We start from the raw sequence: 144,179 nt of genomic DNA on the forward strand, positions 1-144,179 counted from the left end.
CAACTGTTGATGGACAACTTAGGTTGCTTTCATATCTTGGCTATTGTAAATAATGCTGCTATGAACATTGGGTTGCATGTATCTTTTCAAATTAGCGTTTTTGTATTCTTCAGATATACACCCAGGAGTAGAATTGCTGGATCATATGGTAGTTCTATTTTTAGTTTTTTGAGGAATTTCTATACTGTTTTCCATAGTGGCTGCACCAATATATATTCCTACCAACAGTGTATTAGGGTTCCCTTTTCTCCACATTATTGCCAATATTTGGTAATTGTAGAATTTTTAATGTTAGCTATTCTAACACGTATGAGGTGATATCTCATTTGTAGTTTTGATTTGCATTTCTCTGATGATTAGTGATGTTAAGCATCTTTTCATATGCCTGTTGGCCATCTGTATATCTTCTTGGGAAAAATGTCTATTCAGTAGCACACATTATGCCCCAAAAGATATGTTCACCACAGCACTTTTGTCAGCAGCCACAAATTTTGAAAGTGAGATGTCCATCAACAGTAGAATAGACAAACAACTAAATAGTATGTATATATGTACGTTTATATGATGGTATATTATACAGCAATGCGAAGAAACAAACTACAACTGCAAGAAACAAGATGGAGAATCTCACAAGTTTAACGCGGAGGAAAAAAAAAAACCAGACACAGAAGAACACATTTTGGATGATGCTGTTAATAGAAAGTTCAAAAACAGGCAAAACTACTCTATGGTAGTAGAAATCAGGGTGGTGGTTACATTTGGAAAAGTAGAGATTTGGAGAAGGCAAGGGGGCTTTGGGGGATGTTAGAAATATTCCACTTTTTGATCTGCATTCTATTTACACTGGTGCATTCATTTTGTGAAAATCCATGCACTTTTCTGTCTTTATGTTACATTTCAATAAAACATTCACATTATAACAACAACAACAAATTTCTATTCATATCTTCTGCCCATTTTTAAATAGGTTTTTTTAATGATATTGAGTTGTATGAGCTGTTTATATATTTTGGATATTAACCTCTTATCAGTCATATCATTTGCAAATATTTTCTTCCATTCAGTAGGTTCCCTTTTCATTTTGTCAATGGTTTCCTTTGCTGTGCAAAAGCTTTTAAGTTTTATTAGGTCCCATTTATTTATTTTCAGTCTCTTCAATAAGTGGTACTAGGAAAACTGGACAACTACATGTAAAAGAATGAAATTAGAACATTTTATCATATCATCTACAAAAATAAACTCAAAATTAAAGATTTAAATGTAAGACTGGAAACCATAAAACTCCTAGAAGAAAACCTAGGCAGAAGACTCCTTGACATAAATCGTAGCAATATATTTTTGTATCCGTCTTCTAAGGCAAAGGAAACATACAACAGCATAGTACCTTTTAGATCCTTCTGTAATGTCACAAATGGCAAGATTTCATTTTTTATGGCTGAGTAATTCTCCATTATATATATATACCACTTCTTCTTTTTTCATTCATCTATCAATGGAGACTGGCTTCCATATCTTACCTATTGTAAATAATGCTTCAGCGAACATTAGTGTGTGTATATCTTTTCAGATGAGTGGGTTTTGTTGTTTGGGTAAATACCCAGAAGTGAAATTGCTGGATATATGGCAGTTCTATTTTTAATTTTTTTGAGGAACCTCCATGCTGCTTTCCATAGTGGCTGCACCAATTTACAATCCCACCAAAAGAGCACAAGAGTGCCCTTTTCTCCACACACTTGCCAGCACTTGTCATTTGTTGTCTTTTTGTTGATAGTCATTCTTATAGGTGTGAGGTGGTATCTCATGGTTTTGATTTGCATTTCTCTGATGATTAGTGACGTTGGGCAATTTTCATGTGTCTGTTGGCCATCTGTATGTCTTCTAACAACAAATGGTCACTGAAGAAATCAAACAGAAAATCAAGAAATACCTGGAGACAAATGAAAATAGAAACTTGACAATCCAAAATCTATGGGAACAGCAAAAGTACTTCTAAGGGGGAAGTTTATAGCAATATAAGCCTACCTCAGGAAAAAAAAGGAAAAAGAAAAATCTCAAATAAACAATTTAACCTTACACCCAAAGGAACTAGAAATAAAAGAACAAACAAAACCCAAATTTAGTGGAAAGAAAGAAATAATACAGATCAGATCAGAAATAAATTAAATACAGACAAAAGAGTAATAGAAAAGATGTATGAAACTAAGAAGTTGTTTCTTTGAAAAGATAAACAAAATTGATAAACCTTAAGCAGACTCATCAAGAAAGAAAGAGAGGGACCAAATAAATAAAATAAGAAACGTAAGAATAGAAATTACAACCAGGGGTGGAGTCAAGATGGTGGTGTGGGAGGACATGAAGTTCCCGTCTCCCCACAACTAGGACACCTGAAGGATGCTGATGGAAGACCTTGATGCCCAAGGAGATGGGAGGAACCTCCAAGCAACAGGGTAGGACATGTGGGGGAGTGAGGGGGAGGAGAAATGGAGGCCAGACAGGACCAGTGCCCCTGAGGGGTGGTTGGGAGAGGGGAGGTGTTCCCATGCCTGGAGGGACCCTAAGAGGCTCGGATGAGCAGGGGGGAGCACGCCTAGCATTTCCCCTGGCCAATTCGGCCCCGAGAAGCCTGCTGGGCTCTCAGGCCAGGTCCTCTCTCCTCTGGAGCCTCCTCTGGCCTCGTGGGTCCTAGGGACATGGGAGGGAGGGGAAGAGGAGGAGAGGCAGACCGTGGGGAGGGGACCCTCCAGGACCGGAGGATCAGGGGAGGTGTGGTGGGTGTTTCTCCTGGCAACTCAGGCCTGGGAAGCCTGTTGGGCTCCTGGGCCGGATCCTCTGCCCTCCAAGGCCCCCTCTGGGCTGCATTGTTCCTAGGGGTGTAGAAGGAAGCAGGGGGAGAAGAGGAGAGGTGGACAGGGAGGGGTCCTCTGGGTCAGAGGATCAGGGGAGGCATGGAGGGCATTTTGCCCATCCACGTAGGCCTCAGGAAGCCTGCTGGGCTCCTGGGTCTGGTCCTCTGCCCTCTGGGGCCCTCTCTAGTCTAGTAGGTCCTAGGAGCATAGGAAGGAGGTAAGAGGGGGGAAGAGGAGGAGAGGCAGATGGGCAGGGGCCCTCTGGGATCATGGGATCAGGGAAAGTGCTGCAGGTATTTCCCCTTCCCTCTCGGCCCCAGGAAACCTGTTGGGTTTCCAGGTCTGGTCCCCTGCCTTCCAGGGCCCCCTCCAGCCACGTAGGTCCTAGGGGCATAGGAGGGAGGGTGGGGAAGAAGAAGACAGGCCAACAGGGAGGGACCTTCAAGGATTGGAGGATTGGGGGGGGAATGTGCCTAGCATTTCCCCCACCCACTAGGGCCCAGGGATCCTGTTGGAGTCCCAGACCTGGTCCTCCGCCCTCCAAGGTCAGAGGAACTCCTGGGCCCCTCCTGCTGAGCCTAAGCTCCATTCCCCTAGGGATTTTTCCAGCTCTGTGAGTCCTAACCATACGCCCTCCCCACCGCCTAAACTCCGACCCTGCTTAAGCCACACCCCCACAGCCAAGGGCTTTTCTGGCTTTTTTTTTTTTCTCCTCTTTTTTGCTATTGTGGATCTGTTTTACCTTCTGTTAGTTGTTTTATCTATATTTTTATTTTTTTATTTTTTCTAGCATATCTGTCAGTTTTCTAATCATATTTTAATTTTTACTCTTTGTTATTGTTCTGCTCCTTTTTTTCTTCTTTTTTTTTTCTGCCACCACATGCAGCTTGCGGGATCGTGGTTCATGAGCTGGGGATCGGGCCTGAGCTCCTGCAGTAGGAGCTCTGAGTCCAAACCACTAGACTAACAGAAAACCTCAGACCCCAGGGAATATTCATCAGAGTGAGGTCTCCCGGAGGTCCTCAACTTGGCATCAAGACCCAGCTCTACCCAACAGCCTACAAACTCCAGTGCTGGAAGCCTCAGGCCAAACAACCAGTAAGACAGGAACACAATCCCACCCATGAAAAAAAATGAGATGACAAAAAATATGTCACGGATGATGGAGCAAGTTAAAAACCTACAAGACTAAATAAATGAAAAGGAAATAGGGAACATACCTGAAAAAGATTTCAGAGTAATGATAATAAAGATGACCCAGAATCTTGGAAATAGGACGAAGGATCGAGAAAATACAAGAAAATATTTGCAAATGAATCAATGGACAAAGGATTAATCTCCAAAATATACAAACAGCTCATGGAACTCAATATCAAAAAACAACCCAATTTTAAAAAGGGCAGAAGACCTAAAGAGATATTTAACTAAAGAAGACATACAGATGGCCAAGAGGCACATGAAAAGATGATCAACATCACTAATTAATAGAGAAATGCAAATGAAAACTACAATGAGGTATCACCTCATGCCAGTCAGAATGGCCATCATCAAAAAATCTACAAACAATAAATGCTGGAGAGGGGATGGAGAAAAGGGAACCCTTTTGCACTGTTGGTGGGAATGTAAATTGATACAGCCGCTATGGAGAACAATATGGAGTTTCCTTAAAAAACTAAAAATAGAACTACCATATGACCCAGCAATCCCACTACTGGGCATATACCCTGAGAAAACCATAATTCAAAAAGACACATGCACCCGAATGTTCATTGCAGCACTATTTACAATAACCAGGACATGGGAACAACCTAAGTGTCCAATGACAGATGAATGGATAAAGAAGATGTGGTACGTATATACAATGGAGTATTACTCAGCCATAAAAAGGAACGAAATTGGGTCATTTGTAGAGATGTGGATGGACCTAGAGTCTGTCATACAGAGTGAAGTAAGTCAGAAAGAGAAAAACAAATATCATATATTAACACATATTTGCGGAATCTAGAAAAATGATACAGATGAACCTACCCACAAGGCAGGAGAGAATGGACATGTCGACACATGGGGGGAAGGGGAGGGTGGGACAAATTGGGGGATTAGGTTTGACATAAATACACTACCATGTGTAAAATAGATAGCTAGTGGGAACCTGCTCTATAGCACAGGGAGCTCAGCTCAGTGTTCTGTGATGACCTAGATGGGTGGAATGGGGAGGGTGGGAGGGAGGTCCAAGAGGGAGGTGATATAGTTATACATATAGATGATTAACTTCGCTGTGCGATGGAAACTAACACAACATTGTGAAGCAATTATACTCCAATAAAAAATAATTAATTAATTAATTAATTAAAGAGATTACAACCCAAACCACAGAGTTTACTATGAACAATTACATGCCAATAAACTGACAATTTGGAAGAAATGGATAAATTCCTACAAACGTACAATCTCCCAGAAGTGAATCAGGAAGAAATAGAAACTCTGAATAGACTGATTCAGTAATCTAAAAACTCCCAACCAACAAAAGCCCAGGACCAGACAGCATAACAGGTAAATTCTACCAAACATTTAAAGAAGAGGTAACACCTCTTCTTCCCAAACTACCCGAAAACATTGAAGAGGAAGGAACACTTTCAAACTCATTCTAGGAGGTCAGCATCACCCTAATACCAAAACCAGACAAAGACACCACAAAAAAAGAAAACCCCAGGACAATATTACTGATGAACATAGATGCAAACATTCTCAACAAAATATTAGCAAACCAAATTCTACAGTACATTAAAAGGATCATACACCATGATCCAGTGGGATTTATCCCAGGGATGCAGGGATGTTTCAGTATAGACAAATCAATCAATGTGAAACACCACGTAACAAATTGAAGAATTAAAAAATCTGATCATCTCAATAGATGCAGAAAAGCTTTTGACAAAATTCAACATTGACTTAAGATAAAAGTTGGTATAGAGGGAACATGTCTCAACATAATAAAGCCCTTTTATGGAGAACCCACAGCCAACATCATACTCAATGGTGAAAAACTAGAAGAATTTCCTCTAAGATCAGGAATAAGGATGCTTGTTTATTCAACATAGAACTGGAAGTCCTAGCCACAGCAATCAGACAAGCAAAAGAAATAAAATGAATCCAAAGTAGAAAGAAGTAAAACTGTCATTGTTTGCAGATGTCATGATACTATGTATAGAAAATCCTACAGGTGCTACCAAAAACTTTTAGAACTAACAAATGAATTCGGTAAAGTTGCAGGTTACAAAATTAATATACAGAAATCTGTTGCATTCTTTATACAAAAACTAACTATCTAAAAGAGAAATCAAGAAAACAATCCTATTTACAATTGCATTACAAAGGATAAAAAAATCTAGGAATAAATTAAACCAAAGAGGTAAATGACTTGTACAGTGAAAACTGTAAGACACTGATGAAAGAAACTAAAGAGGACATGAACTAGTAGAAAAATATGCCATGCTCATGGATTGAAAAAATTAATATTGTAAAAATGACAATATTACCTAAGACAATCTACAGATTCAGTGCCATCCCTATCAAAATACCAAAGGCATTTTTCACAGAACTAGAACAAATAATTCTAAAATGTGTATGGAAACACAAAATACTCTGAATATGCAAAGCAACTGAAGAAGAACAAATCTGAAGGTATCAAGCTCCCTGATTTTAAACTATTCTACAAAGCTAAAGTAATCAAAGCAGTATTCTACTGGCACAAAGACAGACACTTAGATCAATGCAACAGAATAGAAAGCCCAGAAATAAACCCGCACTTATATTGGAAATTAATCTAAAACAAAAGAGGTAAGAATATACAATTGGAGAAAGAAAACCTCTTCAATAAATGGTGTTGCAAAAACTGGACAGCTACATGCAAAAAAATGAAACTGTACAACTTTCTCACGCCATATACAAAAATAAACTCAAAATGGATTAAAGACTTAAACATAAGACCTGAAACCATAAAAATCCTAAAAGAAAACACAGGCAGTATGCTCTTTGACCTCAGTCTTAGCAATATTTTCTTTGGATCTGTCTCCTCAGTCAAGAGAAACAAAAGCAAAAATAAACAATTGGAACTACATCAAATTAAAAAGCTTTTGTGTGGCAAAGGAAACTATCAACAAAATGAAAAAGCAGCCTACTGTATGAGAGTAGATGTTTGCCAATGATATATCTGATAAGAGGTTATTATACAAAATATACAAAGAACTTATACAACTCAACATCAAGAAAACAAAACAACTCGATTAAAAAATGGGCAGAGGACTTGAACAGACATTTCTCCCTTTCTCCATCACTTTCTAGACCATGGCTCAGCAAATTACAGCTTGCAGGTGAAATCTAGCCTGCCACATATTTTTTTGTAAGCAATGCTTTATTGAAACGCAGCCACACTCATTATTCAAGCATTGTCCATAGCTGTTCTGGAGCTACAATAGCAGAGTCAGGCATGGGGACAGAGACCACACAGTCTGCAAAACCTAAAGTACTTATCATTTGGCCCTTAACAGAAAAAATTCGCCACCTCATCTGTACTCCCTCTCAATTTGGGGCACCTGCTCTTTTTCACATTAGGTATCAACATATCCCTTTGGTTAACCAAAGTTCCTGATGCTCCCAGTGACAACAACAAATCCCCTCCGTTGCTTCTCTGACCTCATCTTCACCCATGAAACATTTATTTTCATCTACTTTAACTAAAAGTTGAGAGAATATATTATATAATTATTTTACAGTAAGTTTTGACTATCAGAGTCATTCCTCCTACTTTTAAAAGAGGACCCAGTGGGATTCCCCTGGTGGCGCAGTGGTTAAGAATCTGCCTGCCAATGCAGGGCACACGGGTTCGAGCCCTGGTCTGGGAAGATCCCAAATGCCTCGGAGCAACTAAGCCCGTGTGCCACAATTACTGAGCCTGCGAGCCACAACTACTGAAGCCCATGTGCCTAAAGCCCATGCTCTGCAACAAGAAAAGCCACCGCAATGAGAAGCCTGTGCACCACAACAAAGAGTAGCCCCTGCTCGCCACAACTAGAGAAAGACTGCATGCAGCAACGAAGACCAAACACAGGCAATAATTAATTAATTAATTAGTTAATTTTTAAAAAAAGAGGACCCTGTAACTTGTTAAAGAACTCTAGTTGGAATAACATCTGAAGATATCAATATGTTTGCAGTGCCACCAACAATGTTCCTGTCTTCTCAACTTCTGTTATAGACTCTCCAGAGAAGAATAAAGGAGTGAACAGTGAGCCAGAGCCACCTACATTTTTGGGACCCATTTCTGAAAAGGAGTTACTTACTATTAATTCCCTGTGAAAAAGATAAGAGACAAAGTCTGGACTTAAGTACTATTTTAAATTAAATTTGGTGCATTCATCTCCATACCTCCTTTTCTGAGGCCTTCTCCTACTTTCAGGCATGTTCCTCTAGTTTCTGGGCAAAGATTTTACAGGAATGTGCAGATATTGTGCCTTATGTATTTATATAGTTTATAAAATAAAGTTATCAAATCTTTGATAAAAGTACCTTCTCTCAAATTTCCATAAATTGATATTCCTTTTATTTATTTTATTTTATTTTTTATTTTATTAACATCTTTATTGGAGCATAATTGCTTTACAAAAGTGTGTTACTTTCTGCTTTATAACAAAGTGAATCAGCTACACATATACTTATATCCCCATAGCTCCTCCCTCTTGTGTCTCCCTCCCACCCTCTATATCCCACCACTCTAGGTGGTCACAAAGCACCGAGCTGATCTCCCCATGCTATGCGGCTGCTTCCCACTAGCTATCTATTTCACATTTGTTAGTATATATAAGTCCATGACACTCTCTCACTTCGTCCCAGCTTACCCTTCCCCCTCCCCGTGTCCTCAGGTCCATTCTCTATGTCTGTGTCTTTATTCCTGTCCTGCCCCTGGTTCTTCAGAACTATTTTTTTTTTTTTGGATTCCATATATATGTGTTAGCATACGGTATTTATTTTTCTCCTTCTGACTTACTTCACTTTGTATGACAGTCTCTAGGTCCACTCACCTCACTACAAATAACATTTCATTTCTTTTTATGGCTGAGTAAAATTCCATTGTATATATGTGCCAGATCTTCTTTATCCATTCATCTGTCAATGGACACTTAGGTTTCTTCCATGTCCTGGCTATGGTAAATAGAGCTGCAATGAACATTGTGGTACATGACTCATTTTGAATTATGGTTTTCTCATGGTATATGCCCAGTAGTGAGATTGCTGGGTTCTATGGTAGTTCTATGTTTAATTTTTGAAAGAACCTCCATACTGTTCTCCATAGTGGCTCTATCAATTTACATTCCCACCAACAGTGAAAGAGGGTTCCTTTTCTCCACACCCTCTCCAGCATTTATTGTTTTTAGATTTTTTGGATGATGGCCATTCTGACTGGTGTGAGGTGATACCTCACTGTAGTTTTGATTTGCATTTCTCTAATGATTAGTGATGTTGAGCATCCTTTCATGTGTGTGTGGGCAATCTGTATATCTTCCTTGGAGAAATGCCTATTAAGGTCTTCTGCCCATTTTTACATTGGGTTGTTTGTTTTTTTGATATTGAGCTGCATGAACTGCTTGTAAATTTTGGAGATTAATCCTCTGTCAGTTGCTTCATTTGAAAATATTTTCTCCCATTCTGAGGGTTGTCTTTTCATCTTGTTTATGGTTTCCTTTGCTGTGCAAAAGCTTTTAAGTTTCATTAGGTCCCATTTGTTTATTTTTGTTTTTATTTCCATTTCTCTAGGAGGTGGATCAAAAAGGATCTTGCTCTGATTAATGTCATAGAGTGTTCTGCCTATGTTTTCCTCTAAGAGTTTTATAGTGTCTGGCATTACATTTAGGTCTTTAATCCATTTTGAGTTTATGTTTGTGTATGGTGTTAGGGAGTGTTCTAATTTCATTCTTTTACATGTAGCTCTCTGGTTTTCCCAGCACCACTTTTTGAAGAGGCTGTCTTTTCTCTATTGTATAGTCTTGCCTCCTTTATCAAAAATAAGATAACTGTATGTGCTTGGGTTTATCTCTGGGCTTTCTATCCTGTTCCATTAATCTATATTTCTGTTTTTGTGCCAGTACCATACTGTCTTGATTACTGTAGCTTTGTAGTATAGTCTGAAGTCAGGGAGCCTGATTCCTCCAGCTCCATTTTTCTTTCTCAAGATTGTTTTGGCTATTCGGGGTCTTTTGTGTTTCCATACAAATTGTGAAACTTTTTGTTCTAGTTCTCTGAAAAATGCCATTGGTAGTTTGATAGGGATTGCATTGAATCTGTAGATTGCTTTCAGTAGTATAGTCATTTTAACAATGTTGATTCTTTGAATCAAAGAACATGGTATCTCTCTCCATCTGTTTGTAACATCTTTAATTTCTTTCATCAGTATCTTATAGTTTTCTGCATACAGGTCTTGTTTCTCCTTAGGTAGGTTTATTCCTAGGTATTTTGTTCTTTTGTTGCAATTGTAAATGGGAGTGTTTCCTTAATTTCTCTTTAAGATTTTTCATCATTAGTATATAGGAATGCAAGAGATTTCTGTGCATTAATTTTGTATCCTGCTACTTTACCAAATTCATTGATTAGCTCTAGTAGTTTTCTGGTAACATCCTTAGGATTCCCTATGTATAGTATCATGTCATCTGCAAACAGTGACAGCTTTACTTCTTCTTTTCTGATTTGGATTCCTTTTATTTCTTTTTCTTCTCTGATTGCTGTGGCTAACACTTCCAAAACTATGTTGAATAATAGTGGTGAGAGTGGACAGCCTTGTCTTGTTCCTGTACTTAGAGGAAATGATTTCAGTTTTTCACCATGGAGAAAGTTGTTGCCTGTGGGCTTGTCATATATGGCCTTTATTATGTGGAGGTAAATTCCCTCTATGCCTACTTTCTGGAAGGTTTTTTTTTATCATAAGTGGGTGTTGAATTCTGTCAAAAGCTTTTTCTGCATCTATTGAAATGATCATATGGTTTTTCTCCTTCAATTTGTTAATAAGGTTTGTTACATTGATTGATTTGCGTATATTGAAGAATACTTGCATTCCTGGGACAAAACCCACTTTATCATGGTGTATGATCCTTTTAATGTGCTGTTGGATTCTGTTTGCTAGTATTTTGTTCAGGATTTTCGCATCTATGTTCATCAGTGATATTGGCCCATAGTTTTCTTTCTTTGTGACATCTTTGTCTGGTTTTGGTGTCAGGGTGATGGTGACCTTGTAGAATGAGTTCTGAAGTTTCCTCCCTCTGCTATATTTTGGAAGAGTTTGAGAAAGATTGGTGTTAGTTCTCCTCTAAATGTTTGATAGAATTCGCCTGTGAAGCCACCAGGTCCTGGGCTTCTGTTTGTTGGAAGATTTTTAAGGACAGTCTCAATTTCAGTGCTTGTGATTGGTCTGTTCATATTTTCTATTTCTTCCTGGTTCAGTCTCAGAAGGTTGTGCTTTTCGAAGAATTTGTCCATTTCTTCCAGGTTGTCCTTTTTATTGGCATATCGTTGCTTGTAGTAATTTCTCATGCTCCTTTGTATTTCTGCAGTGTCAGTTGTTCTTCCCTTTTTCATTTCTAATTCTATTGATTTGAGTCTTCTCCCTTTTTTTTCTTGATGAGTCTGGCTAATGGTTTGTCAATTTTGTTTATCTTCTCAAAGAAACAGCTTTTAGTTTTACTGATCTTTGCTATTGTTTCCTTCATTTCTTTTTCAAGTATTTTTATCTGATCTTTATGATTTCTTTCCTTCTGCTCACTTTAGGGGGTTTTGTTCTTCTTTCTCTACTTCCTTTATTTGTAAGGTTAGGTTGTTTATTTGAGATGCTTCTTGTTTCCTGAGGTAGGATTGTATTGCTATAAACTTCTCTCTTAGAACTGCTTTTGCTGCATCAAATAGGTTTTGGTTCATCGTGTATTCATTATCATTTGTTTCTAGGTATTTTTTGATTTCCTCTTTGATTTCTTCAGTGATCTCTTGCTTATTAAGTAGTATATTGTTTACCCTCCATGTGTTTGTGTTTTTTACAGATTTTTTCCTGTAATTGATATCTAGTCTCCTAGCATTGTGGTCGGAAAAGATACTTGACACAATTTCAATTTTCTTAAATTTACCAAGACTTGATTTGTGACCCAAGATATGATCTATCCTGGAGAATGTTCCATGAGCACTTGAGAAGAAATTGTATTCTATTGTTTTTGGATGGAATGTCCTATAAATATCAATTTAGTCCATGTTGTTTAATGTATCATTTAAAGCCTGTGTTTCCGTATTTATTTTCATTTTGGATGATCTGTCCATTGGTGAAAGTGGGGTGTTAAAGTCCCCTACTATGATTGTGTTAAAGTCGATTTCCCCTTTTATGGCTGTTAGCATTTGCCTTATGTATTGAGGTGCTCCTATGTTGCGTGCATAAATATTTACAATTGCTATATCTTCTTTTCATTCTTTTTTCTTGTTTCTGCTCTGCAGTAGTTATTTTCACTATTTTATCTTCCAGGTCACTTATCCGTTCTTCTGCCTTAGTTATTCTGCTACTGATTCCTTCTAGAGAATTTTTAATTTCATTTATTGTGTTGTTCATCATTGTTTTTTTTCTCTAGTTCTTCTAGGTCCTTGTTAAATGTTTCTTGTACTTTCTTCATTTTATTTCCAAGATTTTGGATCATCTTTACTATCATTACTTTGAATTCTTTTTCAAGTAGACTGCCTATTTCCTCTTCATTTGTTTGGTCTGGTGGCTTTTTGCCTTGCTCCTTCATCTGCTGTGTGTTTCTCTGTCTTCTCATTTTGCTTAACTTACTGTGTTTGGAATCTCCTTTCAACAGGCTTCAGGTTTGCAGTTCCTGTTGTTTTTGGTGTCTGTCCCCAGTGGCTAAGGTTGGTTCAGTAGGTTGTGTAGGCTTCCTGGTGGAGGGGACTAGATCCTGTGTTCTGGTGGATGTGACTCAATCTTGTCTTTCTGGTGGGCAGGACCGTGTCCGATGGTGTGTTTTGGGGTGTCTGTGACCTTATTATGATTTTAAGCAACCTCTCTGCTAATGGGTGGGGTTGTGTTCCTGTCTTACTAGTTGTTTGGCCTAAGGTGTACAGCACTGTAGCTTGCTGGTAATTGAGTGGAGCTGAGTCTTAGCGTTGAGATGGAGGTCCCTGGGAGATCTTTCACTGTTTGATATTACTTGGAGCCAGGAGGTCGCTGGTGGGCCAATATCCTGAACTCAGCTCTCTCACCTCAGAGGCACAGGTCTGACACCCTGCCAGAGCACCAAGACCCTGTCAGCTGCACAGCTCAGAAGAAAAGGCAGAAAGAAAGAAGAAAGAAAGAAAGAAAGGAAGGAAGAAAGAAAGAAAGAAAGAAAGAAAGGGAAAGAAAGTTATTAAAATAACAAATAAAAAATTGTTAGACACAAAAAAATTAAAAATAATAAAAAAAAAAGAGAAAAGAAAGAAAGAAAGAAGAGAGCAATCAAACCAAAAAACAAATCCACCAGTGATAACAAGTGCTAAAAACTATACTAAAATAAAATAAAATAATAAAAAATAAAAATGGACAGACAGAACCCTAGGACAAATGGTAAAAGCAAAGCTATACAGATAAATTCACACAAAGAAGCATACACATACACTCTCTCAAATAGAGAAAAATGAAAATATATATATATATATATAAATAAATTTAAAAAGGAAGAGAGCAACCAAGTCAATAAACAAATCTACCAATGATAATAATCTCTAAATACTAAAGTAAGATAAACATAAAACCAGAAACCAGTCAGTCGCAGACAGCAAACCCCAAGTCTACAATTTCTCTCCAAGTCCACTGCCTCAATTTTGGGATGATTCATTGTCTATTCAGATATTCCACAGATGCAGGATACATCAAGTTGACTGTGGAAATTTAATCTGCTGCTCCTGATGTTGCTGGGAGAACTTTCCCTTTCTCTTTGTTTGCACAGCTCCTGCGGTTCAGCTTTGGATTGTCCCCACCTCTGCGTGTAGGTCGCTGGAGGGTGTCTGTTCCTGCCCAGACAGGATGGGTTTAAAGGAGCAGCTGATTAGGGGGCTCCGGCTCACTCAGGCTGGGGGGAAGGGAGGGCTGTGCAATGCCGGGCGAGCCTGCAGTGGCAGAGGGCGATGTGACATTGCAACAGCCTGAGGTGTGCCATGTGTTCTCCCAGGGAAGTTGTCCCTGGATCATGGGACCCTGGCAGAGCAGGGCTGCACAGGCTGCCAGGAGGGGAGGTGTGGAGAGTGACCTGTGCTTGCACACAGGCTTCTTGGTGGCTGCAGTAGCAGCCTTAGCATCTCATGCCCGTCTCTATCCTCACTGATAGCTGCGGTTCATGCCCATCTTTAGAGCTTGCCCTGGCAGTGCTCTGAATCCCCTCTCCTCGTGCACCCCAAAACAACTGTCTCTTGCCTGTCAGGCAGTTCCAGACATTTTCCTGGACTCCCACCTGGCTATCTGTGGCACACTAGCCCCCTTCAGGCTGTGTTCACACAGCCAACCCCAGTCCTGTCCCTGGCATCTGAACTCCAGAGCCCAAGCCTCAGGCCCAGCCCCCACCCACCCTTGGGGGTGAGCAGACAAGCCTCTCAGGCTGGTGAGTGCTGGTCAGCAGTGATTCTCTGTGCAGAAATCTCTCTGCTTTGCCCTCTGATCCCCTGTTGCTGCTCTCTCCTTTGTGGCTCCAATGTTTCCCTCCCCCTGCAATCCCCCCGTCTCTGTCAGTGAAGGGGCTCCCTAGTGTGTGGAAACCTTTCCTCCTTCACAGCTCCCTCCCCAAGGTGCACGTCCCATCCCTATTCTTTTGTCTCTGTTTTTTCTTTTTTCTTTTGCCCTACGTGGCAAGTTTCTTGCTTCTTGGGAAGTCTGAGGTCTTCTGCCAGCATTCAGTAGGTGTTCTGTAGGAATTGTTCCGCATGTACATGTAGATGTATTTTTGATTTACTTGTGGGGAGGAAGGTGATCTCCACGTCTGACTCCTCCGCCATCTTGAAGGTCTCCACTGATACTCCTTTTAGAGGCTTAACTTATGTATGCTTTTTCCTACTCATAATTGTTTACATTTTTAAAAGAAACACTTATTTTAGATCATTTAAAAAATACAGATAACAGGGACTTCCTTGGTGGTCCAGTGGCTAAGACTCCGCCCTCCCAATACAGGGGGCCCGGGTTCAATCCCTGGTCACGGAACTAGATCCCACATGCTGCAAATAAAGACCCCACATGCCACAACTAAAAGATCCTGCATGCTGCAACTAAGACCCGGCACAGCCAAGTAAACAAATTTTTTTTCACTTTTCAATAAACTTTATTGTAAAAGTCGAAGGCAATGTGTCTACATGGAATCGAATCACATCTCAGCTGTTAATAAATTTTTTTTAATAAATAAATATTCACTTGAATGATCCTTTGGATAACCTGGCTTCTCAGTTCCTTTATTTGTTTTTACCAAAGCAGATCCTAAAACAAGTACTTGGCTGCAGGTAGTTTATTTGAGAGATGATCCCCAAAAGGAACAGTGAGGGAACAGGAAGGGGGACATGGGGTATCTGCTTTGTATTAGTTGCCAGAATACACAGTAGATACTCAGTCCCTCTGAGGATGTTCTAAGAAACCATGTTACACTGAACTGCCCTTCCAAAGGAAGGGAAAATTGGGCATTTATCCATCGGTTCCTATTCCCAACTGGTCTTGATCTGTGGCCAGAAGTATAAACTCCTCCACACTTCAGGACTGTGGAGAAGGCAAGCACTGGAACTGTTCATCATAGCTGCTGATGAAATCAGAGACGGAACAAGAGAATATGACCAGGGCATGAAAACTGCCAGCTGCAACTCCTTGTTTTTCAGTGATCTTATTCTCTTCTTAGTTCAGATATTCACTCTCATAGTCAAATCCTAGCCTTGTTTGTTACCCCTTCCCAACTCACTCACAATTTTAAGAAGTCCCTTCACCAACCATTGCTTCTCATTTTTCAAACTTACTCTCTCTAGTACCCTATTGGATCCTATAATCCATTAATCTTACCACATTTCCACTGGCCACCACTCCCATTGTGTCCTCACTTCCTTTCACAGCTTAAAAACATAGTCCATTTTATAATCATTTCCTTGCACATGTTCTCAGCTCTCTTGCCTCTCTCTCACCTTCTCATTCTCTTGTGGCAGAACTCTAATATTGGGTAAGTACATCTCTCCATCTATACTGTGCCTACATTCTTGTAGCTTAATGAATCTGGAGAAAAGCATACTACCCTGCCGACTGGCCTCACCTTAAAGTAATAATCAGTCTGCACACGTGGGTTCTTCATGCTGTCCAACAATCAAACTGTATTTCCCGAGGGAAAAAAAAAAAAGAAGAAGAACGTTTTCTTTAATATCTCCAGGGTTAGCCATTTTAAAACTTTTTGATCTTAGGCTCCCTTTACACTCCTAAAAAAGTTATCAAGAACCCCAAATGCCTTTTGTTTATGTGGTTATACCCATCAATATTTACTATATTAGAATTAAAGCTGAGTAATTTTTAAAACATTTGCTTATTCCATTAAGAATAACAAAAATAAAAACAATAACAAAACATATTACAAAAATGACATTTTCAGTGAAAAATAACTATATTATCCAAGACAAACAAAATATATATTTAATGGGAAGAGTTTTACATTTTTTTTGCAAATCAAATCTCTTTAATATCTGGCTTAACAGAAAACAGCTGTATTCTCATCTCTGCTTCTGCATTCAATCTGTTGTGATATGTTTTTTTGGTTGAAGTATATTTATGAATGAAATCTCGCCTCACTCAGATAAGTAGTTGGAAAAGGGAGGAATATTTTAATAGCTTTTTCAGATAACTGTAGACATTCTTCTTTGATATTACACCAAAATTCAACAATAATCTGAAACTACGAATTATCAATGAACTTTTCATACTATTACATTAAATTTCATTGGTCTACCTTAAAAAAAACAAAACAAAACCAAAAAAAACCTCGTATTTCCCAGTTTGTTCACAGTCCCACCATCTATGACTGTTTCATATCTTCTATTCTCACTTCAATTCTCCAACTTCTGCTTTATCTTCATTTTCAGCTGATAATCATTCTTCCTATATCTCTAAGAAAATAGAAATAAATTGTTTTGAATTCCCACAAGCTCCTACCACATCTACCCACCTCATTATTTATGTGCCCACACACTCTAATTTCTTCTCCTGTTAATACAGGTTCACTGTCCATACTCCTATCCAAAGCCAATGCTTCAACTTATCTACTAGATCTCATCAACTTTTTCATGCTCAAGGACACTGCTCCAGCAAATATTCCCTCTTTCTCCTATATCATAAATGTTTCTCTCTCTCTGCTGAATCTTTCCCATAAACATAAAAACATACTAATATTGCTAACATCTTAAATAATAAAAATAATAAACTCCCTTCACTACCTTAGTACCCCTCCAGCCTACACTTCATTACATGCCTTCCCTTTACAACAAAACTAATTTGGAGTTGTCTGTATTCAATGTCTCTAATTTATCTGCAGCCATTCTCATTTGAATCAACTTCAAGCAGCTGAGCCAAACTGCTCTTGTCAAGGGAAAATATGAATTCTCTTCATATTTGACTGCCGAATTCACTAGTAAATATTCTTTCCCCATAATCTTTTATACATCAATGGCATGTGACACAGATTATCATTCACATCTCCTTGAAATACCTTTATCATTTGGCTTCCAGGACACCATGCATAGTTGGTTTTCATCACTAGGTTACTCCTTCTGAGTCACGTTTGCTACTTTCTGTTCATCTCCCTGATTTCTAAACATTGGGAGTGCCTCAATGCTTAATTTTTATACTTCACATATATCATCTAATTTCATAGCTTTAAATACCATTTACATGCTCATGAGTCACAAATTTATATCTCTACCCCAAACTTCTCCTCTGAACTTTTTTAATTAGCTGTATTGAAGTAAAATTTACTTTCAATAAAATTCACTAATTTGAAGTATACAGTTTGAGCTTGGGTAAATGAATACAGTCAGGTAAGCAAAATCAAGATATGGAACATTTCCATTATCCAAAAAGTTCTCTCCTGCTCCCCTGCAGTCAATCCCTTTCCCCTGCCCTCAGACTCTGGCAACCACCAATCTGCTTTCTGTCATTATGGTTTTGTCTTTTTTAGAACTTCACATCAATAGAATCATGCATTATGTAATATTTTAAGAATGGCTTCTTTTACTTAGCATATCTTTTGAAACTCATCCACATTATTGCTCCTATCAGTAGTTCTTTCCTTTTTATTGCTTTGTAGAATTCCATGCATGGATATACAACAATTTGTTCATCGATTCCCAGTTGAGGATCAGTTGGATTCTACTGTGAATATTCGCATGTGGACATTTCATTGTGCTTTTCATTTTCATTGCCCCACTAACTAATGATGGTGAGCATCTTTCATATGCTTATTTCATATCCATATAAGTTATTTGGTGATGTGTCTACAAATCTTTCTCCCATTTTTGTTATTAGATGTATATCTTCTTATTAAGTATTGAGTTCTTTTTATATTATGGATATAAGTTCTTCAGTAAATATATGTTTTGCCAATATTTTTCCCATCTGTATCTAGCTTTTCATTTTCTTAACAGCTTATTTTGAAGAGAAACATTTTTAATTTTGATTAATTCTTTTTCTACCATCATTTTTTACATATAGTTCATACATTTTGTGTCCTAAGAAGTATTTGCCTCAACCAAGATTACAAAGATATTTGCCTATAGTTTCTTCTATAAATTTTATAGTTTTAGATCTTACATTTAGGTCTACAGTCCTTTTAAAGTAAAATTTTTATAGGTTAGGTGGTAAGATTCACGGTTCATGTGACTATCCAACATGAACCATTTATATAATTCTATATGTCGCTCCTTATACCAATACCATGCTTTGAGTACTGCAGCTTTAAAGTAAGACTAGATATCAGATAATAATAAGTTATTCAGTTTTGTTCTTTTTCAAAAATTGTTTTGGCTATTTTAGGACTTTTGATTTGAACATAGATTCTTGACTCAACTTGTCAATTTTTACCAAAAAAAGAAAAAAGAGAAAAAAGAATCTGTTTCAATTTTGATCAAGATTACATTGAATCTGTAAATCAATTTGGGGAGCCTTGATATTTTACCAATAATTAGTCTTTCAATCTGTGAACGTGGTATACGTTTCCCTTTATTGGGGTTTTCTTTAATTTCTTTAAGTAAATTTTGTATTTTTCAGTGTATAAACCCTACACATATTTTATGAAATTTATCCTATATATTTCATATTTGAATACTATTAAAAATTTTAACACCACTTAAAAAGTCTTATTACATTAAATTCAAATCCCAATTGTAGGTTGTGAATATATTGAAATACAATCAATTTTTTAATATCTTGTATCCTGAAACCTTGCTAAATATATGTATTAGTTCCAGAGGCTTCACTTTTCTTTCCAGTAGTTTCTTTGTAAATTCATTAGTTTTTTTTTTAATGTAGATGATCATGTCATCTGCAAATAAAAACTGTTTCCTTTCTAATCTCTATGTCTTTTGTTTCTTCTTGTCACATTGCACTAGCTAGGAACCACAAAAAAACAGAAAATAAGTGGTGAGAATGGACATCCTTGCCTTATTCCCAATATTAAGAGGAAAGTATTCAGTATAATATTAGCCATAAGGTTTTTCTTGTAAATGCCCTTCATCAGATTGAGGAAGTTCTCTTATATTTATATTTTGCAGAGTTTTCATCATGAATGGATGTTGAATTTTGTGAAAATGCTTTTACTACATCTATTGAGATAATTTTAAGTTTTGTCTTCTTTACTGTTAATTGGTGAATTGTATTTATTTATTTTTGAATGTTAAACCAACCTTGAATTCCTGATATAAACTCTAATTGGTCAAGATGTATTATCCTTTTTTATATATGACTGGATTAGATTAGCTGACATTTTGCTTAAGGAATTTTTTGGTGGTGTTCTTGGGTTTACAATATGTCACTTTAACTTACCACAATTGTGTTAACCAGCTTCCAGGATGCTCCCCAATGATCTCTGTATTCTAGTGTTTAAGCCCTAATATAGTTTACTCCCACATTGATTAGGACTGACCTGTGCAAACAATAGGACATGTAAAACTGACAGTGTGTGACTTCCTAGGGTAGGTTGAAAATATGGCACAGCTTCCAACTTGTTCTTTGTGCATCACTCACTCTGAGGAAAGCCAGCTTCCATGCTCTGAGGACACTCAGTAGCCCTATGAAGACTTCACACAGAGAAGAACTGGCCAAGACCCAGAACCAATTTTCCAGTCATGTGAGTGAGCCATCTCAGAAACAAATTCTCTAGCCCCAATTAAGTGTTCAGATGACAACAACCCCTTTCAACATCTTGACTGCAACTTCATGAGAGGCCCTGAGCCAGAGCCACCTAGCTAAGCCCCACCTGAAGCACATAAACCATATGAGATAATAAGTGTTTACTGTTTTTTTAAACTAAATTTTGGGGTAAGTTCTTATTCAACAATAGATAACTAATACAATGGTCTACCTTCAGATGATAAATCATTTCACATACAGTATAAGAAATCTTCACCACTATACTTCTATTTCACCCTCTTATCCTTTGCACTAGTTTTACCTTATGCTTTACTTCCACATGTGTTATAAACCCAATAATACATTCTTTCTATTTTGTTTTAAGCAGTCAATTATCTTTCAAAGAGACTTAAAAACTAAGAAAATTAATTATTTTATATTTACCACATACTTACCATTTCTGACAATTTCTATTCCTCAATGGTGTCCAAATTTTCATCTGATATCATTTTCCTTCTGCCTGAATAACTTCTCTGATGACACTGAATTATATCTGCTTTTGTTTTTCAGAAAAAGTGTTTATTTCACCTTCATTTTTGACAAATAAAAAAACTGGGTATGGAATTCTATACTGACAGTTTGCTTTTCTTTCAACACGGAGGACTGTCTTCTGTTTTGCATAATTTCTGTCAAAAAGTTTCTGATGAGAATGCGTCTTCTTTACTATGGTTGCATTTTCTCTTTATCATTGCTTTTCTAAAATTTGATTATAATATGTCTTGGTATAGTTTTCTTTATGTTTTTCCTTCTTGGGATTTGTTGATGGATCTGTGAGTTCATAGTTTTCATCAGACTTATACAAATATTTGGCCATTATCCTTCAACTATTTTCTGCTCTCTTCCGACCTTCTTTCTAGGACTTCAAATGTAAGTATGTAGGATCTCCTGGCATTGTACTTCAGGTCATTAATGCTCTGTTCACTTTTCTTTCAGTATTTTTTCTCTCTGTACTTCATTTTTGATAGTTTTTATAGTTCTGTCATTTTCTTCTGCAATGTCTAATCATATGTTGATCACATCCAGTTTATTCTTTATTTTGGATATTGTCTTTTTCATCTCTTGAAATTTGATTTGGGTCTTTTTTATATTATCTATTTCACTCTTCATCATAGTCATGTTCCCCTCTACCTTTTTATTAACATGAAGCATATTTATCAATGTAATAGCCAATTTTAGTTATTCCATCACTTCTGTCATTTCTGGTTCTGTTTCTATTGTTTACATTTTTTTCTGATTATGGGTTATGTTTCTTCTTCTTTTGAATTCCTGTTATTTTTTTAATTAGATATTGAACATTTAGACTTTGCACAATTGGGTGGTGGGTTTTGGTGTGTTCCTTTTCATAGTGTTGGGCTGTCTTCTCGCACACTGTTAGGTTATTGTAATTAGAATCAGTCTAACCTTTTTGAGGCTCATTTTTTCACTTTGTTTGGAAAACCCAGAGCATCCTTTAGTCTAGGACTAATTTCGCTTCACTACTAACCTCACTATTAAGGTACCTTTCTGAGGATTCTATCCAATACTCCAAACAATACAAGGTCTTTCCTCTCTGACTGGGGGAAAAAAACTCATTGCTGTCTCATGTGAGTTTCAGGAATTATTTGGCTTATTGCTTTCCAATGATTCTGTGCCCTGCCTGGGGTGGTTTCCTCTCTCATATGCAGATATCAATATTCAGACAAAAGGCTCAAGGGACCTCTGCTAATCACTGAATCAATCAATCAATCAATCAATCTCTTCCCTCTTTTTCCCTCTCTCTCTCTCTCTCTCTCTCTCTCTCTTGCTCTCGCTCTCCCTCTCCCTCTCCCTGTCTTCCCTGTCTGTCCCAAATATTCTAGCCACCTTAGCCTCCCTGGACTCCTATCCCAATTTCCTCTACTCAGCTAGACCATCAAACTCCATCAAGTTTGTTTTCCTTCTCTCAGGATTCCCAGTGCCTGTTATCGAATGCCTGGAAAACATTGTTTGGTCCAGTTTTCTAGTTATTTAACGTGGGAGTAAATCCAGTCCTTTTTACTCACAGCCAGAAGCAGAAGTGTTCCTTTTAAGTCTGTATTTAAATATCAAACTGCTAGGACCTTCAAGATGGCAGAGGAGTAAGACGTGGAGATCACCTTCCTCCCCATAAACACATCAAAAATACATCTATGTGTGGAACAACTCCTACAGAACACCTACTGAATGCTGGCAGAAGGCATCAGACTTCCCCAAAGGCAAGAAAATCCCCACGTACCTGGGTAGGGCAAAAGAAAAAAGAAAAAACAGACACAAAAGAATAGGGATGGTACCCACACCTCTGGGAGGGAGCTGTGAAGGAGGAAAAGTTTCCACACACTAGGGAGCCCCTTCACTGGTAGGGAGGGGGGTGTTGGTTGGTTGGGAAGCCTCAGAACCACAGAGGAGAGCACAGCAACAGGGGTGTAGAGGGCAAAGCAGAGAGATTCCCACACAGAGGATCGGTGCCAACAAGTACTCACCAGCCTGAGACACTTGTCTGCTCACCCACCAGGGGAGGTGGGGGCTGGGAGCTGAGGCTCAGGCTTCGGAAATCAGATCCCAGGGAGAGGACTGGCATTGGCTGCGTGAAGACAGCCTGAAGGGGACTAGTGCACCACAACTAGCCGGGATGGAGTCAGGGAAAAAGTCTGCACCTGCTGAAGAGGCAAGAGACCATTGTTTTGGGGTGCGTGAGGAGAGGGGATTCCTTCCCCATGTGCCCACAGAAGTCAGAGCACTGCCTAAGCAAGCTCCAGACGGGTGTGAGCTGTGGCTATCAGCTTGATCACAGAGATGGGCATGAAAAGCTTACACTGTTGCCACTGCCACCAAGAGTCCTGTGTGCAAGCGCAGGTCACTACTCACACCCCCCATCCCTGGGAGCCTGTGTAGCATGCCACTGCTAGGGTCCCCAGATCCAGAGATAACTTCCCCAGGAGAACACACGGTGGACCTCAGGCTGTTGCAATTTCACACCAGCCTCTGACACTACCGCATTCCAATTATGACTACCGTACTCCTCCCTCTCCCCAACCTGAGTGAGCAAGAGAGCTCTGATCAGCTGCTGCTTTAACCCCCTCCTCTCTGGGCAGGGAACACATGCTTGAGGGTGACCTACACGCAGAGGCAGAGCCAAAACCAAAGCTGAACCACAGGAGCTGTGAAAAACAAAGAAGAGAAAGGGAAATTTCTCCATGCAGCCTCAGGAGCAGCAGATTAAATCCCCACAATTTACTTGATGAACCCTGCATCTGTGGAATACCAGAATAAACAACGAATAATCTGAAAATTGAGGTGGTGGACTTTAGGAGCAACTGTAGATATGGGGGTTTACTTTCTGTGATTGATTTGTTTCTGATTTTTATGCTTATCTTACTTTAGTTTTCAGTGCTTGTTATCATGGGTGGATTTGTTTATTGGTTTGGTTGCTCTTTTCTTCTATTTTATTTTATCATTATTTTTTATTTTACCAATATTATTTTTTATTCCTTTTTTTCCCTTCCTTTTTGTCTGAGCTGTATGACTGGCAGGGTCTTGGTACCCTGGCAGGGTGTCAGGCCAGACCCTCACACGTGGGAGAGCCGAAACCCGGACATTGGACCACCAGAGACCTCGCAGCCCCAGGTAATATCAATCGGCAAGAGCTCTTCCAGAGACTTTGGGCTCAACACTAAGACCCAGCTCCACCCAATGGCCAGCAACCACCAGTGCTGGATGCCCCATGCCAAACAACTAGCAAGATAGGAACACAACCCCACCAATTGGCAGAGAGGCTGCCTAAAATCATATTAAGTTCACAGACACACCAAAACACACCACTGTAAGCAGCCCTGCCCACCAGAAAGACAAGATCCAGGCCCATACACCAGAACAAAGGCACCAGTCCCCTCCACCAGGAAGCCTACACAAGCCACTGAACTAACCTCACCAACTAGGGACAGACACCAAAAATAATGGGAACTATGAACCTGCAGCCTGCAAAAAGGACAAACCAAACACAGTAAGTTAAACAAAATGGGAAGGCAGAGAAATATGCAGCAGATGAAGGAACAATGTTAAAACTAACCAGACCAAACAAATGAAGAGGAAATAGGCAGGTTACCAGAAAAAGAATTCAGAGAAATGATAATAAAGATGATCCAAAATCTTGGAAATAGAATGCAGAAAATAAAACAAACGTTTAACAAGGACTTAGAAGAACTAAAGATCAAACAAACAACGATGAACAACACAATAAATGAAATTAAAAATTCTCTAGAAGGAATCAATAGCAGAATAACTGAGGCAGAAGAACGGATAAGTGACCTGGAAGATGAAATAGTAGAAATAACTGCTGCAGAGCAGAATATAGAAAAAAAAGAATGAAAAGAATGGAGAACAGTCTCAGATCTCTGGGACAACATTAAACACAGCAATATTCGAATTATAGGGGTCCCACAAGAAGAAGAGAAAAAGAGTCTGAGAAAATATTTGAACACATTATAGTTGAAAACTTCCTTAACATGGGAAAGGAAATGGCCACCCAAGTCTAGGAAGTGCAAAGAGTCCGACACAGGATAAATCCATGGAGAAACAAGACACATATTAACCAAACTATCAAAAATTAAATACAAGGAAAAAAAATTAAAAGTAAAAAGGGAAAAGCAACAAATAACATACAACAGAACGCCATAAGGAAACAGCTGATTTTTCAGCAGAAACTCTGCAAGCCAGAAGGGATTGGCAGGACATATTTAAAGTGATGAAAAGGAAAAACCTACAACCAAGATTACTCTACCCAGCAAGGATCTCATACAGATTCGACAGAGAAATTAAAAACTTTACAGACAAGCAAAAGCTAAGAGAATTCAGCATCACCAAACCAGCTTTACAAGAAATGCTGAAGGAACTTCTCTAGGCAAGAAACATAAGAGAAGGAAAAGACCTACAAAAACAAACACAAAACAGTTAAGAAAATGGTAATAGGAGCATACATATCAATAATTACCTTAAACGTAAATGGGTTAAATGCTCCAACCAAAAGACATAGACTGGCTGAATGGATACAACAAGACCCGTATATATGCTGTCTACAAGAGACCAACTTCAGACCTAGGGACACATACAGACTGAGAGTGAGGGGATGGAAAAAGGTATTCTATGCACATGGAAATCAAAAGAAAGCTGGAGTAGCAATTCTCATATCAGACAAAATAGACTTTAAAATAAAGACTATTACAAGAGACAAAGAAGGACACTACATAATGATCAAAGGATCAATATAAGAAGAAGATATAACAATTGTAAATATTTATGCACCCAACATAGGAGCACCTCAATACATAAGGCAAATACTAAGAGCCATAAAAGGGGAAATCGACAGTAACACAATAATAGTAGGGAACTTTAACACCTCACTTTCAGCAATGGACAGATCATCCAAAATGAAAATAAACAAGGAAACACAAGCTGTAAATGACACATTAGACCAGATGGGTTAAATTGATATTCATTGGACATTCCATCCATAAACAGCAGAATACACATTCTTCTCAAGTGCTCATGGGACATTCTCCAGGATAGATCATACCTTGGGTCACAAATTAAGCCTCAGTAAATTTAAGAAAACTGAAATTGTATCAAGTATATTTTCTGACAACAACACTTAGACACTGATCAATTATAGGAAAAAAAACTGTAAAAAATACAAAGACATGGAGGCTAAACAATACACTACTAAATAATCAAGAGATCACTGAAGAAATCAAAGTGGAAATAAAACAATACCTAGAAACAAATGACAATGAAAATATGATGACCCAAAACCTATGGGATGCAGTAAAAGCAGTTCTAAGAGGGAAGTTTACAGCAATAAAATCCTACCTCAAGCAACAAGAAAAATCTGAAATAAACAACCTAACCTTACACCTAAAGCAAGTAGAGAAAGAACAACCAAAAAAACCCAGAGCTAGCAGAGGGAAAGAAATCACAAAAATCAGATCAGAAAAAAATGAAAAAGAAATGAAGGAAAGTATAGCAAAGATCAATAAAACTAAAAGCTGGTTCTTTGAGAAGGTAAACAAAATTGATGAACCATTAGCCAGACTCATCACAAAAAAAAGGGAGAAGACTGACATCAACAGAATTACAAATGAAAAAGGAGAAGTAACAACTGACACTGCAGAAATACAAAGGATCATGAGATATTACTACAAGCAACTATATGCCAATAAAATGGACAACCTGGAAGAAATGGACAAATTCTTAGAAAAGAACACCGTTGCAAGAGTGAACCAAGAAGAAATAGAAAATATGAACAGACCAATAACAAGCACTGAGATTGAAAATGTGATTAAAATCTTCCAACAGGGACTTCCCTGGTGGCACAGTAGTTAAGAATCTGTGCGCCAATGCAGGGGACACGGGTTCAAGCCCTGGTCTGGGAAGATTCCACATGCCACGGAGCAACTAAGCGCATGTGTCACAACTACTGAGCCTGCACTGTAGAGACCAAAAGCCACAACTACTGAGCCCACCACCACAACTACTGAAGCCCACGTGCCTAGAGCCTGTGCTCCACAACAAGAGAAGCCACTGCAGGGAGAAGCGCACACACCATAACGAAGGGTAGCCATTGCTCACTGCAATTAGAGAAAGCCATGCACAGCAACGAAGGTGGAATGCAGCCAATAATAAATAAATAAATTTATTTTAAAAAAATCTTCCAACAAACAAAAGTCCATGACCAGATGGCTTCACAGGTGAATTCTATCAAACATTTAGAGAAGAGCTAACACCCACCCTTCTCAAACTCTTCCAAAATATAGCAGAGGGAGAAACTCTCCCAAACTAATTCTACAAGACCACCATCACCCTGATACCAAAACCAGACAAAGATGTCACAAAAAAAGAAAACTACATGCCAATATCACTAATGAACATAGATGCAAAAATCCTCAACAAAATACTAGCAAACAGAATTCAACAGCACATTAAAAGGATCATATACCATGATCAAGTGGGATTTATCTCAGGGATGCAAGGATTCTTCAATATACATAAATCAATCAATGTGATAAACCATATTAACAAATTGAAGAATAAAAACAATATGATCATTTCAATAGAGGCAGAAAAAGCTTTTGAAAAATTTCAACACCCAGTTATGATAAAAACTCTCCAGAAAGTGGGCATAGAGGGAACCTACCTCAACATAATAAAGGCCATATATGACAAACCCACAGCAAACATCATTCTCAATGGTGAAAAACTGAAAACATTTCCTCTAAGATCAGGAACAAGACAAGGATGTCCACTCTCACCACTATTATTCCACATAGTTTTGGAAGTCTTAGCCACAGCAATCAGAGAAGAAAAAGAAATAAAAGGAATACAAATTGGAAAAGAAGAAGTAAAACTCTCACTGTTTGCAGATGACATGATACTATACATAGAGAATTCTAAAGATGCCACCAGAAAACTACGACAGTGAATCAATGAATTCAGTAGAGTAGCAGGATACAAAATTAATGCACAGAAATATCTTGCATTCCTACACACTAATGATGAAAAATCTGAAAGAGAAATTAAGGAAGCACTCCCATTTACCATTGCAACAAAAAGAATAAAACACCTAGGAATAAAACTACCTAGGGAGACAAAAGACCTGTAAGCAGAAAACTATAAGACACTGATGAGAGAAATTAAAGATGAAACAAACAGATGGAGAGATATACCATGTTCTTGGATTGGAAGAATCAATATTGTGAAAACGGCTATACTACCCAAAGCAATCTACAGATTCAATGAAATCCCTATCAAATTACCAATGGCATTCTTTACAGAACTAGAACAAAAGATCTTAAAATTTGTATGGAGACATAAAAGACCTCGAGTAGCCAAAGCAGTCTTGAGGAAAAAAATGGAGCTGGAGGAATCAGGCTCCTGGACTTCAGACTATAGTACAAAGCTACAGTTATCAAGACAATATGGTACTGGCACAAAAACAAAAATATAGATCAATGGAACAGGATAGAAAGCCCAGAGATAAACCCACACACTTATGGTCAACTAATCTATGACAAAGGAGGCAAGGATATACAATGGAGAAAAGACAGTCTCTTCAATAAGTGGTTCTGGGAGAACTGGACAGCTACATGTAAAAGAAGGAAATTAGAACACTCCTTAACACCATACACAAAAATAAACTCAAAATGGATTAGAGACCTAAGTGTAAGACCGGACACTATAAAACTCTTAGAGGAAAACATAGGCAGAACACTCTTTGACATAAATCACAGCAAGATCTTTTTTGATCCACCTCCTAGAGTAATGGAAATAAAAACAAAAATAAACAAATGGGACCTAATGAAACTTCAAAGCTTTTGCACAGCAAAGGAAACTACAAACAAGAAGAAAAGACAACCCTCAGAATGTGAGAAAATATTTGCAAATGAATCAAGGGACAAAGGATTAATCTCCAAAATATATAAACAGCTCATGCAGCTCAATATTAAAAAAACAAACAACCCAATCCAAAACTGGGCAGAAGACCTAAATAGACATTTCTCCAAAGAAGACATACAGATGGCCAAGAAGCACATGAAAAGATGCTCAACATCACTAATTATTAGAGAAATGCAAATCAAAACTACAATGAGGTACCACCTCACACCAGTTAGAATAGGCATCATCAGAAAATCTACAAACAAGAAATGCTGGAGAGGGTGTGGAGAAAAGGGAACCCTCTTGCACTGTTGGTGGGAATATAAATTGATACAGTCACTATGGAGAACAGTATGGAGGTTCCTTAAAAAAGTAAAAATAGAATTACCGCATGACCCAGCAATCCCACTACTGGGCATATACCCAGAGAAATCCATAATTCAAAGAACACATGCACCCCAATGTTCACTGCAGCACTATTTACAACAGCCAGGACATGGAAGCTACCTAAATGCCCATCAACAGATGAATGGATAAAGAAGATGTGATACATATACACAATGGAATATTACTCAGCCATAAAAAGTAACGAAACTGGGTCATTTGTAGAGATGTGGATGGATCTAGAGACTGTCATACAGAGTGAAGTCAGTCAGAAAAAGAAAAACAAATACTGTATGCTAACACACATATATGGAATCTTAAAAAAAAATTGGTTCTGAAGAACCTAGGGGCAAGACATGAATAAAGACACAGATGTAGAGAATGGACTTGAGTACACGGGGAAGGATAAGCTGCGACGAAGTAAGAGAGTAGCATTGACATATATACACTACCAAATGTAAAATAGATAGCTAGTGGGAAGCAGTCACATAGCACAGGGTGATCAGCTCGGTGCTTTGTGACCACCTAGAGGGGTGGGATAGGGAGGTTTGGAGGGAGGCACCAGAGAGAGGGGATAAAGGGATATATGTATACATATAGCTGATTCACTTTGTTATACAGTAGAAACTAACACCACATTGTAAAGCAAATATACTCCAATAAAGATGTTAAAAAAATTTATCAAACTACTTGCTGGACAGCTCTTCTTGCAAATATAATAGGTGTATCAAATCTAACATGCACAATGTTTAACTCTGATTTCCTCTGCATGCCCTGCATTTAACTTGTCCCTCTTTTAGTCTTCCCTGTCTTTTCAAGAATATATCCAGAATTGAATCCTACCATAACCATCCTATTTCACTCTAGTTCCCCATCACTCTTTGCCTGGGTATTTCAATGGCACCTATATTAATCAGGTTTTAGTGCAATCCAGTCTGTGCTCTCAGGACAATAAGAGCTTTAGTGCTACTGAGAAGACATACAGACCACTTTAGCCTCCCCTTCAGTCAAAGGTACTGGTAGCAACAGAGACATGGAGTACAGAAGGGAAGAGAAGGCAGCTAAGTTACATAATTAATTAGGGGTAGGAAAATTCTGGTGTCAAAATCTGTACAACATCTCTAAGCCAAATTTAGTGGACAAATGAATCACTTGGTTCTTGCTCCAAACACAGATTCCCTCTCCACCTCCAGAGACTCTGATTGTGTAAATGTGGGTTGGGGTCCAGGAAACTGCATTTAACCAGCACCACAGGCAGTTCTAATGGTGTGGTTGGAAAGCACTGCTCTAAGCTAAAGTTGCTCTTTCTGACAGTCCTGTTTTCCAACTTCATTTTAGGTGCTTTCTTAATAATGGCAGAAAGGGGCATGCACAACACCTAATTCCAAAAATATGTAACCAAATATACTCATATGAATTAAAGAGTTACATTATCCAGCATATATGCCTTTAGTTCCCAATAGAGATGGCACAAAAAGACAAGTGAATGTTTAAGAGAATAAAAAGGAGAAAAGGCACATATGCCACAACTACTATCACTACCCTGACCACTAATACCACATGAGATAACACACATTCTGAGAAATTTTTTCATTATGACATTTTAGCATGTGAAAGCATTGGTTTACAGATTATTCTGGAATTCTCTTTTTTAGATATTTGTCCTCTTTTGTTGTTGCTTGCTTGCTTTTTAAAATATCTGTAGCCTTCTAAGTTTTCCTTTTGAAAATGGCAGTGATGGAAAACTCTTTAGATTCTCAAGGCATTTTATTTCAACACATTCTGTTCAGCATGCTTCTACTGAAATAACTCTTTCAACAGTTCACATTATGTAATCTTTATTTAGGCTCCTCCCCCCCATGTGAGATACGCCTCCAGTTTAAGGCTGTGAGGAAGTGATTGCTCAGTCCAGAACCTCCTCCTTCTCCAAGCCAAAGATAACAGAAGGGGCAGCAGCCTGGGAAAACTAAAGTGAAGAGACTTTCTAAATTGCTCTCTTCTTTCCAGTACTCCTGTGAAGTGAGGTTGGGGTCCATATGCTCTGAAGAGCAAGCAACATCTAGTGAGAGGTTATTTGTTACTCATTATATTGTAATTCTCTGTTGTTATCCCTGAACATCTGGTAAACACCATTAGGGTCTCAGCTGCACTGTGGTAAATTCTTAGCTGGGCCTTAGCTGGGCCTGGGTGCCAAAGATGGCAATGTGAACATCTTCCCTGGGGACCAGGGTGGTGGTGGCAACAATGATTAGCAAGATACTCAAGAGGCCAAGGACAGAAACCCTGTGTGCTAGGTCCAGTTCTCCCTTCCCCCCCACAGATCCTTCCATTGCTGACCATGGAGAGTCAAAGTATAAGGAAATATATCCATGGAGGATCAAGTATAAGGAAGCTCATAGGTTTCTTTGTAAGGGCCATCATTGTTCTGGTTCTTTACAAAATTTCTAAAAGTTTGATGCAAACTCTCCACATTCTTAACATTCTCTGTGTTTTCCATGGGATCGTATTTTTGAACAAGTCTTTCAAAAGGAGCAGAGCATTTCCCTAATCATTCAAAACCATAATCTTTCAGTCAAATTACTTGAAAATGAAGCCTGGATCACCTGAATCATGGCCTGAATTCTATCCTTTACTCACTAGTAGGGACATGGCTGGAGAATAATAATAAGTAAGCAACATAGCTAAAGAACTTCATTTGATTTTTCATGAACAGAGGGCTCAAAATCTAAGCCAAGAATAATATAAAAAACAGTGATGAGGGACTTCCCTAGTGGTCCAGTGGGTAAGACTCTGTGCTGCCAGTGCAGGGGGCCCAGGTTCGATCCCTGGTCAGGGAACTAGATCCCACGTGCATGCCACAACTAAGAAGTCCACATGCCACAACTAAGACCCAGTGCAGCCAAAATAAATAAATAAAATAATAAATAAATAAATATTTTTTAAAAAACAGTGATGAAAATACGTTGCACCATGAAAGTAAACCCTTATAAAAGATGGCAACCTACAATTTAATGGGCTCAGTTACTCTAATCTTTTCATCTCTAGATATCCCTCATTATTAAAAGCCATTATATGAAGGTACATATATGAATCAGGCAAAGTGATTCACAAAGGTATCCAGAGAATTTTGGACTCCTAACAACTTCTAGAAGTCTGTAGCATTACCCAGATCACAGGAGGCAACTAGATAACTAGGCAGGTAACCGGTAACTAGGCAGAAGTCTACATATTATTTTCTGAACTTGATTGTTAAGACTAAACTGGTTATACATGTCTAACTTCTCCAGCTAGTCAGACATTCAAATATAGATTAAGGAAATATACTATTTGTTTATGTAGACTTGTACACGGCTATAACAACAGGTACCCCTTATTGAAAACAATATCAAAATATTTATGACCCCCCACTAAACCAGTCCCAAACATTTAACATGTTCTACTCTCCTTTGTCCCTAAGTCACCATCTTAGATTGTAATTTATACTATATGACATTAACCCTTTGAAGACACCAAGAGAGACTTTAGTTCTGTGCTCTGATATACTAAATTAGCGGCATTTAATTATGAAATTCTGGACATTTGACAGTCCTCTAGCAGAAAAGTTGCAGGTTTCTATATGTCTTCTAATTTATTGCTTCTCAAACTTTATTGCATATATGAATCACATGAGAATTTCTGATTCAATAAGAATGGGTGGGGCTTGAGATCCTGTAGATGTAGCAAGCTCCCAGGTGATGCCAATGCTGCTAGCTCATGTCACAGTTACAGTGACACAGAAAAATGATTTGAAGAGTTTCAGTAGATACTGTGTTCTAAGTAAAATTGCTCTCCCTGGTATTCTCAATGAATACCTACTGCACATAGCACTGGACACATTTAACCAAAACAGGAGTAATTAAAGATCTTTAAAGTAATTACAAATCTTGTCCTTGTAAATATATACATATATGTGTATATATATATACACACACACATAATTTCCACTAAATAACAAAAATAAATAAACAATTTTATTTTACTGTTTTAGATATCTTTAGAGTAATCTTTTTTGAAGTAGGGAAAAATTTATTGAAGAGGAGGTACCAAAATGAAGGAAAAGAATGAAAGACATACGAGAAATGAGTTGGAATAGGAAATTAAAGACAAAAATGTAAGTTTTAAAGATGTGAGGTGGCACAACTGGACAGGAGCAGAAGTAGCAAATAAGTAACAAAATGAAGGCAGAATTGGCAGGAGAGTTTTGGGGAAGGGAAGGAAAAGTATTCTTAGTCTACATTCCAAAGGGCTCCAAGTAAGCAAACCAGTCACACTAAGAAGTTTCATTTGGCCTCTATTGTTTCCCTGCTTCTTCCTCTGCTCAGTTCTGAGGAGCTAAAGAATGCACATTTAGTCTTTAATGTATGACTGCAACTATTACACTGGCTAAATTATAATCCAACCTCCAGTTTGTAAAAAACATCCATTCTACTCATCATGAGTCCCCACTATAAGGAAATCCTTCCTGGTATATCATTCCCAATTCCTTAAAGTAATTCCTTAATTTTCCTCAAGGAAAATTGAGTTTTCCTGTCAAAATAAAGTCTATACTTGGTATTGTAAAAGAAAGGACAAAATTTTATTGCATCTTATTTTAATCATTTATTATGAAAAAAAGTCACTATGCCAATACTTTACAAAGCAGCTTATGTCAAAAGTTGGAATATTTGGAAACCTAATTAGTTTAAGTAATTTTTATTTGTTCTATACAAAATAAAAAACTTTTTACCCAAACTTAAACAATTCAGCTTTAGGAGGTAAACCAGCACCATAATTCCAATATAAAACTCCTTCCTAATCCAGAAAAAGAAAGAAATAAAGTGGCATCTTTTCACCATCCTTCTGTCTCCAAGAGTAAGGAAAGAGATCACAGCCTATGAAGTATAGGAGACATGACCTAGGCCTTCTCAGAGAGCTTCAAGACACCCCTACTTCAAGAGAAGCAGCAGTTAATTAGTGGGCTGTCAGGACATCACACCCAGAAAGGACTCTCAATCAGTGCACATCACAGGAGAGGGCACTGAAGGGTTCCTAGCAGGCCCCAGAAAGCAGTTTTCCTGGGAGCAGACAATACAGACATGAACTTTAAAGGATGTTAGCATTTATTAATCTTTCCATTTCTGGTATCTTACATAGTATCTGGTGAATATAGGTACTTAATAAATGAATAAGGAAAAGACTCAAGACTTTTTAAGACTTACGATCACAGTAGATATAAAAAATAAAAATGTTAGAGTTTTTCTCCTTCTGAGATCGGAACAAAAAATGACAGTTAAGGAAAATAGTACTCAAAAGCAGTTGGGGCTTTCCTGGTGGTGCAGTGGTTGAGAATCTGCCTGCCAATGCAGGGGACACGGGTTCGAGCCCTGGTCTGGGAAGATCCCACATGTCGCGGAGCAACTAGGCCCGTGAGCCACAACTACTGAGCCTGCGCATCTGGAGCCTGTGCTCCACAACAAGAGAGGCCGTGATAGTGAGAGGCCCGCGCACCGCGATGAAGAGTGGCCCCCGCTCGCCGCAACTGGAGAAAGCCCTCGCACAGAAACGAAGACCCAACACAGCTAAAAATAAATAAATTAATTAAAGATAAAAAAAAAAAGCAGTTGTATTCAGTAAGGATACCTAAAGGGTCTGCACATTCGTTTTCTTTTTTTTTTCTACTTTATTTTTCCATGTTTATACCTAGCAAATATTTTATTTATTGTTTATCTGTATATATATTTTTTATTGAAGTATAGTTGATTTACAATGTTGTGTTAATTTCTGCTGTACAGCAAAGTGACTCAGTTATACACATATACATTCTTTTCTATATTCTTTTCCATTATGGTTTACCCCAGGATATTGAATATAGTTCCCTGTGCTATACAGTAGGACCTTGTTGTTTATCCATTCTATATGTAATAGTTTGCATCTACTAACCCCAAACTCCCAGTCCATCCCTCCCCCATACCCCACCTCTTGGTAACCACAAGTCTGTTCTCTATGCCTGTGAGTCTGTTTCTGATTCATAGAGAGTTCATTTGTGGCATATTTTAGATTCCACATATAAGTGATATCATATGGTATTTGTCTTTCTCTTTCTGACTTACTTCACTTAATATGATAATCTCTAGTTGCATCCATGTTGCTGCAAATGGCATTATTTTGTTCTTTTTTATGGCTGAGTAGTGTTCCATTGTATATACGTCCACATCTTCTTTATCCATTCATCTGTCAATGGACATTTAGGTTGTTTCCATGTCTTGGCTATTGTGAATAGTGCTGCTATAAACATAGGGGTGAATGTATCTTTTTGAATTATAGTTTTGTCCAGATACATGCTCAGGAGTGGGATTGCTGGATCATATGTAACTCTATTTTTAGTTTTTTAAGGAACCTCCATACTGTTTTCCAGAGTGGGTGCACCAACTTACATTCCCACCAACCGTATAGGAGGGTTCCTTTTACTCTATACCCTCTTCAGCCTTTGGTATTTTTGGACATTTTAATGGTGGCCACTCTGGTCGATGTGAGGTGGTATCTCATTGTAGTTTTGATTTGCATATCTCTAATAATTCACGATGCTGAACATCTTTTCAAGTATGTCTTCTTTGGAGAAATGTCTGTTTAGGTCTTCTGCCTATTTTTCGATTGGGCTGTTAGTTTACCTAGCAAATATTTTAAATGGTTAAATATGCATACTATGTATGTTTTATGTTCACAGAAAAATATATTGATATTGATTGGTAATTACTGATATTAATATAAAATGTTAACAATGGTTATTTTGTAGGAGGTAGAGGAGTGATACTTAGAAAATTGGGAAAACTTTCACTTACTACATTTACCCACATCTGTTGAATTTTTATGTACAAACATGATTTTTTATTGGAAGAGAACCTCCATTCCCTTGCCTCGTGTTTACTTAAAGGGACCATACTAGTATTTCTTGCACTTCTCCCTCCCTTATAGGCTCAGGAATTATCTGATAACTGAATTAGGACAAGAAACCAAGACATTTCCCAGGAACTTTCTCAATCTTTTCAGAGCCAGTACGTCAGTCAGAGGCATGCATTTCTTTATTCTCTCTATTGCCCCCTTTTACCTCCCCATCCCTGACCTCCATAAATGAGTAAATAAAACCATGCAGGAGAGCAAAGACTTTGTCTCTTTTCTTCACTGCTCTGTCTCGAGCACCTAGAAAGATGCTAGCATTCATAGAATGCTCAATAAATAAATACTTTTTGAATAAGTTAATAAGTTCCCTCCACTCTCTACCATGTGGTGAGGGGCCTGCCCCCTCCAGAGTGGCTGGAAGTTGTCCAGTTGTGCTGGGAACTGAGCTGGTTGATGTGATTCGGAGACAAAGTTAACAAGTCCACTGAGGCTGCACGGAGGCTGTGTGTGTGTGTGCTTAGTCCAGTGCTGTTCAGCACTTTCTGCTGACTACTGAATTCATCTCTCATTTGGCTCCAAGTTCAAAAGAATAAGAAAGATATTATTTTGGGGTATCCTCGAATCCCAACATTTTTATCATTAAAACTTTTCATTTTAAGTGGACTTATTTTATTAGAGAGCTATATTGCTTTTTAAAAGCAATGTTAACTAGATCATGTGCTTCTATTACTCTCTAACACACATGGGTAAAGAGTATTTGTCCAATAAGCAAATATATTCATTTCTAAATGCACCATGCAAACGGGGGGCAGTAAAAAATGAGAACACTGCAGCCTTCTCACTTACCTCTCCAGGCTCTTAACAGAAAGAGTGTCCCCAAAGCCCAACCAGCATGGGCTCTGACTTTTAACTCCTTTCCTCTCAGAGCATCTGTGGGCCAATAAAATGTCCCTGCCCTGAGAAGGCAGGTGTGAGAAGGTACAGTGCTTGTCAGAAAGGAACACTAAGCTTCCCCTAAAAGACCAACATATTTCTGGTTTTTCTTTGTTCTCACAAAGCCAATAACCATCCACCATGCACCCTTGTGAGGCCACTTCCTCAATCCTTGCTGCAATTCCCAGGTACCTGCACACTGCAGACCAGTGAGATGCACAGTTCAGCCCCTTTAGGCCTTTCACAAATACATCTTAGATGGGATTGCAGAAGCTTGGGTTCAGTTGCTGGAATCTCATGCCTAGCGGTTAATAACCACCTCCAAAGAGTGCCTCACAAAACTACACCCACCAAGTGACGACACATGCACATGCTTATTGATTTATGCCACTGTTGACCTCAAAGATTGTTCATAGACTTAAAAATAGAGAGTGGTACAGCCACTTAGGAAGAGAGTTTGACTGCTTCTTACAAAACTAAACATATTCTTACCATACGATCCAGCCATTTCTTTTCTTGATATTTACCCAAAGGAGCTGAAAACTTAGGTCCACACAAAAACCTGCACATGGATGTTTACAGCAGCTTTATTCATAATTTCTAAAACTTGGAAGCAACCAAGATGTTCTTCAGTAGATAAATGGATAAATAAACTGTGGTACATCCAGACAGTGGAATATTATTCCATACTAAAAAGAAATGAGCTATCAAGCCCTTAAAAGACATGAAGGAAACTTAAATATATATTACCAAGTGAAAGAAGTCAATCCGAAAACACTACATACTGTATGATTCCAACTATATGACATTCTGGAGAAAGCAAAACTATAGAGACAGTATAAGATCAATGGTTGCTGAGGGTTGGGGAAGTGGGAGGGATGACTAGGTGGAGTACAGAGGGTTTTTAGTGCAGTGAAACTATTCTATATGATACAATAATGATAGATATATTCCATTATACATTTGTCCAAACCCACAGGATGTGCAATACCAAAAATGAACTGTAATGTAAACTATGGACTCTGAGTGATTATGACGTGTCAATGTAGGTTAATCAGTTGTAACAAATGAACCACTCTGGTCAGGGGATGCTGATAATAGGGGAGGCTATGCATGTGCAGGGGCAGTGAGTATAAGGGAAATTCCTGTGTCTTCCCCACAATTTTGCTGTGAACCTCAAACTGCTCTTTTAAAAAGTATAAATAAATAATAAAAGAGAAATCATATCCTTCAAGAACAAAGAAGTGGGGGAAGAAGGGGTACGTCTCTGTCAGGGAATTATTAGCACCACTTTCCCTTCTACTTAGAGCTCTAAGGCATTAGGGCCATATGCTACAAACAACATTCAAACCAAAATAACAAATGAAAGATTACCACTACTAAGATGAGAAAATGAATGTGTTGAGATGGGGCAGGGTGCTGAATATATCTACTTCCTTTCCTTGATGGTTCAAAACACTGCTAACTCCCTGCCAGATCCTGGTAGAGAGGTTGGATTCACACACTTCCCAAATCGTAAAATCTAGAAATACATATTCCAACAAAACCTTAACTAGATATAAAATTACTCTACAATCAAGCAAATTGGAGGTAGTATGGAATTCATTTTTAAATTGGCTGTTGGCTGAATATAAAAATCAGCAGTTTAAAGGCCCAGAATAATTTTCAGCAACTAAGGCTTACGCATAACTTAAGAGACTCATTAGCTTCTTAAATTCTTAAATTTTCAGAGCCTATGAAAGCAGTATAGCCTGGCTATATATTTCAACCAACACTCAAAGCACCTAACACCAGGTAGCGTCAGAAAATTTTTTAAGAAATTGATAAAATGCCTCAGTTGCCTGCTGGAGCAGAGGGAGGAAACAGAGCAGAAAAAAACAAAAGACAAATACAACCAATAACAAAACCAGTCATCTCACAAACTTTTAGACTGAAGGCCTCCCTCCAGATTCTTGCAGGATTTCCTCCTTTGCCTGATTCCTTTTAGATGTAATAATTTATATGGTGATCCTATGGTAAAGTTTTATGTGAGTCACCAGTTTGTTCTATGTGTCAAACAACCTAATGCCTTCCACATATTCTTCTCCTGTAACTCAGAGCAGAACAAGACAGGAAACCTGTACTCTCTCAGAGACAAGACTCTGCCAACATAGGCCAACTTCCTGAGAAGATGAGGGTTCCCATATTTTTAATTTGCTGGTAACTTATTGTAAAGGGAGACTTATTTTGTTCTTTGTTTGTTTTGAGGGGACACCTAAGTTAGCTTGAAATTACCTTTGATTTCAAACTCAAGACTAAACTTTATCAGACAGAACAGGAATCTGCCCAGTTCTGCCACTTGCTAACCAGGTAACATTGGGAAAGTAACAGTAACTGAGTGTTTGCTACTAAAGCACTGTTCAAACTGCTTTACTTAGATTCATCCATTTAATCCTCAAAAAGACCCTTTGAGGTGAGACCCAAGGAGACAAGGTAACTGAGTGGGAGAACAAGTAACCCACTCAAGATCACAGAGCTGGTAAGACAAAGAACTAGGATTAAACTAAGGTAACCTTTTTGTTAAAGCCTGTACTCTTAACCACTTTACTGGTGGGTTTAAAATTTTTTAAATGTAACCCACTATAAGAAATATTTTTACTATGACCCGTAGTAAGAAATATGTTCTACAACACAACCCAATACATATATATTTTATCAATTAAGACTCACCTATAACTTGAGAGTCTTTATTATATGTATAATTGAAACCAAATTTTATGAAAATATACTTATTCATTTCATGCAGTACACTGGTATTTTTCTACTGTATTTTATTGTTTAAAATTGCTTGTCAATCCTCACCAAACTGATTTCAATTTCCACTGAAACTCATGACCTGAACTTTGAAAAACAAGGTACTACATTTCTTTTTACCACCATGGGAATTTTGTGAGGATTAAATATGATAACGTGTACAAAACATTTAGCACAATGCCTGACACAGACTGTGCACCCAGTGCATGATAGTGATTATTACTGATCTTGTAAATTAGCAGTAAGTAAGGGAGGTAAGGACACTTAGGTGGAAAACCTGACTGGAGTATAGATGAATTTATGGCCTGTTGGGATCTTTCCTGGGCAGTGAGATAGGGAATTTCCCCAGTATTTTGAATTTATATTGTAATGGAAATCCACATTTAGAAAGAGACCTGGCTTGTAGCTAACTCTGATTTCCTCTTCTTCACTATAAAGGACAATTTACAAGTTGCTATGCCTCTCTGCTGGAACCCTCAGTAAACCCAATTTATTCATTTATGTTCCCGTCCCACACTACTCTGGACACTATGAGCTTTACAAAATTGGTCTTCAGCTGGGGAGGTACACTCATTTCCTACTGATGCTTTATTAATTACCACTAACTTAGTGGCTTAAAACACAAACTTATTATCTTACAATTCTAGGGGTCACAAATCTGAACCAGATCTTACTGGGCTAAAAGCCTTTCTGGTGGCTCTGGGAGACAATCCCTTTCTTTATGTTTTCCAGCTTCTTTTTAGTTGCCAGTATTCCTTGGTTCTTCTTCCATCTTCAAAGCCTGCAACAGCAGGTTGACTCCTTCTCACATCAAATCACTCTAACTCTGACACTGATTCTTCTTCCCTGAATCTTCTGCCTTCGTCTTCCATCTATAAAGGATCCTTGTGATTATACTGGGTCTACCTGATAATCCAGAATAAGTTCCCTATTTTAATATCTTTGATTTAATCACATCTGCAAAGTCCCTTTTGCCATGTAAGGTAACATTCAGAGGCTCTGGTGATTAGGATGTGGACATTTGGAGGGGGAAGAGGGTCAACTATTCTGCCCAACACAGGAGACAAACCATACAAAATAGCAAATAAGATTTAACAACAACAACAATAACACAAAGCATTTATTGAACATTTACTATACAGTAGGCATTGTGCTGAGTGCTTTACTTGCTAACTCATTTCCTTGTTGAGAAACCAAGGCTCCAAAAGATCAGATAGTGTCAAACCTAGGTGTGCCTGACTTCAAAGATCATGCTCTCAACCACTTGACTACATAGTTAAGTACTAGATGTGTGTACATTTAGTGGTTTGCAACTTCTCCCCAGCAAGTACTCCTTTTTCTCTTTCCCCCCAAGAACGATATTTTGAAAAATTCTGTATGTTAATTTTTTTCATTAATCAAAGATAATTGTAACAGCTGATAGCTTTGAGCTAACCTTTTTGCCTCTTTGGATTTATATAGTTACAGCCAAATAATGCAACTTAATATTTTATTTAACATATTTTGGCATCATTTGGGAATACTGAAGCATAACCCACTTTGTAGATGCCTAGGAGTTCAGAGAAGAAGGAAATCAATGGGGGTGGGTGGAGCAGTCAGAAGAAATAGGGTCTGACTTCAGTCTCAAAGAAGCAGAAATTTCAGGTAGACTAGAGAAGAGAGAAGATCATGAATGAGAAGTGAGAACAAGTACATGTAGGAATGAGACATAGGGAGCTTGTTAGGAGAACTGGAAAAAAGAAATTAAAGAAGAATAAATAAAGCATTGAGGCTTTGAAAGATAGGTAAATAAAGTTAAATTTAACCAGACAGTAAAATGCAGAAGCTGGAAAATTTCTGAGCAGGAGCCCTTGGGCTTGGGGAGATTAATCGGCTAGAACAAAGAGCATGAAAGGAGGAAGTGAGAGACTGGCAATTGTAATTCACCTTCCAGGAGGGAAATTGGTGGCTGGGAGGCATAGAAAGGGGTAGAGACTAACTTTTCACTATACCCCTTTTGATTCTTCTAAATTTTATACAATGTACATGTATGAGCTAATGTAATTATAGATACATATATGTAATATATATAATGTATAAGTAACATATAGAAGCAGACATGTATGTAAGACTATCATTACTGACCCAAAATACCATATAATAAAACTACACATCTACTGTTAGCACACTTAAGAATTAAGGATAAACCACTCCTCAGTTGTACTCTGCACCCCGCAACGCCTGCCCTGAGTAGAGCAACTTCAGCAATTTTCTCATTGGTTTAAAAAATTGATCCTTTAGTCTCTGTCTACCTACCTCATCCTAAGCATCAACTCCAGGTTGGGCTGGTGCCCAAGCAATTATATATTGCTCTTACATGTTTGCCCAACTTGAATGAGAACCTACTTCAGAACTGACTCAGAAATCTCACAGGATGCTGTCATTCACCCCCAGGATCAATGATCAATAATAGAGTTTATAAGGTCTATACCTCCTGACCCAGCTCAAGGTCCTGACTCAGACAGTGCCTGCTAGCTGGCCTCATCCCCACACCCAAGGCTCCACTTCATCACCAGTGTATTGGCATCAATATTTATCTTTTCAAAGGAAATTTTTTATCTCATAAATCAATAGGTATCCTGTTGTTATCCAGTTGTTTTGTTTTTAAGAGATAATTAATGAAATAACTTCATCAACGTTTTTGTGGGAAGATGTTGAACCTTTGTACTTTCTGAATAATCTATGTTTTATTTGTAGTGTTAGAAAGCTCAACAGTGAAAGCAAGTACCCCATAATGCCTAGGCACACAACCTGCTGCATTAGTGCTCTGAGCAGTAACTGAGACAAATGGAGGACTATAGAATTATTCAAATGTTTTGAGGTTTAGGGAGAGTTGCATTAGAAAACAATTCCTTAATCATACTGTGACTTAATTACATTCAAAGCCATAGTGTCTAGCTCTTGCAGTTTAGAAGTTATACATGAAGATTACATAAATAAATACAAGTTACAGCAGGCAGAGGAGAGAGATAATAAACCAAAACTGACTGACACAGCTAGATCCTAAAAGCCAGTTTGGTTACTCTTTGAACATTTTGCCAATTTTCATGTGTAAGATAACATGCTATATTGTATGAATGAAAGTGTTATATCTAATTATTTGATCTGCCTGTCTTATGTTAGTCAGTGGAGAAATATTTATTGAGCTCCACACAGATGAGTAATTTTAGAAACCATGTTAGTAAGGAAACATCCAAGGGTGGAATAAGTGCTAAGCCTCTAAAAACTGTTCTCTCTTTTCTTAAAACTCCTGGAAGGCAGGAAATACCCTGTGTTTTTCTATATGTGCCTTGTCCAGTGTTCACCCTCAAATGACACTAAACTAGAACAAAGAAAACCTTAAAGAAGAGCCATGATTCAGAACTAAAATTAATTAATATGTCACAGTTCATAAAGTACTTCCCTTACGGATGAGGAAAGCAAGTTTCAGTAAGGATAAGCAATGCAGGTACTAAAATAGAGACTGGGGTTAAAACCAAACATGATCCTGTTAATGTGTTTTTATATGTGTGATTAAGGCCAAGCCTTTGCCCATCTACCCACAGATTATAGATAAGATGTTACAAACTCATATTATGGAACCTGACTCTTAAAACATTTTATTGCCCCAGAGTGTAGTGAGGTACAGACTTCATTCACCATGCTATTGCTTCTTTGCAACATGCAGACCCACCAGTTGTCCTGGTGGGACATGGTTCTCATACTTGGATTTTGTAGCCCTCTCTAAAATGTACCAAAAACTCTCTGGAAGCAACTAAAAATGATTCTCTCCTTTGAACTGACCTTCAGATCACCTCTTTCTGTAAGTTTTTCTCAATCATTTACACTCTACAAAATAATAGTGATTAAATTCCTCATTCACTAAATCTCTGGTAACCTCCATACTTCAGCATGAATATAATTGAACATCTTTACAGTGTTTCTGTTAAATATTTGTGTGCATAAACATATGTACACTCTGTTACATCTCCAATGATAGCTTCTTAATAACAGATATTTCAGGCATTTAATTCAGATGTATGCACCATTTGAGTACTCACTAAATAAAAATATATACAATGCTTTTATTCTAGTAAGTTCATTACCTCATCACAAAGCAAATATAAAGAAAGCTGCAAATTTATGATATTCGGCTCTGACTTTTACATGTATAGGTCCTGGTTTTACTGTGATTCTAGGATACTATATCATGTACCTCATTAATAAGGGCCCTCTGATAAACCTGAAATAAACCATCTGGTTTACTCCCAGTTCTATCACCTTTTACTTGTAATACTTGAAGCTAGTCAATCTACTCTTAGACTTAGTTTTCCCATCTTTAAAATGGGAATTGTTGGGGAGAACACTTACCACCATCCCCTCATTCCAGGTATTTTCTTCCAGGAGGAGTTCTTTCGCTGGAATAACATACCCAGGTTCTCGCTGTACCATCCATTCCCCTTCCCTCATCAGGCCAGTACTCCTTCCTAGGGGAAGAGGAGTATCTTACCTGATTTGTAGGTTTGGTAACATAGTAGCTCATCTTTTTTTCTTCCCTTTCTCTTTGGAATCTTCCTGCCTTTATAATATCATTTATTAGCCCCATCATATCTCAATAGGGATAATAGTTACAACACAACCTTGTCTTAATGATATTGTATTTGGTAGAATGTAAAACACTTTTATGTGTGAGAAGTTAGTATTTCAATTTTAATACTTCTTTCATCTATTTATTTCATAATAAGTTTTTAAAGAAGATTGATATATTCATTCAATCAGATGACTAAGTTTTCACTAAATCTACTAAAAGGAATAAACTTAATACCTAATTATGCTTAAAATAAAATATCTTCTATCTAACATATTCAGTTGTACATGGTTTCTTTAATAATATTTTAATTTTCTAAATAGGTGAAAGAAAATACTACTGCTACTTAGACTACAGTCTAAGAGTTTAGAGATAGAGTTTAGATTCAGAGAGTTATCAGAATATTGGCTGCAAAGATTTTTAAAAATCTGGTACTTTTGTCATAATTTTACCTCTATGAACTATAACGATTTTTAAACATGAACTTGTAACTTTGAAAAAACAAAAACTTGAAGTGAGCACACCAGAGAATTCTGCATGCTTTTCACCCAAGAATTGCAGTCTTCTACTGGCTGTAACATCCTTCCACAGCCTAAGGTGATAGTAGGTGGATTATTATCACTTTCATTGTCCTAGGCACTGTTGAACAAAACAGATACGGCCCATGTCTTCAGAGAGATCACATTTGAAACAAGAGCATGCCTACACAGTTTTTAAGTCATTTTTCACTAATTCATAAGGCAGTCTTGACAATCATAAAGTTGATAATTCTCACTTAGACTAAAATTGGCAAGGCCCAAATATTTTACTTTGAGAAAGAGAACTAATACTTATTGGGTATAATCTTATGCACATTATCCTATTTAATTCTCCTAACACCCTTAAGAAAAGTATTATTTTCACTATAGAATAGATGAAGGAAATGAGACTCACTGAGATTACAAAATACTGAAGAGGTCATACACATAGATTAATGAAGAAGGAGACTTTTAACTCCATTGGGTGCCAAAGCCCCATATTTTTCTGCTAGAATCAGATCAGTTAATGCCAATTATATTCCAATTCCAAGTTGTTATTATAATAAGGAAGATTTCTAAACAATAAAAATGATGTATATAAAGACTTAAGTCGGGAGATTAACCAAGATGGCGGAGTAGAAGGAAGTGCTCTCACTCCCTCTTGCGAGAACACCAGAATCACAACTAGCTGCTGGACAATCATTGACAGGAAGACACTGGAACTCACCAAAAAAGATACCCCACATCAAAAGACAAAAGAGAAGCCACAATGAGACAGTAGGAGGGGCACAATCAGATTAAAATCAAATCCCATAACTGTTGAGTGGGTGACTCACAGACTGGCGAACACTTATACCACAGAAGTCTACCCACTGGAGTGAAGGTTCTGAGCCCCATGTCAGGCTTCCCAACCTGGGGGTCCGGCAACGGGAGGAGGAATTCATAGAGAATCAGACTTTGAAGCCTAGTGGGAATTGATTGCAGGACTTTGACAGGACTGGGGGAAACAGAGACCCCACTCTTGGAGGGCACACACAAAATAGTGTGCACATCGGGACCCAGGGTAAGGAGCGGTGATCCCGGGGGAGACTGAACCAGACCTACCTGCTAGTGGAAGGTCTCCTGCAGAGGTGGGGGGGGGTGGCTCTGTTTCACCGTGAGGACAAGGACACTGGCAGCAGAAGTTCTGGGAAGTACTCCTTGGTGTGAGCCCTCCCAGAGTCTGTCATTAGGCCCACCAAAGAGCCCAGTGTTGGGTTGCCTCAGGCAAAACAACCAACAGGGAGGGAACCCAGCCCCACCCATCAACAGTCAAGTGGATTAAAGTTTTACTGAGCTCTGACCACCACAGCAACAGTCAGTTCTACCTACCACCAGAGCCTCCCATCAAGCCTCTTACATACCTTCAAACACCAGAGGGCAGCCAGCAGAAGCAAGAAAAACTAAAATCTTGCAGCCTGTGGAACAAAATCCACATTCACAGAAAGATAGACAAGATGAAAAGGCAGAGGGCTATATACCAGATGAAGGAACAAGATAAAACCCCAGAAAAACAACTAAATGAAGTGGAGATAGGCAACCTTCCAGAAAAAGAATTCAGAATAATGATAGTGAAGATGATCCAGAAGCTCGGAATAAGAATGGAGGCAAAGATCGAGAAGATGCAAGAAATGATTAACAAAGACCTAGAAGAATTAAAGAACAAACAAACAGAGATGACCAATACAATAACTGAAATGAAAACTACACTAGAAGGAATCAATAACAGAATAACTGAGGCAGAAGAACGGATAAGTGACCTGGAAGACAGAATGGTGGAATTCACTGCTGCGTAACAGAATAAAGAAAAAAGAATGAAAAGAAATGAAGACAGCTTAAGAGACCTCTGGGACAACATTAAACGCATCATAGGGGTCCCAGAAGGAGAAGAGAGAGAGAAAGGAACAGAGAAAATATTTGAAGAGATTATAGTCGAAAACTTCCCTAACATGGGAAAGGAAATAGCCACCCAAGTCCAGGAAGCACAGAGAGCCCCATACAGGATAAACCCAAGGAGAAACACGCCGAGACACATAGTAATCAAATTGGCAAAAATTAAAGACAAAGAAAAATTATTGAAAGCAGCAAGGGAAAAACGAAAAATAACATACAAGGGAACTCCCATAAGGTTAACAGCTGATTTCTCAAAAGAAACTCTACAAGCCAGAAGGGAGTGGCATGATATACTTAAAGTGATGAAAGGGAAGAATCTACAACCAAGATTACTCTACCCCGAAAGGATCTCATTTAGATTTGATGGAGAAACCAAAAGCTTTACAGACAAGCAAAAGCTAAGAGAAGTCAGCACCACCAAACCAGCTCTACAACAAATGCTAAAGGAACTTCTCTAAGTGGGAAACACAAGAGAAGAAAAGGACCTACAAAAACAAACCCAAAACAATTAAGAAAATGGTCATAGGAACATATATATCGATAATTACCTTAAACGTGAATGGATTAAATGCTCCAACCAAAAGACACAGGCTTGCTGAATGGATACAAAAACAGGACCCATATATATGCTGTCTACAAGAGACCCACTTCAGACCTAGGGACACATTCAGACTGAAAGTGGGGGGATGGAAAAAGATATTCCATGCAAATGGAAATCAAAAGAAAGCTGGAGTAGCTATACTCATATCAGATAAAATAGACTTTAAAATAAAGAATGTTACAAGAGACAAGGAAGGACACTACATAATGATCAAGGGATCAATCCAAGAAGAAGATATAACAATTATAAATATATATGCACCCAACATAGGAGCACCTCAATACATAAGGCAACTGCTAACAGCTATAAAAGAGGAAATCGACAGTAACACAATAATAGTGGGGGACTTTAACACCTCACTTACACCAATGGACAGATCATCCAAAATGAAAATAAATAAGGAAACAGAAGCTTTAAATGACACGATAGATCAGATAGATTTATTTGATATTTATAGGACATTCCATCCAAAAACAGCAGATTACACTTTCTTCTCAAGTGCGCACGGAACATTCTCCAGGATAGATCACATCTTGGGTCACAAATCAAGCCTCAGTAAATTTAAGAAAATTGAAATCATATCAAGCATCTTTTCTGACCACAACGCTATGAGATTAGAAATGAATTACAGGGGAAAAAACGTGAAAAGCACAAACACATGGAGGCTAAACAATACGTTACTAAATAACCAAGAGATCACTGAAGAAATCAAAGAGGAAACCAAAAAATACCTAGAGACAAATGACAATGAAAACACGATGATCCAAAACCTATGGGATGCAGCAAAAGCAGCTCTAAGAGGGAAGTTTATAGCTATACAAGCCTACCTAAAGAAACAAGAAAAATCTCAAGTAAACAATCTAATCTTACACCTAAAGAAACTAGAGAAAGAAGAACAAACAAAACCCAAAGTTAGCAGAAGGAAAGAAATCATAAAGATCAGAGCGGAAATAAATGAAATAGAAACAAAGAAAACAATAGCAAAGATCAATAAAACTAAAAGCTGCTTCTTTGAGAAGATAAACAAAACTGATAAACCATTAGCCAGACTCATCAAGAAAAAGAGGGAGAGGACTCAAATCAATAAAATTAGAAATGAAAAAGGAGAAGTTACAACAGACACCGCAGAAATACAAAGCATCCTAAGAGACTACTACAAGCAACTTTATGCCAATAAAATGGACAACCTGGAAGAAATGGACAAATTCTTAGAAAGGTATAACCTTCCAAGACTGAACCAGGAAGAAACAGAAAATATGAACAGACCAATCACAAGGAATGAAATTGAAACTGTGATTAAAAATCTTCCAACAAAGAAAAGTCCAGGACCAGATGGCTTCACAGGTGAATTCTATTAAACATTTAGAGAAGAGCTAACACCCATCCTTCTCAAACTCTTCCAAAAAATTGCAGAGGAAGGAACACCCCCAAACTCATTCTATGAGGCCACCATCACCCTGATACCAAAACCAGACAAAGATACTACAAAAAAAGAAAATTACAGACCAACATCACTGATGAATATAGATGCAAAAATCCTCAACAAAATACTAGCAAACAGAATCCAACAACACATTAAAAGGATCATACACCACGATCAAGTGGGATTTATCCTAGGGATGCAAGGATTATTCAATATACAAAAATCAATCAATGTGATAAACCATAATAACAAATTGAAGAATAAAAACCATATGATCATCTCAATAGATGCAGAAAAAGCTTTTGACAAAATTCAACACCCATTTATGATAAAAACTCTCCAGAAAGTGGGCATAGAGGGACCCTACCTCAACATAATAAAGGCCATATACGACAAACCCACAGCAAACATCATTCTCAACGGTGAAAAACTGAAAGCATTTCCTCTAAGATCAGGAACAAGACAAGGATGTCCACTCTCACCACTATTATTCAACATAGTTTTGGAAGTCTTAGCCACGGCAATCAGAGAAGAATAAGAAATAAAAGGAATACAAATTGGAAAAGAAGAAGTAAAACTGTCACTGTTTGCAGATGACATGATACTATACATAGAGAATCCTAAAAATGCCACCAGAAAACTACTAGAGCTAATCAATGCATTTGGTAAAGTTGCAGGGTAAAAAATTAATGCACAGAAATCTCTTGCATTCCTATACACTAACTATGAAAAATCTGAAAGAGAAATTATGGAAACACTCCCATTTGCCATTGCAACAAAAAGAATAAAATACCTAGGAATAAACCTACCTAAGGAGACAAAAGACCTGTATGCAGAAAACTATAAGACACTGATGAAAGAAATTAAAGATGATACCAACAGATGGAGAGATATACCATGTTCTTGGATTGGAAGAATCAATATTGTGAAAATGACTATACTACCCAAAGCAATCTACAGATTCAATGCAATCCCTATCAAATTACCAATGGCATTTTTTACGGAACTAGAACAAATCATCTTAAAATTTGTATGGAGACACAAAAGACCCCGAATAGCCAAAGCAGTCTTGAGGGAAAAAAACGGAGCTGGAGGAATCAGACTCCCTGACTTCAGACTATACTACAAAGCTACAGTAATCAAGACAATATGGTACTGGCACAAAAACAGAAACATAGATCAATGGAACAAGATAGAAAGCCCAGAGATAAACCCACGCACCTATGGTCAACTAATCTATGACAAAGGAGGCAAAGATATACAATGGAGAAAAGACAGTCTCTTCAATAAGTGGTGCTGGGAGAACTGGACAGCTACATGTAAAAGAATGAAATTAGAACACTCCCAGCACCATACACAAAAATGAACTCAAAATGGATTCGAGACCTAAATGTAAGACCAGACACTATAAAACTCTTAGAGGAAAACATAGGAAGAACACTCTGTGACATAAATCACAGCAAGATCTTTTTTCATCCACCTCCTAGAGAATGGAAATAAAAATAAACAAATGGGACCTAATGAAACTTAAAAGCTTTTGCACAGCAAAGGAAACCATAAACAAGATGAAAAGACAACCCTCAGAATGGGAGAGAATATTTGCAAACGAATCAATGGACAAAGGATTAATCTCCAAAATATATAAACAGCTCATGCAGCTCAATATTAAAGAAACAAACAACCCAATCCAAAAATGGGCAGAAGACCTAAATACACATTTCTCCAAAGAAGACATACAGATGGCCAAGAAGCACATGAAAAGATGCTCAACATCACTAATTATTAGAGAAATGCAAATCAAAACTACAGTGAGGTATAACCTCACACAAGTTAGAATGGGCATCATCAGGAAATCTACAAACAACAAATGCTGGAGAGGGTGTGGAGAAAAGGGAACCCTCTTGCACTGTTGCTGGGAATGTAAATTGATACAGCCACTATGGAGAACAATATGGAGGTTCCTTAAAAAACTAAAAATAGAAATACCATATGATCCAGCAATCCCACTACTGGGCATATACACAGAGAAAGCCGTAATTCAAAAAGATACATGCACCCCAATGTTCATTGCAGCACTATTTACAATAGCCAGGTAATGGAAGCAACCTAAATGCCCATCGACAGACGAATGGATAAAGAAGTTGTGGTACATATATACAATGGAATATTACTCAGCCATAAAAAGGAACGAAATTGAGTCATTTGTTGAGACATGGATGGATCTAGAGACTGTTATACAGAGTGAAGTAAGCCAGACAGAGAAAAACAAATATCGTATATTAACGCATGTATGTGGAACCTAGAAAAATGGTACAGATGAACCAGTTTGCAGGGCAGAAGTTGAGACACAGATATAGAGAACAAACGTATGGACACCAAGGGGGGAAAACCACAGTGGGGTGGGGATGGTGGTGTGCTGAATTTGGCGATTGGGATTGACATGTCTACATTGATGTGTATAAAATTGATGACTGATTAAAAATAAAAAAGACTTAAGTCATCATGATGTATATAAAGACTTTAGTCATCACTTTTGTAGATACCATTGTAGAGCTTATTTATTCTGTAGATAGCAATGTAGAGCTTGTGTCCCATACTACATACCAAAGAGCCATTCACATCATAGACAGTCAATAAATGCCGAATTAAAATGTTAATATGTAAAAGAAAAAGCAAATTATAGCCAATGGAATTAGTTCCATAAAGTTTAAATTATTCCTAACAGACACTATTATTTAAGAGACACATCAACACTTTAATATTGCTAGACTGAACTTCTTTAAAAGATATCCTTGCTCACATATAAAATAACTCTTCATATAAAAGTGTGTTGAGTGCCAAATCATTCACACTCCATCTCTCAGTACTCTATTACTTCGTGAGAACAGATGAACTGATTCAGAATACAGCAATATAATTTCCTTTGTTCAATTGCTGGCTATGCCTCTTAATAGCTGTGGGACGTTACACAAGTAATTAACATCTCTGTGCCTCAGTTTCTACATCTGCAAAGTTAGAGTGATAATAGCATCTATTGCATAGTGTTGGTGTACTAAGTGAGTTACTCTATGGAAATTGCTTAGAAGAGTCCCTGACACGTAGCAAGCATTATATAAGTGTTAGGGTTTTGTTTTTTTTTTAAATTCATTTATTTATTTATTCATTGGCTGCGTTGTGTCTTCGTTGCTGTGCACAGTCCTTCTCTAGTTGCGGAGAGCGGGGGCTACTCTTTGTTGCAGTGCGTGGGCTTCTCATTGCGGTGGGTTCTCTTTGCTGTGGAGCACAGGCTCTAGGCATGTGGGCTGCAGTAGTTGTGACACGTGCGCTCAGTAGTTGTGGCTTGCAGGCTCTAGAGAGCAGGCTCAGTAGTTGTAGAGCACAAGCTTAGTTGCTCTGCAGTATATGGGATCTTCCCGGACCAGGTCTTGAACCCGTGTCTCCTGCATTCGCAGGCAGATTCTTAACCTATAAGTGTTAGTTATTATTGCTGTTGTTGATATTGTTGTTGTTGTTGCTGTTTTAGAAATTCAGTACCTCATGTCCATATCCCCATAATCCACAAAGGACTTGAAGGGTGATATTATGGCCAACCAGAATCTCTTCCTCAGGAGTTCTGGGCTATGAAAAAGAACCAACACCGTAGACAAGTCCCTAGAGAAGTTAGAGGAGCCAGTTCTTTAACTGAAATGCAGATAGTGAGGGCTCCAGGCTGGGTAATAACTGCTCTATGAATCTGCCAATGTCCTCTATCCAAAGACCACCAGGAACACATCTGCAGTTCTATAAATCTGGGTTTACTGACTCATTGCAAGCAGGAGTTATGTGTACCATGAGGAATCAGGACATCTCAGTAAGAGGATGTTTGTTAGAAATAATTTATTATAGGATTTGGACTTCTTGTAGGTGATTCTGAGGAGCATTCAAGGAAACGGGTATCTTCCCTGCATTGGATGCTCTCCGGAAGCAGGAGTGATTCTCTGATCAGGTATCTTAATAATTTATATCTAGACAGTGAGAATAATGAAATTGAGATAAAGCTATAATTGGTAAAGAAGAAGCAGGTACTCACTATTAGCCAGGAAAGGGCAATGTTTGCTCATTTTTGTGGTTTGAACAATGTTTTTACCTCTGTCTGTTCAAACATGATAATGAAGTGGTCTTATTTTTTCTTGCTCCACTACAGTGACAAAATAGTCTTGTCTGAGGTTGGTGTTCTATGAAAGTGTTTATATTGAACAGGAGAATGCCACAGATTCATTGGGAGTGCCAGGCCAGCTCCCAGCTAATAAGAGCTGCTTTTCTCTTTCTTAAACTAGGTAAGAATGTTTTGCTTGAAGGGCAGAGCTGGCCAGGAAAATAACTATTATTATTATTATTTACATAGATTGACAGGTTTATAACTTATAAAGTTCTTTTATATTCATTGTATAACTTGAGTCTCTCAGAACAATCCTGGGAGATAGGTAGGCTATAGGGCCTCCACATTGCACAACTCTAGGGGGCCCATTCATAACGTATTCCACGTGAATGGCACCTCCCCACTGTGAATAGTGTCCTTGGCAGGAGTTGTGCAACAAGGTTTCCCTGGCAGGGCAGACATTTCTATTCCTTTTTACAATTATAAAAATTAAGTCAAAGAAGCTTCCTGAGTGTTCCTTAGTTCCCAATAAACCTTAGAGTTCTCTCTGGCAACCTGTTCAGCTGCTGACGTTGGATCCCTGCTTCAGTCATGTTTCCGATTCCAAATTGCACCAGCCGGCGCTGTTATGACCTAGACTAGAGGTCCCCAACCTTTTTGGCACCAGGGACCGGTTTTGTGAAAGACAATTTTTCCACGGACTGGGTGGGGGGGATGGCGAGCGATGTGGAGCGATGGGGAGCAGCAGACGAATCTCCGCTCGCTTGCCCGCCGCTCACCTCCTGCTGTGCGGCCCGGTTCCTAACAGGCCACGGACCGGTACCAGTCTGCGGCCCGGGGGTTGGGGACCCCTGACCTAGACTATATTGGCTACTACAATAAGAAAAGCTCTGCCTCCTTCCACAACTTTGTCTATGCTTGCCCAAAAAAGGATGCTAAAAAGGGTACTGAACTTATAATCTCTTTCATATAGCCACTGCCTAAAGCAGAAAAAAAAAAAAGTGTGTCTTTGTCTCTGTGTGTGTGTGTGTGTATTGCCTAAAAAATATATCTTAGTATATTTTGCTTACAAGCTAGGAGTGACAGCTGGAGAAAATGATTTTGAGTTCTGAAGACATTTGAAAAAGCAAAATATCCTGCTTAATTCAGGAGCTAAAATTTTTAAATGCAGACTGAGCTACTGGTAACATATCTTTCCACACTCTTGGAAACCTGCCAAGTAAAATGTCAAAAGAAAATGGAATTTCCCATGAAATGTCCATTAATAATAAATTTTTGTCCATCACTGTCTTTTTGTAGCTGGGAAATTCCCTCTTGCTACTAAATTCCTCTCCTGAGACATCATATAAAGTGAAACCGAAAATGTACTACCCTAGTGATACAGCAAGCAGTTCCCGGAAAGAATATGAGCTTTAATTCAAATAGATTTGTGCAGGAATCATGTCTCTGTAATTTAAAAACTCTATGACTTTGGGCAGTTTGCCTTACCTCTCTTCATTAAATTACCATGCATTGCTTCTTTCCCCTAATTTCTGAGTGTGCCCTGGACTTCACTATCAGACCCTGGACTTCCCTATCAGAACATTTATCACACTCTACTGTAATTGTATGCTTAGGTTCTATCTCCCTTAGAACACTAAAATCATTTTAAGGACAGAGACCATGTGTCTTTTGTTATCCCTGTATTTCCAGCACCTAGCATTATGGCACATAATATTTGTTAAATTTATTTGTTGTCTTAGGGGAGGTGAACTGGAGATCTGAAGAATCAGGAAGGCTTACTTTTCATTTACATACATTTTTATAATTCTTGTGGTTCTTTGTTATGGCAGTCCCTGGAAACTAATACACCCAGGTACAACTTTTAAAAACTTTTTATTTGGAGATAATAATAGACTCACAGGAAGTTGTAAAAATAATACAGAGTGGTCCCACATATCCTTCACCCATTTTCCCCCAATGGTTACCAGATGCTTTTAGACCAAAAAATAGAAAAAATTAGAATATGAGATGTTTTTAATTCTTGCATTTGTACTTTTTTAAGTAGTTTATTTTTCAACTTTTCTGTCTTGTTTCTAATTTAAAAGACTATGAGATATATCCCCTATTTTTTTGGATTTCCTTCCCATTTAGGTCACCACAGAGCATTGAGTAGAGTTCCTTGAGCTATATACAGTAGGTTCTCATTAGTTATCTATTTTATACATAGTATCAATAGTGTATATATGTCAATCCCAATCTCCCAATTCATCCCACCCCCCCCCACTTCCTCCCTTGGTGTCCATACGTTTGTTCTCTACGTCTGTGTCTCTATTTCTGCTTTGCAAATAAGATCATCTATACCATTTTTCTAGATTCCACATATAAACGTTAATATATGATATTTGTTTTTCTCTTTCTGACTTACTTCACTCTTTATGACAGTCTCTGGCTCCATCCACGTCTCTACAAATGACCCAATTTCATTCCTTTTTATGGCTGAATAATATTCCATTGTATATATATACCACATCTTCTTTATCCATTCCTCTGTCGATGGACATTATATGTATACATATAGCTGATTCACTTTGCTGTACAGTAGAAACTAACACAACATTGTAAAGCAACTATACTCCAATAAAAATTAATTTAAAAAATAAAATTAGAAAAATAAATAAATAGAAAGCACTTACAGGAATAAGAGGCATTGAAGCTTAAAAAAACAAACAAACAAAACAAAAAACAGACTATGAGAGATTTCAAGCATGCCATTTGAAGCTACCATGTCCCTAAAATAGCACATGCAGATATAAATAACCTTTATTCTCAGTAAATGGAAAATATGACTTAATATGATTCTACAGAATTTTGAATAGATGAATTCAACATACAGGTGTTGAGGCTTGTTTTTTAGCCTAATTTGCATAATTATTCTGATGTTTTTGTTTCTCATTTAGTTGATGTAGTTTAGCATCAGTATTCTTTAGGTTTTCTGTCATTAGCCATTCATTATGGGCATTAATTAAACAATGTACATATCACTAAGAATACATATATTTTAAGCTGTATAATGGTGAAACTATCATGAAAGCTAAAGGTTTGAGGTTGTGATAAACAAATTGAAGCCAGATATTTAGAAGGGCTGCAATAAAAAGAATCTTAGCATTTAAATGAGTTTAGAAGCACTGAAATCCAGGAATCAGCAGATCAACATTATACTATCTATCTCGAAAAGAAATGAAAGGTGTGTGGAGAAACAGCACTCTCATTTGTCTGCAGAAAAAAAAATTGGAAGAACCTCAGTGAAGATCAATTCAACAATACAAACCAAAATTACAATGAACATAACTCTTTTGTCCAGCAATTCAGCTTCTAGGACATATATATGGATACACTTGCACATGTATGAAATGACATATGTAAGGATTACTTATTGCAGCATAATTTGTAATAGTAAATATGTGGAAACCAGCTAAGTGTCCACCAATGAGGGGTAAATTATGGTATATCCATCATCCAAAAAAAAAAAAGATGAGAAAGCTTTTTATGCATTTGTATGGAAAGATATCCGAAATAGATTACTAAGTGAAAGACAAGCAAGGTGAACAGGTATATACTGTAATACTAATTAAATAAAAGTAAGAGACATAATATACACCCACATATATTATTTATTTTGTATTTAAACCTATTAACCTTTTATTGAAGTATAACATATATATATACAGAAAAGTGCACATTGTGTAACCTCAAAGAATTTTCATAACTGAACATACCCATGTAACTGGCACCAAGAGTCTAGGTCCTAGATCAAGAAACAGAACATTTCTATCACCCCAGAGGCCTCATCATGTCCCTTCTAGTCACTATGACCACCCTACAAGAGTAGACATTATCCTGATTTCTAAAAGCATAGGCTAGTTTTGCTTATTTTTGTACTTAATAGGAATTGACTCATAAAATGTATACTCTTCTGTGTCTAGCTTTTTCATCCAGTATTGTATTTGTGCAATTCATCAATATTGTACACGGCTCAATATCATTGCTGTTTAGTATTCCACTGTGTAAATGGGCCACAAATCATTTACCCATTCTACTATTTATGGATATTTGGGTAATTTCCAGTTTGAAGCTATTATAAATAGCACTACTATGAACTTTCTAGTATATGCATATGCATGTCCATATACCTAGGCAAGGAATTGCTGAGGATCTGCATATCTGCAATTTTAATAGTACTGCCATACAGTTTGTAAAATTGATTGTACCAACTGACATTCCCACCAGCAATGTACAAGAGTTCCAATTGTTACAAAACCTCACCCACACTTGCTATATTCTGTCTTTTTAATTTTAGTTATTCTTGTATTTGTGTAGTGATATTGCACTGTGGTTTTAACTTGTAGTTCTCTAATGACTGATGATGTCGAGCACCTTTTCACATTCATTTGCTATTTGCTATTTAGATATACCCTTGTGTGAAGTATCTAGGTCTTTTGCCTAATTTTCTATTGAATTATCTGTCTGTTACACTTTTAAATTTTGAACCATGTGAATACTAATTTTTTAAAATTTAAAAGTAATGTAATTAAAAATATAAATAGGGGTTTCCCTGGTGGCGCAGTGGTTGAGAATCTGCCTGCCAATGCAGGGGACACGGGTTTGAGCCCTGGTCTGGGAGGATCCCACATGCCGCGGAGCAACTGGGCCCGTGAGCCACAACTACTGAGCCTGCGCGTCTGGAGCCTGTGCTCCGCAACAAGAGAGGCCGCGATGGTGAGAGACCCGCGCACCGTGATGAGGAGTGGCCCCCGTTTGCCGCAACCAGAGAAAGCCCTCGCACAGAAACGAGGACCCAACATAGCCAAAAATAAATATAAAAATAAATTTTAAAAATATATAAATAAATTTTATAGCGTTCTATGCTGCATGTTCTCTCCTTCTAGAATTATAATATACTAGTATTTCAGAAGCTCTAAAAAGTCTTAAAGTTTTCACCACCACAGAACAGTTGGAGAAACACTGTTTCCATTCTTGTCTAATTTTTAGTTTTCATGGAATTAATAATTGCTTCCTTTTTTCACTTGCTTATATTTTTTAAGTTCTCTCTCGAATTTTATCACATATTTCATTAGATCTATCAAACATCTATCAATATAACTACCCAAATACTCAAAATTAGTAATCTAAATAAATTCAATTACACTAACCAGTCTTCCTTCTTGGAGTCTGCCATCTTCCTTCTCCAGTGAAAACGATTGCTCTCTAATTCTGCCACATATCTTTCACCCTGGCATTTCCCTTCACATTCTCCTGGTCCTTTTTTCTGGATCCCATGTCTTTCTCTTTCTTGTCTTGCTCTCATGTTTTGTTGGAGCACATCCTCTAGTAACTTTCCCTAAAAAAAAAAAAAAAAAAAAAAAGGTGGATGGATGGATGGAAAATACATGTTTTCATCCTTGCATATGTGAAAATGTTTTTATTCTACTCTTATACTTGATGGATAGTTTGACTATAGGATTCTAGGTTGGAAGTTATTGTCTTACAAAACTTGAAATTTCACGGTAGTGTTTTAGCATAAAAGTGTTATTGTTGAGAAACCCAATGCCATTCTAATTCCCATCCGTTTATTCCTGCTTCTTCCCTCTGAAAACTTTTAGAATCTTCTCTTTGTTCTTAGTGTTCTGATCTTTTTAATGGTGTGCTTTAACATAGGTCCTTTTTCATTCACTGTGGGTAGTTGGTGGGCCCTTTCAATATAAAGATCTTTGTCTTTTGGTCCTGGCAAAAATTCTTGAATTATTATTTTGATCATTTCCTCCCTTCTTAATTTTTGTTCACTTTCTCTAGAATTCTTAGTTTGTAAACTGACTGGATGAATGAATGAATGGGAAAAGTTTTCTGAGCACTTTTTGTAGCAAAAAGCTTATTAAGGAATGAACCACAGATTATCAGACCATATCTTTAAAGCTAAGTATTTTATTTTAAATTATCAAATTTTAAAACACACTCTTTCATTACAGCTTCCATTTATTGTAAAATGTAACACTGCTACTCTCATTTCAGGCAATACAAAAATACAGGAAGCACTGATTTTCTGTAGGCAGAAATCCCTGATTGAAGTCAGGCATTCCCTATTACTTTTGCTTTAGAATTCATTAAATGCCTAGCATGGACTTGGTCTTGTGTATAATATTTGCACCACACTTTGCAAAATAGTCATTTCAGGTGTAGAAAAGTGTTTGTTTAAGGTTAAAAGATCTTTGCAGTCTTTTTTGGTTGGCATTAAACACCGCATTCTTCCCAGATCTATAAGAAAGAAATGTTTGCAGTCTTACCTGGAATCAAGGAAGGGACTCTCTCAAGGTTACTTTTCAATCTCTGTCTATAATTATGGACGTCAGGAGAGAAAAAAAAAAAGAGTCAGAAAAATACGTCCCTAGTAGAGAAGCACTCAACAGGAACTAAACATCTGAACTTTTAGACAGGATTAAACTCTGACAGCGCTTATCAGCCACCCCCACACGACTAAAGTAGTTGGAAGTGAGGTTAGATTGGAGTCCAGATAAGCAAGTGAATCTACACCCCTACCTGACTCACCGGGCTGAGAAGTGCGGAGCCCTAGTCAGTCACCACCCCACTCCCTCAAAAGGCTTTCCGCGCAGGCGCGGAGTCAGGAAACGGCAGCTGCCACACCCACCCCGCTACCTCCGGTGTTTGGCGATTCCCGGAAGACGCGCCGATGGGACCAGAGGAGATTCCTCCTGGATGGGAGGGTCCGCTGACTGGGTGTGAGGCTGCGGAGAGGAAATTTCCCCAAAAGAAAACCTTTCCAACCTAGCGGGTTGGGGGGAGAGAAGACAAATTGAGCGCCCCTGGCTCACTTCCCCACTCCCAAGCCCCCGCCCGAGCCCCGCCGGTGTGGCACACGTCGTCTGGGCACCACAAAGCGGAGATCTCGGGCCTCAGGCCGAGGCGGGAGCCTTGCTGGGAGGATCGCGGGCCAGGGGCCCTCATCCCCGCCTCGGCATCCGCCGCTGACGTCGCCTGAGAAGTCTGGGGAGGGAGGAGCTCCGACAGGCGGGCTCGGGTGGCTGGCAGCGCCTGGGAGGGCCAGGTCGGAGAGAGGAAGCTCCTCCCCTGTGCGCTCCGCCGCCGCAGAGTTGACCCGTCTCTAGAAGAGAAGAGTCCGCTCCGGCTCCGGGTAAGCAGCGGCTTGGCGTGGGCTGCGCGAGGAATGGACGGCCTCGTGACCTAGTGTCCCGCAGCCTGTAGGGCCTGCCGACCCGGCTTGCGCAAGGGGTGGAGCCGCGGGAGCGGCGGGCACTTCCGGAATCGACCGGCTTGCCTGAGTGCCCGCGCCACCCGCTACCATGAACGAGGAGGCCATCTGCAGCGCCCTGCCCACCATCCCGTACCACAAGCTCGCCGACTTGCGCTACCTGAGCAGCGGCGTGTCCGGCACCGTGTCTTCTGCCCGCCACGCAGACTGGCGCGTTCAGGTGGCCGTGAAACACCTGCACATTCGCACCCCGCTGCTCGACAGGTAGGGCGCCCCGGCGGCTCCACCGCGGAGCCCCGAAATCTGCGTCCCCCACCCCACTGGCTCTAACCCCGGGCAAGCGGGCTCTGAAGCCCAAACGACGGTGACCACTTGGGATCGGCCGCACACCTCGTCACCTCTAGGCAGCCGTTCAACGCTTGGGCTAACATGGTGGGGAGAGCAGGCTTCTCTGGAGATGCAGCAATCACGCTTCTTTTCACTGCCCTCTCCTTTTTTTCTTACTCCTGGGCCTCCTTTCTCCAGACACCAAAAATCAGCAACCACAGCCCAACTGTAAACGTCCTCTTTATTGAAATTGGGTTTTTGTTTGCTTTGTTTTTCCCTTATTTTTTTTTTTTGAAGTCGAATTCTAGGGCTGCACTGCCCAATAGGTAGCTCTTAGCCACAGGTGGCTATTAACTTTTTTTTAAAGTGGCTATTAGAAAATTTCAAATTGTATATGTGGTTCACATGTTTTTATTGAACAGCACTGCTCTAGAGTCTGGGACGTTTTGGTTTGGGCTTTTTGTTGTTTTTGGTTTACACATGTAGGCATGAAAGTTTAGATATCAAACTCAATTTAGTTTCTCCTCTTACCGTCACAGGGAAGGAAACCTGTCTCTAGAGGAAACTTGTATTATTTTTGCTAACAATAAACTGAAATCAGAAAGCTGTTAAATGACCAAAAATTTTGAATGTCTCTCCCATCCTGGAACAATTTTAGTGCAATGTCCAGATTTCAAGGGAAGGCTAGATTAGTTCCTGTTTCCAGAGAAACCTTTCAACCATATATATTAATCAGTGAGTCTAGTCACTAGTCTTGTGTATTTTTCTTCCAATAGGAATTTAACTAGGCCCTGCATTCAATTCTTAGTGAGTTAACATCCACGATTGCAACATTCTCCTATCCTCCCCCTATATCTAAAGTGAAAATATGTCATGCTAGATGCCTGATTAACCAGAGGCTGTCAGTATCCAACAGCAGATAAATTCCTCAGCTTCAGCCCTGCTAATGTTATTGACTTTCATCTGCCTGTGGCTTTTATTTGCTCTCTTGCTATCAGGCTTGGATGGGCTAGATCTCACAGTAAGTTTGAGACACCTCTAGAAATTGTTCCCGCTTTTGGTGTACCATAATCCTGATTTAGTGATATACAGGGTATATTTACCCTGGGTCTTGAATTCTGTGGAGCAATTACTGGGAAATTATGTGTATGTGTATGTAGTCAACTTTGAAGGGTGGTGGTTGATTAGAGAGGGTAGATGTATTTTAGAATCAACTATTAAAATATATGGAAATCTAGCACTGATGGACTCATTAGGTATTTTAAAGGAGATTGATCCTCCCATTTTGGATGCTGCTTCTCAAGATTTTAATTTATCTAAGTTTTGTGCCATTTGGGGCCAAGAAATGAAGAGAGTTCCCTTTCGTGCTCATTAACAATTTCATAATCTAAAATTCTTCACTAAATCGGGTAGGAAATTAATTCTGCTGTCAAAGAAGCCATAAGGACCAGTGCAACACTCTGGCATTACTGCATCACATTTTTTCTTCCACTTGTTACCTAGAATGTTAACATTAGCAGTATTTATGTAGTCTGAGCATAGGACTGGGCTATGCAGTTGACTCACAGGGTGTCTTATGTCCTCATTTATAAAGTGGGAATAACAGATACATGTACTTCTTGGGCTCTGGTGTGGATAATGTTTGCATTGTTCTTTGGGATCACAAAAGAAAAATAAGTTTATGTGCTGTAACATGTTCTTATTTTAGTGATTGGTGAATTATTCTCTGTAACCTGACTTCTGCCCAGTGAGTGGACCTTCCCCAACAATCTCCCAACTCCTTTTGGTAGATGGGTCTGATAGGTTGTTCAAATACCTTGTGTAAACAGTGTAACTGTTTTGTAACTGAAATTTGCTATGGGTAATTTTGGTAATATGTCTATAAAAACTGTTTTACATTTTTATTTTTTAAAATATAAAAACCTATTTTTAAACTGTTTTGGCTTTTTCTGTTTTCCCACTCATTCTTCCTGAAATCTGACTTCAAGAATTTTCCTTCTCTGATTAAGCAGTGAGTGGAAAAAACAAAGGCTTTAGAGTCCCACAATTGCAATTCAAATCTGATTCCAAGTCTGCCACTTATTGTTGGCATGACCATTAGAAATTATTAATTTATGTGAGCCTTAGTGCTCTCATATATAAAGTAGGGATAATGAAACCAACTGTAGTAGAGTGGCTGACACATAATAGGATCACAAGAGAAGGAAGAATACATCATACTCTTAATGGGAGGAGGAATTAGTATATTAAGTATCACTAAGATATCCCCTAGCATGCCCTCTCTATAATTCTTTCTCAGAGTATCCAGGAACCTTCCCGGCAAAGGTGCCACTCAATAACTGTCTTGTTGACCTACATTTCATGAGGTAAATACAGACCTGTTTCAGCTTAGGAAATATAAATTTAATTAAAGCAGGTCTCACAAATTGGTATAATTGGTTGCCTCACAGTTGGGATATTAAGTGGCTAAAGAGCAGGGAGAAGAAGAGAAACTCTTTATGCATTCTTGTAATTCTTGAATTTTGAAACATGTAAGTATATTACCTATTCAAAACATAGTTGACTAAGATTTTTTTGCTTTATTTTGCTTATTGTTTGTTTTTAAAGGAGGCTTCACAGTCTGGTCTGGAATGTCTGTTGCTTTTCTTATTTCAGCAGCCATTCATCAAGAGCTTGGGTGGTTTAAGCACCAACTAATCATCATCGCTTACCTAATAAGCTTCTCCTAGAGACAATTCTCTTTCTATTACTGCTGCTACCAATACCAAATCATCCATGGTAAAAATTGATGACAAATCCAGTTCCCTTCATATATATATGTACACACACACATACGTACACACACACATATACACATATATATATGTATATACCTCCCTTAGTCAATCAGGTCAGTCGGTCAGCCACCAGAGCCTGGGTATTCTATTCAGCTAGTGTTTTTCTTTCTATTTCCACTGCAACCTTTATAGTTTCAGACTCTCATTGCTTCACATCTTAACTAGTATTATAATCTTCTAACACCTGGCTTTCAAACTCTACCTCCTTCTGTTGATCCTACACCTTGCTGCCAAGTTAATCATCCTAAAAGTTTGTTCCACTCATGTCATTCCTGTGCTCAATAACCTGTAGTCACAACTCAGTGACTACCAAATAAAGTGTAAACACTCTCACCTGGCTTTAAGGCTCTGAGATGAGGCGCTACCCTACCCTATTCACCTTCACTCCCTTTACACACACTGTTACACATCCTGATTCATATTAAACAATTTGCCATTTTCCAGATATAGCCTGTACTTTAACTTCCTTGAATTCATTTGATACACATCTATTAGACAAATTCTGTGTGCCAGGTACTGTTCCAGATCCTGGGGATACACAGATAAAAAAGAAAGGCAAAATCTCTCCCATCTTGGAGAGGGACCACATATCTTGGATGCCGTTTTTCCAATGGTTGAAATTCTATCCATCCTTAAAGTACTGTTGACATCTCTCTCTAAAGGCTGTAGCAACTCCCTTAGCCCAAATTTACTAGTTCTCTGAGCTCCCTATATTTATTTATTTATTTATTTGCTTGCTTGTTTGCTTGCTTATTTACTTGTTTTTGATGGCACTTATCACATTCTGCCTTATATTTTAAGTATTTGGTTTGCTTTTCTTATTTGCTTTTCTTATTTTTTAACTTTATTGAGGAATAATTGACAAATATAATCATATATATTTAAAGTACAAAACATGATTATTTGCTATACATATACATCATCATGGAATAATTACCAATATCAATATAATTAACACATCCAAAGACATACAAATGACCAATAGGTATATGAAAAGGTGCTCAACATCACTAATCATTGGAGAAGTGTAAATCAAGACCACAGTGAGTACTTATTTTTCTTAAAAAGATTTCTGGACAGTTTGAGGTCACAGACTATGTGTTTTTTTTTTTTTTTTTTTTTAAACTTAATAGTCTCCATAATGTTGAGCACAGTTCTTTATTCATAATAAATGTTCAATATTTATTTGTTTTATGAATGAAAAATCAAATGAACCTGGGATCCAGAGTTAGCCCAGGGATCCATTATAAGCATTTACCTGTTCTCAGTGTCCTTTTCCTGTGTTCCAGTATATAATTTCTAAGCATTATTGACCCTATGCAACTATTATCATCTAGTCATTAAAATCTACAACATTGAAGTGTTTTAGTATTCAGGATATTTAGAAAATTTTTACATGGTATGCAACCATAAAATTTAATATGACAGTCTAATCAAATTTGATCATTTTAATACAACATAAACTTAATGTAATTAGTTCAAGCACCTATCATTCTAATATAGATAGACTTTATAAACTTAAACATTGTATTCTTTCCCTGTCCTGAGAAGAGTACAATAATAATCTGTATGTAGCACTTTTTTCTGTCAGTGGCTTATACAGGTATTTTGGTCTCTAAACAGACCTATGGAATATATAGGGTAGATATTATCCCTACTTTAAACACGAAGAAACTAAGAGAAGCCACATAATTTACATGAGGTCAAAAGCTAATGAATGAAAAAATCCAGGATTAATTAATATTTATGGGCATGATAATTGTATATTTTTCATTACTTTGAAATAATTATACATTTTCTTTCTTTAGTGAAAGAAATGATGTCTTAAGAGAAGCTGAAATTTTACACAAAGCTAGATTTAGTTACATTCTTCCAATTTTGGGAATTTGCAATGAGCCTGAATTTTTGGGAATAGTTACTGAATACATGCCAAATGGGTCATTAAATGAACTCCTACATAGGGTAAGTATTATACATTTTCAGTGGTTATAATTCTGTTATTCAACCTATATAGTGCTTTGGTTTTACAAATGATCAGATTATTTGGGGATATATAGATGAATCAAAATAAGAATAATGAAAAACGTCACCATTTATGGCTTCTTTTGTGTTGTTAAAAATACTGTGGAGTCAGACCCTGCATTCTAAGTGACCTAGATTATTTTGCTTAGGTTACTGTTCCTGAGGTTTGCACTGAATTCTGATATCCACACGTATATATATGTAGGAGAGGAGCAGGAGAGAGAAAAGATAAACTCTGCACATCATACAATTTATTGTTAGTTTAAGCCAGATTTCATTTTATGTTAAAGACAATTTAGGGTTCAAATTAAATGTTAATGATACCAGTTCATAAAGTTCTGAATTAATAGGCCAAATAAATCTGAGTATCAAATATATGAGTTTTTCCAATAATAGACAATGGCATGAGCCATGTACCTTTTTCTCAAGGTATCAGTTATCTGGCTTTAATTGTGAATCCCATCAGTAAACAAATATGGCCGGGGTGGGGGGGTGTCCTCATTCTCAAAATATGTGTATTCATCTATTGTTGTTTGCTTGATCTCATATTACTAAGATTATCTCTAGCCTGCAGTTTCTGTCAAGAAATATTTTTAAAGAACTCGGTCTATTTTGTGAGGGTTGCTTTTGTTAAAACTGAGTAGTAACATAATCTGTAAAATCTAGTCACTGGACACTCCTAAATTCTGATACATCACAGTGTTCTATAAGCAAACAAGGGAGAATGGGTGCCACTGTCACCACTCATGGAGTGACTTCCTCTTTATTTCAGGATACTACACATTCTGTTTGTGACAGGACCATCTGAAACAAGGGCAGAGTAAAGTAACTAGTGTCAGTGTATAAGATTTGTGTAACCAACACAGCAAGTAAGATACAAATACTAATTAAACACAGTTTCCTTTTGTTAAATGAGTATAAGCATAAATTCTAATGTTGTCTTCCCATACCCCAGCACCCCAGTAGATGCTCTGGTACCCAAATTTGGAGCCCATTAGAAATTCTAGAGCCTCCTACAGGGAGATTGCTAACTCCTGGAAGGAATCATAAAATACATAGTGAGCACTCATCTACCTTCCTCTCCATGATCAAAAGCTTCCATATAGCACTATACTGCAGAGAGGCCTTGTTACTTCTTTAAACTATATAATTTTCAGAAAAAGTTACTTTTTTAAAGATTAAAAGATTCAGTTACTCAAGGGGATGGGAATCTGTGTATACAAGAGGAATTAATGTTGAACATTTGTGTTTTGTGTTTCTTTTGGTGTCCTGTATTATTAGGTCAGGATTTATCTCGAAGCACCTTCCCCCAACCTCACAAAAGATTGTTGAAAAAAATCAAAATACTATGTAAAGACAAGTATTTTGAGCCATTCCCCTGCCAAGTTAGTTAAGCTGACCCATTTGCAGAAAAATTCTTAAGAACAGTTTTGAGCTCAGTGGAAGCATACTTTTTCATATTATTTAGTAAAATGTACCCAGTGTCATGGTCCCTGATGATTCATTGTTGGATTTTCCCAAATTATCTAATTTTTCTGAGTATGTTCTTTCTCCTGGGAAGCTGTATTAACTTTTATGTTCAGAAAACATTTAAGAAAGTTCAGATGACTATCACTTGTAAGTACCAGGAAATATGAAGATGATTTTTGTCTCCTTCACAAAAGCAAAACTCCCAAATGCTAATTTTTCAAGCTGAAATGCAAGTAAATATATGATTTTAAAATATGATGTATTAATGCTTAGTAAATAAATATGGTCATAATTTTAATTGATGCAGTGGTTATCATAATCAAGTATGGTTTTATATTAATAGGAAATTTAAAATATAAATTTTGAATAGAAACAAATTGTGTGTGTGTGTGTGTACACATTCATGGGCATAAGTTATTTGATAGAAGCCATAGAATGGGAAGATGGGTATGAGTATAAATATATGTCTGGGTATTATACAGATAAAAAATAATTTAAAACTGTCTCAACTGAAGAAAGACCCCATACCATGTAGTTGCATTACCAGTATAAACTAAAAGGAAATATCAGTACTGTAAAGTCATTATTTTCTCTAAAAATTGAGGAAAGTAAGATACAAGGATGTTAAATAACGTCAAATTGATACTGTATAACAAAATGAGTATTTTTTGCCCTGAATTTAGTTATACCAGATATTTAGTTTAATACTATATTTCCTCATGGAATATTTCATTTTCTAAGTGGAAATAAATTTGGCCACTAATTTTAGTTTTGTTTCTTTCCATATATATGAAGAAAAATGAATATCCTGATGTTCCTTGGCCATTAAGATTTCGTATTCTGCATGAAATTGCACTAGGTGTAAATTACCTGCACAATATGAATCCTCCTCTACTTCATCATGACCTGAAGACTCAGAATATCTTATTGGATAATGAATTTCATGTTAAGGTAGTTACTTTTTTTAAAAAAAAGCTTATCTGCATCCTTGTGTTTAATAGTTTTAAAGACTTTTTAGTTATATCTTCTACCTTGCCAATTTAATATCTCTGCCTTTTCCATAGCCCCTAATTCAGTGCCACTTCTTCCTGCTGCAGTGACTTAGTTATTCCTAGACTACAGACATTGGTAAAATTATGGTTCAAAATATAGTCATTATGTTCTTAATTTAAATTGTCAAGTAGACCTTTGTTAACTTTTTATTTTGAAATTATTATAGATTCATAGATGGTTGCAAAGATAATACAAAGAAGTCCCATGTACCCTTCGCCCAGTTTCTGCCAGTGGTTACATCACATATAATTATAGTACTATTTCAAGACCAGGAATTTGGCATTGGTACAATGCATGTATATAGTTCTGTATCACTTTAACATGTGTAAATTTGTGTAACCACCACAGCAATCAAGATATAGCAGTACTCTATCACAAGAAAGGTATCACTTATGCTACCCCTTTATAGTCCTACCTTCTCCCCTCCGTCATACCTAACTACTGTCAACCACTAACCTGTCTTCCATCTCTATAATTTTGTCATTTTGAGAATACTGTATGAATGGAATCATACAGTGCGTGATATTGTGAGATTGCTTTGTTCACTTAGCATAATGCCTTTGAGATCCATTTAAGTTGTTGCTTGTGTCAATAGTTGGTTTATTTTTCATTGGTGAATAGTATTCCATGGTATGGGTGTACAAAAGTTGTTTAACCGTTCACCCATTGAGAGATATTTTGGTTATTTTTAGTCTTTGGCAATTACAATAAAGCTCCTATGAACAGTCCTGTGCAACTTTTTGAACAAACATAAGTTTTCATTCCTCCTAGATGAATGCCCAAGAGTGTAACTGCTTGGTCATATGGTAAGCATATGTTTAGCTTTTTAAGAAACTACGTAGCTACTTTCCACAGTAGCTGTACCGTTGTATATTCCACCAGCAATGTATGAAAGACCCAGCTTTTCTGCACTCTCACCAGCATTTGGTATTATCATAGTTTTCTGTTCTAGCATTCTAATAGATGTATAGTGATATATCACCATGGTCTTAATTTTCATTTTCCTATAATGTTGAATATTGTTATTTATTTATTTGCCATCTCTATATCCTTTTCAGTGAAACATCTCTTCATATCTTAAGACCATTTTCTACTTGGATTCTTTGCTTTTTTACTATTGGGTTTTAAGGGTTCTGTATATTTTTTAGATGTAAGTCCTTCATCAGATATGTAGTTTGCAAAAATTTTCTGCCAATCCAAAGTTTGTTCTTTTCATCCTTTTAACAGGGTCTTTAACAGAGCAAAAGTTGTAATTTTTTTCTTTTATGATCATGCTTTTGCTGTCATGTCTAAGTACTCTTCACCAAGCCACAGGTATTGCAGATTTACTTTTATGTTATCTTCTAAAAGTTCCATAGATTTATGTTTTACATTTAAATCTGTGATCTGTGATCTATTTTGAATTAATTTTTTGCATAAAGCATAAGATTTAGATACCTAAAGGCACCAGAGGAGTAGTGATTTCAGTTACCCTATATGTAACTGATGACAGCAAATAAAAAATAGTTGCTGAGAAATTAATACTAAATGTAACTCACTTTATTTTTGCATAGTATTTTGCTACACTTCTTCAAATAATATACATAATTGAAGATTATTATAAGTTCCAAAAATGTTCAAATAAGTAATAAGGAAGTTGGAACAATAGAAAAATAGATATAAAAAGTGTGAGAAAAGTTAAGTGAAAAAATAAACCTTTATTGAAGGCACTTCCTCTCCCTAGAATAAAATGGAAGGAAAAGGAAGAGAGAAGCAAGCTGCTGCCTCAATATTGCTTAAAAAAAAGAGACAAATCTATTACATCAGTTATAGAACCATACAGGTAGAAGTGACTTATTCTAGTCCCCTAATCAGCTGGTCCCCTGAATCCTCACTACAACAATCCCTCATCTCCCAAGGGAGTTACCCTGTGACAGCAGAGTCTTTAAGATCCATAACTGAATGACTGTGACATTTTTTTATATGGTCAGTCAAAACTCCTTCTCTGTTGTTTCCACTCAGCGGTCCTAGTGATAAAGTGAGTTCAAAGTCCAATTTTATTTCCACCTGACAGCCCTTCTGAGATTTGGAGTTAGCTATAATCCCCCTACTTCTCACATACACTTCTCCCTTATACACATCTTTAGTTTATTCAACCAATTTCCTTATTACATAGGTTTTAATCCCAGGTGCTATCTAGATGCATCTGTGTTTAAATCTCTCTTAAATTTTGATCCTCAGAACTAAACAAAGTACCCATATTACCTAACACAAGTTTGTGTGGCCAACACATAGTGAGGTCAAACAAACCAAAATGTCAGAGTTTGGAGCAGAGAAAGGTTTATTGCAGGGCCAAGCAAGGAGAAGAGGTAGCTCGTGCTGAAAAAACCCTAACTACCCAAAGGGTTTCAGCAAAGCATTTTTAAAGGCAAGGTGAGGAAGGGGCACACCTTGGGTATGTGGTCAGCTCTTGCACAAATTCTCTGGTTGGTTGATGGTGGTCAGTCCTTAGGTGCTAGAAGGTCTGGGGGTTACATGCCCATGATCATCAAGTAGTTAATTTCTTCCATTTGGTGGTGGTTTTAGCATCTGAAAAACTAAGAAATATGCATCAGATACTATTATCTAGGTACTTTAGAAAGGAGCTAAAGCAGAAGATATGGGGTTGGGGGGGAGGTCTATCCCAGGAAGGCCTCATAGGGTCCTGCTCAGTTACACCCTTGATGTGGTGTGATAAATGTAGAATGGTCCTTAAGTACTTTACTTCATATTCATAGTTCCTTACTAATTCGTCTTTTGGGGGGCAGTCCTATAACAACATTCAAATTGGGCTCAGTGTCAACAAAAAGCACTGAGAGGTTTTCTTTCTTTTTTTTTTAATGTATTGTTACTTAAGTCATGTCTCCTTGTCATGTACTTTACAGAATATTTTCTGGACATCATCAAAGTTTATCTTGTTAGATTTGGGTGATAACTTCAGCTCTTAAGACCTTTTTGAATGTTTTTTCTGTAGTCCAAGGATTTTTAACTTTGTCCTCCAGCTTTGTGTCATCTTCAAATTTAATTAGCTGCTTTTTTGTATCTTCAAGTCATGATTAACTATTAAGCAGTACAGAGCTCAAATCAGAGCTACACAACATGGTCTGAAAACCTCCCTTCAGGTCAATATCAATCCTTTTATTAATTAGGACTTTTGGAGAATAAGCATTCATTTTGTTTGGAATACTCCTAAAAGAGCTGTTATACAGCCCATATTTCTCCAATTTTTTCCATTAGAATATTACAAAAGTCCTTGCTTGACTGCTTTCCCAGGTGTCCTTGTTACCGAGTCCAAGTTCATACTGCTCACTGCAGGACAGGGCCAGTAAATCAACAGATGAGGTGTTGGGGCAAGGAATAGCAACTTTATTCAGAAAGCCGGTAGACCAAGAAGATGGTGGACTAGTGTCCCAAAGAACCACCTTACCCAAGCTAGAATTCAGGCTTTTGTTTTTATACTAAAAGGGGAGAGGGTGTGGTTGGTTGGTGCAAATTTCTTGGAATCTTTTGTTCTTGCAGCAGTCCATGTAGGTCAGGTCTTGATGTTCCTGTAAACCTCCAACAAGACAAATGTAATTGTCTGTTCTGTAACTTTTTATCTCTGTATGAATAGAAAAGTGTTATACCCTTAAAGGTCAGAGCCTTGAGAATGGGCTGTCTTGTATATTTCAGGCTATAGGCAATATTCTTAACTTGTAGCAAAAGCAATAGAATACAAAGGTTAAAGTAAAAGAAACAGATCCAATATGGAGTCAGATTTATTCTTCCCTGTTACATACTCATGACTTACTCCCTTTCCTTTTCTTCCTCATTATCAGAGTGGCTTTCCCTGACAACCCACCTAGTTCCTCTGTATCCTCATACCTTGACTAATGCTTCTCCGTAGTATTTTTCACCATCTTACAAAACATTTTTTATTAATGTGTTTATTGACCATTTCCCCCAATTATAATATAATAAGCTTCACAAAGACTAAAATTTAGTCTGTTTTATTCACTGCCACCTGCTTAGCATATGCCGTATAGAAGTATTCAATAAGTAGTTGTTGAATGAACAAATGAATGAATTCCAGATCTTCTATATATACCCAATAGGCCTGATAATTTAATAGTCAAGGATATTATTAAAGTACCTCAGAATGTTTTATAATATACAAACTGTTTTAACGTTTACTCTTTGACAGTAGTACTACTGACAAAAAAGGAAATGAAGTCTGTCATTCCTTTATTAAGTGTTTGTGGAGCAACAGTGTTGTGCTAGATACCCCAAGTACTTGGGATATGTCACATGAGGTCTGAAATTGATCACTGGGCTGATATAATTTTTCATTAGTTCTTTCTGGCTCTTTTATCAATTACTCATAAAGTAACCCTTTCATTAAATTTTCTAAATTTTTAAACCTGGGATTAAGGATAGTCTCTGCCAATATATAGATTTGCAAAATCAATATTATTTTCCCTTTTTAAAAATCAGAATGACATTTGCTTTTCTCGTATCCTGTAATACCTCCATCACCATGGAGGTATGCGAGTATTCTAACTAAACCTGAAATATATGTAAAATGACCTGAGATTTGTACTTTATAAACTTTTCAACCTCCTTGGACTTTATTTTCTTCATCTCAGTCCAGAAACTATTCTTGATAGAGAAAACAGAAGCAAAGTAATAGGTGATGATGATCCCTACTTTCTCTTTTTCATTGATCAGTAGGGTACCCATGGTCTTTCTTTGAAATAAATAGAATTTAAAATAGTTTGGCTTTGTGTGTATTTTTAACTTTTATTAGCTTTAACACATACAAAACTGTGACCTTTCTAATACTATTCTTATAAATTATGACACTCTTTTATATGCATCCTGTGTGTCTCTACTTTTTATTTTATAAATGTTCCTTAAAAGTCAAAGTTTAGGGGCTTCCCTGGTGGCACAGTGGTTGAGAATCTGTCTGCCAATGCAGGGGACACGGGTTCGAGCCCTGGTTTGGGAAGATCCCACATGCCGCAGAACAGCTGGGCCCGTAAGCCACAATTACTGAGCCTGCGCGTCTGGAGCCTGTGTTCCGCAACAAGAGAGGCCGCGATAGTGAGAGGCCCGCGCACCGCGATGAAGAGTGGCCCCCGCTTGCCGCAACTAGAGGGTGCCCTCGCACAGAAACGAAGACCCAACACAGCCATAAATAAATAAATTAATTAATTAATAAAAATAAATAAAAAAGACTACAGGGCTTGTTGATGGATGGGGAGTGAAAGAAAGGGAGTCAAGGATACTTCAAGTTTAAAAAAAAAAAAAAAAAGTCAAAGTTTATCAGTGACTCATGAAAAAGTAACAGTTACCTGATCTACCTATCTTCTTGGAAGGGCCTTTAAATGAAGTACAAAAAATCTTTTAAAATACTTAATGAAATTAAATGGAAACACACCTTGCTACAGTTTTTTGAAGTAAATTTTTATACTGGAATGCTAACCAGAAACATAGTATCTAAAAGAAAAACATTTACTACCAATTAAGATCAACCAGGACTTTTCTACTTTAAAAAGAATACATTCAATTTGTTTATCTGCTGGTCAGTATCAATTAGCGCACCTTAAATACAAATGAACCTGTGGTAGGCTTATTTGAAATAAATATTTATATGTACCATGTTTGATTTCTCAACTATTCTGTCCGTCATGTGTGGAAACCAGAATACTTAGAAGTTATTCCTCATAGCTTCTTACTGATAACTTTATAATTTTACAGACATGGATAGTATTATGTAAATGAAAATAGGTATTCCGGTAGGGTAATAAGATTATGGATGATTTTTATGAATAGTGTGTTTTAATTTCCTCTAGTTTTTTAATCTTTTTTTAAATTGAAGTATAGTTGATTTACAATATTGTGTTAGTTTCAGGTGTACAGCAAAGTGATTCAGTTTTATATATTTTTCAGATTATTTTCCTTTATAGGTTATTTTGAGATACTAAATATAGTTTCCTGTGCTAATACAGTAAATTCTTGTTGCTTTTATCATCTTTTTTAACTAAAAAGAACCTTTACCTTTGAAATGCATGTTAAGATCTTGTATAGAATAGAAAAGTTCCTATTCTCTGTCTTCATTGCTGAATGATATCAGGACCCTCAAGAAATCATGGAACTTGTATTCCTCTCATCATATTCTTCACTTTTTTTTCTTCTCTGGAAGATCCAGATTTAATGAATCGTGTCTTTGGTATATGGTGTTTGTAATAGAGAAGGGGGAGAAATATGGTTCCATGTGAAAGCCAAACTAAATTAGCTGATAAAGGGAATTCTGATTCAGTTTTCTAGGTGAGATTTGAAAACATAGATGAAGACCTTAGGTGAAGTAAAAGGAGCACATAAGGAAGCAAGCTCAGAATACATTTTCTCCAGCACTGTATTCAAACCAGTATTTAGCCCAGTAGTTTGCAATTTGTGGGTCAGGTATAAGATGGACCACATCCCAATTTTTTTTTTAACATTTCTCACTGTGGCACAGAAATAAACTTTGCTTCTCATAGTAATGCTTATTATCCTAGAAGATGTGCAGCTGAAGTACTGTTTTTGCTTTTAGAGAATGAGTGGGAGGAATAAGAGTTTGTAGTGGCAAGTAGAAGTAGGATATACGGTTCCCCAGTCTTAATACCACCTCAAAGTGTATTAAAGGCCCTGAAACTATGTACTGTGCTTGTTGGTATTGTATGAATAAGAGCAATCTTTAGAGGTTTATTCCCATGTACAAAACATTAATAATACTAATACACAGGGGTCATTTACTATGTGTCAGATACTGTTCTGAGTGCTTCACTTAGAATAACTAGTTTAATTTTCTCAGTACAACCCTGTGTTATGTTATTATCCCCAGTTTAAAGATGGGTAATCTGAGGCACAGAGAAATTAGAAAACTTGTCCAAGGTTGCACAGCTAATTAAGGGGTAGAAATGGAATGTAAATCTAAGTAATCAAGGCTCTAGAACCCATGTTCCAGAACACATATTATATTGCCTTTAGAAATCAATCCAACTTATCTTCATGTCGTGGCACCATGTTTCCTCTTGGTTTTTTCTAATTTTTTTTCTTAGACTTACCCTTTTATTATGATAATGTATGAAAGATTCATATAGGCTACCCCCTCCCTTTTTGGAGTGGGGCCATAATTTTTTTTTAATCTCAAATTCATCTAAACACTAAATAAATTATTTCTTCTCTTAAAGCTAGTAAACATTTTAAGAGTTAAATGATTGAACCACAAATGGTGTGCTGGATGGAGCTCATTCCACTCTGTTGACTCCTAAATTGTGCCGTGTAAAGGTCTAAGTGATTTAAATTAAATGTCTTCAAAGTTTTCCTATACTCTTTTGTTCACTAAATATTGTTTCTGTTCTTATATTTTTGTCTCCCTTTAAAAAAAAAAACATTGGAACGTTTTAGATACTTAGTTATAAGATATTGTGTATTGATAGTATCTGCACAAAATTTACAAGTGAAGTAAAACTGTAAAGGACATATCAAAAGTACAGAATGTTTGTCACTGATAATGCTTTAGGCACTCCTTGTCATGGACATAAATATGTTTTATATGCTAACTATACTATTGTCAACAGGTATTCTTTTAGTGGTAGGCATAAATCATATAATAATGAATTATACTATATTGGAATTTTACTTATTTCAAAATTTAAGGATACTATTTTTAGCACATTATAAATAAGAACATATAAACCTGAGTTGTAAACAATACCCAGTGACAATCATATTAGATATGAGTAGTTTAGCAGTTCTGTGAGGTATAGGTAAATTTTGAAAGCACATGATATAAAGCTACTTGTCACAAAAAGTGAAGTGTATATACTCGTTCAGAATAAAAGACAAAAATACTCCTGTTTATTTTTTCAAAACTTGGTCTCTTTTAAAATTTGTAATATTATACTGAACTTCAAGTCAGTTTATATTGCTTTTAGAGTTGTTGGGTTCAGCACTATGGAATCCAATTTGTTAAGAAACTAATAGACTATTATAGAAATAAAATATTAATATATATAGCATTTACTCTGGTCTCATGTTTAAATATAATAAATATAAACAAAAACAATCAATTCTTGACTTTTTTTAAAGAGAAAATTAAAAAATTCAATTACTCTTTTCCCTTCCAGATTGCAGATTTTGGTTTATCAAAATGGCGCATGATGTCCCTCTCACAATCACGAAGTAGTAAATCTGCACCAGAAGGAGGGACAATTATCTATATGCCACCTGAAAACTATGAACCTGGACAAAAATCAAGGGCTACTATCAAGCATGATATATATAGGTACAGCATGTTACTTTTGCTCAGAGTTAACCTTGTCTAAAAAACAAGATTAATCAATCAGAATTTTGAAGCTACATTTTAAAAGTATGATTTTTATGCTTCTCTCATAAGTGTGGTGAAAATAAATTAGAGACAGTGGTTAATGTTTTTCAGATTAAAGATGCCTTGCTTTGGGAGTTCTCTAGTGGCCTAGTGGTTAGGATTTCAGTTTTCACTGCCGTGGCCCAGGTTCAGTCCCTGGTCAGGGAACTGAGATCCCACAAGCTGTGTGGTACGGCCAAAAAAAAATAAAAAATTAAAAATATGAAAATAAAGATGCCTTGCTTTTTTTAAAAAAAATATTTATTTACTTATTTATTTGGTTGCGGCAGTGGGCTCCTTAGTTGCGGCACATGGGCTCCTTGGTTGCAGCATGAGGGCTCCTTAGTTGCAGAATGCATGTGGGATCTGGTTCTCTGACCAGGGATCAAACTCGGACCCCCTGCATTGGGAGCACGGAGTCTTAACCACTGCGCCACCAGGGAAGTTCCGATGCCTTGCCTTAAGCTACTTTTACATCCTTAAAAATTATTAAAGCATATCTTATTATCCTATCAATTTATAATATTAAAGGATTTTTATCATATGTGACCTTGATAGGGGGAGGGAAACAGTGCAATTAACATTTAACACTACCAAAATAGACAGTACTTACACCAGAAAAAGAGTCAATAGAATAGGGCTACATGAGACAGCCTTTTTTATTGCTCTTTATTTTGTGTGAATAATAGAATCATGTAATTAAAGGGCATAGCTTATCTAGGTGTTAAAGAATCATCCACAAGTTATCCTTGCCTATAACTTCAAGTTTTTATTACAGTAATTTCCTAATTTTTCAAATTGAATTAATTCCCTTTCAAAACAAAACTGTATATGAATATTCATCATCTTGGTTCTATATAGTGATTCTTTAAGCAGCATTTCACTACATTATTACTTTAAAAAATGGTATCTCCACAGTCAGCTTTTAAAATCAGTACCATTTTAGTTTATTATGAATAGTTAGTTTATAAAGTACTATATGTATATTTTTATCTTAAACAGCTATGCAGTTATCACATGGGAAGTCTTATCTAGGAAACAGCCTTTTGAAGGTAAGTGTACTTTGACTTCCTTATTCTAGGTGACATCATATTGGTAAGTCATACTCAGAACTATCTGAATAAAGATCACTTATTTTAAATCTGCCTAACAGTCATTTTGTGGAAAACACACTAGAAAAACATAACAATTTATCAATGTGAATCCACTGTATGTTGGAAAGTACTGGATTAAGGATCAGAAAAATGTAGATTCTTCTTGTTCTGATAGTAATTAACTCTATTATAAGCCACTGAATCTCTTAAGTCCTCATTTTTTTTCATCTGCAAAGTAAAAATTTTGAATTCTTATTTCTAAGATTCATTCCAACTATAAAATCGTTTGTATGAAAATTTAACTAGTGCTTCTTCTAAAGACCAGCAAACACTGAAGAATACTTTTCAGATTTTCTGATAATAGTGTCTCTTTCTTTACTTTGAGGTTCATTTAGGTCAGTTTGCTGTGTAACAACCTCAAAATCTCAGTAGTTTACAAACTAAACATTTATTTTTCATTCACATTCGGTTATTAGTTGCTGTGGCCCTTCTTGGCTCTGCTAGGTTCTGCTCAGCTCTGCTGAGCTCTGTTTTACTCTGCTCTCTTCATACTCCATTGGCCAAATCAAATCACATGGCCAAGCCCAGAATTAAAGAGGTGAAGATATAAACTCCTCCCGTGAGAGGCAGCAAGTCTGGCAATAGCTGGGATATAAATATTCCTTTGACAGAAAGGGAAGTAATGAATTATTCCTAAGATTTTAAGATTCCCTCATGCTCATTTGGTTGGCTTTAGAGTGTATTTAATATATTAAATGATAATATATTTCTAATGAATGAAATATATTTGTTTTGACAGAAGTCACCAATCCTTTGCAGATTATGTATAGTGTGTCACAAGGACGTCGACCTGACACTAATGAAGAAAGTTTGCCATTTGATATACCTCATCGAGCACTTATGATCTCTCTAATAGAAAGTGGATGGGCGCAAAATCCAGATGAAAGACCGTCTTTCTTAAGTTAGTGTACAGTTTTAATCTGGACCTTTTGAATTACAAAAATAACAAATACGCTATAAATAAAATATTCCTTGAACAACTACACAAGTTAGATGACAAGCTCAAAGTTTTTTTTAATTCAGAGTTGTTTTTATTTTATGAGATGAGATTGAAGTGGTAAGGAGAGGCTGTTGACTATCATCATAAAAAGGTTAGAAATTTGTTCCAAGTACAATGGAAAGCCATTAAAGTGAGTTTTTCAGGGAAATAACATGATTAAATTTAAGTTTAGGAGATATCACTCGCTGCTATGTATAAATTTGATTGGAGAAGGGCAAGAGTAGAATTTCCAGACCAATCCTGGAGATCGAAAAATCAGATAGAATTAAGATTTATTTCAGAGGTAGAATGAATCATCACCTAAATGTAAACATAGAAGAAAATCTTCATGATCTTGGGTTAAGCAAAGAGCTCTTATATATGACATCAGAAACAAGATCTGTTAAAAAAATTCTTTGATAATTGAACTTCAAAAAAATTGAAAAATTTTACACTTCAAAAGATGCTATAGAAAATGAAAAGACAAGCTGTAGACTGGGAATCTTCTTTCCAACTAAAAAAAAAAAATGTACTTTCCAGTCAAAACTTATGTCTAGTGTTCATCAGCATTGTATTTAAAAAAAATCAAAAGTTGCTCTAATAATGGATTAACATTTTATCTCTTATCTCCCAGAGCCATGTAATAGGGCGTGTGTGTGTGTATGTATGTGTATATATATGTATATATATGTATGTATGTATTGGCTTGGCCAAAAAGTTTGTTTGGGTTCTTCTATAAGATCTTACAAAAACCTGAACGAACTTTTTGGCTATCCCAATATATATCTCCTTTGTCCCCAGTGCCACTTCCAAACTGTAATTTCTTCTCCATTCCCTAAAGACTCTAGCTCTTCTGAAGATCATGCCATTAGGCAGTACTTCTCTACAAACTTCCTGGTTTTTCCCTATTGTTCATTGCAGAACAGTGGCTTTTGGCTTACTGACTTCTACATCCTGCATTGATCAGTGCTGCTGAATATTTGAGAGGAACGCTCTGCGGATCTCTGGAGTTCTCTCTCTGTGTACCTCTCCTCTTTGGTGCTTTGTCCTATAAACTCTATCTGCCTCCATCTACCCTAACTCCCAGCCCTGTCTCTTCAACTCTGAGCTTCCACTGGGCCCCGCCTTACTTCCCTACCCTGTAGTATAGCTGGAAACTCTCCCAAGGCAGTAAGCTTGGGTAGTCAGGCTGTCATAAGGCTGACCTCAGTTGTTTCCTATCACTTAGAGATCACTGTCCTTTGTTGCCTGATATCTAGTGTCTTGAAAACCACTGTTTCATGCATTTTATCTGGCTAATGGTTGTTTAAGGCAGGAGGGTGAATTGGTCCTTGTTGCTTCATCTTGGCCAGAAATGGAATTCATTGTTTTCTTTTTAAATTAATGGCTAAAACTGGGCACTAAACACTACTTAGCAATTCTGTTATGTTTCTCAAATACATCTACTATTCCATTCTCATAGATCACCTTTTCTTAAGTTGTGGTGCAGGGACCTCTGGAGGTGGGGTTGGTTCCTGAGACTTTTATAAGGGGTTCATAAAATCAAAACTTTTCAAAATAATAAATATTAAGGTATTATTTTCCCTTTTTACTCTCATCCTCTGGAAAAATCTTTCCAGAGACTAAATTAAGTTTGATGATGTCATTGCTCCAACGGATAATGGAATGTGTTTTCATATACTCTGATGTGTTAAAATTTTGTTTTAATCTAATGTAGTAAATATCAATAGATATGATCAACATATACAAAAGCTCTTAATAATTTTGAAGAGTTCTGAGACCCAAAAGTTTGAGAATTACAGACTTAGATGATCATCTTGTACTACTGTAGGAGATGCGTAAGTCCCATTTCATGTTTCCAAAGTGAAGATGAAATTCCATTTCAATCCCCAGAAGGAAAGTATGGGAGGAACATTTCTAGGTCCTATCTGCCCCTCAGCACTCCTCCTCATTTGTTAGTTTTAGAGAAAAAGAAAGCACACTTATCTAGTCCCTTCTCAGTTTTCTCCTCCTTTTAGAAGTAAGCTTGTCTAAAGGATGCACATTTTGTGCTTCCCCATATGGAAGCAGGTGAGGCCTGTAGCTGAGTGAGTAAAACTGTCAACTGAAGGGACAAAGTATTACTAAGCCCATATGCTACAGATCTAAAAAGGGACATATTCCAATTAGCTTTATCATTAATAAAGGTGATATTTTGATCATCATCTATCATTATTGTGTGGCCTATCTTAATAGATTCTGAACTTAGGAAGAGAAGACAGGGGTAATGCATATTGTACCTTATCTTCCCTTCTTAAACCTCCTACACTCTATGTTCTGTATTTCTTTTGAGCATTGAGAAAGTAGAAACCATGAGAGAGCACTTCCTCATAGTTCCACTACCAGATCTATAAACTTAGTTGTACTTGACCTGTCTTTCCTGCTTTATCTCTTTTACAGTGGGAAAAAAGTGTTCTTATACAATTGTAAACAGTATTACTTGTGCTCTGGATGCCATTCCCTTACTCTCTCCAGCATTCTGTTCCTTATATTCTCTCTCTGCTCTTGCATTGCCAATTTCTGCCTGTCTACTGGATCGTTCATCTGTCATACAGGTCTATGCTATTATTATATCCTATCTTTATATAGGAAAAAAATTCTTGACCCCATATCATCCTTCAGCTACCACCTCATTTTTCTACTCCCGTTTAGATCTAAACGCCTTGTAGGAATTGTCCATACTTATTGTCTCTACTTCTTCATCTCTAATTCAATTTTTAACAAACTTGCATCAGTCTTCTGTTTTCATATCTCCACTAAAGCTGCATTTGTTCAAGTTACCAAGGATGGCAATTTTGGAAAATACTGCTTATCTTACTTGGCCTCTCAGCAGATTAGATATGGCTGACTCTTCCCTCCTTGAAACTTTCCCTCTGATAGCTTCCAAGACACAAGAGACCATACTCCCTATTATCCTCTCTTCCTCTATCTTTTTTCTTCCTCTGCTCAGTTTCTAACTGTTGGAATGCCTCAGAGCTCTAATATGGGTCCTTTACTGTTTGCCATCTGTACTTTCCCCCTAGATGATCCAGACCAGACCATGGCTTTTATACCATCTATATGTTAGTGATGCTCAGTTTTATCTAGAGCCCTGGCCTCTCCCTTAAGCAACAGGTCCATATATTATTGTAGTAATAGTGGTAATTATGATTGTTTCTACTCGTTGGCTATTATGAATCATGCTGCTATGACTGTTCATGTGCAAGTCTGTGCGTGAACATATATGTTTTCATTTCTCTCAGGTAACTACCTGAGTGGAATTGCTTGGTTGTATGGTAAATTTATCTTTCATTTTTAAGAAACTGCCAAGCTGTTTTCCAGAGTGGCTGCATCATGATACATTCCCACCAGCAATGTGTGAGGTTTTCTGTTTCTCTACATCATTGTCAATACTTGTTATTTTCTGTCTTTTTAATTATACCTATTTTAGTGGGTATGGAGTGATGCCTCATTGTAGTGTTAATTTGCATTTCCTAATGACTAATGGTGTTTAAGCATATTTTCATGTGCTTTTTAGCTATTTGTGTGTCTCCTTTGGTGAAATTCAATCTTTTACCCATTTTTAAATTGGGTTGTTTGTCTTAAGTTGTTAGAGTTCTTTTTATATTCTAGATATAAGTTCTTTAGCAGATACATGATAGGTAAAAGTGTTCTCCTAGTCTGGGGCTTGTCTTTTTGTTTTTCTAAATAGCATCTTTTTAAATGCCAAAGGTTTCACTTTTTTTGAAGTCCCATTATCAAAAATTGTTTATGGATCCTGTTTCTGATGCCATATCTAAGGATTATTTGCCCAACTCAAGGTCATGAAGATTTTCACCTATATTTACATTTAGGTGCATAGTCCATTTCAAGTTAATTCTATGTATGTTGTGAGGTAAGAATCTAAATTTTTCTGTTTTTGTGTGGATATCCAACTGTCCTAGTACCATATGTCGAAAAGACTATCCTTTCCTCATTGAATTGCCTTAGCAACTTTGTCAAAAAACAATTGCCCATACTTGTAAGAGCTTTAGACTCTCAATTATGTTCCATTGATCTATCTTTAGATATGTCTATCTTTATGCCTGTACTAAACGCTCTTAAGACAGTTGAATGTCATCAGTTTGGGGAAAAATTTACTTAGGGCCTTATCAGTTAAATATTAGCGTTTATGTTTTTCATTTTAATGGTTATAAGCAACCTGAACTCATTTTATTTATCTTATTTAGAATGTTTAATAGAACTTGAACCAGTTCTGAAAACATTTGAAGAGATAACTTTTCTTGAAGCTGTTATTCAACTAAAGAAAACAAAGGTAAATTGTTAAATGTAATACCGGAAATTAGAATGTTAAATCATGGAGAGTTTTAGTTTAGTTTAATTTAGTTTTTTTCTACATACCTTCCACAGATACAAGCTACAGTACTGGGGCAGTAGTTATGCTGTCTTGAATCTGTCACCAAAGAACTTTTCCATTTCATTCAAACAGCCGCCTCCAGATTTCAAAGGGATTTTCAGACCTCTCATATAGCAAATGTAAATTTAAAATGTGTAATGAGTGCCAGTTGTATACAGTTAATGCCCTAAATTACTACAGTTGTTGTTTTAAATCTATGTTTATTTCTCTAAAGTTTTGATATATAGAGAGTAAAAGATGTCTGGGTTATTGCACTTTATTGCCAAGTTAAGCTGTAGAATTTTTATTAATAATTGAGGCCCAAATGTGTATTTTCTATGGCTTGTTTATATCTTTTTGTTTTCCCACTCAAACACTCCATGTTGCGTAGACCAAAGTAGCAGTTGATATGAATTACCTAGAACAATTGTCTTATTTACTCATTCTGCTCTTGTAGACCAGAAAAACAATTGAAGGAACCCATTACTGCAAGGTTTTCTTGCTGCTATCAAAAATTGTTTAGAAAGCAACTACAGTCCTTTAGGGACAAAGTTAGCCTAGTTTAACACTTTCTGGGTTTCATTAAGTTGCATTTGAGATATGATAATAAAAACCATCAGTTATTAGCCAATCTCTTAGGTTGTGAACAGGCATAATCTACAATTGATTTATCACTAAGTGACATTGCTTGCCTCTTGCAGTTTGCTGTATCTGTTAACATAATCTTTGGTTTAAAAGGGAAGTGCATAAAGGAAACAACTGCCCTTAACCAAACTTAAAATTGATGGTGGCAATATTAGTGCCTGAGTTTTTTAAGGAACTGAGGAGGAACTGTGCTTTAATCTTTTGATAAGTTTTCATTGACTTCTCCGCTTCGGAGTAGGTAGTCTTTTCCAGAACATTCCAATCTCTCCACTTCTTAGTAGATACAAACTTCTGTTAACATTTATTTTTGCTTTGTCTTTTCAGTTCCCTTTTCTCTCTTCACAACTTTCTCCTCTTTTGCCAAGCAAAGGTGGATAGAAGGGTCTGTTTTCTTGGTTCTAAGAAACTGAACTGGAAGAGAACCAATTCAGTTCCTTTTTTTGTCCCCAACCAACTTAAATACTAGGATCTATATTTAAAACTGTTAATTTGGGGGAGAAATTTTTGCTTCTTAAATAAAGTAATTTCGTGTATATTTTTAAATACTTGAGTATCATTTAATAGCATTACTTTCTTTGGTCACTGTTTTTAAGTTGCTGTATTGTTTTCACTCAGAGTTGTTGTTATTTTTTTCTTTTTTTTTTAAATCCTTGTATTCTGTAAAACTGTTAGGGAAAGAATACCATCTCCATTTTATAGATGAGATAACTGAGGTATAGGGAAGTAAGTCACATAACACTCTACACAGCTAACTAATGGCAGGGCCAAGGGTAGAATACAAATTTATTAAGATAATAAGATTTTTCATAAAGAAATTTCTGAAAACAAAGATCACAGTTTAGGGTGACTTGTTTTGTTTGAGTTTCCTACATTTTTTTCAGTTCTTTGAACTGGCTCCTATAATTCATGTTTTCACAGATAGTATCTCTTATGTCTTGAGCAGTAAAAACTGAATCAAAAAAATTTTTCTTTGATATGTCATTTTATTTCTTTCTAGGGACTGACTCACTAGTTCATAAATAATTTGAATTATCATTAACTGATCGGTTATGAAAAGTGATGTTAGTAATTAATGATACTGTATAACAAGAAATATTTTAATAAATTTAAAAGAACAGAAGAAATTTATATAACAGAAATGGATCCAAAGATGAATTTTAAAGGTTCATATAAAAATGTATTTAACAAATGTTCACTGGACTGCTGTGTGTAAAGTACTGTGCCCCATAGATTATATACATAGATGAATAGTTTTTTTCTCCTAAAACTTCTTAGACATGTTATGGAGCAGACAGTTGTTAAGTATGAATAATGAAGGGCTGGGTGTGGATCCCACCAATTTCTAAAGTTCTGTAGAGCATTTGACGTTATGTTGGTTTGGGGAAGAAAAGCAGACTAATGGTTTTGTTTTTAAATCACTCAATAGTGATGGCAGCTAATCCAAGTCTGGCTTAAAGAGACAGGAGTGAATCACTAAACAATTTTAGTACAAAGGCATAGTGTTTAAATAAATCATCTGTTTAATAGCTACCATTTATTGAATGCTTACAAAGTAATCTTAGGGCCTCTGCATATATTATAATCCTTCTTACAGTAATCCTGCAAAATAGGTATTCTCATCTCCAGTTTACAGATAAGTAAACTAAGTTTAAGTCTCATGCCCAAAGTCAAACAGGTATCCTGGGATCTAAACCAGATCTCATTGGCCCCCATCGTTCCATTAGGGCACTCTGCCTCCTTTCCTTAGTCCAGCCCTCAATTTCTTATCTATAAAATGAAAATAATAATAGTACTTAGAATCATGGTGCCTAAATTGTAGTAAATGCTTAATAATTATGGATAGATAGATACACACACAAATTGAAATATATTAAGTACCTAGTTTGAACCAGATACTTTATATTCATTATCTCAATCTCTAGAATGATCCTGCATGTAGATATTATTCCATTTTAAAGGATGAATTTGCTCAAGTTTACCAGTTAATATGAGGCAGGATTCAAAGACTGTGTCTCTAAAGTTATTTCCCTTATTCTACACTATCTCTACCTTTAAGTTAGATATTATATTCTCAACTGATTGAGATTTTCTTTCTATTGATTTTGTATAAACATACAAAATATGTTAAGTAGATTGTATTTTACTCATATAATTTTCTAATTATCTCTAATTCAAGTACATATATTCATTCTTATTACAGAGTGCTTCAAGTATCATTCACTTATGTGACAAGAAGAAAATGGAGTTATCTCCGAACATACCTGTAAATTATGGTCCACAGGAGGTAAAAATAATTATGTTGATTAAACTCAAAATGTGAGCAGAATATGAGAAATCATTTAGTCTATCTCACTCTTTTATAGATGGGAAGCTAAAGTCCAGGGAGGTTTTAGGATTTTAGAATGGGAATCTCCAATTTGAAATCCAGCTCTTCTGATTCTTAGTTCATTGTTCATCTCATCAAATCACAGTCCTTTCTTTCTTGGGCATTGACTTCTGTCCCTGTCCTTGTTTTATGTAATGGATGGTGTTCCAGGGTAGTACATAGACAAATCATTGGTACAGTTCTGCCACTATATTTATACCTTCTTATTCAAATGTAAAAAAGCTATAATACCTGCCTTGTTCTTAACCTCTTACAATGATTAATAGAAAGAAAATGTCATTTGTGTGGCTATCCAAAAAGAAGGATTTCTTTAGTAGCATTCATTCAGAATTATTTCATATTAATGATTTCTTTTAAGAATATATAAGATATGTTCTCTTTACAGATTCAGAAAAGTAATAATACCTTCAAAATGAATCTTAAAACACAGTATGTAGTCTTTGAATCACCTTTATATTCACTATCTCATCACTGGATCTTTGAGCCCATACATGCTCATTTTTAGATAAATACACAGAAAAAGAACCTGAGAGCCAAATTATTTAAATGCCTTGTCGAAGCTTAGGTAGTAATTCCATGACAGAGCTAGGATTGGATCCAACTTCTATATTACTTTTTCCATGGATTCCCACTCCTCCATGTTGAAGGAACCTGAGGCATTGAGAATAGGCATGTGCTCTAAATCAGTAGGTAATCAGAGTTGCAGATCTCAAATTTCTCATGAGCTGGACAGAGTCTCTGAGATTATGTACAAAATATTGAAAAAATAATGATTTCTAATATATTTAACTATTGCCCCACCCATCCAATTGACCTGATAAAGAAATCAAGTTCACTTTTTTTGTTACTTCACATATGTGTTTAATTTTGTAAAGTGTAATTTGTATTAGTTTTGATTCTTTGTTTATAATAAGCCAAAAGCAGGAACTGTTTAGAAATTAAAGCTGTATAACTTTTAAAATGATTTTTCATTAACCTAAATCATTTATCTTCTATTTATTTTAGGAATCATGTGGATCCTCTCAGCTCCATAAATCTAGTGTTTCTCCTGGAACTTCAAGGTCCCTGTCAGCTCCTCAAGACAATGATTTTTTATCTAGTATGTAAATTTTTCAGTCAGTATTACTTGCAAGTTTTCAGTTTTCTTTCAAGATCATATTCTTGCAAGCAGTCATGGTTTGTATGGAACATGTCTTTCATTTGCATTTATAACTCATTTTTTAAAAGTGACAGTCTAAAGATGTGAAAATAGTGGGATGTTAAACAAATTATTTAAGTATTAAAAGCATTATGTTAGACACTACAGAAAGATATTTTTAAAAATCTCTTGTAAGAAACAGGAGAAATGTTTCTAAGTCACCATAATATTAGACAAAGAGCAATGTATTGTAAAAGATATAGGGATATAGAACTATGGTAGTATAGTGGAAGAGTAACATTTTTTACAAAGTACTGTCACAACAACCTTGTGAGGGAGATATTCCTCATTTTACAGATTCTTAAGATCAAGACTTCTGGATCACATAGTTAGTAGCTGGCAAATCCAAGATTCGAAGCCAGGTCTTTTTGATAAATATTTTCATGTCACTACTACACCATGTTATCATCATGAAGAAATTATTTCTGGCTGAAGGTTGGACCTATAGTTATAAAGGATGGGCATTCCAGGCAAAAGGAACAGCATAGAGGCAAAGAAGCAAGAAAACAGAGAACAGTGAGTAGTTGGGTTTAGCTGGTGAAGAGGGGGAATGAAAGGTGATAAAAGATCAGGAGGGTGGAGTCATATCATGATGAATTCTAATACTATGCTAAGCCATTCAGGCTCTTTTGCTTGGGTAGGGAGCAATTAATGCAAATTTTTGAGCAAGGGTGTGACATGATAAAATTTTTTGCTTTAGGAATATTTATCCTGCCTGGAATATGTAGGATATTTTGGAAGGGAAAAGGAGATTCAAGGTGGGGAGACCAGTTAGGAGACTATTGGTCTATTATTGTACTACAGGTGAGAGATTATGAGACCTGCTCCAGAGTGTGAAGGAGAGAATAGTGTGAGAGATGTTACAGAGGACACACTTTTCACTTGCAAGAAGGAAGAGAGAAAACAAGATAAAGCTGAACAAGTTTAGCTGGAAGAACATTGGTGCTATTAACAGAAATAGGAGTTGAAACAGGTTTTAAAGTTAAGATGAATAATTAAGTTTTTAATTTTTTTTCTTTTTTAATTTGAGCTGTTGAAAATGTAAGGTTCACTGAAGACAGAAAACTTAATTACATGGATTTGGGAAGGGAGGTGACAATTGAGGCCCTGAGGTTGAATAAGTTTACCAAAGGAGAGTGTAAAAAGACACATCATATGTAAATTTAGAGGACACATTTGAAGTGCAGAAGGAGGAAGATGACACAGAAGAAAAAATATGGTACCACACGAAGAAGTAAAATTCTATGATTTATAATTTACATAAGACAGAAATATGGTAAAAACATTAAGCATAAACCTTTTTGTTCCAAAAATTATTTACTTGTGGAATTAGGTTTATGAACCAGCTTATGCAGTGAAAAATTAAGAGACACTGAATACCACCCTGTCTATGACCCGGAGGATCATATTTTAGCTAATAGGAATAGCTAAGGAATATTCTACCCTTAATGAAAATGTTGTGTTTTATAGGAAAAACTCAAGACTTTTCTGTGATGCATCAATGTCCAGTAAATCACAGTTGTGACAGTAACATTTCTGTGGCTCAAAGAGCAACATTCTGTGATCACAGGGCTGCTCCATGCTCTTTAGCAATAATAAATCCACTCTCAGCTGAGGGAAATTCAGGTAAATATGTACTATGAGACACTTTGTAAATGATGCCATTTATCTCACAACCATATGTTCAGTAGATTTGCTATACGATGTTTTATTTGCCTTATTTCTTCAGTATGATATATACATACCATAAGTAGGAAAGCACTTCCAATCCCCGAAGACATGAGTGTTGATATGTAATAATAGGCCAAAATGGTATTCCATGAACATCTATCTAGGGAGGGAGTGCTAAGAGGAGGTCCGACTTAATATGTTACTAAAGGTAAATATATTTTTGTTTATCAAATATGCAAGTATTCTTTATGTTTAAAAAAAAAACCTGAGAAAAAGTGACATTTGCCCACATGATTTATAGTGTATAAAAATGCAGTGCTTTTTCTTGGAGGGAAAGGGAAGAGATAACCCAAATATCTGAATGTTTCTTGAAAATACTGGTGTTCCATATGAGCACAATTATAGTAAAGTTAGGTTTTATGCCTTATTATTTTGTTTTTCATCTAATTTTACTCATAGCTATATATCTGTCCCCACCTTCTTACTTGTCATCCCTTGCTTTTCTACAGAGCGATTTCAGCCTGGTATAACCCAACAGTGGATCCAGAGTAAAAGGGAAGATATTGTGAACCAAATGACTGAAGCCTGCCTTAACCAATCTCTAGATGCCCTCCTGTCCAGGGATTTGATCATGAAGGAGGACTATGAACTCATTAGTACCAAACCTACAAGGACCTCAAAAGTCAGACAATTATTGGATACTAGTGACATCCAAGGAGAAGAATTTGCCAAAGTTATAGTACAAAAATTGAAAGATAACAAGCAAATGGGTCTTCAGCCTTACCCAGAAATACTTGTGGTTTCTCAATCTCCATCTTTAAATTTATTTCACAATAAAAGCCTATAAGTAACTCTTTTTCAAGAAGAAAAGTCAGTGCATAAAAGGGTATTTTATATTTCTTTTGCCTTGATAATGTTGTTTTTATGAGATTCATATGAATATTAGAAACTTTAATGAAGTTTCTTCTTCAGATAAATATTAGTCTCCTTCCAAGACATTATAGTATTTTTAAAATTAATACAGTAGAAAGTTTGATTTTTGCTGCATAGTTCAATTATTTTTGTCTCTGGTTAATTGAAACTACTTTTTCAATGTAATAATTATATTTTTATTGTACAAAACAGTGTCTTCAGGTTTCATGTGTTTCTCATGGAAACCATTTTCACATATACTTTCTTTGTGGATTATTTATTGTTTAAGATGCTTGACTTTCTGAAGACTTAAGTCAAAGAAACTTTTAAATGTTATTTATTGAGTTCTTTAGAAAATTGTTTCAAAGATAAGCAATACAAAGTGTATAAAGAAAAAATCCTTCAACATGTGTTTCTACTTCTATTTCTATCCTCAACTAACAACCAAGGTAACAACCAAAGTTAACAGCATGATGTGTATCGTTCTATCCCTTTCTTCCTGCTCATATTTAAAGTATATGCCCGGGGGGGACCTTCAAGATGGTGGAGGAGTAAGACGTGGAGATCACCTTCCTCCCCATGAATACATCAAAAATACATCTACATGTGGAACAACTCCTGCAGAACACCTACTGAACACTGGCAGAAGACCTCAGACTTCCCAAAAGGCAAGAAACTCCCCACATACCTGGGTAGGGAAAAAGGAAAAACAGATACAAAAGAATAGGGAGGGGACCTGCCCCTCTGAGAGGGAGCTGTGAAGGAGGAAAAGTTTCCACACACTAGGAAGCCCCTTCACTGGCGGAGATGGGGTGTGGGCAGTGGGGAAGCTTCAGGGCCATGGAAGAGAGCACAGCAGCAGGGGGGCGAGGGCAAAGTGGAGATATTACCACACAGAGGATCGGTGCCTACCAGCACTCACCAGCCAGAGAGGCTTGTCTGCTCACCCGCTGGGGCAGGTGGGGGCTGGGAGCTGAGGCTCAGGCTTCGGAGGTCAGATCCCAGGGAGAAGACTGGGGTTGCTTGTGTGAACACAGCCTGAAGGGGGCTAGTGATCCACAATTATCTGGGAGGGAGTCCAGGAAAAAGTCTGGACCTGCCTAAGAGGCAAGAGACCATTGTTTCAGGGTGTGCGAGGAGAGGGGATTCAGAGCACTGTCTAAATGAGCTCCAGAGACAGGCATGAGCCACAGCTACCAGTGCGGACACCAAAGGCAGGCATGAGACACTAAGGTTGCTGCTGCAGCCACCAAGAAGCCTGTGTGCAAGCACAGGTCACTATCCACACCTCCTCTCCCGGAGCCTATGCAGCCCGCCACTGACAGGGTCCCGTGATCCAGGGACAACTTCCCCAGGAGAACACACAGCGCGCCTCAGGCTGTTGCAATGTCACACCAACCTCTGACAGTCGGGCTCGCCCCGCATTCCGTACCCATCCCTCCCTCCCGGCCTGAGTGAGCCAGAGCCCCCTAATCAGCTGCTCCTTTAACCCTGCCCTATCTGGGCAGGGAACAGACACCCTCCAGTGACCTACATGCAGAGGCGGGGCCAAATCCAAAGCTGAACCTCAGGAGCTGTGCAAACAAAGAAGAGAAAGGGAAATCTGTCCCAGCAGCCTCAGGAGCAGTGGATTAAATCTCCACAATCAACTTGATGTGCCCTGCATCTGTGGAATACCTCAACAGACAACAAATCCTCCCAAAATTGTGGCAGTGGACTTTGGGAACAACTGTAGACGTGGTGTTTGCTTTCTGCATCTAATTTGTTTCTGGTTTTATGTTTATTTTAGTTTAGTAGTTAGAGCTTATTATCATTGGTAGATTTGTTTATTGATTTGGTTGCGCTCTTCTTTTTTTTTTAATATGTATTTTTTCCTTTTTCTCTTTTTGTGAGTGTGTATGTGTATGCTTCTTTGTGTGATTTTGTCTGTATACCTTTACTTTTACCATTTGTCCTAGAGTTCTGTCTGTCCATTTTTTTGGTTTTTTTGTTTTGTTTCTTTTTTTCGGATAGTTTTTAGGCTTTTATCATTGGTGGATTTGTTTTTTGGTTTGCTTGTCCCTTTTTTTAGTACTTTTTTTTTTATTTAAAAAAATTGTTTTTTAATTTTTTCTAATTATTTTATTTTACTTTATTTTATTTTTTTCTTTCTTTCTTTCTTTTTTATTCTCCCTTTTCTTCTGAGTCGAGTGGCTGACAGGGTCTTGGTCCTCTGGCCCGGTGTCAGGCCTGAGCCTCTGAGCTGGGAGAGCCGAGTTCAGGACATTGGTCCACCAGAGGCCTCCCAGCCCCACATCATATGAAATGGTGAAAGCTCTCACAGAGATCTCCATCGCAATGCTAAGACCCAGCTTGACTCAACAACCAGCAAGCTACAGTGCTGCACACCCTATGCCAAACAACTAGCAAGACAAGAACACAAGCCCACCCATTAGCAGAGAGGCTGCCTAAAATCATAGTTCATAGACACCCCAAAACACACCACTGGACGCGGTCCTGCCCACCAAAGACAAGATCCAGTCTCATCCACCAGAACACAGGCACTAGTCCTCTCCACCAGGAAGCCTACACAACCCACTGAACCAACCTTAGCCACTGGGAGAAGAAACAAAAGCAACAGAAACTACGAACCTGCAGCCTGTGAAAAGGAGGCCCCAAACACAGTAAGTTAAGCAAAATGAGAAGACAGAGAAATACACAGCAGATGAAGGAGCAAGGTAAAAACGCACCAGACCAAACAACTGAAGAGGAAACGGGCAGCCTACTTGAAAAAGAATTCAGAATTATGATAGTAAAGGTGATCCAAAATCTTGGAAATAGAATGGAGAAAATACAAGAAACGTTTAACAAGGACCTAGAAGAACTAAAGAGCAAACAAACACTGATGAACAAAAATAAAATTAAAAATTCTCTAGAAGGAATCAATAGCAGAATAACTGAGGCAGAAGAACAGACAAGTGACCTGGAAGATAAAATAGTGGAAATAACTACCACAGAGCAGAATAAAGAAAAAAGAATAAAAAGAATTGAGGACAGTCTCAGAGACCTCTGGGACAACATTAGACACACTAACATCCGAATTATAGGGATCCCAGAAGAAGAAAAAGATAAAAAAAAGGGATTGAGAAAATATTTGAAGAGATTATAGTTGAAAACTTCCCTAATGTGGGAAAGGAAATAGTCAATCAAGTCCAGGAAGCACAGTGAGTCCCATACAGGATAAATCCAAGGAGAAACACTCCAAGACACATAATAATCAAACTATCAAAAATTAAATAAAAAGGACAAATTTTAAAAGCAGCAAGGGAAAAGCAACAAATAACATACAAGAGAATCTCCATAAGATTAACAGTTTATCTTTCAGCAGAAACTCTGCAAGCCAGAAGGGAGTGGCAGGACATATTTAAAGTGATGAAAGGGAAAAACCTACACCCAAGATTACTCTACCCAGCAAGGATCTCACTCAGATTCAACAGAGAAATTAACACCCTTACAGACAAAAAAAAGCTAAGAGAATTCAGCACCACCGAACCAGCTTTACAACAAATGCTAAAGGAACTTCTCTAGGCAGGAAACACAAAGAAGGAAAAGACCTACAATAACAAACCCAAAACAATTAAGAAAATGGTTATAGGAACATACATATCAATAACTACCTTAAATGTAAATGAATTAAATGCTCCAGACAAAAGACATAGACTGGCTGAAAGGATACAAAAAGACCCGTATATAGGCTATCTACAAAAACAGAGCTGGAGGAAACAGGCTCCCTGACTTCAGACTATATTACAAAGCTACAGTAATCAAGACAGTTTGGTACTGGCACAAAAACAGAAAGATCAATGGAACAGGATAGAAAGCCCAGAGATAAACCCACACACATATGGTCACCTTATCTTTGATAAAGGAGGCAAGCATAAACAATGGAGAAAAGACAGCCTCTTCAATAAGTGGTGCTGGGAAAACTGGACAGCTACATGTAAAAGAATGAAATTAGAACACTTCCTAACACCATACATAAATATAAACTCAAAATGGATCAAAGTCATAAATGTAAGGCCAGACACTAAAAACTCTTAGAGGAAAACATAGGCAGAACACTCTATGACATAAATCACAGCAAGATCCTTTTTGACCCACGTCCTAGAGAAATGGAAATAAAAACAATATTAAATGGAACGTAATGAAACTTGAAAGGTTTAGCACAGCAAATAAAACCATAAACAAGACGAAAAGACAATCCTCAGAATGGGAAAAAATATTTGCAAACGAAGCAACTGACAAAGGGTTAATCTCCAAAATATACACGCAGCTCATGCAGCTCAATATCAAAAAAACAAACAACCCAATCCAAAAATAGAAGACCTAAATAGACATTTCTCCAAAGAAGATATACAGATTGCCAACAAACACATGAAAGGATGCTCAACATCACTAATCACTAGAGACATGCAAATCAAAACTATAATGAGGTATCACCTCACACCAATCAGAATGGCCATCATCAAAAAATCTACGAACAGTAAATGCTGGAGAGGGTGTGGAGAAATGGGAACCCTCTTGCACTGTTCATGGGAATGTAAATTCATACAGCCACGATGGAGAGCTGTATGGAGGTTCCTTTAAAAACTAAAAATAGAATTACCATATGACCCAGCAATCCCACTACTGGGTATAAACCCTGAGAAAACCATAATTCAAAAAGAGTCATGTACCACAATGTTCTTTGCATCACTATATACAATAGCCAGCACATGGAAGCAACCTAAGTGTCCATCAACAGATGAGTGGATAAAGAAGATGTGACACATATATACAATGGAATATTACTCAGCCATAAAAAGAAACGAAATTGAGTTATTTGCAGTGTGGTGGTTGGGCCTAGAATCTGTCATACAGAGTGAAGTAAGTCAGAAAGAGAAAATAAATACCGTATGTTAACACATATATATGAAATCTAAAAAAAAAGGGGGGGTTCTGAAAAACCTAGGGGAAGACAGGAATAAAGACACAGATGTAGAGAATGGACTTGAGGACACGGGAGAGTGAAGGGTAAGCTGGGACAAAGTGAGAGAGTGGCATGGGCTTATATATACTCACAAATGTAAAATAAATAGCTAGTGGGCAGCAGCCACATGGCACAGGGAGATCAGCTCGGTGCTTTGTGTCCACCTAGAGGGGTGAGATAGGGAGAGTGGGAAGGAGATGCAAGTGGGAGGAGAAATCCAGATAATTGTATGTATATATAGCTGATTCACTTTGTTATACAGCAGAAACTAACACACCATTGTAAAACAATTATTCTCCAATAAAGATTTTAAAAAGAAAAAAAAATCCTATGATAAACCATAATGGAAAAGAATATTTAAAAAAGAGAATGTATATATATGTGCAGCAGAAATGAACACAACATTGTAAATCAACTATACTTCAATTTTTAAAAATTAAGGTTAAAAAATAAATAAATAAATAAATATATGCCCATTTGGGTATGGATCTTTTCTAATATTATCATCCTTATAACACATCATACTGCAACCTGATTTTTGCGCTTAATAGTACATCATGTGCAGCCTTCCAGATCACATATAAGCTTAACTCATTCATTTTAATTGCCACATAATATTATCAGGGATGCTTTTTTCATTTTCTTAACTCTTTCACACCAGTAATATACAGTGTGAGTTCTTTTTTTGTTTAGTGTGTTATGTCACTAATGTGAAAACTTACAAGTAGTAATAGCCCTTTTCTGAAAATGTTTATTAGCAGTGTCAGCAAAAAGTGTGATACAAGATAAATTAGAAAGTACAAGTTTTCAAGTTGGGATATACAGTATGACCCACAGTTTGAAAAAAGAAAAAATGAGTAAAATAACTAGATGGCATTGAGGCAATTAAATATTTTATTAAAATAAGTATTTTAATCTCCATTTTGGAGCTGGACCTGTGGTGCCTCATTACTGTGTCTCTGAGAAATATGGAAATTACTAGGGAAAGTTGGAAACTAAGCATATGAGTTATCTTTTATTATATCTTATTTTTTAAAGTGTTTGGATAAAGATTTAATTTGGGAAATGGGAGGAAAAATCTTTTGGAGGCTCTACCCGTTTCTCTATACAACTTTTTAAGTATTTTGAATCTTGATGGTTTCAAATTGACTTTTATCATTTGATGATGTGGTACCTGGATTGATAAAGTGAACTTTGCCCTTTTTTTTTTTTTTCATTTTCTGCGTAGATCTAAAAACTCAAGATTTCCAATCAGTCTGTATGCTTATGGCTCCATGCATACCAACCACTTTCTTCCGTAACTCAGGGAGGCACAGATGCAGTCATCCATCATTGCAGCTCTGCAAACTTTTTCTGCACAAATAACAACAATGTACAATGAAGAAGATGATGACAAGGATCAAGATGAATCTACAATGAGCTCTCAGCCATTAGTAGAATTGTTACAGTCTCAGCAACCAATGTTCATTATACCAGTAATTGATAACACAGTGATGTTTAGGGGAAGGTGCAACAAGGTATTCTGAGTATGACCTGTCAGTATAGAACAGGGCCTGGCGTAGACACTTTCTAAATATCTCTTTAATGAATGGTTCAGTGGAATGAAAGCTGGAGAAGGGAGGAGGAAGATGTTTCCTTGAAATCGCATTTCCCAGGATGTAATGTGAATACAGCTGGTAGTAGATGGGATTGTTTTAGGTAGTATCCAGACAAACAGCACTAAATTAACATTTGAGTCACAAAGGAATTTCTTTGTAATTCTTTATCAAATCATCTAGTTAAGTAAAGCAGAATGTTACAGTTGTGCTATCATCCTTTATTGTTAACAAAAAGAGACTAGGCTTCAGGAAAAATAGTAGGAATTTTTATAATTTTAAAAATCATATTTCATTTGAAAATTACATATAACAAGTGGTACTGGTTTTCTACTTATATAAAATTTTCATTTTATAATATTCAAATAAAAAAATATGAAGTACTAAATTATAGGTGGTATACATGAATGTGAACAATAGAATTAATAAGAAAATGACTAAGATTCAATCACTCTAAGAAGGGGCCTAAAATTTTATAATAATCTACTTTTTAACTAGATAGTAATAGGTAATGCTAATGCATTCTTTGCACTGTATATTAAGGCAGTGCTACCCAGAGGAGTAGTCCACAGAGCAGCTGCATTATCATCACCTGGAGCTTGTTAGAAATGCAAACTCATGGCCCCTAACAGACCTTTTGAATCAATCTCTGGTAGTGAGTCCAGGAATCTGTTTTAACAAACTCTCCAAGCCATTATGCATGCTATAGTTTGAGACCCTCTGTTTTAAGAAACACATAGAGGAGGGGATCAAGATGGCAGAGTAGAGTGATATGGAACTTGCCTCCTCCCACAAATACATCAAAAATACATCTACATGTGGAACAATTCTCGCAGAATACCTACTGAAAGCTTGCAGAAAATCTCATACAACCTAAGCTACAAGTAAGACTGCCACATAACCAGGCAGAATGAAGGGAAAAGGGAGAAGAAGAGGAATCAGGATGAGACCTGCACCCCTGGGAGGGAACTGTGAAAGAAGAAAGATTCCCTCACCCTGGGAACCTCCTTCACTGGCTGGGAAGTCTGGTAGGACAGATAGGGAGCTTCAGAAGCTCAAGAGGAGAGTGCAGAGCTGGCTTACAGCCCTGCAAGATAAACAGAGACCAGCACAGACAGTCCGTGACACATCGCCACACTTCCCTGTCCCAGATGCGCACCTGCTGGCGTGCACAGCTACTCAGTGCTGATATTCAGGCTTCAGCAGACAGATCTAGGGAGGGGACTCAGTTTGGCTGCACAGAAACAGCCTAAGGGCCTGGAGTGTGGCCCAGCTGCAACCTGGGTTGTGCACAGGACAGAGCATAGGTCTGCTATAGGAGCCCCATTGTCAACACAGGAAGGGAGGGGTGGGGCGTGGGTTCACCATAGCAGCCTCATTATCAGCTTGCTCACAGTGAAGTGGGGTGCCAGTCACAGCAGGTTTTGTCAACTTTGTGGGTGTGAAAAAATGGAGGCAGGCTGAAATCTGAGCCGATTACTGGCACTCCCACAGTGGGCACAGGGACCAGCTTCTGCAGGTTTTCATGCCAGTGGCTCTGTGAGTGCACATGCCTGCCTAAAGGACCTCCAAGCCAATTACTGGCACTCCCCCAGTGGAGGCAGTCGCGGACAACAGTGCCAGCAATGGTGATCTTTGTTGGCGTGCACACCAGGTGGCAGGTGGCATCACAGAGTCACACTTACTAGCAAACAGCTCCTGGAGAGAACACACAGCAGCTCCTTTCCCAGAGGGAGCCCTCCAGTCCTGTCTACATCACACCACAGCTTAGAACTCTATCTGGAGGCTTCTACTCCAACAACTGGGGAGCAGACACTGCCCCCAACAGGTTTGTGACAACCGCAAAGCAAAGAGGAGGCCCTGCGCAACATCCATTGCAGGCACTGGTCACCATGACACCAGTCACACCCTCTATCAAGGGGACAAGGGCCAGCACACCCTGAGGAAAGATGTGGCAAGCATCCACACTAAAAACAGACCTCACACCAAAATATTGGACTCATACAGTCTACAGAGGTTGCTCCCACATAAAAACAGCCCTTCAAGACCATAGTAGATAACTGTTTCTCTTAAATTCATAGAGTCAGAGCAATACAAGTAAAATGAAGAAGCAGAGGAACTACTCCCAATTAAAAGAACAAGAGAAATCCTCTGAAAGAACAAACAGTGAAACAGACCTCTCCAGTCTACGAGACCCCAAGTTCAAATAGGTGGTAATAAAAATGCTGAAGGAATTAAGAAAGACTATCAATAGAAATGCAGATCACTGTAACAACGAATTAGAAACTTTAAAGAGGAGCTAATCAAAATTAAACAACTCAATTGCTGAGATGAAAACTGAGCTGAAGGCAATAAATAGCAAACTAAATAATGCAGAAGAATGAGTAAGTGATCTGGAAGATAGGCTAAGGGAAATCATCAAATCAGAATAGCAGGCAGAAAGACAAATTTTAAAAATGAAAGCAACATATGAGATCTATGGGATAAGAAAAGCACGTCAACCTACACATAATAGGAATCCCAGAAGGAGAAGAGAGAGAAAAGGGGATCGAAACTGTATTTGAAGAAATTATGGCTAAAAACTTCTCAAACCTAAAAAAGGAAACAGATATTCAGGTACAGAAAGCACAGAGGGTCCCAAACAAGATGAACCCAAACAGACCTACTCTAAGACATATCATAATTAAAATGGCAAAAGTTAAAGATGAAAAAGAGGATTCTGAAGGCAGCAAGGGAAAAACAAAGAGTCAGTTACAAGGGAGCCCCCATAAGGCTATCAGCTGATTTCTCTCCAGAAGCTTGGTGGGCCAAAAGGGAGTGGCAAAATATATTCAAAGTCTTGAAAGGGAAAAATCTGCAACCTAGAATACTGTACTCTATCCAGCAAGATTATCATTTAGGATAGAAGGAGACACAAAGAATTTCTCAGAGAGGCAAAAACTAAAAGAATAAAGCAATACTAAACTTATCCTAAAGGAAATATGGAATGGTCTTCTCTAAATAGAAAAAAGCAAGAATCTATAGGAAAGGGGAAAATCTCAACAATTCATCAAAAAATAAAATACCTAAGAATAAACCTAACCAAGGAGGTGAAAGGCTTATACACTGAGAACTATAAAACATTGATAAAGGAAATTAAAGATGATTCAAGCAAATGGAAAGATATACCATGTTCTTGGATTGTAAGAATTAATATAGTTTAGATGGCCATACCACCCAAAGCAATATACAGATTTAATGTGATCTCTATCAAATTACCCATGACATTTTTCACAGAACTAGAACAAATTATCCTAGAACTTAGATGGAACCACAAAAGACCTAGAATTGCAAAAGTAATTTTGAGGAAAAAGAACAAAGCTGAAAGCATAACCTTTCCAGATGTCAAACAATACTACAAAACTACAGTAATCAAAACAGCATGGTATTGGCACAAAAACAGACATATGGGTCAATGGAACAGAATAGAGAGCCCAGAAATAAACACACACACCTACAGTCAGTTAATATTTGACAAAGGAGGCAAGAATACACAATGAAGAAAAGACAGTCTCTGCAGCAAGTGGTGTTGGGAAAGCTGGACAGCCACATGTAAATCAATGAAGTAAGAACACTCTCTCAAACCATATACAAAAATAAACTCAAAATGGCTTAAAGACTTAAATATAAGACATGACACTGTAAAACTCCTAGAAGAGAACATAGGCAAAACATTCTCTGACATAAATTGTAGCAATATTTTCTTAGGTCAGTCTCCCAAAGCAAAAGAAATAAAAGCAAAAATAAACAAATGGGACTTAATCAAACTTACAAGCTTTTGCACAGCAAAGGAAACCATAAACAAAACGAAGAGAAAGTCTATGGATTGGGAGAAAATATTTGCAAATTGTGTGACCGACAAGGGTTTAATTTCCAATATATGCAAACAGCTCATATGACTCAATAAAAAAAACAAACAACCCAATCAAAAAATGGGCAGAAGACCTAAATAGACATTTCTCCAAAGAAGATGTACAGATGCCCATCAGGCACATGAAAAGAAGCACAACATCACTAATTAATAAAGAAATGCAAATCAAGACTACAATGAGGTACCACCTCACACAGGTCAGAATGGCCATCATCAAAAAGTCTACAAATAATAAATGCTGGAGAGGGTGTGGAAAAAAAGAGAACCTTCCTACACTGTTGGTGGGAATGTAAATTGGTGTAGCCACTATGGAAAACAGTATGGAGATTCCTTAAAAAACTAAAAATAGAGTTACATATGATCCAGCAATCCCACTCCTGGGCATATATCTGGAAAAGACAAGAACTCTAAATCAAAAAGATACATACACCCCAATGTTCATAGCAGCACTATTTACAATAGCCAAAACATGGAAACAACTTAAGTGTCCATCAACAGATGAGTGGATAAAGAAGATGTGGCATATATATGGTGAAATATTACTCATAAAAAAGAATGAAATAATGCCATTTGCAGCAACATGGATGGACCTAGGGATTATCATATTAAGTGAAGTAAATCAGACAGAAAAAGATAATAGTATATGATAGCACTTATAAGTGGAATCTAAAAAATAGTGCAAATGAACTTATTTACAAAACAGAAATAGACTCACAGACATAGAAAACAAATTTATGGTTACCAAAGGGGAAGCAGAGGAGAGATAAATTAGGAGTATGGGATTAACAGACACACAATACCATATATAAAATAAACAACAAGGATTTACTGTATAGCACAGGGAACTATATTCAATATCTTGTAATAACCTATAATGGAAAATAATCAAAAACATATATATATATATATAAATATATATACATATATAACTGAATCACTTTGCTGTACACCTGAAAGTAACACAATATTGTAGATCAACTATACTTCAATAAAAAGAAATTTTTAAAAAGAAACAGGATAGAATTGTGCATAAAATAATTTCTCTTTGGTTCACAGATCTGTTTTCCTTATGTCTGATTGCCATACTTGTCTTCAGAATGTAATCTCAGAACTGAGGTTTAATTTAAAATTTTTACTATTTTTTCATCCAACTTGAATTCCTAAAACAATTTTAGTTATATTTTGCATTTTGGAAAGATCACTTCACGTTAAACATGATAATCAGATCAGTGGATTAGAATCTACAACTCAGCTCTTTAAGGAAGAACTTCAGAAGGGACAAACGAATTATGACAGTAGAAAAGCAGAGCTGATGTGGGGCAAGACTAAATTATGCTGAAAGTTATACTAAAGAAATTGACATAATTATGAAAGACTAGGGTGTTGCATCAGCAGTATCAAGCAGTAGGGGGTGGTTTATATTTCCCTCCTTTGTCATTAATCCTCTGCCCACCCTCAGCCCCCTCAGTCAAATACTTAATTTCCTAATTTATGAAGAAAAATTAGGACCAATTGGGAGAACAGGAGAATCAGGAAACTTCCATGTTTATCCATTCTCACAAGCAACTCATTAGTTTCAGAAATGTGTTTCTTCTCTAAAATTGTACTTCCCATCTTTCATAGAGCCTACTTCCCAAACTACCTCCTGCCATTTCTCTCACTCTCCACTGGACCTTTTTTTTTTTTCCCCCAAAACCTGGATTTTCCTTAAAAATAAAATTCCTTTACTTGATCTGTTCTTCCCTTCTAATCCTTTTCCTGAAAATTTATTCTACAGTGCCTCTACTCTTGTTACCAATTTTGTCCTTAATCATTTTAAATTTGGTGTCAGAATTAATGATTTTCTAAGGTTGAAAGGAAAAATTATGCCTCAAATTCCTCTACAGCAAAGATGTTAAGTATGCATGTATCATGATTAAAAACTTTCATTGATGATGGGGGACCTTATTACCTATCGAGGCAATGTATTTCATCTCCAGACCATTCTATCAGATAGTTCTTTCCTATATGAAATAAAATTGTTGTTAAGGCAGGACAAGAAAATTTTGACATAAAATTCTCTCTCTGCCTTTTTTAAGCCACTACTCCCTCCTCTGCAGTGTGCATTGTACATCTGCATTATACATTAATTAGATCTCCTTAGAAGACACAGGAATGCCTGCTCGCCAAAAACAAGCAATATCTTCCTGGGGCCAGCAAGGTAACTCCTTGGAAGATAACATTCCTTTCTCAATCCTGTAAGGGGTCATGATGATCCACTATTTGCCTTGTTGGACTATGTAAACTGTCAATATGTTACTTTGTTGTCTCAAAAGCTTATTTAACTGTGCTTTCACCTCTAATGGACAGAACAATCCTCAGAGCTTTCTGAAAGACTGTCTCCCAGGTTATAATCTTCAGCTTGACTAGAATAAAGTTATCCATTTCTTTCTTAGATTGACTGTTAATTTTTTTTCGATGACACCAACACCTACACTGATTTAAAAATCTATTTCCCTGTTGTATGTATCTATTGGTCCAAACCTTGGAACAGTATTGTTAAAAAGAAAACCACAGGCCCAAAATGGAGTCACTTGACCCAGGCTCACATCAACAAACTGGGGCTTAATAACTAAACTAATTGCAGTTTCAGCCTTCTCTAGGAATGTAATCTTAACTGGTCAGTATGGAATTATCTGGTCAGCACCAGTGAGGTAATCTGCCACATAGATCCTTTTTGTTCCCAAAAGGAAAAGGACCTCACCCAAAACAATCCTTTTGTTTGTTTGTTTATGACTTCCTTGTCCTACCTTTAAAAACCTTTCCCTCTCTGTAGCCCTTTGGAGCCCCTCTCTAGTCACTAGATGAGATGCTGCCTGACTTATGAATCATTTAATAAAACCAATTAGATCTTTAAAATTTACTCAGTTGAATTTTGTTATTTAAGATTATGGAATAAATCTAATCTCTCTTCCATATGACAGCCCTTTATATGTTTCCAGGCAACTTCTGTTCCTGATAACTTTTTTTTTCCTGCTTCAACATACGCCCTCTTTCCTTCAATGGCTATTTAAGAAGAGGCATGATCTCTATTCCTCTTAAAGTATGGTACCCATAACTGCACACAGTGCTCCTAATCTAGTTAGGTCTTACCGGCATGGTTGGGATATCTCTTCCCTTATAGTTAATATACTAAAAACCTATTTTTAGCAGTCACATTTCATTGCTGAATTGATATTTAAATATTACCTAAAAATCCTTTGTCTTTTTATATCTATGCTATTTTGCCTTATTTCTACTTGGGTTTTTAGGCCCATATGTAACAATTTGCCTTTATCTCTCTTAAATTAATTTTTCTAACTTCATCCTTAGTTCCAGTCATTCAATATAATTTTGATTCCTAAATCTGGAATCTCCCAGCTTTTCATCCACAAATTTCACAAAGTTGCTCTTGGTAATTTTATCCATCAACTTTTCATTTTACTAAATAAAATGTTGAGTGATTCTGGGCCAAAGTCTGGAAAATGCCACAGGCTTCCTCCCATTAACTTGACAAAGCTCAATTAATCATCACTATTTAGGTACACCCATTCATCTAGTCACTAATGAACATAATTGAAATATTTTTAGTGTTTACATATTATTTATCATAAAGAATATGAAATCTACAAGTTTAATCAAAATAATTTCTATGTCCAGGTCAGTTTTTAAAGTATTGGCTTGTTTTTTCAATCTAAAATGTGTATTTAGGGACTTCCCTGGTGGTGCAGTGGTTAAGAATCCACCTGCCAATGGAGGGGACACGGGTTCAAGCCCTGGTCCAGGAAGATCCCACATGCCACGGAGCAACTAAGCCCATGCGCCATGACTACTGAGCCTGTGCTCTAGAGCCCGCAAGCCACAACTACTGAGCCCGCGTGCCACTGAGGCAAGAGATAGATGGGCTCCAGGCTGGACATTCATTACCAGCTCCCTGTTTACATTTCCTGAAGAAAGAGACAAACGGGCTCCAGACTACATATTTATGACCGGACTCCTGTCTATATTTCGAGATCTGCACTTCGATATAAGAAACAACAACAGGAATAGGGTAGATAACTGGACATTGGACACTTTTATGGCAGGGACAGAGGGGGGGTAAGCGCTGTTAAAAGATCAAGAGGTCATACATTTCCCATCCTTAGGGCAAGGGAAACATTGCACATGTGCAGAAAGGTTCCTTGGTGGCCAAAAAGGAGGGGGCACCACCCCATAATATGTGATGCTAAGGCCGTCCCATACGCCTCTGGGTTGTAATCCATCTTGGAAAAAAGTTGAGCACACATGTTGGGGAGGGTCCTAAGGTAGGTCAGGTGTGGAAAAAGAAACCAGATAATTGGCCAAAGGTAAACAAAGACCGGGAAGAACTGCCTTATATAAATGACTTAACCGCCTGTTTACTGCACGCCTCCTCATTAGGGAGGATGCCCACACCCTTTCTCTCCGGGTGTGCATCTCTGCCTTGCTTCTATCTTAACTAAACAAACAGTTTCTTTGTGTGCTCTCCCACTTGTTGTTGTGCTATGTCTCTAATAATAAACTTTGTACCTGTTTCTACAGCTTTGCCTCCGTGAGAAATGCATTTTTCACTGGGGGCAAAAGCCAGGGGATGTGGTGGCTAGGACTCCTGGTTTTCATCCAGGCTATCCAGGTTCAGTTCCTGGGCAGGGAATTAATATGTTGCTTCATGCCACCATTTACTGCTGCCTCTCCAAGATCACCACAACTACTGAAGCCCGCACGCCTAGAGCCCGTGCTCCGCAACAAGAGAAGCCACCGCAATGAGAAGCCCGCGCACTGCAACGAAGAGTAGCCCCCGCTCACCGCAACTAGAGAAAGCCCGTGCACAGCAGTGAAGACCCACGGCAGACAAAACTAAATAAATAAATGTGTATTTCAATGTAAGCACACTTTTCTTTTTTTTTTTTTTTTTTGGCAAGGAGTACATTAAAATATTAAAAGAGACATGTCTCCTCTCCTTTCATAGAAACAATATGGTATTGCTCAGGCCCTGCTTATAAAATCTAGGTGCAAGACATTATGGCCACCAAAATCTCACAATTTAAGGATACCAATTGTATAAAGAATCCCCAAGTTTAATTTAATTTATCTAAAAAAAAATTAAGAAAATTAAAGACTAAACAGAAGACAATTTTAAAATAAGTATAAATAATACTCTTAGAGAGACTTGAGTGGATATATCTTTAAAACTAGAAGTTACTGTGAAATAGAAACAACTAGAAAATTTTTAAACTAGGATCCTCAAACTAATAATCCAGAAACTGTTCATTCTTGAAAACTGTACCACTTCTTATTCAACTACTGACCTAGGTAGTTTGTTATGGTAGATAACCAGTCCAAAGTTCCAACTTCCATCACCTTTTGTTGATTCCTTTTTGCAGATATTCAGAAACCCTGAGGGAACTTATCAACAGAATAGCTGCAAGTACTTTTCATTTCCTGTTTGAAGTCTCTTCCCCTCACTAAGATCACTGAGTTCTCTCACCTTACCCTCCCTCCCTCATATTTGTTTCTGAGGCATTCTCCAAGTAGTTTACAACACTCAAAGTGTTGAAAAAAAGGATGCAATCACTAAGAAAGGCTCTAACTCGCAGGATGACCACCAGCCTTGTTTCCACCTCTGCCCCTTAGTAGAATGGCACAAAGTTTAAAGGGGTAAGGGGAATAAAAGGTTGAAAAATTGTCTCTATTACTGGGGGGATAGTCTTATCACAAACAAAGGAGAGATATTTCACCCAGGCACCCTACAAAGGTTAAATGACTCAAAATTCTAAATTTCTTCTATTCCCAGAAGTGAGTTAACAGTTTAGAATTTTAGGCTCATTATGAGCAATGGAGCTGAATCTACCCTAAGGGAGGAAGGTGGAAACTAGTCCTGGGAGCCTGGGCCACTTATCTATTAAGCACAAAAGGCTCAGAGCCTAAGGCCCATGAAAATATTTTAAATTTAATTTCTTCTAAAATTAGGAGGAAAAAAAATGAATATAACAACAACTAATATGAGCAGTTGTAAATATACATTTTTAAATAGTTTTTATGTATGGAGAAGCCTATGAAAGTCCTAAAGCAGCTCTAATTGAGCAGCAGCTTTCTTGATGCTCTGAGGATAGATGGTGGTTTGGGAAGTTTTCTTGGGTTGAAAAGACTGGACCCTTGCAAGCACAGCACTCCAGAGGAACCAGGATGGGGGCTTGGGGCAGGAGAGTGGATAGCAATTGATAGTTGGGCTTGTCCAGGTCAGGCAGGACCAGTACCCAATAGCACCAGCATATAGCAGAAAGAGCAAGTGGAAAGACAGTGAGTACCACAGGTTAAAGGTATGGTCTTTGGAGCATGAGCATTCTCCCTATTCTGCCTGCCAGGTTGGGCATAAATTTTAGGATCCTGAAGTAAGATTCAGAATTCCCACCAACCCTATCAGGTAAGGGTCTGAGTCAGTTTAATTAATTTAGAAACATAAATAGATGTATCTTGTTCCTAAGCGTAATAGACAAAGTCACTCCTGATACACAGGCTTATTGGGGAAAAGCCTTTTTGAAGAAAGAAATGTTTCATCTTTCATATTGGTAACAGTTTTAGGAGTAAATAGAATTGCCGGGGAAGAAATGTCCTCTATTACAGGTTCTTCTCAGTCTTTGACAGCATAATTCCAGGGAGTATTTTCCCCTCCAGAAGTATTGTACTTGGAGGAAAAAACCAGTTTTGTGATTCTGAACCTGCAGGAGATGCAGACTTCAAAGCCTTCTGTATTTAGGCTGATGGGGTACAGGACACACTACTCTAAAATATAGCATCTTGGCATATAAAATATCTTAAGCTGAAGGAGTTTGAGAAAACAGCAGAAGGTCACTCTGAAGGTCTCCTCACCCTTCTTTGCTAAAACAGGTCATAAAACTCCCATGTGAAATGTACCCTCCCTGTATCAGGAGGAAGGAAGAGCTTCTCACCAGAGACAGGGAATTTGGGGCCAAGAAATCTGTACAAACACATATTGTTAAACTAACCCTTATCTCTTTTCATCATTTACTACCCCTAGCCCAAACCCCTTTGTGTTGTCACTTCTTCACAAATTCATTTTTTGTCTAAAAGGTATGAAACCTCCCTGTTTTGCTCCCTGTTTTGTGAAGGTTCGCATGTATATGTAAAAAATTAGTAGAATTTATGTACTTTTCTCCCGTTAAACTGTCTTGTCAGTTTAATGTTCAGACCCAGCCAGGGACCCTAAGAAGATCGCGGAAAAGTTTTTCCTCCCCGACAAGGTATTTCAAAGTACTATGAGATAACCCAGTTACTTTATTCCTAAAGGAATGTCTATCTGAAGTATGCTATTTCCTGAGCATTGATCAACATAAAACTTCTTTTAGATTACTTCCCTTTTCTCCTTTAGAAGTCATATTATCATTCTTGCCACAGTCATTGTGTAAAGAGAATTACACTGGGTTAAATGAAGAAAACCAACTGTCTAACATATTTCTGTGATGAAAGCAAATGTGGAAAATGTCAGCTATATCTGTATTAATCTATTTACTAGTAAATATGCTCTTAAAGAGAACTACCTTAGAAGTCTTATTTTGTCACTAATTCAAAAGCAACTTTTGCTAATGATATAATGAATCATTTTTATTTATTTTAATGATTCACAAATGAATTCAAGGAGCTAGACCTGCACAGGCATTTTCCATCAAAGAATGCAAAAAGAAAAGAAAATTGGTTGGAACACTGAAAATTTCCCTGAGTGTATTGTATGACCACTAAAGACAATTAGAATTTTTAAAAATCAGTTAACTAGAAATTTTATTTGCCAATAGTGATATTACTTTATTAAGTACTTAACAATTAAATTTTTCTTTAAACTTGAAGTATATTTACTACTGATGTTGGGGAAATATAATTAAAAACAGAATATTTTCCCAGCCCAGAAGTTCTCTTCCACAAAGGAAATAGAGAAATAAAAGTTTAGTTATTGAATAAGCATTGAATTACAATGTGATAGGCATCACAGTCAGCTTGCTACAAGATAAAAATAAATGTTACCCTTCTATGTAGCCAAGCAGCTACAACCTATTCATGCACCTCCTCAAGATAAACAATAACTGGTTCTCAAGTAAGAGGACTTGACAGCACTGTTTTTCATACATATTTCATCCTAGACTCACCTGGTCAAATTGGGGTGAACTTCTGTGTTAGCTAATTCTGTGTTAGCTGTGTTACCTAATTTCCAAAGGAAAAATAAAATTTCATATCTTATGATACAAGATAGTTTTGCAACTTGGAGCCATGTGTCCCCCCTCCACCAAGTTAGGCCCTGATCCTTTCACAGAAACTAAGAAACTAACACAGTCTTCTTTGATGATTATATTTCTAAGAGATGGCCCCCTGGTCTTCAGATGAACATTTCTGGGTTATACAGTTACCAAAGGCCTATTTAGTCTCCAAAAGAATTTATGTACATTCAAAAGAGACGAGAAAATGCTTACAATACTGTTTTCTAAAGTACATGTTATGAGTCAAAAAAAAAAATGAGGGGAGGAAAATATCTTCAACAGGGAGAATTCAGCCTTTTAAAAATATCTGTATTTGTCCTGACACTAATTAAACAAAATTAGGCATTTTTGAAAGCAAGGAAACTGGGCTACGTGTTTCACAATGCACAAATAATGTCATTTTGAGGAAGACCTTACCTCAAAAAAAATTACTTTTTCCTGGCTGAGTGAAACAATGATCTAGCAAACAAACTAACAAACAAAAGACAATTACAGAGAGAGAGCAGAAGATGGCGGAAGAGTAAGACGCAGGGATCACCTTCCTCCCCACAGATACATCAGAAATACATCTACACGTGGAACTGCTTCTATAGAACACCCACTGAACGCTGGCAGAAGACCTCAGACCTCCCAAAAGGCAAGAAACTCCCCAAGTACCTGGGTAGGGCAAAAGAAAAAAGAAACAACAGAGACAAAAGAATAGGGACGGGACCTGCACCAGTGGGAGGGAGCTGTGAAGGAGGAAAGGTTTCCACACACTAGGAAGCCCCTTCGAGGGCGGAGACTGTGGGTGCCGGAGGGGGGAGCTTTGGAGCCACCGAGCAGAGCGCAGCAACAGGGGTGCGGAGGCAAGGCGGTGAGATTCCCGCACAGAGGAGTGGTGCCGACCGGCATTCACCAGCCCGAGAGGCTTATCTACTCACTCGCCGGGACAGGCGGGGGCTGGGAGCTGAGGCTCGGGCTTCGGTCAGATTGCAGGGAGAGGACTGGGGTTGGCAGCGTGAACACAGCCTGAAGGGGTTCGTACACCACGACTAGCGGGGAGGGAGTCCGGGAAAAAGTCTGGACCTGCCTAAGAGGCAAGAGACTTTTTCTTCCCTCTTTGTTTCCTGGTGCGCGAGGAGAGGGTATTAAGAGCGCTGCTTAAAGGAGCTCCAGAGAGGGGCACAAGCCGGGGCTATCAGCGCGGACCCAGGAGACGGGCATGAGATGCTAAGGCTGCTGCTGCAACCACCAAAAAGCCTGTGTGTGAGCACAGGTCACTATCCACACCCCTTCTCCTGGAAGCCTCTGCAGCCCCCCACTGCCAGGGTCGCGTGATCCAGGGTCAACTTCCCCGGGAGAACGCACAGTGCACCTCAGGCTGGTGCAACTTCACGCAGGCCTCTGCTGCCCCAAGCTAACCCGCACTCCTTACCCCTCCGTCCCCCCGGCCTGAGTGAGCGAGAGCCACCGAAGCAGCTGCTCCTTTAACCCCATCCTATCTGAGTGAAGAACAGACAGCCTCAGGCGACCTACATGCAGAGGCGGGTCCAAATCCAAAGCTGAACCCCGGGAGCTGTGCGAACAAAGAATAGAAAGGGAAATTTCTCCCAGCAGCCTCAGAAGCAGCAGATTAAAGCTCCACAATCAACTTGATGTACCCTGCAACTGTGGAATACCTGAATAGACAACGAATCATCCCAAATTGAGCAGGTGGACTTTGGGAGCAAGATATATTATTTTTTCCCCTTTTCCTCTTTTTGTGAGTGTGTATGTGTATGCTTCTGTGTGAGATTTTGTCTGTATAGCTTTGCTTTCACCATTTGTCCTAGGTTTCTGTCCGTCCGTTTTTTTGTTTGTTTGTTTTTACTTATAAAAAATTTTTTTCTTAATAATTATTTTTTATTTTAATAACTTTATTTTATTTTATCCTCTTTCTTTCTTTCTTTCTATTTTTTCTCCCTTTTATTCTGAGCTCTGTGGATGAAAGACTCTTGGTGCTCCAGCCAGGCATCAGGGCTCTGCCTCTGAGGTGGGAGAGCCAACTTCAGGACACTGGTCCACAAGAGACCTCCCAGCTCCATGTAATACCAAATGGCGAAAATCTCCCAGAGATCTCCATCTCAACACCAAGACCCAGCTTCACTCAATGAGCAGCAAGCTACAGTGCGGGACACCCTATGCCAAACAACAAGCAAGACAGGAACACAGCCCCATTCATTACCAGAGAGGACGCCTAAAATCATAATAAGGCCACAGACACCCCAAAACACACCACCAGAGGTGGACCTGCCCACGAGAAAGACAAGATCCAGCCTCATCCACCAGAACACAGGCACTAGTCCCCTCCACCAGGAAGCCTACACAACCCACTGAACCAACCTTAGCCACTGGGGACAGACACCAAAAACAACAGGAACTACGAACCTGCAGCCTGTGAAAAGGAGACCCCAAACACAGTAAGATAAGCAAAATGAGAAGACAGAAAATCACACAGCAGATGAGGGAGCAAGGTAAAAACACACCAGACCTAACAAATGAAGAGGAAAGAGGCAGTCTACCTGAAAAAGAATTCAGAATAATGATAGTAAAGATGATCCAAAATCTTGGAAATAGAATAGACAAAATGCAAGAAACATTTAACAAGGAACTAGAAGAAGTAAAGAGGAAACAAGGAACGATGAACAGCACAATAAATGAAACTAAAAATACTCTAGAAGGGATCAATAGCAGAATAACTGAGGCAGAAGAACGGATAAGTGACCTGGAAGATAAAATGGTGGAAATAACTACTGCAGAGCAGAATAAAGAAAAAAGAATGAAAAGAACTGAGGACAGTCTCAGAGACATCTGGGACAATATTAAACGCACCAACATTCGAATATTAGGGGTCCCAGAAGAAGAAGAGAAAAAGAAAGGGACTGAGAAAATATTTGAAGAGATTATAGTTGAAAACTTCCCTAATATGGGAAAGGAAATAGTTAATCAAGTCCTGGAAGGACAGAGAGTCCCATACAGGATAAATCCAAGGAGAAACACACCAAGACACATATTAATCAAACTATCAAAAATTAAATATAAAGAAAACATATTAAAAGCAGCAAGGGAAAAACAACAAATAACACCCAAGGGAATCCCCATAAGGTTAACAGCTGATCTTTCAGCAGAAACTCTGCAAGCCAGAAGGGAGTGGCAGTATATACTTAAGGTGATGAAGGAGAAAAACCTACAACCAAGATTACTCTATCCAGCAAGGATCTCATTCAGATTTGATGGAGAAATTAAAACCTTTACAGACAAGCAAAAGCTGAGAGAGTTCAGCACCACCAAACCAGCTTTACAACAAATGCTAAAGGAACTTCTCTAGGCAAGAAACACAAGAGAAGGAAAACGCCTACAATAACAAACCCAAAACATTTAAGAAAATGGGAATAGGAACATACATATCGATAATTACCTTAAATGTAAATGGATTAAATGTTCCCACCAAAAGACACAGACTGGCTGAATGGATACAAAAACAAGACCCATATATATGCTGTATACAAGAGACCCACTTCAGACCTCGGAACACATAAAGACTGAAAGTGAAGGGATAGAAAAAGATATTCCATGCAAATGGAAATCAAAAGAAAGCTGGAGTAGCAAGTCTCATATCAGACAAAATAGACTTTAAAATAAAGACTATTACAAGAGACAAAGAAGGACACTCCATAATGGTCAAGGGATCGATCCAAGAAGAAGACATAACAATTGTAAATATTTATGCACCCAACATAGGAGCACCTCAATACATAAGGCAAACACTAACAGCCATAAAAGGGGAAATCGACAGTAACACAATCATAGTAGGGGACTTTAACACCCCACTTTCACCAATGGACAGATCATCCAAAATGAAAATAAATAAGGAAACACAAGCGTTAAATGATACATTAAACAAGATGGACTTAATTGATATTTATAGGACATTCCACCCAAAAAATACAGAATACACATTTTTCTCAAGTGCTCACGAACATTCTCCAAGATAGATCATATCTTGGGTCACAAATCAAGCCTTTGTAAATTTAAGAAAATTGAAATCATATCAAGTATCTTTTCCAACCACAACGCTATGAGACTAGATATCAATTACAGGAAAATATCTGTAAAAAAATACAAACACATGGAGGTTAAACAATACACTACTTAATAACCAAGTGATCACTGATGAAATCAAAGGGGAAATCAAAAAATACCTAGAAACAAATGACAATGGAGACACGACGACCCAAAACCTATGGGATGCAGCAAAAGCAGTTCTAACAGTGAAGTTTATAGCAATACAATCCTACCTGAAGAAACAGGAAACCTCTCAAATAAACAACCTAACCTTGCATCTAAAGCAATTAGAGAAAGAAGAACAAAAAAAGCCCAAAGTTAGCAGAAAGAAAGAAATCATAAAGATCAGATCAGAAATAAATGAAAAAGAAATGAAGGAAATGATAGCAAAGATCAATAAAACTAAAAGCTGGTTCTTTGGGAAGATAAACAAAATTGATAAACCATTAGCCAGACTCATCAAGAAAAAAAGGAAGAAGACTCAAATCAATAGAATTAGAAATGAAAAAGGAGAAGTAACCACTGACACTGCAGAAATACAAACGATCATGAGAGATTACTACAAGCAACTCTATGCCAATAAAATGGACAACCTGGAAGAAATGGACAAAATCTTAGAAATGCACAACCTGCTGAGACTGAACCAGGAAGAAATAGAAAATATGAACAGACCAATCACAAGCACTGAAATTGAAACTGTGATTAAAAATTTTCCAACAAACAAAAGCCCAGGGCCAGATGGCTTCACAGACGAATTCTATCAAACGTTTAGAGAAGAGCTAACACCTATCCTTCTCAAACTCTTCCAAAATATTGCAGAGGGAGGAACACTCCCCAACTCATTCCACGAGGCCACCATCAGCCTGATATGAAAACCAGACAAAGATGTCACAAAGAAAGAAAACTACAGGCCAATATCACTGATGAACATAGATGCAAAAATCCTCAACAAAATACTAGCAAACAGAATCCAAAAGCACAATAAAAGGGTCATACACCATGATCAAGTGGGGTTTATCCCAGGAATGCAAGGATTCTTCAATATATGCAAATCAATCAATGTGATACACCATATTAAAAAATTGAAGGAAAAAAACCATATGATCATCTCAATAGATGCAGAGAAAGCTTTCAACAAAATTCAACACCCATTTATGATAAAAGCCCTGTAGAAAGTAGGCATAGAGGGAACTTACCTCAACATAATAAAGGCCATACATGACAAACCCACAGCCAACATCGTCCTCAATGGTGAAAAACTGAAACCATTTCCACTAAGATCAGGAGGAACACAAGGTTGTCCACTCTCACCACTATTATTCAACATAGTTTTGGAAGTGTTAGCCACAGCAATCAGAGAAGAAAAAGAAATAAAAGGAATCCAAATCACAAAAGAAGAAGTAAAGCTGTCACTGTTTGCAGATGACATGATACTATACATAGAGAATCCTAAAGATGCTACCAGAAAACTACTAGAGCTAATCAATGAATTTGGTAAAGTAGCAGGATACAAAATTGATGCACAGAAATCTCTTGCATTCCTATACACTAATGATGAAAAATCTGAAAGTGAAATTATGGAAACACTCCCATTTACCACTGCAGCAAAAAGAATAAAATATCTAGGAATAAACCTACCTAAGGAGACAAAAGACCTGTATGCAGAAAATTATAAGACACTGATGAAAGAAATTAAAGATGATACAAATAGATGGAGAGATATACCATGTTCTTGGATTGGAAGAATCAACATTGTTAAAATGACTCTACTACCCAAAGCAATCTACAGATTCAATGCAATCCTTATCAAACTACCACTGGCATTTTTCACAGAACTAGAATAAAAAATTTCACAATTTGTATGGAAACACAAAAGACCTCGAATAGCCAAAGCAATCTTGAGAATGAAAAATGGAGCTGGAGGAATCAGGCTCCCTGACTTCAGAGTATACTACAAAGCTACAGTAATCAAGACAGTATGGTACTGGCACAGAAACAGAAATATAGATCAATGGAACAGGATAGAAATCCCAGAGATAAACCCACTCACTTATGGTCACCTTATCTTTGATAAAGGAGACAAGCATATACAATGGAGAAAAGGCAGCCTCTTCAATAAGTGGTGCTGGGAAAACTGGACAGGTACATGTAAAAGTACGAAATTAGAACACTCCCTGACACCATACACAAAAATAAACTCAAAATGGATTAAAGACCTAAATGTAAGGCCAGACACTATCAAACTCTTAGAGGAAAACATAGGCAGAACACTCTATGACATAAATCACAGCAAGATCCTTTTTGACCCAGGTCCTAGAGAAATGGAAATAAAAACAAAAATAAACAAATGGGACCTAATGAAACTTAAAAGCTTTTGCACAGCAAAGGAAACCATAAACAAGACCAAAAGACACCCCTCAGAATGGGAGAAAATATTTGCAAATGAAGCAACTGACAAAGGATTAATCTCCAAAATTTACAAGCAGCTCATGCAGCTCATGCAGCTCAATATCAAAAAAACAAATAACCCAATCCAAGAATGAGCAGAAGACCTAAATAGACATTTCTCCAAAGAAGATATACAGATTGCCAACAAACACATGAAAGAATGCTCAACATCATTAATCATGAGAGAAATGCAAATCAAAACTACAATGAGATATCATCTCACACCAGTCAGAATGGCCATCATCAAAAATCTAGAAACAATAAATACTGGAGAGGGTGTGGAGAAAAGGGAACACTCTTGCACTGTTGGTGGGAATGTAAATTGATACAGCCACTATGGAGAACAGTATGGAGATTCCTTAAAAAACTAAAAATAGAACTACCATATGACTCAGCAATCCCACTACTGGGCATATACCCTGAGAAAACCATAATTCAAAAAGAGTCATGTACCAAAATGTTCATTGCAGCTCTATGTACAATAGCCAGGACATGGAAGCAACCTAAGTGTCCATCATCGGATGAATGGATAAAGAAGATGTGGCACATGTATACAATGGAATATTACTCAGCCATAAAAAGAAACGAAATGGAGTTATTTGTAGTGAGGTGGATGGAGTTAGAGTCTGTCATACAGAGTGAAGTAAGTCAGAAAGAGAAAAACAAATCCTGTATGCTAACACATATATATGGAATCTAAGGAAAAAAAAAAAAAAAAGGGCTTCCCTGGTGGTGCAGTGGTTGAGAATCCGCCTGTCAATGCAAGGGACACGGGTTCGAGCCCTGGTCTGGGAATATCCCACATGCCGCGGAGCAACTAGGCCCGTGAGCCACAACTACTGAGCCTGCGCATCTGGAGCCTATGCTCCACAACAAGAGAGGCCGCGATAGTGAGAGGCTCGCGCACCGTGATGAAGAGTGGCCCCCGCTTGCCACAACTAGAGAAAGCCCTCACACAGAAACGAAGACCCAACACAGGCAAAAATTAATTAATTAATTAATTAATTTAAAAAAAAAAAAAAAAGGTCATGAAGAACCTAGTGGTAAGATGGTAATAAAGACACAGACCTAGGGCTTCCCTGGTGGCGCAGTGGTTGAGAATCTGCCTGCCAATGCAGGGGACACGGGTTCGAGCCCTGGTCTGGGAAGATCCCACATGCCACGAAGCAACTAGGCCCGTGAGCCACAGTTACTGAGCCTGAGCATCTGGAGCCTGTGCTCCGCAACAAGAGAGGCCGCGATAATGAGAGGCCCGCGTACTGCGATGAAGAGTGGCCCCCACTTGCCGCAACTAGAGAAAGCCCTCGCACAGAAATGAAGACCCAGCACAGCCATAAATAGATAAATAAAATTAAATTTAAAAAAAAATCATTTGCATGGTTTAGACATACACTAAGTATACTCATTTAAAAAAAAAAAAAAAAAAAAGACACAGACCTACTAGAGAATGGACTTGAGGATATGGGGAGGGGGAAGGGTAAGCTGTGACAAAGTGAAAGAATGGCATGGACATATATACACTACCAAACATAAAATAGATAGCTAGTGGGAAGCAGCCGCATAGCACAGAGAGATCAGCTCGGTGCTTTGTGACCACCTAGAGGGGTGGGATAGGGAGGGTGGGAGGGAGGGAGATGCAAGAGGGAAGAGATATGGGAACATATGTATATGTATAACTGATTCACTTTGTTATAAAGCAGAAACTAACACACCATTGTAAAGCAATTATACTCCAATAAAGATGTTAAAAAAAAAAGACAATTACAGATTACAAAGAGAGCTAAAAATTAAATGAACAAGGTCTCGTGAGAAAGAATTTGTGTGTGAGGTGGAAAAAATTAATTTGCTTGGGGTGGTAGGAAACACATCTCTTAGCAAGTGGCACTTCACAATGCAATACTATGGAGGAGAATGAGCCAGCCATGCTGATGAATGGAGGAAAAGCTTTCCAGGCAAAAAGAAGAGCTGGGGGCAATATGGAGAAGGGTGGTATGAGATAGTCGGAGGATAAATACAGTCCAGAACCTGAAGTGCATTTAGGAGTTTAATTTTATTCTAAACATGATGGAAAACGGCTGAAGAGTTTTAAGGAGAAATTTATGCCCACTGATGGCTCGGTGAAGAGTGGATTGTGGAGGAGGGGAGAGGCAAAAATGAGACTCCCCTCAGAAGGCCTGGACTAGAGTGGGACAGTTTAGACAGAGAGATGAATAGATTCAATATGCATTTTAGAGTTGGAACCAATACAATTTAGTGATGGATTATATATGAGGGAAGGGAAGAATTAAGGATTACTACTAGGTTTTGAACCTGAGTAGTTTAGTAGATAGGAAAGAGAATAGGAAGAAATTTTGTTTTGATTTGATTTGGTTTTGGTTAATGCTTGGTTTGTGGGAATGGAATAAAGAGATCTGTTTTGGATATAATAAATTTGAGAAGACTTTGGGCATCCACTTGGAGATATCAAGTAGGCAGTTGTCTGGAAATCATGAAAGAGCACCAGACCAGAGATTTAAATGTGAGAGAGATGATTAGCAGAGAGATGATCTTCTCAACTGGAATGGTTAAGAATAACATAGCAGCTAATTTTTTTTGAATGCTTACTCTGTACAAAGCTTACGTTATCAAATGTTTTCGCAAATATCATTAATTCTGAAAACACCAGGAAGGTAGTACTACGATTATCCCTACAATATAGATGAGGAAACTGAGATTAGGAGAGGTTATGGAGGTATAAGTGATTTTCCCTAGGTCACCCAGATATTAATTTGCAGATTCTAGGAAGAATTCTGCTGAATCAAACAGCAGAACCACCTGACCTCCTTAATCAGCTCTTGAACCCTTTCTATTACTAAATAGATTCTTCCTCTTTCATTTGCAAAATCCTTGATGACACATTTGAGCAGCTGCTATAAAGAAGCCCAACACTGTATTATTTTACACTAAAATAAATGTCATCCCAATCAAAAGGGGGAATACCAACTATGAGCAAGACTCACAGATAAATCAGTCATTGGTGGTATCAGAATTAATCCATCTTTATTGGGCCCCTTGTGTAGAAATTTATGTGTTGGGACTATGCAGCCTAGAAAGAATTACAATGTGGACCTGTGTTCTCAAGTTACCTATATTATAGTTGTAGAGGAAAATACACACAGGACAGTAAAAAACGATGATGATAGATAGATAGATAGATAGATAGATAGATAGATAGATAGATAGATAGATAGATGGATAGATAGATAGATAGATAAATGTAGGGATATATATGCCAAAGGGTGGCAGACACATTGAGTCATTAAACAAAATTTACTGAAATCCTCTGTGTGCCAGTCACTGTTCAAGAACTTAGCATATAGGTATATCAGGAAACAAGACAGACACATGCACAAGTCTCTTTAGTCTTTTTAATCTCTGACAGCCCACTCACCCTTCCCAGATATTTTACATGCATATCACACGCTGTGTGATCTCAATTTCAGAGTGGTCTTCAGAGTCAAAGAGCCCAGCTGGCAAAGTACATTCAGAAAGAAAGACCCAGACTGTACCTTTTAAAACCAAAATTATTATTTTTGCATTATTCCCCAGCTTTTGACTAGAATGCTCTTCTTTATTATTATTATTGCTTCATGAATTTTGCCAAATGGTGGACTTAAACAAAAAGATATGTTGAAGACCTAACCCCTGGAATCTGTGCAAGTGACCTTTCTTGGAAAAAAGATCTTTGAAGGTGTCATTAAATTAAGAAAGTTGAGATGAGGCCATCCTAGATTGACTCGATGGGCCCTAAATCCAATGACAAGGTGTCCTTATAAAAGATAAGAGAAGACACAGATGGAAGTGGAGAAGGCTATGTGAAGACAGAAGCAGAAACTGGAGTGATGTACCCATAAGCCAAGGATGCCACAAGCCACCAAAACCTGGGAGAAGCAAAGAAGGATTCTCCCCGATAGCCTTTGGAGGAAATGTGGTCTTGTGGACAACATAATTTTGGACTTCTGGGCTCCAGACCTATGAAAGAATAAATTTCTGTTTTGTTCCTAAACCACCAAGTTTTTGGCAATGTGTTAGTGGCAGCCCTAGGGCCCTAATACACTCCATTTTAAAAATTAGACTTTATATTTTTACTATAGTTTATGATTTCTAGAAAATATGAGAAAATAGTACATAGAATCCCAAATACCCTGTACTCAGTTTTCCCTATTATTAACATCTTATATTAGTATGATACATTTGTTACAATTAATGAACCAACATATATATATTATTATTTACTAAAGTCTACAGTTGATTCAGATTCCTTCAGTTTTTACCTAATGTCCTTTTTCTGCTCCATGATCTCATCCAGAATAACACATTACACTTAATCCTGTCTCCTTAGTCTTTTGCGCATTTTTTGATCCAGTAATTCAACATCCAAGAATCACTCTAAGGTAATAATCATAGGTGTGTGTGAAGATTAAGCCACAATGATGTTCACTGAGGCATTGTCTAAAAATTATTGAGGAGTCAAAGACCTTTTGCTTATATAGCGTTATATCTATCCATAGTACTTGCTATAGTGGAAATTAAAACTGAGGGAAAAAATCATTTTAAAATAACAATAACATGCCCATTACTTCTTGATGAAAAATAATTATATTTTCCAAAATGAAAAATAATTGATGAGAAGAATGACATTGTTTTATATTTTTGCGAATGTTTTAATATTTAAAGAAGATAAATAGAAGAGTGTTGGGTTCCCATATATGTATTCAATCAGTTGCAAAATCACATATCATGTAGCTTCTGGAAATCTCCTCTGTGAGAGTAAGAAATGCAATAACATCTTAGAATTATAATGAAAATATGTCTGACCCCCTGAAAGGGTCACAGGGAGTCTCATTGTCATACTTTGAGAAATGCTGGCCTAAAACAACAAAAAGTGTGAAACATAAAAACATCAAATAATAGAGGATATCATTAAATGATCCTCCAATGCTACTAGGTAAGAACTCACACAATTCTTTACTGAATGGAAACCACAATTTTTTTTTTTTGTCTTCTTACTCTCTTATTATGCTAACAGAGGCACTTCCTCCTTCTAAGAATAATTTTTTTGTTTCTCCATTTCTCCTCCAGCTTGTTGGAGTGCTTTTTTTCCTCTCACTCCACTCCAACCACTCACCTCTTCAGGCTCCTTCCAGTAATACTTAAACCGGCTCAGGACTTTCTCATATTTTTTTAATCTACCTCTGTCCATCTACCTCTCTCTTTCTCCTTCCTCTTTCCATTACAGCCAGATTTCTTTTTTTCCCCCTCTGTTTTCTAAAGTAATAAGGTAAAAATTAAAAATTACAGTTATATACAGTATACAAAGTGAAAGTACACATGATCACTAACCTCCACCAAAATAACCACAATTCTCAGTCTAGTATTAGGTTTCCAGATTTTGTTTTTCCATAAACTGCTTACGTATCCTGTTCTGAAACTTACTTCTTAAACATTTTTATATCAGTACTTATAAATTTACATCATTATTTTAAACCACTATATGATATTCCATTATGCAATGTACCAATATTTATTCTATTCCCTATTGAAGGACATTTTAATTTTTCCAACTTTCTGCTCTTGGAAACAATGTGAAAAGGTATATTTACTTTTGTACTTTTATAAGTAAATATTATGTCCAGAAATTGAACTACTTGGATCAAAGAATATGAACATTTTAAGTGTTAGTAAATATTGGCAAATTCCCTCCTAAGAGTTTGTATCAATTAACACTCCCACCAATAGCTTAAGTTAATTATGGCCAGACTTCTTAAAAGAGCTGTCTATAGCAATTCTCATTTTTCCACCTCCCTAGCCATTCTCTATTCACTCCTCAGCCCAGTTAATCTGGTTTCTGTCTGAACCACTCCCCTGAAATTTCTCTTGCCAAAAATCACTAACACATCATCTGAGTTTCTAAGTCCAGGGGAAGTTTTTCAGTCCTTCTCCTATTTGCTGTGGCTGACCATTCCCTCCTTTATGAATGGTTCTCTTCCCTTTTGTGACACCATACGTCCCTAGTTTTTCTGCTACATTTGGTCCTCTCCTTGTCAAGTTCTTACTCAATTCAGTCTGGGCCTTGTTATCTTCTTATTCTATACCCTTTCTCTGTTCTACCTCATCCCCCTCTATGGTCTTAATTGTCATCTAGACATCAATGACTCCCAAAGTCAGCCCTTTCTCCTAAACTCCAGATTTGCTTCATACTAGGCCCGCCCACTTGAATGTTCCTCAGAAAACTCCACATTCCAAAACTGACCTTTTCATTCCTCACTGCAACACATACCCCAAGCTTGCTTTCCTTCTTATGTTTCATATCTCAGCAAATAATACCACCATCTATCAAGTTAAGCTTTATTCTTCTCTCCCTTGCCTTCTCCTCCCTCTACTCTTGAACTCCCCATCATTCATATCCAACTAATCATGTCTTGTCAACTCTATTTCCAAAGATATATTTTCAATCTGACAACTTTTTCCATCCCCGTTTCATTATCATACTTCAGATCAACTGCATCTCTTTATATACTCATCTGATATTTAAAAAGTAAACCCATCCAAGTCACCCTCTGACTTAAAACACACAATGACTTTTTATTATGCTTAGAAAAAAAATCTACAAGGTCTGAGTCTGCTGATCTCTCTGCTCTCATCTAACACAGCCTTCTTGCTGGCTCTACTGGGGTTCACTGGCATCCTTTCTCTTTCTTTCACAAATAGTGCCTTTCTTAACAGGAATCTTCTGGCATCTTCTCACTCTTTCAATCTTAGCTCATCTCTCATCTCCTCAGAAAGGCCTTCCCTAAGCACCTTATATAAAGTAGGGTTCCCAGTTAGGCTCTCTTACATCACCGCATGTATTCCTTTTGAACCATTTCTCAAACTGTAAACATTTGGTTTAACTATTTATTATCTTTTTGCTTTGCCTCCACTAAATATATTTCATAAGCTTAGGTGGGAACCATGTCTGACTTATAAGTATTTTAGGGCTTACCATCTCCTAGTAGTTTGAAAAAATATTTGTTGAATATTGAATACATGAATGATTGCTTCTTCCCCAATACATTTTCCAAACTGAAACCAGAGTTATCTTTCTAGAGCACAAGCTAGGTCTGTCCCTCCAACTTTGAAAACACTTTGGTGGCTTTCCATTACCCCAGGATACAAACTCTTCCAATTCTGGCTTCTGCTTTCCTTTCCTTCCTCTCATCCCTTCTTGTTGTTCAACTTGATCCACCCGAATTATCAACAGTTCCATAAATGCCAGCTGTCCTCTGGTCCTCAGCTTTCTCTTATTTTTTTACTTTAATAAGACCATTCTGGGGGGTCCTTCAAGATGGTGGAGAAGTAAGTAAATAGATAGCTAGTGGGAAGCAGCCGAATGGCACAGGGAGATCAGGCTCGGTGCTTTGTGACCACCTAGAGGGGTGGGATAGGGAGGGTGGGAGGGAGATGCAGGAGGTAGGAGATATGGGGATATATGTATATGTATAGCTGATTCACTTTGTTATACAGCAGAAACTAACACACCATTTTAAAGCAATTATACTCCAATAAAGGTGTTTAAAAAAAAAAAGACCATTCTTCTCTTCCCTTTTACTGGCTAATCTAGACTTTTTTGAAAAGTCTCACCTTTGACATCTACCACTGCACCCAGCTTTCCCTGACCCTAGGTGTAAGTCTCTTCCCATGTGTTCCCCTAGCTCTCTTTACCCACTGTTGAATAATAGCTGCCAAAGATATCCAGATCGTAATCCTTGGAACCTGTGAATGTTACTTCAAATGACAAAAGGGACTTTGCAAACGTGATTACATTGAGGATCTTGAGGTAGGGAGATTATCTTGGATTTTGGAGTTGGCCTTAAATGTAATCACAAGTGTCCTTAAATAGGGAAGAAGAGGGAGATTTTACTACAGAAGAGAGAGAATATGTGACCAAGGAAGCAGAGACAGATTTGAAGATGCTATGCTGCTAGCTCTAAAATGGAGGAAGGAGAATGAAGGAAATTCAGAGAATGCCAGGAAATGCAAAGAATACAGCTCTAGAATTGGAAAAGGAAAGGAAACTGATTCTCACCTCAACACCTCCAGAAGGAACCAGTTCTGCTGGTAACTTGACTTTAACCCAGTGAAACTGATTTTGGACTTCTGGCCTCCAGAACTGAAAAATAATAAATTTTTATTGTTATAACATCAATAGGGAACAAATAAACCCACCCCTTTCACAGTTTTAGCTCCTTGTCTAGCAATTACCTAGCTCTTGGTCTGTGTTCTCCACTAGACTTTTAACGTTTTGAGGACAAGAATTACGTCTTATTCACAGTGGCTTTCAATGAGTCTATCAGAATGCCTGCCACAAACCTGTTCAAATCGCTATTTCTTGAATACTGTTAAATAAATTATGGCATTTCTTCATAATAGAATATGTATATATCATTAACATGCAATTATAGAAAAATATTTAATGTCATTACAATGTGATAATACAGTTAGTGAAAATTGTGTTTCCTAAAATTTATACACTGCAATTCAAAATTTATAAATTACATATGTACTTAGAACATTCATAAAGATTAATAATAATAATCTCTATGTGTTGAGATTATGGTTATTTTGTTTAAGCTTCTAAACTATCTGTATTTAAATTTGCTTCTACAACGAACAGATATTTTCTTTGTAATAGAAAACTATGGTGTTTAAGAAGAAAGATTTCTAACACTATTTAAGCTGACCATGAGTAAATAGCATAGTATTATTATTAAAAAGATAAACTTGCACAGGACATGAAATTAAAAGCATATTGTATGTTCAATCCGAAAATAATATTACTCATCAGACAATAGTACTGATCTCGGGTGCCTTGGCCTGCAGTGGCTTAAAGCAGGGTTTTGATTCCCAGCCAGAGATTGAGGTCGGACCCTGGCAATGAGAGCTCCAAATCCTAGCCACTAGACCAGTGGTCAGTGACAAGGCCCTGGCCCTTTGGCTTTGCAGAAAAGAATTCCCACAAAGATAAAAGTAGTGAAACAAGTAAAGTGTTTATTAGGAGTAAAAAGAGTACAGTATGTGTGGATAGACACATGGGCAGACTCAGAGAGAGAGTCGCACCCTCGTGGTAGTTTAAATCACTTATATGGGGCATTTCTTCCGGGTTTCCTTTGGCCAATCATTTTGATTTGCCTGGTTCTGAGTCCGTATTTGGTACATCTCAGGACCCTCCTGTTACAGGGAAGAGCCAAATCTGACTATATATTGGATCTGTTTCTTTTACTTTAACCTTTGCTTTCTGCTGCTTTTGTTCACTAAAAGGATACTGTCTATACATAATGGCCTGCCTCGGGGAACCCTGCCCCTCTGCCTGAACGTTAAACCAAAGTGGCTTTCTTCAGGGAAACATCCGGACTCTTTCCACCTGTAGATGGCTGCAAGAAAGAAGAAATTAACACATCCCATCCCCGAGGTTGGCCATTCCAGGTGATATTTGCAAAACTTACGGCCTTTTTAGTTTACTTCCTCATCTCCTTCCCTTCTCTGTGCTATAAAAGGAACTGGCATCCAAACCCCGATAAGATGGTTACTTTGAGACATTAGTCTGCCATCTTCTCGGTCTTTCCGAATAAAGTCATATTCCTTGCCTCAACACCTCATCTCTGATTTACTGGCCTGTCGTGTGGCGAGCAGAGCGAGCTTGAACTCGGTAACACTCCCGTGAGTGCCCACATCTCTTAGCCAAGATGGATTCCGGGGAAGAGGTCTATGGGTAGCTTGACATCACTCCCCTTTTGACATCCAAGGAGCTTTTTAGTTGGGAAGGTCTCCTTGACTTAGAGAATGAGGAATATGTGGTCTCTCATCTCTTATCTGGGCAGGTCTCAGCCTCTCCTATCTTCATCTTGGAGTATCAGTCCATAAGGAACAGACTCCAGCTGCTCACCCAGGGGCCCATCTATCACCTGCCTCAGTACAAATTAAAATGTTCATGTATTCAGGTATCATCAGTTTTCTGGACAATTTTACAAATTCTTTAGTCCATGATCAAAAGAGATAAATATGCATTGTCTATACAAGCACAGCATGGTGAAAATGTGCAGATGTTGGAAAATTCAGATTAAATTTACTGTGCTGAAAAATCAAGCCAAATAACACAAGATTTGATGTGAAGTGAGAGTATTAGTATTATTTATCGAGATATTTATTCAGTTATTTATTACTAGGTCCTGTAGTATCAATGGTAATAAGGAGAGGTGTAATATCTGTCCTTAGGGTGCTTACTTTACAGTGGGGTAAAAAGACAACAAACAAAATAAATATATTAAATACTTACAGATTGTTATAAGAGCTTTAATGACCAAGAGGAAGTAGTAATAGTGAGTTAGCAGAGGAGACTTACCTTAAACAGAGTAATTAATAAAGAGGTGTCATCAAAATTGAATCCTAAATGAGAAGCAGGAACCAGCCTTGCTAGGATATGACCATTTAGTCTAAGAGAACAAGAAATGAAAAATCTCTGAGATGGAAAGAGCATGGCTTTTTCTGAGCAATGGGAAGGAGGTCTGTGTGACTGAAACAGTATACAAGATGGGGTAGTGGGGAACAAAATCATACAGGGCTTTACAAGTGTCAAGGAGGTAGAAATTTCCCCCTCTGCCCCTCCTGAGTTCTTGTGGCAGGACTAATAATAAAATTGACACAAGAAAGAATAAGAAAAGAAAAAGAAACAAATTTTAATCAAGTGCACAGAGGTCTCATAGAAATGGGACAAAAGAAGTGGCCAAAGCAGGAAGCATTTATATGTTTTAGAAAAAGAAACAATGAATTTATGAGGACAAAGAAACTTAGGCTTTAAGTGCTTAATTAGTAAGGAATTTAAGCAAAGTTTGTGCTTGGGTAGCAAATTAGTAAAGAAGTAAAAAGATTTGTTTATACAGGCTTCTCTGCCCTGAATTCCTTGATCTCTGGTGATAAGGGATTCCATCTCCAGATGCAGGGAGAAAACCTTTCACATGAGAGATTTATTTCCTGCTTTCAGGGAGACAGAGAAGAGGGTCAAAGTGCTCCTCCTGCATCAGCCGTTTTCTAAATAACTTTAATTCAAAATAGCCAACAGGCCATTGAGATATATTTTGGGGTGGCCTACTCTGGGCCCCAGTATAGGCCATGGGAAGGAGTGTGTGCATATAATCTCAAATGCAAAGGGAACTTTATGGAGAGTTTTTAGAAGAGTAGTCATGTAATGATTTGAATTTTTAAAAATCACACAGGCTACTACATGCAGATACAGATTTTTAAGGAATTAAGAATGAAGGAAGGGAGACTAGTTAGAAGGCTATTACAGTACAATAGTTCAGGTTGGGGGCCGTGTGACTTGGACAAAGGTCTTGGCAGTGAACATGGAGAGAAGTGGCAGAGTCAAGATGTATTTTGGAGATAGAACAGTTGCCAAGAACTGTTTTTGCCATCTTCTTGTACCATCTTATGAATAGCATATTTTCCCCCCCTCGTCAACCCACAGGTGTGATTCCAGTACAAAATGGCTGGTCATTTTTCTATATGCTGTGGTAAACATGTCTCACCAAGAAGAAAAGTCCAAATGAAACAGAACTTTACTGTACTGAATGGCATCTGTCTCACAGTGGAGCATATGGCTGGCTCAGGCATATTTGTATTCCCACAAGAGGGTTCTTATGTATAGTGCCTCCGCTGGGCTTTCTCTGATTATTTGGGTCATTGTTGGACTTTTTTTTTTTTTTTTTACTGTTTGGGGCTTTATGTTATGCATAGTTGGGATCATCCATCCAAAAGTCAGAGCAAGCTATGCATATATCTTGGAAACATTTCACGGATTTACTCTCCTCATCTGACTTTGGTAATCTTTCTTTTGGTAATCTTTCGTTGTGGTGCGCGGGCTCTTCATTGTGGCACGGGGGCTTCTCTCTAGTTGCGGCACGCGGGCTTATTTGCCCAGTGGCACGTGAGATCTTAATTCCCTGACCAGGGATCAAACCCACGTCACTTGCATTGGAAGGCAGATTCTTAACCATTGGACCACCAGGGAAGTCCCTAATGTTTCAAATTTATCCGAGGGCCAGTCTATTTGTGGAAAGTGGCCATTTGTTTTTCTGATAATAATAAATTTTTTAACTTAAGGTTTTTTATCTCCCTGAAATTTGCATTCATTTATTTCATATCAATTTTACATATAAATTCTATCAAAAATAACTGGTAACTTCAGGTTCATCACCTACTGACAGTTTATAGTTAAACTATAACTATATAATTATAGTTGATTCTGTTCTGTTCCATTCAGTTATGAATCTTCTATGTGTTAAAAACTGTGGGGACATAGAAATAAAGTCTTGCTCAATTAGCTTATATTCTACTGAGAATATAAAATACATATAAAAGCATAATCAAAAATGATATTCCATCAGAAAAGTATAAACAAGTGCTATAATATTTCGAAGATGAGACAGCTCACATTTGAATTAGGGATCAGAAAAAGTTTCTTACAGAAGGTGACTATCAAGACATACTTTGCAAGTTTGGATTTTGACAAACAGAAATATAAGGGCATATACAATAGAGCATTTCATGTGCAGAAAACATCATCAGCAAAAGTACGAGGATAGGAAAATGAGAGATGTATTCCATGTGAATGGTGTGCTTGGAGTTGTGCAACAGGGTAGGCTTCATTTTTTCCACATAAGTAGAAGAGAAGACTGGTAGATCCAGATCAGACATTGGGACCTAACTCTTTACATACTTTAGGATCATTTTCAGAACTCAACAAGTCTCTCGAATCATAGGGTAAGGAAGGGTAGAAAAAATAAAAATAGTATATAAACTATTATGTAACATCTATTTCTTTATCAGTAGAAAGTAGCTTCATTTTCTTAAGTAAAAGATTTTTGTTTTTTAAGCAATGGACTTTTATCTCATTGAGAGTTCTTCCTGAACACCGATTCTTGCAAGAACTTCTTCCTGTGAGGCAATTAGGATAATGCTGTATTTCAGTCACTATATTCATTTTCTCTACAGACACCTTCATATTTGTTACTGCATGACTGTGAAGTGGGGCCCCAGGGTGCAGGATATCTCCACGTATGCAAAGGTCTTGAGCCTCATCTTAATTATATTTGTGGGTGGCTATTCCATTGTTAAAGGTAAAATCAGAAGCTAGGCATATGTAAGTAAATAAACAACCACTAAATACCCACGGAGTAGTTAAATGGATATTAACTACTATATTACGTGAATATTAACCAGCTATATAATTCTTAGAGACTAAGCTAGAATGTTCTGTAGGCTTTAAGTTAACTAATATCACAGTTCAAAGAAAATATTATGGAGTCTCAGATGTAGCCACTATGAAATGTACTGACCACAAAAAAGTAAATTCATCTAACTGTTCAGTGTTCAGTAGCTTTTTCAGCATAATTTTCTCATTTAATCATCAAAATCTGCCTGTGTTATCTAATGGCCATTTTAGGAAATCTAAATATAGTTTATTCATAAAATACATCGTTAACAGGTTTTTTTTTTAATTATTCTGACTGTAAGGTCTGAATTTGGGATAGGCAAAATCAAGAATATCTACTTAAGTAGACAAGTTATGTCATAAATATTTTAAAGATAAATATTTACAGGCAACATTGTCAAAATACACAATTAACAATGATTATTAGAAACAAATTTTCTTTCAAAAGTAAAAGGAATCTGTTAAAACATGATTTGAGAGAATGTCAAAAAGCACCAACAGTTGTCTGTGACCAAAAAGAATTTCTACAATTTGGGGCATAAAATAGCTTAGTCATTTTACAGAAAAATAAAACAAAGCAAAACAAAACAAAAAAAAAAACCCAAGATCTAAAAATACTCCTTTATTCCTTATGTACCTGTATGTAATGATTTGCAGTAAAAGATTTAACAATATACTTTTATATATTTAGACATATACAGGTATATAAATACATAATTTATACATATAAAGCCTTAAAATAGTAACTGAAAAATATATTAAATAAAACAATGCATATATATGTTTTCAATGTATATAAATATATTTTCCTAAATGGTAATTATGATATATATGTATCTATATCATAATAAAGTTACCATTTTGAAACACTATAATAATTTTCTTAATAAACAAACATAAATATCTGCTAAAAAATAAACAACCTGTGGAATAAGTAAGGCAAGTATTGTTAACACATTACAGATCAGGAAATGAGAACTGGGAAGATGAAGTAATTTTCTCAAGGTTACCCAGGAAAGACACTCATTAAACCTTTCATTTGACAAATGCTGGCTCCAGCCTTGGCACAACGCTAAGCATTAGCTATACAAAGACCAAGGGGACACGCGCCTGTCCTTGAGAAGCTGCCTCACCATCTTGAATGCAAGTCTTCGAAATCTTATATATGTATGAAAAAATCACCATAGTAACAGACTATGGAAAAGGCAATATAATATCAAGTTAGGAGCCCTAGGTTCTAATTTGACTCTAGTAGTTGAGAGCCACTTGAGAAAATTACTGAAACTATGTCAAGTTTCAGTTTTCTCAGCCATTAAATGAGAGTGATCCTGAGGTGGAATTTTTAAGGATCTACCAATATCAAAAATTCAATGAAAGAGCATTTCAGAATTGGGATTTATAGGTCTAAAGTCAATATTAATACCACTGTGTAATGAATATACCTTTTCTTATGAGCTTGCTACTTATGTAAGATATCCACTTTTTAAAAACATTCCGATTGTAGTAGCTGTTTTATTTATTATTAATGTACTTTTAAGTCATGAAAATGAGTGCCACCCAAAACTCGGATACCCCCAAATTAAACCAAGACCTTCACAAAATTATTTTTTCAACAAACATGTATTTAACTCTTAGAGGAGAAAAAAAAAAATTTTAAGAAGCATTCTTGCCCTTAAGGAGAAATCAGATTAGGGATAAAAGGAAAAAAACCAAAACATAAACAAGTGTCCATAATGTACAGGTCTACTAAAAAGAGTCAGGCCTTAGGTGGGGTGAAAAATCTTCACTAAACACGATATGGAAATTAGAAAAAAACTGACAACAAGTTGAACTGAGAGTATGGCCAGGAGAAGGCCAGTTGGCTATTTCCCAAATGGCCTGACATGGTGTTCTTATATTACCATATCGAATTTCAGGTTCTAGCGTTCAGTTTTATAAAATCATACATGGATCTTGGCATTAAGCTGAGAGTGGATCCATCCATCAGATGGGTACACACAGATTCTAAGACTGTTAAATAAAATGAGAATGCATTACCAATTTATTCATTAAGGATGAGAAATAGAAATGTCGCTGGGCTTCCATGATTTTTGAGTAACATATTCTTTTCCAGTAGTCAGATCTGTGCTGAAACATGAATTATAAACAAATGAACACAGAATAAAGTGTTTCTGATCCAACAGAGAAAACATAATCAAGGCTTTAGACTTGAGTACTGTCTCATCCAAGAAATACCGGAGTGGAGACCGCAACGGTTGTTTCTCTGACGCTCTGTCACCATTTTAATTGGTTTATTCTTTAGATATGTTAATACCTCCCAGCAAACTTGCTCTTTTTCAAATTATGATATATCTAAAATGGCCAGAATATAATAAAGACTCCATGTACCACACATACTAGGCACCATATTTGTTTCAGACATTTTTAAAGAAATAAAATACTATAAATAGAACTAAATCCCCATCTCTTTATCTCCCTCCCATCACCTTCACCTTTTTCTTCCCAGAGTAAAACACTACCCTGAGGCAAATATTAATTGTCCTGTGCATTTTTAAAAAAATCTTATTTCATATGAGTATATCCATAGAAGTATCATTTCATAATATGTACATTTGCAATTTGAGGCTTTCTCTCAACATACATTTTTTGAGATATAACCATGCTGATTTTGTAGAAAAGCAAAATTTCCGACCCCAAAGTGGATTATTTTAGGCTGATTTTTTTTTAAAGAAACAGAAGACTTGGGGAGTCTTTTTTTTTTTTTACCTCACCCATTAGCTGCCTGAAGTTCTAGGTAGAGGTTCTGTTCCCAGAACAGAACTAGATTTGGTGGGAGAGAGTAGGCAAGGCCTAGAGATCAGCATGTATTCTGTGTCCCATTTTCTCTGCATGGCCCAGCGAATATTTATTTACCAAGGATTTACTTTTCCACCTCCATGTCAATTGCCTTCTTCTCCTTTGAAGTTCCAAACCACTACCCCCAAAATCCTCTTTTGTCTTTAGCTGAAGATAGTATTTAAGGTGAGGGCTTTGGCAATATGGGTGATTCACTCAGTTTTCCTGGGTCTCTCCTACATAAACATGTTATTAAAATTTTGTTCGATTTTTCCTGCTAATCTGTCTCAGGTCAGTTTAATTCTTAGACCAGCCAAAAGAACTTACAAGGGTAGAGGAAAATTTCTTCCTCCTCAACAATTTCTATGGCACTACTTGGGCATAGCATACCATAGAAAAGCAAACTTTATTTGTTATTTATTTTATTTAATATATATTTTTATTTATTTGTTTGTCTGCTTGCTTATTTATTATATGTTTGTAGGTCAGAAACCTGACACAGATCTCATGAAGTTAAAATCTAGCCAATGTATTCCTTTCTAGAGGCTCTAGGGAAGAATTCACTTACTTGCCCATTTAGCTTATTACCAGAATGCAGTTCCTAGAAGCTGTAGGACTGAAGTCCCCATTTTGTGCTGCTGTCAGCTAAGGGTTGTTCCCAGCTTCTAAGGTCTGCCTACCTCCTCAGTTCATGGTCCCCTTCTTCCATGTTCAAAGCCAGCAAGGAAAAGTAGAATCCCTCTCACACATTCATTCTCTCCTGACTCTCCTCCAAATAATCCAAGGTAATATCTTTTTCTTAAACTCACCTGATTAGCAACCTTAATTCCTTTTTGCCACCTATGAGACATGTTCACAGGCATAACATTGGGTTCAGATTATGAGGGCAAAAATCTTGCCAGGTGCACTGTTAATGCCTCAGAATTTCTTCTTTCATCACCTAGCAAGGATATGGAATGTATTTTCTATGATGGGAAGCTTAATGACTTTTCTGTAGCTGTAAATATGCTAAGGAAAACTGAATATGCTTGACTTTTTCAAAAGAAGGACCACATCAGTTTATTTCAGGATGACAGTTTTTTAATGGATTATAGAGAAAGAGAGAGAAAAGATGTCTTGGAGAAACTGTTCTAAACTCTGAGGAGAATCACCATCTCTACCAACAAGAAAATCTTCTATTTGGATGCAATTCTTATAATCCTGGGTTCTTTTTTGAATGTTCAAACAGTAAAATGTCTTTTACATTTTTTTTAGGAATCTACCATTGGCCATTTCTGTGTCTGTGCCTATCGTGACCATCATTTATTTGTTGACAAATGTGGCTTATTATGTCATTCTAGGTATGCCTTCTTTCCTAGCTAGTGATGCTGTTGCTGTGGTAAATTTGAAATGGTCCACTGCTCTTTGCCTTCATTGAGATATTTTTCATAAGGATAACTATGATCAATTTGCACCTCCCTGTGCCAGATTCATTGCTAGAAAAAAATGAGGAAAATAATATGGGAGCATTGTGAGAATTAAGTAAATTAATACATGAAAGTTTACAACAAAGTTTGTCATCGTAATCAAAGTTCATTCTCCACTATTGTTGCACTAACTACAGATCAGAAGGAAATACTAATTACTGTCATAATTATCAGTTAAAGACCACACAATGCAGACCAGGCAACATCAATAGGAGTGGTTCTCATTCCCTATGGCAAGTTAAGATGGAGCCACAAAAATAGGTATAGGATTTCCTGGTCTAACCTGCTCGTAGCCAAGGTTAGGGACCAGACAGAAAATTTTCAGTTATGTTTATGTTACTATATCTGTAACATGAATGGTTTTCAAGGGGCCTGAGTTGACTGCTCCAATATGTGTCCCACAAGCTAAGATTGTGTCTACAACAAATTCATCTGAGAAGTTTGTCTAGTAAGACTTGTGTTGGGATTGATTGTGTCCACAATATCCTAATATATAATCTGATTTTACTCTTTTATTCTTTTTTAATCTTTCATTTCCACCTTTGGCAACACTCCAGATTAGATATCCCTAGGTCTGATTCCCAAACTGCCACACATTTATAGATACTCTAACTCCCTGTAAAAACAAGAAAAAAAGAAGGAAGAAAAATATTTTGAGGACTAATATTAGGCCTCAGCACAGTTGGCCTAATCAACCTTTACAAATTTAGCATTAGGTATTTGAGGGGAACTGAATCTAGAGAAATGTTTGTAAACATGTATGATGAATATATTAATTATTTTTCTTTCAGGTTTTTATCAGCTAACTTAAGAGTTCATGGGTAATTCTCTACACAAACCATAGGGATCTTAATCACAGGACAAAGTTTGATATAATCTGTACAAATTGTCAGTTTCTTAGGTAACACTGAGTCCATTCCATTTTATTCCAAATCTCTGTACCTCAAGATTAGTGCTAAAAGTCATTTTTTTTCCTTTTTCTCCCTGACCTCCACTTCCCTACCCCAGACATTTGGTAATAAGGTCCTTGGCCATGTTCAGGGCTAATCTTTATTATAGTGTCCTTGTCTTGTTTCAGTGAACTGAACTCATCAGTCATTATGGCATCCAGGTTAGAAATCAAATTGCTGTGGTCTGTTGATATTTTCAAAGCTAAGGGAGTTAATAGCTTCTTATATTCAGTGGCACTAATGAACAACAGCCAAACCTTTTTGATTACCTCTTGGTCTTGCTTTTATCATAAACCTAGTTCAGGGATTTCAAATGCTAAAATAGGGACTCTGTTTGGCCAAGTTTTTCTTTCACTAGTTATGCATGAATGTGGCCCTTTTGAAATGGACTCTAATAAGAGTCAATCTTTTCCAGGTTGTGGGAAAGCAGCTCAGTAATGTCACATACTGCACATAGTTGTTGGTCAGGATAACTGCAAATGAAAGTACAAATGTGGAAAAGTGCTATGCAAATGAATCCAAAGGGAAAGAAGCCAACTAATGAGCACAGCAAAACAGGCTGTGAAAAATCTATAGTAATACACACCCGCTTCCCCAAAGTACTTGAAATTCCCATCTGTCTGTCTACTTCAGATCCCTGATTGGCCACCTTAGCTGGCCTACAGCTGACTAGAATAATGGTGGGCAATCAGAAAGCTGTTCTGCAAACTAATTGCAAAGAGAGAAGAGGAGATTAGAGTGTGGGTGTGCTTGGAAGAAGATTTTTGGTAAATGTTTCTAATTTGAGATGGTGAGTTGTAAGGATGGAGCAGTTCCCATGATCACTTGAGTTTAGTCTATTTTTATTGAAATGGTAATAACAAATTAGTTTTGCTAATCTTATCTCATTTACTATAGCACATGCTGTAAAACTGTTGCTGCTGTTAACATCATTATTTTCTTTGAGTTGAGTAAACCAGCTCAAAGTGACCTACCAGATTTATCCAAGATCATAGTAAGTAGCAGAGCTCAGGACTCAAAGTCATGTCTTCTGACTCCAGCCCCCATGGCCTTTCCACCTCATCATGGTTCCTTTTGCTAGTGGTGAATGAGATCCACTTCTGTCCAGTGAAAGATAACTGGGCTCCAATTTTTCATTTTCTCTTGGTTTTCTTGTTTAGTGGTTGCATTAAATCTCAGCTGGCAGCACTTGCTCCTGTGTGCCACCCTTCTCCTTACTCCTACTAATAAGTGACTAAACAAAATTGCAGGTACAGGGGATTTCCTGTCCTACTATCTTGTTCCTGTGTGGTCTTTGGTTTTTCTGGAGTAATCAGAAAAAAAAAAAAAGAAGAAGAAGAAGAAGAAGAAGAAGAAGTACCTCATTATGTGTTCCATCTAAAAATTTCTCTTTCTTTCTTGCCATGCATATTTACATTAGAAATACCAGTTTTTGTGTTTGCAGAGCATCTAGCCAATGACAGCTAGAGCCTGTCATCCTTCACACCCATTTTTCAGGCTCTTTTATGTGGTCTTACAATAAGGGCATCTCCCCTGCAGTTTAGACATGATCACGGAATGATTCACACTGGTCCCTCTTCTTCTCTTCATCGTAATTAAGTCTTATGTGTATCTTACAGAAACTGTCACTGGCAAGAATTCCTCTCATTGAATTCATTTATTTGAGAATATTCACACATCTCCACCCAGTTTTAATATAAGCAGTGCAGGGGCCTATGTCCTGCTGAGTCCCAGAGGAGAGCAGCATCTTAAAGCTCCTTAATCTATGAAGGACCTAAGATTCTGGACCAGAGACTTACCAGAGACAAACAGGATGTGGATTCTGGACCAACACATGCTTTCCTCAAGTCCTCTGCACTCCCCTTCGATGGAACGGTCAGGTCGGCAGCAAGGTCACCTCTGATCTTCTTGTGTTCTTTTTAGGGTTTCAAGAGTTTTGAGTTTGTAACTCAATGGTCAAGCCAGCATTGTTTTTTCTCCAATAAATAACTATGATTGAAAATCTCATCCTCCCCTGCCTGTGCACTGATTACAGTAGCATTATCCTTTCTGGTTATACTTGTTTTGCTGTTGTTGTTGTTGTTGCTTTAAGAATGCAAGAGTGAGGGAAAGGGAAGTGGGTATAGGGATGCTGATCTCTTGCCCAGGGGACCATTCAGCTAGTTCTCTTCTAACCAAAAAAGGGGACAGTTCAGACATTCATTTGGCTGAATTCCTACTTTCCTATTATGGCTGTCCATGTGTTCAAAAATAAAAATAAAAAGTACAAAGACTTATTTTTGTGTGAACATTCTAATTTTCATTTCAGTCTCTTTGGCCCTTCTTGCCCTTCCAAGTCTTAGGGATGGACCCTCTATCACAGTTAGGAAAACTCATCTCTTTGCATTTACATTTGAACATCATTACCAAAATCATTACCAATTAGGTAAAAGTTAGATATATTGCTCTTAGCAACTATTAAAAAGAGGTTACTTGTTTTTTCCAATATATAAAACTAAAGTTTCTATCCTATCCAGTTTTTTACATATGAAGATTTATTTCTACGAATCATTGCAAAGATAAAAATATATTTTCTGATTGAAAAATATTTGTTTCTTGGAGGATTTTAATATCTTTTAGGCTGATGTAGTTTGCCTTTATGGAAAACATCAGTGATCACTGCTTTAAGAATCTCAAATTCATAATAGTTACCACTTATTGGGTACTTACTATGTGACAGACATAGCAGTAGAGGCCAGGATTTCAGAGATAAGTAAGATGCAATTCTTTCCTCAAAGAACTCATGTCTAATAATAAAAACAATTTTAATTTGGAGGTATTTAGGAGCCAACTATCAGTGCAAAATAAGAATTGTCTAAAGTGTAGCTATAATAGTGTGAAAGGGGTACAGAGTTGGCTTGGTGTGATCTAGGAAGATTCTTTAGAGAGACCACCTTCCCTAGATTCAGCTTCAAAGTTCGGTAAATGATGAAATACACTGACAGTAAAAGGCAATTTAGATAGAACAGAATATGTGCAGATCATTTGAAAAAGTCCCTGAAGATTAAGTGAGAAAAAGAAACAAGCATTGCTAAGCATTGTATAGAAGGAGAGACATCCAACAACTAACAATTACAAAAAGGCATGATCATATTATAACAATGTGAGCACAAAATCCAAAAGCTGCATAGAGGAGGGCACTTCACTCAGCTCTGCAGATTAGGAAGGCTTCCCAGAACAGTAATGCTCTAGATGAGTTTTAATGAATAAGAATCTTCCCTGTGGTCAGTGGAGTGGGGAAAAGAGACAGTTAACAAGGAGAGATTATATATGAGAAGATATTGGACTTAGAGTGAATAATTTGAACTTAGTTGTTCAGCATTTAGTATGTGCTAGACACTGGATGTCATCACGAGATGGGGTGACGATTGACTTTGGACTAGACATACAGCAGCCAGATGGTCTTTTGAAAAAATAAAGCACATCATTTCACTCTCTTATTTAACAACCTCCAAAGTAAGGTTGATTTTGCAAACAAAATAAAATCCAAATTTCTTAGCACGACCCACAATGCCTAACCTGATCAGGCCTTGACGATTTCTACAAGCCGTTCTCCTGCCATATTTACTATACTCCAGTCCTTCTGGCCATCTTTCTATTTTACAGTACAAATATTTTGCTTACCCAGGAATTTGCATCTATTGCTCCCTAGACTGCTTATTCCTCAGCATTTAGGTCTTAGCTCAAAAGCTTGGACAGATTTTTTACCTTAAGATAGCAGCCCTCTTTCCCCAACCTACTGCCCAAGACCATCTCTGTCTTCCTGTTTTACTATCTCATAGTATTTATTACAACCTAACAATGTCTATTTATCTGCTTTGTCCTATCTGTCTCCTTCAACAATACTGTAAGCCCTTTGGAAACAGAGACCTTATCTGTCTCTTAGATACTGCTCCATTCTCAGCATCTAGAAAACTTGGCATTATCTGTTGGATAAATGAATGAATAACCATCATGAGAGTGAGTAAGCTGAGGAGTGTTCATGATCAGGAGAAATGAGATTTAAAGGGTTTTCCAGGAGGGTTTTCCAGAGTAGAAAACTTAAAGGCTGAGTTGATGAAGATATCCATGAGGAACTACATTATTAAATGTCCTTAAGAAAGGATCTTAACATAGTAAACATAACTGCGTTCATTGCGAATGTATTCATTGTGAAATCCTAGGAAATTATACCAATTAATTTAAAATTTCATCTGTGTAACATTATAATGTATAATGTATAATATATTCTTTGTTTTGGTGGGGCAAGGTAGCTATGATGTATCTTCTGGTAGAAGGCATCTTTCAACTCATTAACTATTATTCCTTCAGGTTCAGTCAGAACCTGACTGGTTCTATGTCAGGTTCTCCATTATAGGATTAATGTACTTACTTAAGGAAAACACAGCCTGAAAGACCACAGCCAACCAGAATAAGTAAAATATACACTATTAGGAGGTGTCTCACTATGTTGTTCAAGGATTTTTCAACTAGTATATATTTATACATTACTTATATGGTTTCTTGTGAAAATCATTTAAATAAAAGAAATAACTTATCAGAAGCAAAGACAACTTTAAAAAATCATTCTTTACTCAGCACTTACATATCTAGGAATTTATCCTAAGGATAAAATTTAACAGAAAGGTAAAGATGTATGTGACAATATCACTATATCTTTATTGTAAGAGTAAAATCAAACAAAAGAAAATATTCATCAATTTGATGGAGAATTATATAGCTAATAAAAATGATAGCCACATAAGAGAAATAATTTATGACAAAATATTTAAATGAAAATAACATAATACAATATAGCATTAATTATACAGTATGTTGGGTCAAAAATAGACTTTGGAATATGAAAATACTGTTTCAAATCACATTTAGTTGTTAATGAACCATATGACTTTGGGCGTGTCCTTTAACCTTACTAAGGTTTTCTCATTTGTGAACTAGAAATACCAGTAGTGCCAATTCTATCTCATAGGAACAATTTTTTGTTTACTGAAATTCCTTTGTTATAAAAATTCTATTGCAATTTCCAACTCATGTGAAAGTCAGCAACTCTCAAAAAATTGTCACCTTCTTTGCAACGCACTTTATATTTTAGATTTAACTTTTACATCTCATCATTGAAATAACCAACAGAACCTGCTACTGTGTTGTTAAGTGCTTTGCAGGACTTGATAACTATACATTCTTCCTGGTAAATGATACCTAAAAATTAACTAAAAGACTAAGTAATAGAAATCAAGTGCTTAGAGAAGCCACGGCTCTCATTTTGTTTTCTTTCACTGCATTCTTATTTGCTATCATAAGCCATTTTTCTTTTTAAAAAAAAGTATAATGAAGTTTCATTCAGAAACTTAATTAAGAGAGGTAGAATATGAAAGAAGGAAATAATAAATCATATAGAAGAGGAAAAGAAAGAAAATGAGTGAAAAAATATTTGTAGAGAGAACAGGTGATATCAATTGATGACATGGAATAATAAATCTATGTATAATTTTCACAGATGGTTATGATTCTGGATGATGTGATATGTTATCTATGAGCAGCATTTAAAATACTCAGTAGTTTCATTTCAATTCAGTCATTCTAAATGTATAAAATTTAGAAATGCTAAGATAACATGGCTTGCTGTTTCTGGCTTTCAAATTTACACTGAAGGCTGCGATAGAAAATATATTACCAAGCTTACTACACTGCCCCTTGCTTTAGTGATAGAAGGCTGTGGATGATACCATGTTTGGCTACAAGCAGTAACTAGTTTATTTGTTCCTGCATCATTAGCAGCACTCAATGAATATTATAAATACCAACAGTCATTTTTATTTCCTCTTTTATAAGTTTATTGGGAGATTGTCTTAAAGATGTTTTTGTTTATAATTGGTGTTACAAATTTGTAACATTGTAGTAATATATCTTAATCTATTTCAATCCAGATAACTGAGGGTGGGAGGTAATGTGTCCCTTAAATGTAAGGCACAGATAAAATAATTTTAGTTTCCCATTCTCTTGATGCTATTCATGACCAAATGAAGATTGGGCTAAAGATTTCAATATTGAGGGGTTCTTATAGACAGTTAAGAGTCAAATCTTTATATGGCCCTATTTTCCTGGGTTTAGGGTCATCTTTAATGTCACAGTCAGCTCTGAATTTGTCACTACACAAGTGAAACTAAATCTATAATTCTTGACCCATTGTTTTTATCACTAATATGACATGCAGCCTTGTAGTGGAGTACAACAGGGAGACTATATGGGAGCAGTTGTAAGCATTTTACACTGGGAAAATAGAGCTAGTGGAATAAAGAGTAAGTGTCAGAGAAGACAGGGCAACTGGTAGCTCCTATATTTACATAATCTTTTTTTTATCCTTTTATCTCTAGCTAAGTTTTCTTTCCTTTGGTTTATTATTTATGTACCCTCTTCCTGGTGATATTCCCTCTCTATACTTACACTGGGTCATTTGTAGAGACGTGGATGGACCTAGAGTCTGTCATACAGAGTGAAGTAAGTCAGAAAGAGAAAAACAAACATTGTATATTAACGCATATATGTGGAATCTAGAAAAATGGTACAGATGAACCTATTTACAGGGCAGGAATAGAGACATAGACATAGAGAATGAACATGTGGACACAGAGAGGGGGGAACCGGATAAACTGGGAGATTGGGATTGACATATATACACTACCATGTGTAAAACAGATAGCTAGTGGGAATCTGGTGTATAGTGCAGGGAGCTCAGCTCGGCACTCTGTGGTGACCTAGATGGGTGGGATTGGGGAGTGGGAGGGAGGTCCAAGAGGGAGGGGACATAGGTATACATATAGATGATACACTTCATTGTACAGCAGAAACTAACACAACATTGTAAAGCAACTATATCCCAATAAAACAAGCAAACAAACCAACAAAAAACTCCTAATCGGGATTGGAATTTCCCTTTCTGGAACTTCTTGGAGTATATTTACCAGTGAGTATATTTTACCAGGAAAAAAAAAGACCTTCAAGTTTACAAAGACTATGGTAAGAAATCCAACTCAATTTTCTTCCCATTGCACTATTTGACTTACAATGCTAACCACATAATGGAGTAAATGCTTCTATGTGTTAAATGCAAGGACTTCCCTCTTTCACTTCCCTCTGAAACACATGCACACATACACATCTGAAAGCATAAATGCAATGTTTCCAGCACAAAATGGGCACTTAATGAATGTTACCTTCCCTTTCTTTTGTGTAGGACTGTGTGCTAGTTACCAAACATTACCTTAGGGAATTAATGGGTAAAGCAAAAGGCAGAGAGAGAGAGAAACAGTTCAGTGGTTAGAAATATGACATTTGGTGTCAGACCTGGTTTTGAATTCTGGCTTCATCATTTAGCAGCTCTCTGTCTTTTGGAAAATTACTTAAACTCTAATTCTCAGTTTCCTCACATCTATCAAGTAAAGATAATACCACTTAGGCCATAGGATGGCTTTTAAAAACAATGAGCTATTGTATACAAAGCACTTAACAGTGCCTAACACATAATACATAACTCAATTTTAAAAAATACGACATCCTCACTAATTATTAGAGAAATGCAAAACAAAATCACAATGAGCCAGTAGGATGGCCACTATCATAAAAACAGAAAATAAGTATTGGAAAGGATGTAGAAAAATTGAACCCTTGTGCACTGCTGGTAGGAATGTAAAATTGTGCAGCCACTATGGAAAACAGTATGGAGTTTCCACAAAAAACTAAAAATAGAATTGCCTTATGATCCAGCAATTCCACTTCTGGGTATATATCCAAAAGAATTTATTTATTTATTTTTTTATTTATTTATTTATTTTTTTAATTTTTATTTTTGGCCGGGCAGCACGGCATGTGGGATCTTCACTCCCTGACCAAAGACCTAACCCACGCCCCCACAGTGAAAGTGTGGTGTCTTAACCACTGGACCGCCTGGGAAGTCCCCCCCAAAAAAATTTGTAGCAGGATCTCAAAAAGATATTTGCACACCCATGTTCATCCCAGCATTATTCACAATAGCCAAGAGGTGGAAGCAGCCAAATGTCCATTGATAGATGAATAATGAAATGTTATATACTTATGATGGAAAACTATTCGGCCTTAAGAAATAAGGAAATTCTATCACATGCTATAACATGGATAAACCCTAAGGACATAATGCTGAGTAGTCAAAGTGATGAAACAATTGCTAAGGGCTGGAGGGGGAGGGTAAAATGGGGAATTGTTCAACGGGAATAGGTTTCAGTTTTGGAAGAAGAAAAAGCTCTAGACGTCTTTTACACAACAATGTGAATATAGTTAACACTACTGTACACTTAAAAATGGCTGAGGGTACATTTTATATTACATGTTTTTTACCAAATTAAAAAAAAAGGGCATACTAAAAGAAGAGTGTCTGTAAGGATGTGCTCTCCAGTTCTTTTCCAACACCAGAACAGAGAAAGGGGAGGAGAAAGGATAGATGAGGGGGAAAAAAGACTTTCATCACTTAAAGTCTGTTTGTGGGGTTCCTTGAGGTTAGGGGGAAAGGAAAAATTGTGTAACATAGAAAAAGCTGATCAGAAACATCTTTTCCCCCTGGGCTTTGAGGATACTCAAAAGAGGAAACTAGAAATAACCATCATGGAATGTATTTGTATAATTTATTTGCCTCAAAATTGGAAATGACAAGGGTTGAGAGGATGGAAACAAAACTTTGGAAAAGAGGGAAGAAAGAAGAATTGTAGAAAAAGCCTATGGTTTGGAGTCCAGATGATGAGTTGAAATCCTCGTTCCACTACTTGCTTACCTTCCCTGGGAATGACTTTGTTCATCAGTAAAAATGGGAATGATCATACTTTTCTAACAGGGTGTTAGGAGAGTTAACCCAAGATACTGTTTTTGAAACATTCTTTTTATCCCATGAAATACAATACACATTTTACCTGTGATTTTTACAGCTAAGCAAACTCTAGCTAATGACCACAACAGGGAAAAACAATAAATAAGTTCTACATGCCTATTCATAGAGTTAATCATTTGTTGTTTTGATATCTACTGTTAATCTTATTTATGAATGTCAATATTAATTCAATACAGGGAACTGTGGGATGATTCTTATAATCAAAGTGAAAATGTGACAACTTACTCCTGTGCATTTCAAGTGATAAATCATATGTTCTTATTTAAAACAAGGAAATAGTTTAATGTTTTTTAGGGCAAATGATTGTCTTGAACTATGGCTCAGGAATGTGATTCTATTCATTTTTCTGCCTTTATCTAAAGATAACCTTAAATATTTACAGAAGGTGATGACCAGATTCTTTCTGCTTCCAAAGAGAAAGGAGGAAATTTTACCATGTAAGATGGGAGATGGAATAACTTTTGTACAATAAGGTTACTATGATAATGGATTTTTTTCCCCAAAGGAAAATAATGGAATTTTTTCCTTGGAATTTTTAATAAAAGGTCTGCCATATCCTAAAGTATGATGGGGAAAACCTCCATTGGAATGCCTCTTGGAGTCATAGTTAACAATATTTAGAGTAAATATTTCCCCAAATTGTGTTTCATTGATGTGATTTCCCATGTTTTGTTTTTCTGTGTATGTTGTAGCTCCAACAAAAAAATACATTCAGTTACTGTGCTACTGTTACCTAAGGAATTTGGATGGTGCACAAGAAAAAAAGAGAAGAAAAATCTAAGTAGAACTCAATGGATATTTACAATCATGTGCCATTTTCTAAAATGGCTTGAACTTGCCTAGTTTATTTATGTTTCTTTTTTTTTATACTGTGATTACCCTTTCTCTGCTGGGGTTGGTTTATTTTACTGGTGGAATTTTTTTAATATTTGACTAGATATTTTGGATCTATACCTTTTTTCTTTATTTTTACATGAAAATTCACTCAATATCTATAATTTGGGCAGGAAGATGTCCTATATCAAGGGCATATATTTATGATCTTAAAGAATTCATTAGCAAAAAGTTAATAAGTTGTATTACAATTGTAAAAGTAAATAAGTAAATGAAACTACAGGTCTACCCTCAAGTAGTTATTGCTTTATTAGCTCACAGTAAACCAACATCAGTTTCTTTTGCTAATGTTTTCTTAATACTAACAATAATGACATTGCCCACTGGTTTCCACTTCACTGATCTAGTCTTGATTTATAACAACTGTGACCCTTTCCACTTAGGTTCTCTCTTTCAAGATATCCTGTTTCTGTGCAGAGAGTAGGAAGAGAAGAATTTGCATGTATATACAGGCAGAAAGAGAAAAATGAGGAAATAAAAGGCTTTCAGGAAAGTAGAAATTTCTATGAAAACCCCTAGGGCATTTTTTAAAAACACCGCTGTTTACCAATCTTTGTGAATCATCCAACTTGGAGTGTTAGCTGTCATTCAGGAAATCTTTTAAGACGAGGATCTTGAACATTTAGATAGAACTAGATGGCACATGCTTTATCATTTTTCCTTACTTCTCTGAGTAAACCAAGAGTATGTCATGGCTATTATTCTTCAATTAGGCTTTACATCCATGACA

At 37.2% G+C, this 144,179-nt stretch overlaps 1 protein-coding gene and 1 long non-coding RNA gene across 2 annotated transcripts; one reads left to right on the forward strand and one right to left on the reverse strand.

The window, feature by feature from the left end:
* Positions 1-16,966: 16,966 nt before the first annotated feature.
* On the reverse strand, positions 16,967-60,043 carry LOC133076790 (uncharacterized). Its single transcript, XR_009697616.1, has 4 exons — positions 59,662-60,043; positions 59,292-59,338; positions 58,164-58,351; positions 16,967-17,012 (listed from the first exon to the last, which is right to left on the reverse strand). It is a non-coding gene; the product is annotated as an uncharacterized LOC133076790 (long non-coding RNA).
* Positions 59,672-89,648, forward strand: RIPK2 (receptor interacting serine/threonine kinase 2). The gene is made up of 11 exons (XM_061171354.1): positions 59,672-60,499; positions 65,208-65,361; positions 67,687-67,842; positions 76,116-76,273; positions 77,357-77,406; positions 78,248-78,409; positions 82,735-82,820; positions 85,747-85,830; positions 86,938-87,031; positions 88,601-88,756; positions 89,311-89,648. Exons 1-11 carry the CDS (start codon positions 60,327-60,329, stop codon positions 89,646-89,648), a joined length of 1,611 nt encoding a protein of 536 aa, XP_061027337.1. The 5' UTR covers positions 59,672-60,326.
* The last annotated feature ends 54,531 nt before the right edge of the window (positions 89,649-144,179 follow it).

This window comes from Eubalaena glacialis, chromosome 17, assembly GCF_028564815.1.
Source record: "Eubalaena glacialis isolate mEubGla1 chromosome 17, mEubGla1.1.hap2.+ XY, whole genome shotgun sequence".
Taxonomy (NCBI): domain Eukaryota; kingdom Metazoa; phylum Chordata; class Mammalia; order Artiodactyla; family Balaenidae; genus Eubalaena; species Eubalaena glacialis.

What these genes read in the sequence shown, in the direction of transcription:
- RIPK2 (XM_061171354.1), top strand. Translation starts at nt 60,327, where the DNA reads ATGAACGAGGAGGCCATCTGCAGCGCCCTGCCCACCATCCCGTACCAC. An exon ending in ATCAAGCATGATATATATAG is followed by an intron (nt 76,274 to 77,356) that starts GTACAGCATGTT and finishes TATCTTAAACAG; the next exon opens with CTATGCAGTTATCACATGGG. An exon ending in TAGGAAACAGCCTTTTGAAG is followed by an intron (nt 77,407 to 78,247) that starts GTAAGTGTACTT and finishes TTGTTTTGACAG; the next exon opens with AAGTCACCAATCCTTTGCAG.